The sequence below is a fragment of the Neovison vison genome, chromosome 8 (genome assembly GCF_020171115.1).
Source record: "Neovison vison isolate M4711 chromosome 8, ASM_NN_V1, whole genome shotgun sequence".
Taxonomy (NCBI): Eukaryota; Metazoa; Chordata; class Mammalia; order Carnivora; family Mustelidae; genus Neogale; species Neogale vison.
In genome coordinates this window covers 30,117,502-30,239,397 of record NC_058098.1, presented here as the reverse complement: position 1 = coordinate 30,239,397, position 121,896 = coordinate 30,117,502, and the positions used below count along the sequence as shown (strand labels likewise).

The following is a 121,896-nucleotide window of genomic DNA, read 5'->3' as shown; positions in this document are numbered from 1 at the left end:
GATGCATTTGTAACTGGGATTGACTCCTTAATTTCTCTTTCTTCTGTCTTGTTGTTGGTGTATAGAAGTGCAACTGATTTCTGTGCATTGATTTTATATCCCAACACTTTACTGAATTCCTGTATGAGTTCTAGCAGTTTTGGAGTGGAATCTTTTGCATTTTCCACATAAAGCATATCATCTGCAAAGAATGAGAGTTTGACTTCTTGCTAATTCAGATGCCTTTTATTTCTTTCTGTTGTCTGATTGCTAGAGCTAGGACTTCTAGTACTATGTTGAATAGCAGTGGTGATAGTGGAGAGCCCTGCCATGTTCCTGACCTTAGGGGAAAAGCTCTCAGTTTTTCCCCATTGAGAATTATATTCACCGTAGGTTTTTCATAGATGGCTTTGATGATATTGAGGTACGTACCCACTATCCCTACACTTCAAAGAATTTTAATCAAGAAAGGATGCTGTACTTTGTCTAATGCTTTTTCAGCATCTATTGAGATTATATGGTTTTTGTTCTTTCTTTTATTTATGTATTGTATCACTGATTGATTTGCAGGTGTTGAACCAACCTTGCAGCCCAGGAATAAATCCCACTTGGTGTAGTGAATAATCCTTTTAATGTACTGTTGGATCCTATTGGCTAGTATTTTGGTGAGAATTTTTGCATCTGTGTTCAAACAAGGATATTGGTCTGTAATTCTCCTTTTTGATGGGGTCTTTGTCTGGTTTTAGGATCAAGGTAATGCTGGCCTCATAAAAGAAGTTTGGAAGTTTTCCTTCCATTTCTATTTTTGGGAACAGTTTCAGAATAGGTTAATTAATTCTTCTTTAAATGTTTGGTGGAATTCCCCTGGGAAGCTGTCTGGCCCTGGGCTCTTGTTTGTTGGGAGATTTTTGATGACTGCTTCAATCTCCTTACTGGTTATGGGTCTGTTCAGGTTTTCTGTTTCTTCCTGGTTCAGTTTTGGTAGTTTATATGTCTCTAGGAATGCATCCATTTCTTCCAGATTGTCAAATTTGCTGGCATATAGTTGCTCATAATGTGTTCTTATAGTTGTTTGTATTTCTTTGGTGTTGGTTGTGATCTCTCCTCTTTCATTCATGATTTTATTAATTTGGGTCCTTTCTCTTTTCTTTTTGATAGGTCTGGCCAGGGGTTTATCAATCTTATTAGTTATTTCAAAGAACCAGCTCCTAGTTGCGTTGATTTGTTCTACTGTTCTTTTGGTTTCTATTTTAATGATTTCTGCTCTGATCTTTATGATTTCTCTTCTCCTGTTGGGTTTAGGCTTTCTTTGTTGTTCTTTCTCCAGCTCCTTTAGGTGTAGGGTTAGGTTGTGTACTTGAGACCTTTCTTATTTCTTGAGAAAGGCTTATATGGCTATATACTTTCCTCTCAGGATGGAGGCTCATCTTTCTGAGAGAGCTCATTCCTTCTAGCTCTGGTTCTGTGACTCTGTGGTGCCAGAAGTCATTTCAGAAAGCTTGTTTGCTTTCTTGCTCTCTCTCTGTCTCTTTTCTGTGCCTTACTTTGAGATGAGGTGATGATGGTGGAGAGCTATTAGGGGAGATTGGATAGGTTCAAATGGGGGAAGAGCCACTATACTTCCTTTTTCTTAGAATGGTTTGTGAGCAAAGATATCACCCCACTTCACTTCCTCTTACAAGCTTAGACTTAAGAACAAAAAGAAAAGGTAGTGACACAATTGGGTGAAAGAACTCAATAGGGGCAGGAATTGTGTGTGTGTGTTGGGGGAGGGGTGCTTCTAATAGTTGCAGTAGTGGTAGAGGGAGGAAGAGCTGAGCTAGGTAGCTTGCCTTGCTGCACAGCCATAACTTGTAAGTTTCCTGAGGGTCATCTAGAAGCAACAGGGAGATGGAAGTCAGTAGGTAAATGCCGTAGCCTCCTTAACATTTGGGAGGACAGTGTTGAGACTCTTCCACCAGGTTTCTCGGAGTTTCCCATGACAGTAACTGGCTCAACACACCTTTGTATTGGCTTTTCTCTCTCCTCTATCTTGTTTTTCCATTTCTTCACTCCTGTTTCCTGCGATTACCTCCTAAGTAAATTACCTGCATTTCAGCCCTTGAACTTTCTCCCAGCCCTTGAACTTTCTCCCAGCCCTTGAACTTTCTGGGAGAATCCACACGAAGACAGGTATACTCCAGTGCAATTGTCTGAGTGGGCTGTACCACCCCTGGGAAATTGTGCCCCCACTCCCTCCATCTGCAGCTGGTCTCAGCTAATTCTCACATGGGATCCTGAGCAAATTTATATTTTCAGGGCTCTGAGTTCTGTTGGGGTCATTTGGCTTATGGGTGCCAGAAAGGCAGCATGGATTGTTGGTGGCTGAGAACCAGAATCCCTGACTTCTGTTTCTGAGGGTGGACACAGTCTTACCCAAAGCTACCATGCACATAGAAGCCTACACTTCCTCCCACACTTGCACTGTTTTACAGTTGTGTACACACATCCTGCATCAAGGAGCTATTGAGGCCTCTTTGAGCAGGGTCACACCCTATCTAGAGGTCCACGTGTGCTATCAGGACACTTCTTGTAGGAGGAGGCCCAGCAGGAGATTAGGATTATCAAATGAAAGAGTTCAGGGAACACAGGAACACACCTCTGGCTCTCACAGAAATGGTGAGACTCCTCTGCTAACCAGTCCAAAGAATCAAAGCACTGACTGGTCAACACTCGAAAGGGTCATCCAGAGATCTAGATAACCAAGCAGCCAAATCATTGGCCAATATGAGGATGTTTTTCTGGGATAAAGACCACCACTTAACAGATGGATAGTTCTCACTAGGAGGAGAGGATGGACAGAGGGGTTTGGCCGAGGACAACCTTTGAGTTCTAGCTTTTCTTTGAAAGACTGATTTTGCCTTTATTTGTTCACACAGTCATTCAATCAACTTGTATTGAACACCAGACCTAAGATGACAAAAAGCAACCCTTGCTCCCACTACAGTTACCATCCAGAAAGTTGCTGTCCCAAAATTGGTCACTAATATTTGATTTAAAATTACATGTCATTTATTTTCCAGAAGGTAGAGGAGTCTTGAAAGACTTCTGAACATGGAGGTAAGGATGGTTTTCTGAGTAATGGGTTGGAGTGAGGAAAATGCTTTAAAAGAAGTATAATGTAGGAAGAGGATAGAGAGGGCTAAGGTGAGAGGAAATAGAAAGAGGGATATCCTCTGAAGACTTAAGCAGTGAAGCCTTTCCCACACAAGCAACAAGAGCCCATATTAGCTGAGAAAGCCACAACTTGGGGCACTTGGGTGGCTCCATTGGTTGAGTAAATGCATTCAACTCAGGTCATGATCCTGGAGTTCCAGGATCGAGTCTGGCATTGAGCTCCCTGCTTAGCAGGGGTCTGCTTCTCCCTCTGACCTCTCCCCTCTCATACTCTCTCTCCCTCTCAAATAAATATATAAAATTAGAAAGAAAGAAAGAAAGAAAGGAAGCCACTACTTCAAGTCCTGGATGCCTGCTGTTTGGGGTACTCACCTAAGCTGCCTAGATCTCTCTGAATACATCCACGTTCTACCCCCACATGCATTTTGACTAGGTGGGAGAAGTTGGGTACAGTGAGAGGGAAGAAGAACCTTCTGTATCACTAGAAAGATAGGCTCGTGGATCTGCTTATGAAATCCAGCTGGAGATACCAGGAGACCAAAAAATCTGACTTCTCTCCCAAGAGGAACAAGGAACAGTCTACTACTCTCTCTCTCCTGAGTTTCACAAGGACAAAGGACATGGAAACTAAAGCCACTCTACCCTCTACCCTACAACCAGCTTGGACTAGAGAATTTCTAGCCAAGCTTTTTAAACAAACAAATAAAACAGGTTTCCTAACACACGGAGGGTAAAGGAAGCCACAAGAAGGGAGGAGAAAGAGAAGTGAGTTCAGCTTTTCTCACCCCTGTGGAACCTCCTTGGACTAGGGAATATCACCTCTCCCATCAACCATTTCTTCCTAATTGTTTTGCCAATCACCTGCTAGGTCTTGAGGAGACATTGCTCCCATTGTTGAAGGGCTCACATTCTGATAGTGCAGGAAAATACTAGCAAATGGATATGAATCCCAAGTACATCTGGAGCTGAGAGGGACTTGGGTACAGGACCCAGGAGGATTCCTAAAGAAAGACTGTCAACAAGGTGGGGAAAAATAGGACAGCTTCATAAAACGGAGACTCTTGAGTGTTTCTAGATAGGTTTTGCTTTTCTAGTAAAGAGAACAATAAGAACATAGGCACTGAGGGTGAAACATTGTGGTGCTATGCTGGAAATGACTGGAAAAAAAGGGTCAAGTGGGCCCTTTAGAAAAAGACTGTGACATGGGCAGATCTGCATATCCTGAGAATCGATTCACATGGGAATCAACAGGCCAGGAGAGAGATGAGGAGTCCTAGGTACCAGCAAATCAGAGTTGGGAAGGTCCTTCTGGTAACAACTCCCATTGAGAGCTAGCAGTGAGAGAAGAAAAGGGTCCCTGAGGTTCTTGGCCTGAAGGGCAAGGGGGTAGGTGTTGATAGGCAGCATTAGAGGAAGAATGGGTCTCCCCCATCCTTTTGTCACACTCTATAGAGCACATGCTTCCAACCATCGCTTACGGTGGGGGACTAGAACTACCAGGTGACTTCTTGAGATGTTCACTGATGTTTTTGTCTTTCCTTCCTCTTCCCTTGGAAGCTTATTTTTTGCAAAGCAGAAAGCATTTGTCTATAGGCACTTTTCATGATGACTTTTGCTTCCCAAAGTTAAACCACTGAGTTGCTTGTGGTTTATGTGAGGGAAGCCTGGAAGATAGGAAAAGGAAGGAGAACCTCAGAAGGGAACCTGGGGACTGAGCTGTACTCACACACTCAGTCAAGGGACCACAGAGGGGAAGGCTATGAGGCCTCAAGCAGGCTCCCAGCATCCCCAAAGATTTCTGTGGCCCAGGAGTGGCAGAGCCAAGGGGCTAAGAACAGGAGGGTGTCTCCAAAAGAATACACTGCCTATCAAAGAAGAGAGGCATCCACAAGCCTTGATTTTACAGAAAGGTCTGGGCCTTCTTCAAAACCATGATCAATTTCTTGCCTACTCTGTGCAAAGACATGTAGGGCCTGAGGGGACCAGGTCAATACAAATAAACAATGTAATGCACTCTTTCCTGCACATGCCTCTCTCCACTACCTTGGCCGATTCTAGGTAGGTCTCATCTACCACTCTGGTCCCAGCATTCAGTGGAGACGACCTGCTGGAGAGACAAATGGAGGAAAGGGGCGATGCGTATTGTCTTCCCATCAAACTAATGGGCATTCCTGTGCCCTCCGAGATTGGGAGGCTGGGTGCTAGGAAAGAGGTAGTGTCCCAAGCTTTCACCTAAAAAAATGTTTACAGAACACGCAAAAATACTAAACAGATGAGGGAATCGGTCTACCCGCAGCAGCAGCCCGCGGAATTGTACCACCACCCTAGGGGGCAGGGCGGAACGCGGCCAGCGCACCAAGTCCCGCGCCTGCGCACTGCAGACTCTGAAGCCAAGACGCCCTCAGCGAGGTGGGCGGGAGCTGCCCGGGCATCCGGGTCCCTCACCCCGCCCCCGCTGCATGAATGAGAGGTGCGGCGACCGCCCCTCCCCCGCCGGGCCCGCCCCTTGTCGGGGGCCGCCGCGCGCAGTTGGCCGTCGCCACCTCAGCCGCGCTGTGTCCGGACAGACGCTCGCCGCCCTCAGCCTTCCTCCTGCCTCCCGGCGCTGACGGTCCCACACACCCGCCGCCGCAGTCGGCGCGCCCGAGTAAGTGAGGGACCGAGGGCAGGGCGCCGGAGGCTGGGGGCCGTCGCCCCGGGGCTGGGGTTTATGGGACCTGGCGGCTCCGGGCTCGGGATGCTGAAGAAACCGCGGGCCCGCGCCAGCCTCCCCTGTCCACACTCCCGGGCGTTTCGGCGGGGACGGGGAGAGGTGGGAGGGCCAGGCCGGGAGGGACGCGGGGAGGGCGGGGGGGCCACCGGGGCCGGAGGCTGAGTCCCGCACAAAGGGCGGCGCGAGGCTGTCACCGGGAGGTCATAGAGGGAAGGTTCGCGGCGCCCCGCACTCCCCGCTAGCGGGTGCCCGGCGTCGGTCCCCGGGCTGGGGAGGCGGCTTGGATGAGCGCGGGGGCGAGGACGAGGATGGCGAGGACGGCTGCCTCCGCGCTGGCGATGGGAACGCGCCTTGGGGGGCGCGGCGTGGCGGTGTTTTCCTGGTCCCCACCTGCCCCTCCCCTTTCTTTGTGGCGTTTGTCTCGTGCCCGTTTGTCACTGTGGGCATGACTGTGGGCTGGGGTGAGACCTATCGCCTCAGCGTACTCATTAATTAAAGTCAGGTGGTGGCCCTTATCTTTGGGTGGGGGGCGGGTGTGCTTCCACAGGCCGGAGACTTAAGGACCCTTCTTTGTTTCCGGAGACAAAATTTTGTGTGTGCCTGAGTGTGTGTGTGTGTGTGTGTGTCTCCCCGTCCTCGGTGTCCCCTACGAAATGGGTGTCCCCTGCGAAATGAGAATCCGAGATTAAAAAGGGTATGAAGAAAAAGAGATTATTACTTCATCAGACCTTCAGGCAATTCTGTCTCTGGTATTCTTTCAAACAATATTGTATGTTTCTTACTGTAAAACCAGTGCGTTTTGTTCATTGAAAATGAATGTTTTTACAATATTCGTTGAAAAATAATATTCTCATATATCTATATGCCTGGAACACTTTGCTTTTTGGGTTTAGGTAATGGATATATATATATATATATATATATACACATACATAAATACATACGTACATATACATACTCCAGAACATATAGGACACTGCCTTCTGGGTTTAGTTCATTGGTAATTTATTTACTCATATACATATCTACAGAAATACTCCAATATATCCAGGACACTGTCTCTCAGCTCCTCAGTAGAAGCAGATTTTGTTTCTCCCTGTCTCCTTGTGTTAAGAAGGTGGTCCAGCAGGTTCTCTCCTCCTTGCTTTTTTCTTTTGAGTGCTTTGGCAAAGGGTTTTATTGCATATTACCCTGGCATGCGTCCTTGCTTTGATCTGAATTTTCCTGTGCTCTGTTGTCTGGTTGTGTGGCCCAGCTCAATGGCTCCTCTTACAGGACTACTGGAAAACAGAACACCTTTTATCCTTGTCCTCATCCCCAGATAGAGAAGGAAGTTCTGCAGGTTCCCACAGACTTTGGTTCCATGGGTTGGATTGCCTGACTTTGTTTTGGTAAAGTTACGAAGAGTTACAGTTGATGCAGACCATTAAAAGGAGGCATTTGTAGTAGTACCAGTTATTCTTTGGTCTTTCATTTAGACCTTTTTCTTTTTATACCAGATTTTATAAGTTTTAAAATATTGTTGGTTGCATTTTCAGTTTCTTTTTTACCCTTATAATTTTGCAGTGTGATAGGAAATTAGCTAAACTTGTATGTAAGAAATTTCTAAAATAGAATTTTTTTTTAAGATTTTATTTATTTATTTGAGAGAGAGCATGAGAGGGAAGAAGGTCGGGGAAGAAGCAGACTCCCCTTGGAGATGGGAGCTGGATGTGGGACTGGATCCCGCAACTCTGGGATCATGCCCTGAGCTGAAGGCAGTTGCTTAACTAACTGAGCCACCCAGGTGCCCCCAAAATAGATTTTTATTATGATCTTTTGGTTGAAATAGTGGTGGTAAAAAAATTAAGAGGCTCTTATTGGGTGATCTGAATAATTGAATTGGTTAAGTTTTAAGATTCTCTTTAAGATTATTCTTTAATCATGTGTATTTTAATGCCTGGTAGTTTTTAGTGCAAAATGAAATCCAAACTAAGCAGTCTTCCACAGCATCTGTTTATGAATATTCCCGCTATTAAAAACATTTGCTTTTGATTTGAAGGGGAAATTTGCCATTGGTTGGATAGGAATGTATTATTCTTGGTAAAAGTCTTAACTTATGTTAGCATGGTCAAATTCTTCTCTTGTAGATGTTAAAATTAGTAAAGGTTGATTTTCAATTTGGAGAACTTTTGGTTTTATGATGAAGAATTTAAATAAAATTTTAATGTCAGTGAACTTAACTCAAAATAAGTTAACTTAAAAACAAGGGCTTCATAAACTAGTGTGAGTAATACTGAAGCAACCCCAATAATTTATAACTGCCTGCGTGAGATTTTTTTTTTTTTTGGGGGGGGGAATTCCCTTAAACCATAAGGGGAAGTCTTAGATAAACAGAGTAGTATAACCGGAATTATCACTGAAACAGGCTTGCATAGTACCACAGTATTGTGGAACTTCATTTTGCAAGAGTGACTTAACTATTGTTTGTATCAAGAAAGGAACTTAAAAACATCCTGACCTTTTTATTCAGCATTCTGTTAATAAAATTCTTCACCAACCCATACTTCAGCATTTCTGTAGTATGATGTTTGAAGAAAAATTCTGAAGTAATTTCTCTATCATGAAAATAGATTAAATTATGCTAAGTGCTGTTTTAGTAGTAAATATATTCTTTATATTAGCAATACTAATACTGTTACGTCAGTGATGGTGATAGCATGTATGGTAACTCTTTGTTACCCCAAACTGCAATATTTTATTTCCCCAACAATATCTGATAACAAAAAGTAGAGCTCTTTTTCCTTGGAGCATTTTCTATCAATAATGGTTTTCTGTTCAAATAACAGCTTATTCTAAAAATCAATTAATAGGGCACCTGGGTGGCTCAGTCGGTGGAGCATCTGCCTTTGGCCCAGGTCATGATCCCAGGGCTTTGGAAGTCGAGTCCCTTATTGAGTTCCCTGCTCAGGGGGGAGTCTCTGCTCTCCCTCTGCTCCTCTCCCCTGCTTGTGCTGGCTTGCTCGCTCTGTCAGTGTGCATGCATGCAAAAATAAATAAAGTCTTTTTAAAAATAAAATGAAGTCAGTAATAAAGTAAAGTTATAATATATTAACTTATATGAAATTGCCATTTTTTAGATTGGGGAGTAGTGAAAAATCAGCAGTTTTAGAATGTTGAATTGCTTTCAACTCTCAACAGTTCCTTCTAGTATTTTCCTTTATATTTACTTCGTTTTTGATGTTTAAACTTATTTATTGATTTTCCGTCTTTGGACATCATCTGTGGGCTTCTATTTTGTATATGTGCTGCCGAAGCGAGCACTGTGGACTTCTATTTTGGAAGTTGAGGACTTCGTTGTCCTTCATAAGTTCCCAGTCAAGTTCCCAGTCAAGTCAGTTCTACAGTTCCCAGTCAAGTCAGTACTCAGTATTTATATGACTGTGACTATGTACCTGTTATTCACAGATGAGCCATGTAGTGTACTAGTATTACATTTTCTATATTGTACTTTTGTTTCTCTAAATTAAATAATTTCCTCTCTTGTTTTTCACTTGATTTGTTTTCTCAGTCACTGACTCATCCTCAAATTCTGACAGAACTGATAATCTTTCAATATTTTCAGGTAATATGTTTCATTTATTTTTCATATCTGTCATCCAGGACTTCCCTTCGTCATCATCTTGGGAATTCTTTTTGCCTTCCTCCTGTGTTGGATTCTTTATTTCCTGAATCCTATGGCTTCCTTATTCTGTTGTACCTTCCAGAGACAAGGAACATACAAACTGAAATTCTTCCTAAATTCAGAAGTTGCATATCTGGAAATGTCTTCATTTAACCCTCACTTGAATAGTGGTTTAGCTGAATATTGAATTCTAGACTGAAAATTAGTGTCCCTCTTTTGAAGTCATTGTTCCATTAGCTTCTGGTGTTGCTGTTAAGAAGTCCAATCCAAGTCTAATCCCCATTCTTATTTTTCTCCCACTCTGGAAGATTTTAGGATCTTCTGTTTTAGGATCTCAGTTACCACATAGAAAGTTTCTTTAAGCAATGAAATGCAGTCACCTCAGATGTACAAGAAGAATATCAGGTTCATTTAAAAAAATCTCCCTTAGGAAGTAGCAGAAACATTCATGACCAAATAGAAATAATCTTTAGGCTTCATGATTAAATATGTCATGACTAAATATGACAAATACATTATTTACAAGAATTTCTGTTGTGAGGTGGAGACAAATGGAACTGTAGACCACAGCTTGATTGGACATCATTAGTGACTGTGACATGGATACATATGCTCTTGGATACATTTTTTTTTTTAATTTTTTAGCCAGGATTTATTTTTTTCTATTTATAGCTGTTTTATCTATCATCTGGTTTTTCCGTGAGTGCACATAAGTGGTTGACTATTAGAGGACTTCAGATTCATGACCAGAAATCTGAAGTGGACTCTCAGCACTGCCCAGGAAAGCAATCAGATTCCTAATATCTTTGCCTATAAGTATTTAATAATTTCTTTCCACTCTTTAAACTCATGAGCAGCCCACCCTTCCCCATGCAATAAGTAGGCTTCATATTTCGTTGAGGTTTAGAAGTTAGAGAGATACCACTCAACTTCCACTCACCAAATCTAGAAATCCACCTTCCTTAGGGCCCATGTTTTATGTTCTCCTCCTATGAGAGGCCAGCTTCCCCACCTTCTATATTCCCCCTCATACCTAATCAAGGACTTACTCCTGAATTTATGACTCATTTACATCATCACCAACTCTCCAAGCACTATCCATGAGCTCTGATGTTGCCCATCTTTAAAAATAATTTTAAAATTATAACAAAATTAAAAACAGCTTCCCCCTGGGGGTGCCTGAGTGGCTCAATGGTTTAAGCCTCTGTCATCTGCTCAGGTCATGGTCTCAGGGTCCTGGGATCAAGCCCTGCATCGGGCTCTCTGCCCCGCGGGGAGCCTGCTCCCTTCCCCCTTCTCTCTGCCAAAAAAAAAATAGTAAATAATCTTTAAAAAAAGTAAAAAAAAAAAAAAACAAACTTCCCCCGACCTCCCATCCATCCTTTTCATTTACCTTCATAGTTAAATGTTTCAAAAGAGAAATATAGGGGCACCTGTGTGGCACAGTGTATTAAGCCTCTGCCTTCGGCTCAGGTCATGATCTCAGGGTCCTGGGATTGAGCCCCACATCGGGTGCTCTGCTCAGCGGGGTGCCTGCTTCCCCCTTGTTCTCTCCCTGCCTCTCTGCCTACTTGTGATCTTTCTCTCTGTGTTAAATAAATAAAATCTTAAGAAAAAAAAGAACTATACATTTCCTTCCTACTGCCTTTAAAATGTATCACTCTAAAATTCTGTTAACTGATTTTTTTTTAATTTAGCTCTTGCTTTTTAAAAATTTCTGATAAGAAAATCAGTGTTTGTTAATTTTCTTTTAATTACCACTTTTTAAAAAAGATTTCTTTATTTTAGAGAACATGAGCAAGCATGAATGGGGGAGGGGCAGTGGGAAAGAATATCAGGCCGACTCCCTGCTGAGCATGGAACCTGAGGTGCTTAATCCTAGGACCCTGAACTCATGACTTGAGCCAGAATCAAGAGGTGGGCATTTAACTGACTGAGCCAACCAGGTGCCCTTAATTACCACCTTTGCCATACTTAGTGTTGAAAAAATTACAAAGACTGTATTAATGATTGAATTTTTTCCTACATTTCCTTCTTTTATAAGTATAACTTAATGCTGGCAGTTGTGCACCCAGATTCTTGGAGTAAGACAACTTGGAGTTGAATTCCAGCTCTTGCAGTTTAGCCATGTGACGTTGGACAGGTTTCCTGATGACTCTGTTTCTCCATCTGCAAGATGGAAATAATAGTACCCACCTCATATGTTTCTTGTGTATATCAAATAATACATAAAATGCTTAAAGTCAGTACTTGGTATGGGGGTAAACACACTGAAAACTATAATTACAGTTATTATTTGTATAGCCTTCTCCAGTTTCTAATATTTGATCTAATATTTTTGCTCAGAGTATTTCTATGTCATAAGGTTTACTGGCTATAAAAGCAACTCAGTTGTTGTTGTTTTGTTTTGTTTTATTGGTTTTTTTTTTTTTTAAAGATTTTATTTATTTATTTATTTGACAGAGAGAAATCACAAGTAGATGGAGAGGCAGGCAGAGAGAAAGAAGGAAGCAGGCTCCCCGCTGAGCAGAGAGCCCGATGCGGGACTCGATCCCAGGACCCTGAGATCATGACCTGAGCCGAACGAAGGCAGCGGCTTAACCCACTGAGCCACCCAGGCGCCCCTGTTTTATTGTTTTAATTGCTTGTCTTTCTATTCCCATATTCATAATAGATTAGTGATAGATTAGTAAAATGATCTACAATGGACAGATGAGCTCCCCCCTCCTTTTTTTAAGAGAGGGGAGAGGGAGGCGGAGGGAGAGGAAGTAAGAGAATCCCAAGCGCGCTCCCTGCCCAACACAGGGCTCTGTCTCACAACCCTGAGATGACCTGAGCCAGAATCAAGAGTCCAACGCTTAACCAACTGAGTTACCCAGAGTTCTGACAGATGAGCGCTCTATAGCACTTCCCAATAATTTGGTCACTTGATAAGTCCTTTTGACCACTTAATAAAATATTTTTATGTCAAGCCAAGTCCTGTTCTTTATTTGGCTTGCCTGGAGGAGAGGTCCTTTCTTCATGTTACTCCAGATTAAGTTTACTCATTTCTAGAAATGGAACCTTTAAAACACCCAATATCATCACTAACAGATTTTTTTTTTTTAATTTTAATTAGCTATAAGGAAAAAAAAGCAGCTGGAAGACACTGCTGTTTTCACTTACTAGTTGTCTGGGAAGATAAGTATATGTAGCAATAAAAAGTCTACTTTTAGGGCCACATGAAGGATACAGACAGGCTCTGTAGAAGTTCAGAGTAGTGAGGGTCATGTTCAACAAGCCCTACAACTTTTCTATGCGTTAAATTGTCTGTGTAGCCTGTTTCCTTCTTATTTGGCCTGATGTTTATTTTGGAAGTTTGCTTAATAATCATGGGAATAGTTTAGATTTTAAGATAGATAATATACAAAGTAAAATTGAGAGCAACTTTTAACTTTAGAAATTATTTCTTGAAGTAATTGACTTAACAGTTATTCTGCCTTTTTCTTTTCTTATCTAGGTAGGCAGTGGGGATCCCTCCAATTATCTGAGCATTTCAGACATCAGAGTGTAGTGCTGGGTAAAATGAGGGTTCAAAAAGAATGCCAGATGGTTTGAAAGGAATTGTGAGCACTCCAACTAGTGCAGCCCATCGAAAGCCAGCTGGCTGAGTTTCCTCTGCTTTGGAGGTAGGAACCAGACACGTTGTTCCATGCCAGCTGGCCCAGGAATAGCTGGCCAGTGGCCTTACTTTGGGTTGGCCATTCCTGGGAAAACCAGCCCTGAGAACAGTCTGACACCAGAGAGTTGCTCTGTGCCTCCATGGTACTCCAGAGAGTCAGAGCAAGCCTGAGTGGCAAGGAAAGAAAGCCACTTTTTAGATACCATTACAGGTGACCCTCACCTTAAGTTGTAAATTTGCTCTGAAAAAGTGAAATGCAGCTTGAATTTTTATGCATTCAGTTCTGCTAGGTATACTAGAGTTGCTTACTATCAAAGTAACTGTAGTGAATGTTTTTATATTGTAAATAATTTCCAGTTTACCTGCTTACCAAGTTCCTTTTTTTGTTGACTTTTCTTAAAGTGAGATTTGCCTGTTCTTTTCATTGTCATCTTCTAATGTTTTGGACATTCAGGTTAGTAAATTTTCATGTCATATAGCTTGCTTCTGTATAAATCATAGACTTCTATGGAAGTTTAATTATGTATGTTGCCTTAAATCTGTGTCTCATTTTGTTGTTTATGTTTTCCCAACTAAGCTAGTGTTCATATCAGATTTAGTTCTTCTATTAGCAAACTTAATGTCAGAATAATTTAACTGAGAAGGAAAGAAGTGCAGATATGGCACTACAAGTGTAAACATTCAATTCATTTGATGACAGTGCTTATTTAAGAATTCTAAAAATAATTTTGCCACAGTCTGTCAGTATGTTTTATGTTACCTTCAAAAAATTTTTTTGAGTTTAGAGAGTGAAAGGTGCTGCGTTATCTATGTTTGTTAGGTTCATCTAGATAAATAAAAAAATTATGATCTTCTTATATTCTTTATTGTTCTCTCCCAACTCTGGGCATGAAAAATTATACTCAGTTATATAAACTTCAGATAGAACCTAGGTGTTCTATCCAAATAGGCTCCTCATCTTGAACTGAAAGAAAAAGTTTGGCAGATAGTGAAACATCAAAGTATGAGCTAATGTAGTTTATAGGAGATGGGTAGGAAGGGAAATCAAAGATGAGGGCTTTCATTTTTTTCCTTTAGTGCGAAAAAAATTGCAAAGCTTCTTCAGAAATATGCTAGAAATCTCAGGGTTGGCTATACTTAAAGTTTTTACTTAAACTTATTTTTCCTGAAAACGGGCCAGAATGAATTTTTGTGGGAGTGAGAATGGTTTTTTTAAATCATAGAACAGCATATCAAAAGCCAGGGACAATATTATACCTGGAAAATCATCATTCATCTTAGCTGACCTTTACTAACTACCTTTTATGACAGTAGTTTTACGTGCATTGCTTATTTGCTTCTTACAGCAACCCTCAAATAATTGTTTATGAATGATAAAAGGTCAAAGAAGTAACCTGTTCCAGTTTACAAGGTCAGGAGCCAGATTTAAAACCCAGGCTTTCATCCTCCACCTCACCACATGTTACAGTTGGTGATATCAGCTTTCACAGGAATATAACTCTTTCCTATTCAAATGCTATCCTGTACTGGCACTTTCAGAAGACTATTGATAAAGGATATTCAGAGACTGTTGCAGAAAATAGCAGGAGAATAAGGAGGGATTTGGTGAGCCTCTCTACATCTTTTTAATCTCTTCTGATGCTCTTGAAATAATTAACCATTGCAGAACTGCAATAAACAAAAAAATGAAGTAAGTAAAAATGACTAGGAGGGTCTCTATAGTTTCCTAGTGTTGTCATAACAAATTACAACAAAATTTATGGCTACAACAGAAATTTATCCTCAATTCTGGAAGCCAGTATGAAATCAAAGTGTCAGCAAGGCTGCTGCATCCTCTCCAAAGACTCTAGGAGACAATGTTTCCTTGCTTCTTCCAGCTTTTGGTGGTTCCACACATTCTTTGGTTTAGTTACATAATTCTAATCTCTGTTTCTGTTTTCATATGGCCTTCTCTTCTTTCTCTCTTAAAGACACTGTCATTGGAGTTTGGGTCCACCTGGAAAATCAAAATGATCTCATCTCCAGATTCTTGATTACATCTGCAAAGACCCTTTTTCCAAATATGATCATATTCACAGGTTCCTCAGGTAAAAATGTGGACATATCTTTTGGGGGGCCACCATTCAGCCCACTACAGGGAGTAAGAACTTCTTTGGTAATACTTTTCATTTCCACTGTTAATATCACGCAGAATACCAGATTAGAGAAGCATTTGGTGTAGACCATGATACAAAATGGGGAAAGGTGGACGCCTGGGTGGCTCAGTGGGTTAAACGTCTGCCTTCAGCTCAAGTCATGATCTCAGGGTCCTGGCATCGAGCCCCACATCGGGCTCTCTGCTCGGCAGGGAGCCTGCATCTCCCTCTCTCTCTGCCTGCCTCTCTGTCTACTTGTGATCTCTCTCTCTGTCAAATAACTAAATAAAATCTTTTTTAAAAATGGGGGAGATGGGGTGTCTGGGTGGCTCAGTGGGTTAAATATGGGGGGGGGCGCTTGGGTGGCTCAGTGGGTTAAAGCCTCTGCCTTTGGCTCAGGTCATGATCCCAGGGTACTGGGATCGAGTCCCGAATCGGGCTCTCTGCTCAGCAGGGAGCCTGCTTCCCCTCCTCTCTCTCTGCCTGCCTCTCTGCCTACTTGTGATCTCTCTCTCTGTGAAATAAATAAATAAAATCTTTTTTTAAAAATGGGGAAAGGTATTGGAAGTATAGGATAGAAGACAAATTCAGAGGAAAGTTTAGGGAATCAAAGAAGATTTCATGGGGGTTATATTGCTTATGACAGATCATGAAGAACAGATAGATGGTTGGGATAGCCTGGAATGTGCAGATAGTGGAAATACTCAGAACAAAGATAGCGAGTCATATTCAGGGAACCATAACTAATGCATTTGAGTAAAGTGTGGTGCTTAGAGAAATAGTGGCCAACAGGGTTGAAAAGTCCGAGCTAAATTATGGGAGGCAGTTAGTATTGAGTTGATGAATTTGTACTTTGTTAAGAGTTGCTTATCCATGAGAACACTGTATTACAAAGGTTTCTAACAGGGGCCTTCTGAGCTATGATAAAACCTTTGAAAAAAATCTACATTTTTCTTTCTATAAAAAGATTTTCAGAGGGATTCATAACTCTAAAAAGAGGTTAAGAACCTCTGTTAGAAATGAAATGTTTTATGCTTTGAAGATGTTTCTGGAAGATTATTGATTTTCCATTTGGTTTACTTTGAACGACTTGGAAGATAAGAAAATGGAGTTCCAAAAAGCTTTAGCACTCTTATGTGGAATATCTTATGAATGTTGTATACTAAAAGTTAAAATACTGGGTCAGGAGGGATGTAAACTAGGTCCAGGGTTCTTAGGAAAGTGATCAAATGATTACACAAAAAGAAAAATTCATAATATTCAGTTCAAAATGCAGCTGTGACTTCTGTTTTCTGTATCTCAATTGTCTGTATTTCAATTCACTATCATTTAGAATTCCAGAATTATATAAAAGCATGACACAGTTCTGAGGAGAGGAAACCGACAGCTGCGTTCTTAAGGGTTTTTTTGGTTTGGTTTTGTTTTTAATGTATTCTTTGAAACTGCTTGTTCTCTGCTGTGGGTTTTCTGTGGAATAATCTATTTCAGGAATAAAACAGTATATTACATAGCTGCTTGAATATCTTTGTCCATTCAGTTTGCTATAACAAAATACCCTAGCCTGAGTGTCTTAGAAACAACAGAAATTTCTCACAGTCTTGAATACTGGAAATTCAAGATCAAGGCACCAGCAGATTCAGTGTCTAGTAAGAATACACTTCCTCATGCATAAATTGTACTTTTTCATTGTCTTTTTGCTGTGGCATCAAGTGGTGGATAAGATCTAGGGAGCTATCTCGGCTTCTTTTGTAATGGCACTAATTCCATTTATGAGGGCTTCATCCTCATAACGTAATCACCTCCAGATACCATCACACTGGGGATGAGGTTTCAATATATGAATTAGGGGTTAGGAGATACAAACATTCAGTGTATAGCACTGACCATATTATATAAGGAGAAAATCAGTGCTTTACCGTATAACTCAATTTCTAAATAATCAATCAACTGCCATTGATTTTTGTTTTTATTAATCCATTTATTTTCTCTCTGAGATTAGTATTACTTAATAGGTTTACCTGTACTGTTGTTCAGGCTTCTCTGCAAATGAGGTTCTTCTTTTTCATTTTTTTTTTATTATACAAAATTGTAAATACACTCAGAAGTAGACAAATAGTACAACATACTTCCATATGCTCATCACTCAGATGTTCAGCTGTTACCAAGGTTTTGCCACATCTGTTTCATTTATCCTTTTTTTCTTTCACTTTCATTTGCTGAAGTATTAAGCAAATCTCCAGCATTTCAGTATATGTATCCTGACATATTTCTAAATGCCTCTCTAAAAAAAAGTAAAGATGTTTTTATTATAGAACCGAAATGCCTTTTTCACATAAAATTAACATTTACTCCTTGGTGTCATCTAATAGATGGACCCAGTTCACATTTGCCTGATTGTCTCAAGAATACCTTTTTTAGCGATGCCTTGTTCATATCAGGATTCAGAGTCCCTGGAGACCATATTTGATTATTTTGTCTCTCATGTCTAATTTGATCTAGTGATGTTCCTATTCCCACCCTCTCTCCCTACCTTTTTTGGTGTATCATGGACTAGTTGTAGGAGCTGGGTCATTTGTCCTACAGAATTTCTCACATTTGGAATTTGTTTTATCATGGTGTCAATTTGTTGGTCTGTTCCCTGTATTTTCTACAAATGGAAGTGACCTCTAGAGGCTTGACTAAAATCAGACCTCAGTGTTTTGGCAAGAATGTTTGGGAGGTCACTAATATTACATCACATCCAGAGGCCTGCTGTATCTGGCAACACCACTTGTAGTAATGCTACAATGCAAGACCCCACTGATGGTCATGTCAGTATTAGATATTTCATCCATTGTGGTTGAATGGTGATTTTCTTATTCTTTTATCTCTTCCACATTTATTAACAGGAATTCTGTAAAGAAGACTACCTCATCAAGCAGGGTTATTTGGGGTTACCCTGATATATGCTTTGTATGAGAGACTGTCAGTTACTTTTATAATATCGTTTTCTTGATAAAAGATAATGAGTTTGAATCAGAATAAAAAGAATTGCATTTATCTTCTGTTTTAATGAATTTACAATGAAATTCTGAGTACTATAGAAAATGTGAATAAGTACTCTTACCAATTGAGAATGTGGACTCTAGTTGCTCTGAAAGTTAAAGGTGTATATGTGGAAGCCTGTTATAGACTAGACTTAAGCAGTGGAAAGAGTGTTAGATTAGGATTAAAAAATCAGGGTATTTCCAGAGTCTATTTGGCCCAGCCTCTGAATGTCAGATCATACATTCTTAGGCTGAGCATTTTGTGTATGTGTCCCTAAAATATTGTCAGTGTTTTCATGAAATTGGGTATAGACTAAAGAAATCAAAGTTGTATATTATAGAATTAATGCGTAAGTAGCTTTAGAGACAGGGAGAATTCTTCATTGAATAGCTTTCTTTTTATTTAAATTGTGCTTTACAGGAGTCATTTGATCACCGTTTCTCAGAATAACCTCTTGTTTAACTTCATGTCTTCATGTAAGAAGCAGCAAAACTACTGAATAAAGTCATGCTGAAAAGAGCCTTACTTATTTGTCCTGCTCTATTTTTCCTTAAGCCAAACTGTTTTCATTCAGCTTCTGAATTTGTTTATTGTGGGGAAAGTAACCTTGATATCAAATAAAGATTAAAGAGATGCCTGAGTGGCTCAGTTGGTTAAGCATCTAACTTTGGCTCAGGTGATGATCTTAGGATCCTGGGATCCAGCCCAACGTTGAGCCCCACGTGGAGCCCTGCCTTGGGTTCCAGTGTCAGTGGGGAATCTGCTTCTCCCTCTTCCTCTGCCCCCCCCGCCCCCACATTCATGCAATCTCGGTCTCTCTCAAATAAATAAAATCTTTTTTTAAAAAAATGAATAGTCTGGTGTTCTTAGCTCAGTGACCATCTCTAGAGAGCCTCTAAGGTTATTTGAGAAGGCCATTAAAAGTATGTGGTAGGGGACGCCTGGGTGGCGCAGTTGGTTGGACGACTGCCTCCGGCTCAGGGCGTGATCCTGGAGTCTCGGGATCGAGTCCCACATCAGGCTCCCAGCTCCATGGGGAGTCTGCTTCGCTCTCTGACCTTCTCCTCGCTCATTCTCTCTCTCACTGTCTCTCTCTCTCAAATAAAAAAAAAAAAAAAAAATCTTTAAAAAAAAAAAAAGTATGTGGTAGTATGATTTCTCCTAGGCAAACTGCTATGATTATGCTGTTTATTTTTAAGTAATAATACTGTGGTTTTTTTCTGAAAGATAAAGAATGCTATTACAAAAGGATACCTCAAAAGACCATAGATAAGATCAGTATACTTATTTTTAGTCAGTTGAGCTAAGCACCAAAGCTAATTTACTCCTCATCAGGTTTTTTAAATTGTTTTAGTACTGAAATTACATTTTCCCCAGGTTTCAGCACCAAAAACCCCAAAAAACAAAAACAAGAAAAACCCAGTACATTTTCCTGCCTGTAGAACAGATGCCTGTGGAATACCTACTCTCTCTAAGTCATTGCACTTGCTCTGTAGTACAGTTGATTTCACTGTTTGGATGAAGATAGTTTTTTTTTTTTTTTTTTTTTTTTTTTTAAAGAACCCTCTAGGAAATTGTGTTTCAACAGTTACCTCCTCACCCTCATTTAATGCAACCAGAAGCCTTGGGGCCTAGACCCAACCATGCAGCCTTTGTCCTGTTCCCTTGTTTATTAAGTGCTACGTGGGCTGGAAAGTGGTGGACCACTGGGATTAGTGGGGTTAAAACTATGTTCTTTGGAGGCCACAAAACTTATACATTCTCCTTTCTATCCTCTGCTAGACACAAAGGTGGCTTTTGTCTTTTTAAGACTATTTCAATTATTTCATCCAGCATGCTGCTTGGATTTACCATCTTACCTTTATTCAGATCAATAAATGCTTACTGAGTACCTTTAAAGTACCAAATATTGTTCAGTCTGAATTTATAGAAATCTTACATCTTGTGGTAAGAGAAGCTCTTGTTGAATAATTCCAGTATAGTTAGTGAAGTTAAGGTATAGTTCAGTTCTGAATTTATTAGATCTGAGGTTGTAATTCTAATATTCTTTTTCAGATTTTTAATATGATTTGACTGAAAAGTTCCCATAAAGCAAATGAAAACTGCCTCCTCATAAGGAATTTCCCTACTTTATGCAAGTTAAGATAACTAACCACAAGTGCAGTGAACTCAGTGGAACCTGCATTTAGTTTTTATTCAGACTAACTTTCCAACTCTTAAAAACCTAAGCATATATTTTTTGCATACTTAGAAGTTTGGTCTCATAAAGGTAAAAAAGGCATGTGGTATTTAAGTTCTGGCCCTGCTATTTGTTAACTGTGTGGCTTTGGTGAATCATACCTCTCTTAGCCCCGAAATTCTTCAGAGTTATTGAATTTATAATTGAGTTACTTCAGAGATATTGAGAATATAGTCTGTCTTCTTTAATAAATTTCTCTCCTAATAATTATTGTTGTTAGGCAAGGAATGGGACATGGAAAGAATGAACACAAGAACAGTCTTTGCTATATCTCAGTTCTCTCGTTTTCATATGGATGGAACCAGGTATGCTGCATTTTAGCCTGCTACTGGGCTATGGCTGGTTAGAGGTTCCATTCCAGTGGTGATCGGATGATATTAAAAAAAAATTGTTATTTAACTGCCCTCCATACTTTCTTAACTTTTTAGGAGATTCTGGGTACGTCATTTCTGTTGGTTGTCTAAAGTCTTCTTTCCGCCCCTCCTTTTTTTAAATAGCTTCTTTTGAGACATCATTTGTACCCCATATATTGAAAGTGTGTAATGCAGTGGCTTTGAGTATATTCAGAGTTAGGCATCCATTACCACAATCATTTTTAGAGTATTTTCATTATCCCAAAAAGAAACCCTGGATCCTAGCCATTACTCCTCAATCCCGCCACTGTCTCCTGCCCCCATTCTCCACCCTAACCAATCACTAATCTACTCTTTCTGTCTCTCTAGATTGGCCTATTCTGGGCTTTCATGTAAAAAGAATCAGACAATATGTGGTCCTTTGTGATTGGGTTCATTTTACCTGGCATGACATTTTCAAGGTCTGTGTTCTCTTTTATAATATAAAGCGATATTAAGTTTCCTAGAGGCACATTGACCTATCCTGTGGGAAGAAGAGATGAAATGATTTTTTTAAGTACACAAATGATGAGAAAAGCCCTGTAAATAGTTACTGTAGCTGCAAACCAAAGAATGGCATTTTAACATTGAATGTGGAAAAGATTCATGTCTCAGCATTTTTTTTAGCTCCATTTGTATATATGGGTAATGTCATAATTATTGGTCCATCACTCAGTATGGATAATAAGATGTAACTCTGTGGGACTAATATAACTAGAACTGTTACTGTCCTTTTTATTTGCTATTTCCTTTTGTAACTAATTTTCCTGCTGAATATTCTGCATAACTCAAATATTATGATATAATCTGTGGTTACATGCTACATGTTACATGCTAATATTTGTGGTTATATACTGCATTTTTAATTTTTATGTGAGGTTGATGAGCTAAAGCTTATATTTATTTGGGGATAGCCAATGATTATATATGTTGTATAAATGTTGGAAACAGGATGCACAGAAATAAAATTTTCAGAGCATATTCCACCCCCCCAATCTGTGGATGTAGTTTAAAAAGCTACAAAAGTTGGGGGGGGGGTGGACAGCCTTTTGACTTTAAAAAACCCAATTTCTCTGTGTCTCAGGTTCTTCCTCTATAGAAAATGTGGAGCAATTGAACTATGATAATTAATGCTGATGGTCTTTAACTCTGTGGTTCTGTGAAGGTAATTGGTAAATATATTATTGATGGTCCTAGACTACTTACTACATTACATGAAGGAAGTTAGCATTATAATGTCAGATTTATTGTGTTCTAATTAGTTGTCTAATGTGTTGTCATGACAGAAGGCTAATGACACATCTTAGCAAAAATCATATTTTTCTGTAGTAGAATTAGAAGCCGTGGTCTGTTTTTCCAAATGGTCTGTTAATACAAAATAATTTAAACTAATACTTACCTAGGACGCCTGTATATTAGATAAATGGATTCAGCTAAGAGTTGCAGAAAACCCAAAATAACAGCTGACTTAAAACAACATTAAATTTTATTTCTCCCTCATGTCCAAGTTGGCAAAAGTCTGATATGGAACTTCATGGCATTGGGGATCTCTTAACAATTGTCCTTTTTTCTTTCTTGGCACTCTACAATCCCTCTTGGTTATAAACCATATTCTTATTGAGCAAGATGGTGGCATCCATATTACAAGAAACAGGATGGAGAAAGGGATGAAGCAGAAAGTAGAAGGTACCCTCTGTTCCCTGTTAAGCATAATTTCCAGATATTTCCACATGAATCCATGAGATATGTGGCCATGTTTAGCTGCAAGGAAGGCTGGGAAATACAGCCATGTGCCCCAATAAAAATTCTACCTACAGTGGAAGAAAGGGAAAAAAGATATTAGGAGGTGGGGAATCTACTACAATCTGTTTAATGATAAACAAAAGGGAAAACTAAAGAGTTTTTGTCATTGTATCTTTTTCACCAGAGAAGGAGCATTTTATATTTCTCTAGATGATGGTGGTTCTCAAAATGGAAATGTCTTTTTACAGGTGAAGAGCTGAGAATGTAATGGGAACATCTCAAGAATATGTGATTTTCTTTTCTGTAATTGGGTTAGTGCGCAGGATCTTCCAAGAGAGAATTGTTATACATTTCCTGGTTTGAATTCGTGAGTTGATATTATGATTAATGAGCTAGCCTCTTGTGGGTTTAGTTAGTAGAATTTTTCCCCCTGAGCCCAGTGGCCTCCAAGAAAACTGATCAAACATAGAATAGACCCAACCCTAAGATGTACAGTGACTTTACTGGGAACATATACCCTGTAAGGTTTCATCTGACCTTAGTCACCCATCTCTTACTCCTGATCTTGAAGGAGGAAAAAATTACACACTTGTAAATAGTCTTTACTATATCCATCTACAAAATCAAAATCAAAATAATAGTGTTTCACATGATGAAGATTAGTAGTGGTCTTAAAAAGTGTTTTTATATAGGAAAGAGCTTCCAGGGCTAATGATATTGTAAGTCTTGACTCTTAAAAACCCGTTTAGAGAGAATTATTCACTGTTCTGGAATGATTGTGACCTTTTCAGAATTAAAAAAAAAAAAAATCAGCAGAAACAGACTCACCCCCGGAATACTGAAATAACATGTTTCATCTGTGCCATTATCTCAGCTGTTCCATCGTCTGCCTGAAATCATCTTAAGGGTGAAGTCTCCCATATCTTTCTTAAAAGAACAAAGTGATCCCAGTAGACAAAGAGACTTTGAGGCCATGCATAATATTGAGAAACTTAAGGTAATTATCACTAGTGTCACTAGTGTCACTAGTGTCAAAGTACCAAGCAGCCTGAATACTTTGCTGGTTTCATAACTATTTGAGGTTTGCTAAGTTAGTGGTGAGTATCTTAGATGCTGTTTTAGGGCTATAGAATTCTCCTACAAAATTAAGACCTAAAAACCGATAGGCTTTTGATTTATACAGATTAGCCATCTAGAAACTATTGTTGAAGAAGTGTAGCTAAACTAATTCCTGTTTCCCAGAATTTTCTACTCCAAGTCACTTCAGAATGCAGTTCACTCATGGCCCAGGCTCGAAGATTTGGATTAGAACAGAGTGGCCCAGGAAAATGTGGCCTAGGTTCAAATTATCCCTGACTCAAGAAAATTCAGACACCAATTCAATGCTAACCTCGCAGCAAAGAACCAGAAAAGACCTTGATAATGTTGATGAACACTTGCTGTATACAGATACATCCTCCAGAAACGGATGTAACTTACCACATGAGGAAATTGAGACTTGCCTGAAGTCCTAGTGAAGGGAGCAGCTAAGATTGAGTCTGCACTTAATGCTTCTGCTGTGGCATCTTCCAAAGAGCTCAAGTATTGTGGTGGAGCCCTCTGATTTACCCTCATTTCCTGGCTGATGAATTTCTAAACCACAGATATATTGTTTTCTCTCATTTTTAAGGCTGTACAATAGCAGAATCTTCAATAAATAGAATCTTTTTCATTTGTTAGCTGGTTCTTGTTTTACCACTCTAGAAGTAACTTGTGGCTTATTTATCTTCCTTGTTTATGTTTTAATACATACAATTTATGCCTCATCATCTTTCTTCTTCAGGGATTCTTAGCTCATTTAAGAATTCTGAAAAACCATTACCTTTTCTGATAATTGAAAATTCACCAATAAAGTTCTGGAATTAATGTGCTCAACCCAGAACTTTCAAGAATATGAGGTAACCTATAAAGGTTTATACAGGACCTTCTTGCCATTTCTCCCAAAGTACCTTAGATAGGGTCTTGAGACTGTGCACTTTCCTTGTGGTTCAGGGTTTGAATTAGAGTCACCCACACCTCAGCTACTTTTAGGCTACAATTTACAAAAGGGGGTCCATATGTAAAGGAAATGTCGTGCCTTCTTTTTTTTTTTAAGATTTTATTTATTTATTTGGCACAGAGAAAGAGATCACAAGTAGGTGGGGAAGCAGGCTCCCCACTGAGCAGAGAACCCAATGCAGGGCTCCATCCCAGGACCCCGAGATCATGACCTGAGCCGAAGGCAGAGGCTTAATCCACTGAGCCACCCAGATGCCCCAATGTAGTGCCTTCTAATAATCTTTTGTATATTTGAATGTAATTATTAAGTTACCTATAGACTGAACAAACTCAAGTCCTTTAATTTTTTTTTTTAAATGTGAAGATCTAATTGGCTCTCTCTTTTTTTTTTTTTAAAGATTTTATTTATTTATTTGACAGAGAGAAATCACAAGTAGATGGAGAGGCAGGCAGAGAGAGAGAGGGAAGCAGGCTCCCTGCTGAGCAGAGAGCCCAATGCGGGACTCGATCCCAGGACCCTGAGATCATGACCTGAGCCGAAGGCAGCGGCCTAACCCACTGAGCCACCCAGGCGCCCCTCAAGTCGTTTAATTTAAAAACAAATTTATCTTTCGTGACTGCTCCCTTGAACAGAGTTGTATTGATTTCTGTCTGGTATTCTGTGTTTTTCCAGGGAGTTATAACTGATTGTTGATATGTTTTCTGTGGGCATGTCTTAAGTACAACTGATTTCTCCATATTGTCACAGCCAACATTCCCCTTTATTTAAGGAATGGCTCTTTTTCTGTCTAAAGAGCCAGAGTGGCTCTAAAGATGATGTTTTCTTGGCTATTGCATACACCCAGCAAGTCCCAAAACAGGTTTTCAGTATTCAGTGCTGTTTCCAGAAATGCCATGATACTTTCGGAATAAAATAAACTTTAATTTTAATTTAAAAGACACAGTTCTTTGTCACAGATTGAAGAAGACTAAAGAGACATAACTAAATGGGATCTTGGATTGGATCCTGGAAAAGAAAAAGAACATGAGTAGAAAAACTAGTGAAATTTGAATGAAGTCTGCACTTTAGTTAATAGTATTCTACCAGTGTTGATTTCCTGTCCTTATACAACATGGTTGTGTAAGATTTTAATATTAGGGGAAGCTAAATGAAGGGTTTATGGTAACTTGTGCAACTTTTCTGTAAATCTAGAATAGTTTCAAAATTAAAAGTTTAAATATATTTAATAATTCCAAATTGTTTGGTATTATGGTGTTCACCTTTCTTGAGTCTCTCTCTAAGGCAAGGACAACAACCAAGGATCTATCAGCATGCTTACAGTCCACAGGAACTAGTCATAGAAATCATTTCATTTGTGTATCCATTCAGATAGTAACAGTGGAAGACAGCATGATCTCATGGGAAGAGTAAAAGATTTGGATTCAGATATGGGTTTCAGCCCCTCTTCTACCACTCATTGGTTTCAGTTGGGCAGCTAACTGGACCTTTCTCAGTTCCATCATCTGAATACAGAGTATGATACCCACCCCACAGTTATTTTAAGTATTAAATGAAATTTATATATGTGAATGCTAGTCATAAACTCTAAAACACTATAAAAAATGTTCATTTTGGTTTGTATTCTAAAGGATTGTTTGAAGAAAAAAGATTATCCCGTTTCAGCAAGGTGAAATCAAGGTGATTTTTTCCTGGATTAATTATATTGCAGCACTGAGTACAATCAAAATCCATAGGTGATATATTTATAATTCTGCTTACAGTATTTTGAATCTTTTAACATTAACAATCAGTTTGAACCTGAACCAGTATGATCAGGAAACACAAAGCAGTAAGCAAAATGTTTTTATATATATATATATATATATATATATATATATGGCTATTCAACAGAGATTTTAACATGCACATTATTTTTACTTATTTAAGCCAATGTCTAGCCCTTTTACTTTAGAAGTCATAACACTAAGAAGAGAATTTCGGATACAAAAACTCTAAATTTGCTTTCCTGAAATTTAAAGTGAAAGCCATCAGTGGAATCATTGGAGCTGTTTTCAAGACCCTACCAATTATATGGGACTTATTATGGTGTAGTTTGTGCAGTTTGTTTCCAAAAGTTATTCTATAACAAATTGGCAGGCGGGGAGGAGCTCAGTCAAAATATTATAGTAGTGCTGCCAACTGTCTGGTGAAATTTTATTTTTTAAAAATTTTACATTTGAGGGATGTAAAGTAGATTCAAAGTCCGTATTTCAGATGGGTTATATGCTCTGATTCCTTGCCTGGTGAAGGGGGGCTGTGTGGCTTCAATCATATGTTAATTGTGTCTGTCAGCTGATTTAGCTGCTTCACTAAAGCAGCCTCACAAAGATCAATCAGGTTCTTTTTCAAAAAATCCCAATCTAAAGATTAAACAAATACAAGTTCTTCTAGTGAAGTCAGAGCTGCTCATCAGTAGTCCTCAAGTGCTTACCTTTGAATAAGAGGAATATTAAAAAGATTAATTGTTACCTAGTAGGTAAAATGAAGTAGTATAATTCTCAAGGAATGCATTTTCCAATTCAATAAGAAGTAGTTTATTAGGAATAGATGGAGACTTCCTTGATATATATTTGTGTATATGTGTCTGTGTCTCATGGTATTCACATCCTATTTACTGATAAAACAATCTCATAAGATCATAAGTAAAACGAATCTTTACACACAGCACAAGGAACTTTTTCTATCCATTTGCAATTAAATTTCTGTTCTCTTTAATAAGTAATATGTGCACATACTGTAAAATACAAAAGGTATTTTAAACAAGTATTTCAATGAAAAGTCAGTCTTCTTCTGGCCCTGTCAGAGACAGTCATTGGTACCGTTTTGTTGTTGTTGTTGTTGTTTTTGTTTTTTTAAGGAATATCCTTCCAGAGACTTGTTTGGCATATACAAAGCTAGTTTCTTTCTTAATATTTTTACATTTATGGTAATGTACCACATACATATTTTGTACCTTGTTTTTATTTTGTTTACTTAGTAATATTATCATGAAATTGTGACAGATCACCATAATCTACAACATTTTAATTTTTATCACCTGCTGCTTATCATGATAAGTACACTCTTTAATCCCCATCATTTATTTCACCCATGCCCCCACCCACCTCCCCTCTGGTAGTCATCAGCTTGTTCTCTATAGTTCAGAGTCTGTTTCTTGGTTTGTCTCTTTTCCCCCCTTTGTTCTTTTGTTTCTTTAATTCCACATATGAATGAAATCATATGGTATTTGTTTTTCTCTGACTGACTTATTTTGCTTAGCATTATTCTTAGCTCCATACATGTTGTAAATGGCAAGATTTCATTCTTTTTATGACTAATATTCCATTGTATATTTATACATCTTTATCCATTCATCAGTCATTGGACACTTGGGCTGTTTCCATATTTTGGCTATTGTAAATAATGCTGCAATAAACATAGGGGTGTATGTCTCCCTTTGAATTAGTGTTTTTATATTCTTTGGGTGAATATCAAGTAGTGTGATTGCTGGTTTGTAGGGTAGTTCTATTTTTAACTTCTTGAGGAATCTCCAAATGGCTTTCTAGAGTGGCTGCCCCTGCTTGCATTCCCATCAGCAGTGCTATAGGGCTCCTTTTTCTCCACATCCTCCCCAACACCTTTTGTTTCCTGTGTTCTTGCTGTTAGCCATTCTGACAGGTGTGAGGTATATCTCATTGTAGTTTTGAATTGCATTTACCTAACGATAAGTGATGGTGAGCATCTTTTCATGTTGGCCATCTGTATGTCTTCTTTAGAGACATACCTGTTTGTGTCTTCTGCCCATTTTTTAATTGGGTTATTTGTTTTTTGAGTGTTAAGTTTTATAAGTTCTTTATATATTTTGGATACTAACCCTTTATTGGATATGTCATTTGCCAATACCTTCTCCCATTCTATTGGTTGCCTTTTAGTTTTGTTTGATTGTTTCCTTCACTGTGCAGAAGCTTTTTATTTTGATGTAGTCCCAGTAGTTTACTTTTGCTTTTGTTTTCCTTGCCTCAGGAGACATACCTAGAAAATGTTGCTATGGCTGATATCAAAGAAGTTACTGTGTTCACTTCTAGGGTTTTTACAGTTTCCGGTCTCACATTTAGGTCTTTAATCCATTTTAATTTGATTTTTGTGCATGGTATAAGAAATTGGTCCAGTTTTATTTTTCTACATGTTGCTGTCCAGTTTTCCCAACACCATTTGTTGAAGAGACTTTTCCCCATTGGATATTCTTTCCTGCTTTGCCGAAGATAAATTTTTTAATTCCATTATTGGTTTTAATAGGTTTTTATAGAATCTTTTGGATTTTCTACAAACACAATAACATTGCATGCGAATAATGACAACTTAATTTCTTAATTTTTTAAATTTTCTTTTTTCTCTCTCTCTTTTTAAAGATTTTATTTATTTTGACAGAGATCGCAAGTAGGCAGAGAGGCAGGCGGAGAAAGACGGGGAAGCAGGATTCCCGCTGAGCAGAGAGCACAATGCGGGGCTTGACCCCAGGACCCTGAGACCACGACCCGAGCCAAAGGCAGAGGCCCCAACCCACTGAGCCACCTAGGCGCCCCATTTTTCAAACTTTTTTTTTTCATTAACATCCCTCTCTCTCTCTCTTTTTTAAAAATATTTATTTATTTGACAGAGATCACAAGTGGGCAGAGAGGCAAGCAGAGGGGGCAGGGGGAAGCAGGCTCCCTGCTGAGCAGAGAGCCCAATGCGGGTCTCGATCCCAGGACACTGAGATCATGACCTGAGCTGAAGGCAGAGGCTTAACCCACTGAGCTACCCAGGCACCCCTATTTTTAAATTTTCTTAATTTAATTCAATTAACATATAATGAATTATTGGTTTCAGAGGTAAAGGTCAGTGATTCATTAGTCTTATATAATACTTAGTGCATATTAAATCGTGTGCCCTCCTTAGTGTCTATCACCCAGTTACCCCATTCCCCAATTCCCTCCCCTCCAGAAATCCTCAGTTTGTTTCTATGATTAAGAATCTCTTAAGGTTTATCATCTTCTCTGGTTTCATCTTGTTTTATTTTTTTCTCTCTTCCCCTATGATTCTCTGTTTTGTTTCTTAAATTCCAAATATCAGTGAGATCATATGATGATTGTCTTTGTCTGATTGGCTTATTTCACTTAGCATAATACCCTCTAGTTCCATCCATGTCATTGCAAATGGCAAGATTTCAGTTTTTTTTGATGGCTGAGTAATATTTCATTGTGTGTGTACATACCACATTTTCTTTATCTATTCATCTGTCAATGCATATCTGGGCTCTTTCCATAGTTTGGCCATTGTGGACATTGCTACTATAAATATTGGGGGATGAAGGTTTTATGTCACTACCTTTGTATTTTTGAGGTAAATATCCAGTAGTGCAGTTGCTGGGTCATAAGGTGACTCTGTTTTCAACTTTATGAGGAAGCTCCATACTCTTTTCTAAAGTGGCTACACCAGCTTGCATTCCTACCAATATTGTAAGAGGGTTCCCCTTTCTCTGCATCCTCACCAACATCTGTTGTTTCCTGACTTGTTAATTTTAGCCATTCTGACTTGTGTGAAGTGGTATCTCATTGTGCTTTTGATTTGTATTTCCCTGATGCTAAGTGATGTTGAGCATTTTTTCATAGGTCTGTTGGCCATTTTTATGTCTTCCTTGGAGAAATGTCTGCTCATGTCTTCTGCCCACTTATTGATTGGATTCTTTGTTCTTTGGGTGTCGAGTTTGATGTGTTCTTTTATAGATTTTAGATACTAGCCCTTTCTTTGATATGTCATTTGCAAATATCTTCTCCCATTCTGTTGGTTGTCTTTTGGTTTTGTTGATTGTTTCCTTTCCTTTTTTGCCTTGGTTTCCTTGCCTTTGGAGACATGTCTAGCAAGAAACTGCTGCAGCTGAGGTCGAAGAGGTTGCTACCTGTGTTCTCTAGGACTTTGGTGGGTTCCTATCTCATATTCAGGTCTTTCATACATTTTGAGTCTATTTTGTGTATTTTTGTGTATGGTGTAAAGAAATAGCCCAGTTTCAATTTTCTGTATGTAGCTGTCCAATTTTCCCAACACGATTTGTTGAAGAGACTGTCTTTTTTCCATTGGATATTCTTCTGTGCTTTGTTAAAGATTAGTTGACCATAAAGTTGACGGTCCCTTTCTAGGTTCTCTGTTCTGTTCCATTAATCTGTGTGTCTGTTTTGTGCCAGTACCATACTATCTTGATGATTATAGCTTTGTAGTAGAACTTGAAGTCTGGAATTGTGATGCCACCAGTTTTTGTTTTCCTTTTCAACTTTCCTTTGGCTATTTAGGATCTCTTCTGGTTCCAACAAATTTTACAATTGTTTGTTCCAACTGTGTGAAAAAAGTTGATGGTATTTTGATAGGGATTGTATTAAATGTTTAGATTGCTCTAGGTAGCATAGACATTTTAACAGTATTTGTTCTTCCAATCCATGAGCATGGGACATTTTTCCATTTCTTTGTGTCTTCCTCAATTTCTTTCATGAGTGTTCTATAGTTTTCTGAGTACAGATCCTTTGCCTCTTTGATTAGATTTATTCCTAGGGATCTTATGGTTTGGGGGGCAATTGTAAATGGGATTGACTCCTTAATTTCTCTTTCTTCTGTCTCATTAGTAGTGAGTAGAAATGCAGCTGATTTCTGTACATTGATTTTTATATCCCCCCACTTTGCTGAATTCCTGTGTGAGGTCTAGCAATTTTGGGGTGGAGTCCTTTCTGTTTTCCACACAGAGTATCATGTTATTTGCAGAGAGTGAGAGAGTTTGACTTCTTTGCCAATTCAGATGCCTTTTATTTCTTTTTGTTGTCTGATTGCTGAGTCTGGAACTTCTGGTACTATGTTGAACAGCAGTGGTGATAGTGGACATCCCTGCAGTGTTCCTGACCTTAGGGGAAATACTTTCAATTTTTCCCCATTGAGAGTGATATTCACTGTGGGCTTTTCTTATATGGCCTTCATTATATTAAGGTATATTCCCTTTATCCCTATACTGTGAAGGGTTTTAATCAAGAAAGGATGTTGTACTTTGTCAAATGCTTTTTCTGTATCTGTGGAGACAATCATGTGGTTCTTGTCCTTTCTTTTATTTATGTAGTGTATCACATTGATTTGCAGATGTTTGAACTACCCTTGCAGCCCAGGAATAAATCCTACTTGGTCATGGTGAATAATCCTTTTAATGTACTGTTGGATCCTATTGGCCAGTATTTTGGTGAGATTTTTGCATCCATGTTCATCAGGGATATTGGCCTATAATTCTCTGTTTTGGTGGGGTCTTTGCTTGATTTTTAGGATCAAGGTAATGCTGGCCTCATAGAGTTTGGAAGTTTTCCTGCCATTTCTATCTTTTAACAGCTTCAGAAGAATAGATATAATTTTCCATAAATGTTTGGTATGATTTCCCTAGGAAGCCATCCAGCCCTGGGTTCTTGTTTGTTGGGAGATTTTTGATTACTGCTTCAATTTCCTCGCCTATCGGTCTGTTCAGGTTTTCTCTTTTTTCCTGGTTCAGTTTTGCTAGTGTATACATCTCTAGGAATGCATCAATTTATTCTAGATTGCCTAATTTGCTGGTATATAGTTGCTACTAATATGTTCTTACAGTTCGTTGTATTTCTTCAGTGTTGGTCATGATCTCTCCTCTTTCATTCACGACTTTTTTATTTGGTTCATTTTCTCTTTTTGATAAGTCTGGCCAGGGATTTATCAATCCTATTAATTCTTTTGAAGAATCAGCTCTAGTTTCATTGATCTGTTTTAGTGTTCTTTTGGTTTCTATTTCATTTATTTCTGCTCTAATTTTTAGTATTTCTCTTTTGCTGGGTGTAGGCTTTATTTGCTGTTCTTTCTCCAGCTCCTTTAGGTGTAAGGTTAGGTTGTTAGGTTTCTTGTTACTTGAGAAGGGGTACTATTGCTTTATATTTCCCTCTTAGGACCACCTTTGCTGCATCCCAAAGGTTTTGAACAATTGTGTTTTCATTTTCATTTGTTTCCATGAATTTTTTAAATTCTTTAATTTCATTCTTTAGCAGGATGCTCTTTAGCCTCCGTGTATTTGAGTTCTTTACTCATGTGATTGAGTTCCAGTTTCAAAGCATTGTGGTCCAAAAATATGCAGAGAAAGATCTCAGTCTTTTGATATCAGTTGAGACCTGATTTGTGATCCAGTGTATGATCTATTCTGGAGAAAGTTCCATGTGCACTTGAGAAAAATGTGTATTCTGTTGCTTTAGGAGGGAATGTTCTGAATATATCTATGAAGTCCAGCTGGTCTGGTGTGTCATTCAAAGCCCTTGTTTCCTTGTTGATCTTCTGCTTAGATGATCTGTCCATTGCAGTGAGTGGGGCGTTAAAGTCCCCTTGTATTATTGTACTATTATCAATGTGTTTCTTTAATTTTGTTATTAATTGGCTTATATAATTGGCTGCTCCCATGTTAAGGGCATGAATATTTACAATTGTTAGATCTTCTTGTTGGATAGATGCTCTAATTATGGTAGAGTGTCCTTCTTCATCTCTTATGACAGTCTTGGTAAAAATCTAATTTGTCTGATATAAGGATCACCACCCCAACTTTGTTTTGATGTCCATTAGCATGATAAATGGTTTTCCATCCCCTCGCTTTAAATCTGGAAGTGTCTTTAGGTCTAAAATGAGTGTGTTGCAGACAGCATGTCATTGGGTCTTGCTTTTTTATCCAATCTTATACCCTGTGTCTTTTGATCAGGGCATTTAGCCCACTTACATGTGGGGTAACTTTTGAAAGATATGAATTTAGTGTATTACCTCTAAAGTCACTGTTTCTGTATATTGTCTCTGTCCTTTTCTGGTCTATGTTACTTTTGGACTCTCTCTTTGCTTAAATGATCCCTTTTAATATTTCTTGTAGGGCTGGTTTGGTGATAAATTCTTTTAGTTTCTGTTTGTCCTGGGAGCTTTTTATCACTCCTATTTTGAATGACAGCCTTGCTGGATAAAGTATTCTTGGCTGCATATTTTTCCCATTTAGCATGTTGACTATATCATGCTAGTCCTTTCTGGCCTGCCAGGTCTCTGTGGATAGGCCTGCCAGTCTAATGCTTCTAGTCTTGTAGGTTATGGACCTCTTCTCCTAAGCTACTTTTAGGATTTTCTCTTTGTCTCTGAGATTTGCAAGTTTCACAATTGTATTTTGTGGTGTTGTCCTAATTCTATTGATTTTGAGGGGTGTTCCCTGTGCCTTCTGGACATTGATGCCTGCTTCCTTTCCCGATTAGAGTTCTCTGCTATAATTTGCTCCAATATACCTTCTGTCCTTCTCTCTCTTTCTTCTTCTGGGATCCCAATTATTCTAATATTGTTTCACTTTATGGTGTCACTTAATCTCTTGAATTCTCGTCCATGATCCATCTGTGTTTTTGAGTACATGTAAGCACATTTGAAAGTTAAATTACTAGGGTGCCTGGGTGGCTCAGTCATTAAGTGTCTGACTTCAGCTCAGGTCATGATCTTGGGGCCCTGGGATGGACCCCTGTGTTGGGCTCCTCACTAAGTGGAGAGATTGCTTGTCCTTCTTCCTTTGCCCCTTCCCAGCTTGTGTGTGTGGGCGTGTGTGCTCTTGCTGTTTCTCTCTCAAATAAATAAAATCTTTATAAAAAAAGAAAGTTAAATTACTAAATATAGAATTATTGGGTCAGTGGGTAAATCCTTGTATAATTTTGCCAAGTCGTTTTCATGGAGGCTGACATTTTCAGTAATTGATAGTTTCACTAATGTGTGAAAGTTCTTGCTAATGGGTAATATCAGCTACTGGGTAATATCAACTTTATAATATATTAGATTCCTATATAAATTTGGACTGCTCTTCAGCTTTCTTGTATCTACTAGGTTGGGCTAGATTATACCATAGTAACAAACAACCTCAAAATCTTAGTGGCTTATAACAAGAAATTTTTCTTTTGGTACACGGCCATCAAGGATTGTGGAGGCTCTGTGCGATGACTTTCATTCAAAAACTTAGGCTAACAGGGTTGCTATCATCTTGAACATTGCTAGTTATCCTGGGTGAAGGAAAGAGAGCCCTGGAGAGTCTTACACCATCAATACAGTCATACATGTGCCCAGAAGATGGAAAACTGAAGGTATTTGGCAAACAGCAGCTTTGACTAACTACCATATCTCTATTCTGTTCTGTTAATCTGTCACTTTATGTAATAGAAAGACAAGTTTTTCCTTTTTAGAATATGTCTGGCTGTTCTCTCATTATCATTTTGTGTATTAAACTAGAGTTAGCTTCTCTAACCACCTTTTGCCCTCCTGAAAAAGCTAAATTCTGTCAGTATTTTTTGTGTGCATTAAATTTATAGATTTAAAGAAAATTGACATCTTTATTGTATTGAGTTTCCATAACCAAGAAGCAGATATATATTTTCAGTTATTTGTATCTTCTTTTGTATCTTTCATATTTTCTTAATATAGATTATGTATATTTATTAGTAAGTATTCTTTTTATCTTACTATCACCTGCAAATAATCATTTTAATTCCTTCTTTATAATTAGGCTGGTTTTCTTGAAGGAGTAGAAAAGATATAACCATTTCTGAAATAACATATCCATTACAAAATCAAAAATTTTTTCAAAGAAATTCATATGGAAGATTTTTCTTTTCAAGATCCATCTTTGTATTAACTCTAGTAAATAAGTAGATTACCATTACAAATACCCCAACAGTAACATATTTACTCTAGCAACTGGAAGTACTTGCCAGATTTTTAAGAATTATATTTGTTTTGTGCTCTGCAGGTGTCTTTTATGCCCACCTGTACAGTCCTGGAGGTGATGAGCCATTAATGTAGAGTAAGATCTGACTCTATAAAGAAAGAGGCTCACTAGCCCTTTCATCATACCTGAGAGATGTTGAAAATTAAACATCCCCAGGTACTTAGAGTGTGGTTTTGAGTGACATAGGCATTGCTCTCCTATTGCATTTTCAATTCTTTTGTTGTGAGAAAAAAACACGTTGTTTTCTTGGGGAAGAAAAAGAATCTGCTTATTTCTAAAAGTAAGCAGGTATTGTATTACACCTAGGGCTTGTTTTATGTTGAGAATGAGAACTTCTCATTGCATCTTATTTCTTTTCACTGCCTTTGTAATTAGGACGTGAAGTTCAACCTGAGAATATTTTCCTTCCTTACAACTTGTTTCTCATTTCATACTCCTATCTCAGCATTACTCTGCTCTTTTTCTTTTTTATTTCATTTCTTTTCAGTGTTCCAGAATTCATTGTTTATGCACCACATCCAGTGCTTCATGCAACACGTGCCCTCTATAATACCCACCACCAGGCTCACCCACCCCTCTACATTACTCCCCTCCAGAACCCTCAGTCTGTTTCTGAGTCCACAGTCTCTCATGGTTTGTCTCCCCCTCCATTTTCCCCCAACCCACTTCTCTCCATCTCCCAATGTCTTCCGTGTTATTCCTTATACTCCACAAGTAAGTGAAATCATATAATAATTGACTCTCTCTGCTTGACTTATTTCACTCAGCATAATCTCTTCCAGTCCCGTCCATGTTAATACAAAAGATGGGTATTCATCTTTTCTCATGGAGGCATAATACTCCATTGTATATATGGACCATATCTTCTTTCTCCATTTGTGTGCATTGAAGGGCATGTTGGTTCTTTCCACAGTTTGGCGGCTGTGGCCATTGCTGCTATGGACATTGGGGTACAGATGGCCCTTTTGCAGTGCAATTGCAGGGTCATAGGATAGGTCTGTTTTTAATTACTTAAGGTTATCTCCACACTGTTTTCCAAAGTAGCTGCACCAACTTGCATTCCCACCAACAGAGTAAGAGGGTTCCCCTTTCTCCACATCCTCTCCAACACATGTTGTTTACTGTCTTATTAATTTTGGCCATTCTAACTGGTGTGAGGTGGTATCTCATTGTGGTTTTAATTTGAATCTCCCTGATGACTAGTGACGATAAACATTTTTTTATGTGTCTGTTAGCCTTCTTTTTTTTTTTTTTTTAAAGATTTTATTTATTCATTTGACAGAGAGAGATGCAGCGAGAGAAGGGAACACAGGCAGGGGGAGTGGGAGAGGGAGAAGCAGACTTCCTGCTGAGCAAGGAACCCCATGTGGGGCTCGATCCTAGGACCCTGGGATCATGACCTGAGCTGAAGGCAGACGCTTAAAAACTGAGCCACCCAGGCGCCCCTCTGTTAGCCATTTGTATGTCTTCTTTGGAGAATTGTCTGTTCATGTCTTCCACCCATTTTTTGACATGATTATCTGTTTTGTGTGTGTTGAGTTTGAGGAGTTCTTTATAGATCTTGGATATCACCCCTTTGTAGTGTCATTTACAAATATCTTCTTCCATCCCATGGGTTGCCTCTTTGTTTTGTTGATTGTTTCCTTTGCTGTGCAGAAGCTTTTGATCTTGATGAAGTCCCAAAAGTTCATTTTCACTTTTGTTTCCTTTGCCTTTGGAGACATATCTTGAAAGAAGTTGCTGTGGCCAATATCAAAGAGGTTACTGCCTATGTTCTCCTCTAGGATTTTGATAGATTTCTGCCTCACATTGAGGTCTTTTATCCATTTCGAGTTTATCTTTGTGTATGGTGTAAGAGAATGGTCGAGTTTCATTCTTTCTACACATAGCTGTCCAATTTTCCCAGCACCATTTATAGAAGAGACTGTCTTTTTTCCACTGTATATTTTTTTCTGCATTGTTGAAGATTCTTTGCCCATAGAGTTAAGGGTCCATATCTGGGCTCTCTGCTCTGTTCCACTGGTTTATGTTTCTGTTTTTGTGCCACTGTCATGCTGTCTTGGTGATCACAGCTTTGTAGTAAATCTTGAAATCAGGCAATGTGATGCCCCCTGTTTTGTTTTTCTTTTTCAACATTTCCTAAGTACAAACGATCCTAAAATTTGTACGGAACCAAAAGAGACCCTGAATTACTCTGCTCTTTTTCTAACAGTCCATACTCTTAAGAGTTCCATTCTTAGTTAATCACAAGACTGTGAATTAAATAGAAGTGGTTATTAGGTGCTGATAAGCAGATTTTTTATGAAATTATAATGCATGTATGGTTGTGCTCAGGATAGAGGTCAGAGAGGAATACAAGAGATCAAATTTGAATACCTCACCATCATCAAATGAAGTCTCATAAAAATCTGATGGAATGGTATGCCTGGATGGCTCAGTTGGTTAAGTGCCTGCCTTTGGCTCAGTTCATGATCTTGGAGTCCTGGAACTGAGCCCAGTGGTGGGCTCCCTACTCAATGGGGAGTCTGCTTTTCCCTCTCCCTCTGCCCTTGCCTCCACTTGCACACACATGCACTCTCTCTCAAATAAATAAAAACCATTTTTTAAAAATCTGATGGAATGATTTAAACTGAAAATAGAGACTTTATCATTACACAAAAATGGAGGGAAAAGTCTTCATAGAGCTGATGCAGAATAAGTACGGGGAATATGGCAGAGTAAAAAGAGACCCACCCAAAAAACAAACATCTGAAATATAAAGTGTTTAGAAGACAGAGTTGAGCTGTAGTAGACAAAGATAGCACCACAGCCTTGATTTTAGAACTTGGGCAATACCAGGGTACCTGGGTGGCTCAGTCATTAAGTATCTGCCTTTGGCTCAGGTCATGATTCTGGGGTCCTGGAATTGAACCCCATATCAGGCTTCCTGCTCAGTAGGAAGCCTGCTTCTCCCTTTCTGCGTCCCCTGCTTGTGTTCCCTCTCTAGCTGTCTCTCTCTCTGTCAAATAAATGAATAAAATCTTGAAAAACAAAACAAACAAACAAAAAAACCAACTTGGGCAATACCAACAAAAAAAAAGTATGTACAAACCCAGAGGAAACAATGGTAATAGAAAAATGAAAACAACAACAACAACAATAACACTAAAATGCAGAAGGAATGGAATTGTCAATAATAGGGCTGAAAAGGATAAAGACTATTAAAAAGAACTAGTAAGAATTAAATAAAAACCCACCCGGAAGCACAGTGATAAAAGTATGAAACAGTTTACATCCCTTGAGGGGAAAATGTCATCATAATAGTGGAGTAGTCAATAAAATTGAGGCTAAATGTAAAGATCCAGATTAAAATACAGATGAAATAGACAAATAGGTTTCAATAAATCCTATATACCTAGTTTTTTGCTCCTGCAACTCTCCTCTAAATAATGGCAGAAGATGGAGGGTATTGCAAATAGGAAGAAACTGCAGTAAAGGAAAAATTGAAGTTACTGTATAGAAAAAGAGATCTTTGTCTACAGATTGAGAGTTCGATGTGTACTTATTTTCCAGATTTGACACTACAGACGGTACATTCACATACTTACTAACCAGTTTTTTAACACTGGAAAGAACTGTCCTCTGGAAAATAAAAGTTGAGAATGACCTTGGACTTTGTAACTCAAATAACACAATATGCATTTCGAGAAATATTTATAGGATACCAGCCAATTATCTTGCTTAGTTGTCTGCCTTTTAAAGGGGTTTTGAACCATGATATCTTAGACTCTCCAATAGCCAAGTACCAGAAAATATTATAAAAGACTGGGAATGCAGAGGAAACTTATAAAAGTGGTGGAGACTAGAGCACTTTGAAGGATGTGAAATGGTGGTACCATCCAGGAGTGGCAGCTTAGGTACTTGGCACAAAGCATCTCAGTGCAGGATCTCCACATGAGGTACTGCATTCTGGGATCTGGGCCTCTGTACATGTGGAAATGCAACCTTACCTATACTCGGGGATAACCAGAGCCTAGGAAAATCTTGCTGACCAAAGTGCAGACTGCCAATTTACAGATTTATCATGAGAAATAGAATTTTCAGGTGAACTTGAATGTTAGGCCTGAGTAAAATTTTTGTACTCTTTCCTTTAAGTAAGTCACAGGAGAAAACAGAAGTAAAACCACTGTATAACTTTGGTGAATTAGAATAGATTTAGAAGAAAAGAGTGTAAGTGGTTTTAAGAAGTGCTTTTCTGCTAAACTTGAGGTATTCTTCCCTGATATAGGGATGCTTTCTGGGAGACCTAAATGTTGGACATTCACTGATAAGCTCTGAATATGGCAAGAAATGTATGCTTTTAATTGTATATATATAATCCGTGCTTCCATGGAGATGGACTTCCACTGACACTTTCTCCCTTTAAATCCTTTAATACCATTGGCTTTACCAGCTTTAATCTATAGAGATAGATAGGTAGATATTGGTCAAATACATCACTGATTTTTTTACTTTAAATTCAAAAGATGCAGAAGGTTTCTATATGTAAAGAAAAACTGGCTTCCTTAGATTCCTCATCCCCTCACCAAAAACAGCTCATATTATCAACTTCTTAGACCTCTTTCCAAAGATAGGCATATTCAAGCAAATTCCTATATTCTTTAGTAGTGAAATATACCAAATCCATCTCGTAATGAATGTGTTGTGGTTTTGTTGGCCTCTGACATGTTAGAGCTATGGATTGAGCTGCAGAGGTTCCACATCTGCCCCTGACTATTAATAAAGACGTAGAACCTGCTATTTAATTCTCTCAGGCTCAGGTTATTGGAGTAGGGCCAGGTCCTTGGCTAGCCTAGTAAAGCCACAGTGTGGCTCATCAGCTGAATTCAATCACAGGTCTGAGAGAATGATCTTTTCTGCAGTTGTTTCCTATCCTCTAGCTAAATAAGACAGGGATGTATCTTGGTTTTCTTGTATTTATAATCTGTTCCTGAGACCATCTTTGGTTATGTTAGAAAACAAAATACTGCATCTTCTAAAACACAGACTAGGCACTGTTCCATTTGGGCAGGGTTTTGAGAGCCAACTTGTGAGTTTGCTATTTTGTTATCAAGAAGATGAGCTACATATCAGAGACATCGAAAAATGATCATCATCATTAGCCCTCAGGGAGATTCAAATTAAAACCACATTGAGATATCACCTTACACCAGTTAGAATGGCCAAAGTTAGCAAAACAGGAAACAACATGTGTTGGAGAGGATGTGGAGAAAGGGGAACCCTCTTAAACTGTTGGTGGGAATGCAAGTTGGTGCAGCCTCTTTAGAGAACAGTGTGGAGATTCCTCAAGAAATTAAAAATAGAACTTCCCTATGACCCTGCAATTGCACTCCTGGGTATTTACCCCAAAGATACAGATGAAAAGAAGGGCCATCTGTACCCCAGTGTTTATAGCAGCAATGGCCACGGTCGCCAAACTATGGAAAGAACCAAGATGCCCTTCAACGGACGAATGGATAAGGAAGATGTGGTCCATATACACTATGGAGTATTATGCCTCCATCAGAAAGGATGAATACCCAACTTTTGTAGCAACATGGATGGGACTGGAAGAGATTATGCTGAGTGAAATAAGTCAAGCAGAGAGAGTCAATTATATGGTTTCACTTATTTGTGGAGCATAACAAATATCATGGAGGACAAGGGGTGTTAGAGAGGAGAAGGGAGTTGGGGTAAATTGGAAGGGGAGGTGAATCATGAGACTATGGACTCTGAAAAACAATCTGAGGGGTTTGAAGTGGCGAGGGTGTGGGAGGTTGTGGTACCAGGTGGTGGGTATTATAGAGGGCACCGATTGCATGGAGCACTGGGTGCAGTGAAAAAATAATGAATACTGTTTTTCTGAAAATAAATAAATTGAAAAAATAATAATAATAATAAATGAGCGGTAACGCCCACAGAGAACGCAGGGAAAAAAAAAGAAGAAGATGAGCTAGAGATCAGCTAGTCCAAAACAAAGTTATATTTGGTGATACTATTTCTTTTTCTTTCTTTTTTTTTTTTTAATTTCTTTTCAGCGTAACAGAATTCATTGTTTTTGCACCATACCCAGTGCTCCATGCAATGTGTGCCCTCCATAATACACACCACCTGGCTCCCCCAACCTCTCAACCCCTGTCCCTTCAAAATCCTCAGGTTGTTTTTCAGAGTCCATAGTCTCTCATGGTTCATCTCCCCCTCCAATACAATTATTTTAGGTGATATATGAGCAAAAAGCCCATTTGAAAGTCACTGTGTTCATTTGCTTTAGTGTATATTTTGCAACTAGTTGTTCTTGGAGTGCTCACTGCTCAGAGCTGTGAGTGCTTCATTAAGATTTATTTTTATGCAGGCAGTTAGTCACACCTACCCTAAAAAATGTTTCCATGTTAGGCTCTAAAATAAATATACAAAAAGCAGTAGCTTTTCTCTCTGCCAGGAATAACTAGTTTAGAAAATATAATGGAAGAAAAGATCCCATTCATAATAACAGCAAAAATACATATAATAACTGGGAATAAACTAAAGGAAAGTATAAAGCTTATATGAATAAAGCTATACAAATCTACTGAGAGGCATAAAATAAAACTAGAATAGATGAAAAGATCCCTAAAATGAGCTATAAATATAATTACAGTCAACTTCCTAACAGGATATATTTTTATTTATTTAAATTCAATTTAATAAACATACAGCATATGAATTTAATAATTCATCAGTTGTATTATATGCAACTGTGATTGCATATAATCAGTACTGCAAAGTGCTGACTTGCCCTCCTTAATGCCCATCACCCAGTTACACCATTCCCCTACCCATCTTCCCTCCAGCAACCCTCATTTTGTTTTGTATAGTTAAGAGTCACTTATGGTTCGTCTCCCAGCAATTAGACTGCTTATCTGAAAAAAGGTGTCATAAAAAAATAGCCTTGAAAATACTAAAAAAGTAATAATGGAAATATTATATGAATTGTTGGTATTCTAAAGCTATAAAACATAACATTGAGGGGCGCCTGGGTGGTTCAGTGCATTAAGCCTCTGCCTTCGGCCCGGGTCATGATCTCAGGGTCCTGGGATCAAGCCCCACATCAGGTTCTCTGCTCTGCTTCCCCCTCTCTCTCACTGCCTGCCTCTCTGCCTGCTTGTGATCTCTGTCTGTCAAATAAATAAATAAAATCTTAAAAAACAAAACAAAACATGGAGAGCTGATGCAGGCCATCATCACAGACAGGAAAAAGGGAAGGGACTACAAAATACAGGAACAGATTCAGACATAATGTAAAAAGTGACTTTGTGAAAAAGAATTTTAAGACCAAGGAGAAAGAACTTTATAAATGCCATTGGAACAAATGACTAACCATTGGGAAAATCAATTTTAGGGTTTTTTTTCCCCATGCAATAGTTTCAAGATGGAATAAACATTTAAAGTTAAGTTGCAGAACCACGTAGATATTATAAAGAATATAGGTGAGAATGTCTAATCTGACATGGGGAAATCAAAGATAGAAACCATAAGGGAGGGGCACAAACTTGCAACAGGGCCATAAAGAAAATTGAATCATTCAAGTACACTTGTGTAGAAAACACAAAATCGTATAACCCTTGATTTCTTTTATTTATTTATTTTTTTGATAGAGGTAGAAATGTTTATCTTCTTTAGGAAGAATAATAGGATAAGTACAGTAAGTGACTACTGACATTTGTTTCAGAGTTAGGGAGTGTGAGGGTGTGGTGGAAATTGTGACAAATGAGAGCATACTGACCTAGGCCCAAGGATGCATTCACCCTAGTATGTAAGACTGTCTCCTCCTCTCATCCCCACTTGTGCAACAACATGATAGCTTGGACATCCCAAGGACACTGAGTAGTTGGTGCCATACAAGATGAAGCCCAGAATCATCAGGTCTTCTGATCTTTTTCCATATAAAGCTAGGCTGCAAATTATATATTAAATCTCCCAAATTTAAACTGTTATCTTGGAGTGCCTGGGTGGCTCAGTCCATTGAGTCCGTTATGCATCAGCTCTGGTCATGATTCTGGGGTCCTGAGATTGAGTTCTGCATCAGGCACAACGGGCTCCCTGATCAGGGAGGAGTCCGCTTGTCCCTCTCCCTCTGCTTGTGCTGTATCTCACTGTTGGTTAACTCTGTCTCTGAAATAAATAAATAAAATATTTTAATAAATAAGTAAATAAACTGTTATCTTAATTTTTAAAACTTTGTATAGGCCAAACAAACCATATTCACAAGGCGAGATTCATCATATAAGCCTCAAGTTTGTGAACTCCACTGTATAGTTTTGGTTTTGGCTTCAAAACTTACCTCTTTAAATGAGTTGGGATGCTCTCTCTCTCTCTGTCTCTCTAAATCAGTTTATCTAGCAGAGGAATTATCTATACAAGTTTAGGTGGAGTTCCCCCTCCATTCTCATCTTGGCCCAGGCCTCTTTTGTGAAGACAGAGTTCTATATTTTCAGGATTTCTTCTTGAACCAGTTTTGGTTATTTATATCCCTATAAAATGGTACATTTAATCTAGGTTTAAATGAATTCTCTTGTGGATTTTATCTCTTTCACATTCTTAATATTTTATTGGTTATTTGGTTGATTTCAATTCCCCTATGGATTTTTTTTTTAATTCATCTGTTTTTGTTTGACCTTTATTATTCCTTCATCTGGTTTATTTTGATTTGTTCTTTTTTAGCTTCTAAAGTAAATTCTTATTTTTTGATTGATAATACAAGATTGAAGATTATTAATTTTTGTCTTAGTACAAAGGCTTTTTCCTCTGTGTGATTAATTTCTAAATGGTCTGTAACTTGTTTTGATTACCTCTTGGACCCAAATCATTTCAAATATTATTTTTTGAATTTCCAAGTAGTTAGTTTTCTTTTGTTGAGTTAATTTTATTGCATTGTGAGCACAGTATGTGGTCTCTTTCTATCCTTTTCAATGTTCCTTATGGCATGATAAATAATCACCTATCTAAACATAGGTGTTCTGGAGTATTTGAGAAGAATGTGTTTTCTCTGTAAGAGAAAGTTCTAAATGTCTATTTATTATTTGTTATTGTTTATATTCTGTCTTTTTAGGCCCTCGTGTTTTTAACCAAATCCTTGGTGTGCTTCTAATAACCTTTGCTTCTGTATTTTGATGCTATGTTAAGTAAAGGTTTGTGTCTGTTTGTTTTTTTTTTTAAAGATTTACTTGTTTATTAATTTGAAAGAGAGAGAGAGTGTACACGTGTGGGGAGGAACAGAGGGAGAGAAGACTCTTCAAGGAGACTCCCTGCTGAGGGCAGAGCCCAACTCGGGGCTTGATCTCACCACCCATGAGATCATAACCTGACCCAGAACCAATAGTTGGACATTCAACCAGATGAGCCACCCGGTGCCCCATGTCTTTTGTATCTTACTTGGTTATATATACCTCTAATTTTTTAATTACTGTAAAACATCACTATTCCATGTAACCTTTTTCTGTCTTCATTTCTACTTGTTTGAAATTGGCACTACAGTATTTACCCACAATATTTGTACTCATTTTCTTATTGTCATTTAGAAAATTCTTAGTATTGCTATAAATGTTTTCTTTTAAACAGCATATAGCTGATGATTGCATTTATGTAGCCTTAGAGTCTTTTAATAAGGGTATTTAGACCATTTATTATCCTCATAATTAACCTTAGATCTTATTCTTATCATTTGATTTTAATTTCTTTCATTTGCTTTCTTATGACTATTCCCTTCCCTTTTTATTTGTTTTAGATTTTACTAAAGTAATCCAGCTTTCTTTGCTTCGTTTTCCTCCCTCCTAGTCATGAATGTTATACATCCCATTCGTGGTTCACTACATTTTAACAAACTTATTTGTTGTATTGTTTGATTTTTGTTTTCTTTTTTAGATGCTTTTATCAAGTTGAGGAAGTTCACTTCTGTTCCTATATCTCTGGTAGTTTTTATATTGAGTGGATGTTGAATTTTGTCAAATGCTTTCTTTTGCATCAATTACTATGGTCATGTGATTTTTTAATTCTTTTGCTATTTAATAGAGTCACCATTTAATATGGTGCTTACTTTGACTTTAAAAAAAAAAAATATTAAGGCAACTGGGACACCTGGGTGGCTCAGTCAGTTAAGTGTCTGCCTTCAACTCAGGTCGTGATCCTAGGGTCCTAGAATCAAGCCCCATGTCAGGCCCCCTGCCCAGTGAGGAGACTGCTTCTCCATCTCCTTTTGCAGCTTCCCTTACTTGTGCTCTATCTTGCTCTCTTTCTCTCAAATAAATAAGTAAAATTTTTAAAACATATATAAAGCCAGCTTTACATCCATAGAATAACCTCCACTTAATTCTAGTGTAAAATTCTTTTTTTATATTGCTGAATTCTACTTGCTAAATTTTGTTGAGAAGTTTTGTTTTATATTCATGAGACACTATCCTTATCTGCTTTGGCATCCAGGGTAATACTGGCTTTAAAAAGTGAATTTGAGAGTGTTTCCTCCTACTTTCTGCACGAGATTGTCAATAATTGGTGTTAATTATTCTTTAAAAATTTGGTAGAATCCTCTGGTAAAATCATATGGGCCTAGAGCTTTCTTTTTTGTATATTTTTAAATGACACATTTGATTTCTTTCATAGTTACAAAGCTGTTCAAATTATTTTATATTAGAGTTGTGGTAGTTTGTGTTTTTTGAGGGATTGGTCTTTTTCGTCTAGGTTTTTAAATTTGCATGTGTATGTCCTAATCCTTTTGATGGCTGCAGGATCTGTAGTGATACCTCCTGTTTAATTTTTTATATTGATAATTTGTGTCATCTCTTTTTTTCTAATTATTTTTGCTACAGGTTTGTCAGTTTGATTTATTTTTTTAAAGATTTTATTTATTTATCTGAGAGAAAGAATATGAGAGAGGGAGAGCATGACGGGGGAGGGTCAGAGGAAGAAGTAGACCCCCCTGCTGAGCAGGGAGTCCAGTACAGGACTCAGTCCCGGATCATGTCCTGAGCTGAAGGCAGTCATCTAACCAACTGAGCCACCAAGGTGCCCCAAGCTTGGTCAGTTTTAAAAGAACAAGCTTAGCTCCCCCCCCCATTTGTTTTCTCTATCATTTTCCTATTTTTCATTTCATTGATTTCTGATCTTTATTATTTCCTCTTTTCCACTTAACTTGGGTTTATTTTGCTCATTTTCTAAAGTCTTGATGTGGAGCTTTGATTATTGACTTGAGATCCTCCTTTTCTAATGTGTGCATTTTTAGTGCTATGAATTTCCCTCTAGGTATTGCTTTACCTGTGTCCCACAAATGTTGATGTGTTGTATTTCCATTTTCAATCAACTTACTATATTTTAAAAAATATAACCCTAGAGACCTCTTTTTGACCCATGGATTATTTAGAAGTGTGTTGTACCCATATGTTCATAGCAGCTTTTTTTGGTAATGGCCCAAATTGGAAACAACCCTGATGTCCTTCAGCAGATGAATGGTTAAACTGTGGTACATACATAACCATTGAGTAAAAAGGAACAAACTACTGATACATGAAGCAACCTGGATGAATCTCCAGGGATTTATGCTGAGTGCAAAAAACCTCAAAAGGTTCCATACTTTGATTCCATTTATGTATCATTTTTAAAATGACAACATTTTAAACATGGAGAACATATTGGCCATTGCCAGAGGTTAGGTACTAAAAGTGAAGGGCAAGAGTACGTTGTCATAAAAGGATCCTTGTGGTGTTGGAACTGTTCAGTATCTTCTCTGTGGTGGTAAATACACATACCTGCATGCATACAGAAACAAGCATAAGGAAAACTGGGGAAATTTGAATAGGATTGATTATATCAGTATCCCTCCCCTGTTTGTGATTTATAGTTTAAAAAATCACAACTATATATTAGTTATGTTTATAAGATTTTATTTACTTACTTGAAAGGGAGTGTGAGCAAGGAGGATGGTGGGTAGGGGGAGAGAGAAAAGCATACTGCCTAATAAGCAGGGAACTCGACATGAGACTTGATCCCAGGACCCTGAGATCGTGACCTGAACCAAAGGCAGACACTTAACCAACTCAGCCACTCAGGTACCCCAATATGGTTATGATTTTATATGGTGAAATGTTAGCACTGTGGGAAACTTGGTAAAATATACAAAGGATCTATTATTTCTTAAACTGCCTATGACTCTACAATCATGTCAGTAAAAGAGCAACTAGGGGAAAATGTTTTAAAATTCAAAAAAGGGGGGGCGCCTGGGTGGTTCAGTGGGTTAAAGCCTCTGCCTTCGGCTCAGGTCATGATCCCAGGGTTCTGGGTTCGAGCCCCACATCAGGCTCTCTGTTCAGCAGGGAGCCTGCTTCCTCCCTTCTCTCTCTCTGCCTCCCTCTCTGCCTACTTGTGATCTCTGTCTGTCAAATAAATAAATAAAATCTTAAAAAATAAAATAAAATTCAAAAAAGGGAGTGAGAGAACAAATCTGCAAGTCTACAAAAGTAAATCATGGAAGGTAGGAACTGCAGAGAGTTGATTTGGGGGAGATAAGAATTGCAGGTGCTGTGGAGGGGAGGAGCCCTGCTTATGGAGACTACTGCAAGGTATTAGAAGCAGTGGAGTACAAAATCTGAAGTTTTTAGAAGTCCACCACCACCGGGGTCATGTCTGGCTTAAATTTAAGGTGCTCCACTGGGGAAGGAGGTGGAGATGTGGGACTGGACAGCATGGACAGAGGATCCCATGGGTTGCAAGAGGGAGTGGAGCCAATGTGCTGCACTGTTCCCAGGCATACGAGCAGGTTGCTGGCTGAGGGCAATGAGCCTGGGTGCTGGCTTTTTAGCTCTGCTTTGCCATAAACCCCAAACCAATGCACCTGGTGTGCGGGTGCTTTACCAGGACTGGCCAGCAAATGGCAAAACAAAAAACAAAAAACAAAAACCAACAAACAAACAGCAAGACCCTCCTCCAGAAGATCAGCGTCCACATCTACAGGAGTCCCTAAAATTTTGAAATTGGGAACCTAGCTGCACACCTGAGATAAAACACAGAAGCACGGTGCCGTCTGGCAGGCAGACCACTACAACATAGGTTGAAGGCAAGGATCTGACAGAAACTGGGGACACAAGAAGACTGATTGTTTGCTCTTCTTTGAAGGCTTCCTCAAGAGTGGCAGGCAGAAACTCTCAGCTCTGGAATGAGAGAGTGGGGTGACAACACCATTTTGCAGCCTGAACCCATCCATCAGCAAGGACTAACCTCACTGAGCTAAACAGCAGCACCAAGTGGAGACCAGCACCACTTACACCAAGCCCCACTCCCCTGTACCCAATAGGTGTGTCTCCAATAGGGCAAGTCCACCTGAGAATTAGCACAAATGAAAATAATGGGGGATTACCCAAAGTAATCTATAGAGTCAGTGTAATCTCTATGAAAATTTCAATTTATTTTTTGCAGAAATGGAAAAACCAGTCCTCAAATTCTTGTGGAATTATAAAGGGCCCCAAAAAGCCAAAATGGTTTTGAAAAAGAACAGAGTTGGAAGACCTACACTTCAAACCTACACAGTTCAAAACTTACTACAAAGCTGTAGTAATCAAAACAATGTGGTATTGGCACAGACCATTGGAATAAATTTGAGAGTCCACAAATAACCCCAACCATCTATGGCCAATTAGTTTTTGACAAGAGTGTGAAGATCATTCAATAAGTAAATAATAGTCTTACAAGTGATGCTAGGACAACTGGGTATTCACATGCAAAAGAAAAAGTTAGACCCCTTTCACATATCTTACACAGAAAATTAACTCAAAATGGACCAATGACCTAAAATTAAGAACTGAAACTAGAAAATCTTAGAAGGAAACATAGAGGTAAATCTACATGACCTTGGATTTAGCAATAGATTCCAAGGTATGACACCAAAAGCATGAACCACAAAAGAAAAAAAAAACCTTACAAGATAAATTTGACTTCATCAAAATTTAATTTTTTTTGTACTTTGAAGGACATTATCAAGAAAGTAAAAGGAAACTACACAGTGGGAGAAAATAATTGTAAATCATGTGTCTAATGAGGGTTTAGTATCTAGAATACAGAAAGAACCCTTAAAACTTAGCAAAGAAAGATAGCCCCATTGAAAAAATGGGAAAGGGACTTAAACAGACATTCTCCAAAGAAGATAGATAAATGAAATAACCACACAAAATGACATTCAACATCATTAGTCATTAGGGACATGCAAGTTAAAACCTCAGTGAAATACCACTTTATAAACAAAAATTGCAGAAAATAAAAAATGTGATATATACATACAGTGGAATAGTATTTAGCCATAAAAAGAAATGAAGTACTGATACATGCTACAACATGGATAAAACCTCAAAAGCATGCTGAGAAAGAAATCAGATACATTATAAAAGTAATATATCATGTGAATCTATGTATATGAAATATCCAGAACAGGTAATCCATAGAAAGAAAAAATAGTTTGGTAGCTGCCAGGGCTAGGATGTGTAAGGAATGTTTCATGGATACAGGGTGTCTTTAAATTTAGAATGATGAAGTATTTTAGACTTAGATAGAGGTGATAGTTGCACACCATTGTGAAGGCACTAAATACCAATGGAATTACTCACTTTAAAATGGTTAATTTTATGTTAGGTAAATTTCACCTCAAAAATGTTTAAGCATATGCACAGTATGTACTCTTAAGTTGTAACAAACTAAAATTTTGAAAGTTATATTCAAAAGAATCACTTTTGTAATAACCATTTGCTACTTGACTGATCTAGTAAAAAGAAAGATACAAATTTTAAAATCCAAGAATAAAAGAGGACACACAATACCAATCTTACAAAAATTAAAAGAATTATAAAGGGATACTATGAGCAACTTTATGTCAATAAATTTTTAAATGTAGATGAAATGGACATATTCTTAGACCCAGATTACTGAACTGACTCAAGAAAAAAAATCCTGAATAGGCCTGTAACAGGTAAACAAATTGAAAAACTTACCAAGTCTTCCCACAAAGGCCATATGGCCTTACTGAATTTTACTAAACATTTAAAGAAGGAATAATGCCAATTTTTCACAAATTCTTTCAGAAAACAGAGGAAGAGGGTCACTTCACAACTCATTCTATGAGACCAATATGTTTTCTAATGATAATACCCTGGTATCCTGGGTATTAGCCTGATACCAAAGCCAAACAAAACATCACAAGAAAAGAAAACACAAAGCAGTATTTTTTATGACTATAGCTGTAAAAATCCCCCACAAAATATTACCAAACTTATTCCAGCAATATATAATAATGATTGTGACTGAGATTTACACCAGAAATGCAAGGTTAACTCAATATCAGAAAACAATTAACATAATAGACTGTTATGATTAAATACTCTCAAGAAATTAGGAATAGCAGAAACTTATACAGAAAAATTGTACTTAAACTCCTGTAGCTAACATCATAATTGTGAAAGACTAAATGTTTTTTTCCTCTAAGACTGGAAACAAGGAAAGGATATCTGCATTCACTACTACTTTTCAACATTGTACTGGAGATTCTAGTCCATTCAGTCAGGAAAAAAAAATGAAATACCTTCAGATTAGAAAAAAGATGTAAAGCTGCCTTTATTCACAGACAAAGTGATGCTAGATATAGGGAATATTAAGGAATCTCAAAGTGAGGGGAACCCTAAAAAGTGAGATCAGTAGGGTCACAGGATATAAGATCATTATACAGAAAATTAGTATATTTCTATATATAAAGATTGGACAATCTGCAACAAATTTAAAAATTCCAATCACAATGGCATTAAAAAGAATAAATTACTTGGGAGTAAATTTAACAAAAGGAGTGCAAAATCGACAACCTGAATAAACCGATATCTAATAACGAGATTGAAGCAGTGATCAAAAATCTCCCAAAAAACAAGAGCCCAGGACCTGACGGATTCCCTGGGGAATTCTACCAAACCTTCCAAGAAGAAATAACACCTATTCTCCTGAAGCTGTTTCAAAAAATTGAAGCAGAAGGAAAACTTCCAGACTCTTTCTATGAAGCCAGCATTACCCTGATCCCCAAACCAGGCAAGGACCATACCAAAAGGGAGAATTTCAGACCAATATCACTGATGAATATGGATGCTAAGATTCTCAACAAGATCCTAGCCAACAGGATCCAACAACACATTAAAAAGATTATCCACCATGATCAGGTGGGATTCATCCCTGGGCTACAAGGATGGTTCAACATTCGTAAATCAATCAATGTGATACAACAAATTAATATGAGAAGAGAGAAGAACCACATGGTCCTCTCAATTGATGCAGAAAAAGCATTTGACAAAATCCAACATCCATTCCTGATTAAAACGCTTCAAAGTATAGGGATAGAGGGAACATTCCTGAACCTCATCAAATCTATCTATGAAAGACCCACAGCAAATATCATCCTCAATGGGAAAAAGCTTGCAGCCTTCCCGTTGAGATCAGGAACAAGACAAGGATGCCCACTTTCACCACTCTTGTTCAACATAGTATTAGAAGTCCTAGCAACAGCAATCAGACAACAGAGAGAAATAAAAGGTATCCAAATTGGTAATGAAGAAGTCAAACTCTCTCTCTTCGCAGATGACATGATTCTTTATATGGAAAACCCAAAAGACTCCACCCCCAAACTACTAGAACTCATACAGCAATTCAGCAGCGTGGCAGGATACAAAGTCAATGTGCAGAAATCAGTGGCTTTCTTATACACTAACAATGAAAATACAGAAAGGGAAATTAGAGAATCGATTCCATTTACTATAGCACCAAGAACCATAAGATACCTGGGAATAAACCTAACTAAAGAGGTAAAGGATCTATACTTGAGGAACTATAGAACACTCATGAAAGAAATTGAAGAAGACACAAAAAGATGGAAGACCATTCCATGCTCTTGGATCGGAAGAATAAACATTGTTAAAATGTCTATACTGCCTAGAGCAATCTATACTTTTAATGCCATTCCGATCAAAATTCCACTGGCATTCTTCAAAGAGCTGGAGCAAATAATCCTAAAATTTGTTTGGAATCAGAAGAGACCCCGAATCGCTAAGGAAATGTTGAAAAACAAAAATAAAGCTGGCGGCATCACCTTACCTGATTTCAAGCTTTATTACAAAGCTGTGATCACCAAGACAGCATGGTACTGGCATAAAAACAGACACATAGACCAGTGGAACAGAGCAGAGAGCCCTGATATGGACCCTCAACTCTATGGTCAATTAATCTTCGACAAAACAGGAAAAAATATACAGTGGAAAAAAGACAGTCTCTTCAATAAATGGTGCTGGGAAAACTGGACAGCTATATGTAGAAGAATGAAACTCGACCATTCTCTTACACCGTACACAAAGATCAACTCAAAATGGATAAAAGACCTCAACGTGAGACAGGAATCTATCAGAATCTTAGAGGAGAACATAGGCAGTAATCTCTTTGATATCAGCCACAGCAACTTCTTTCAAGATACGTCTCCAAAAGCAAAGGAAACAAAAGCAAAAATAAACTTCTGGGACTTCATCAAAATCAAAAGCTTCTGCACAGCAAAGGAAACAGTCAAAAAAACAAAGAGGCAACCCACGGAATGGGAGAAGAAATTTGCAAATGACAGTACAGACAAAAGATTGATATCCAGGATCTATAATGAACTCCTCAAACTCAACCCACACGAAACAGACAAACACATCAAAAAATGGGCAGAAGATATGAACAGACACTTCTCCAATCAAGAAATACAAATGGCTATCAGACACATGAAAAAATGCTCATCATCATTAGCCCTCAGGGAGATTCAAATTAAAACCACATTGTGATATCACCTTACACCAGTTAGAATGGCCAAAATTAACAAAACAGGAAACAACATGTGTTGGAGAGGATGTGGAGAAAGGGGAACCCTCTTACACTGTTGGTGGGAATGCAAGTTGGTGCAGCCTCTTTGGAGAACAGTGTGGAGATTCCTCAAGAAATTAAAAATAGAGCTTCCCTACGACCCTGCAATTGCACTCCTGGGTATTTACCCCAAAGATACAGATGTCGTGAAAAGAAGGGCCATCTGTACCCCAGTGTTTATAGCAGCAATGGCCACAGTCGCCAAACTATGGAAAGAACCAAGATGCCCTTCAGCGGATGAATGGATAAGGAAGATGTGGTCCATATACACTATGGAGTATTATGCCTCCATCAGAAAGGACGAATATCCAACTTTTGTAGCAACATGGACGGGACTGGAAGAGATTATGCTGAGTGAAATCAGTCAAGCAGAGTCAATTATCATATGGTTTCACTCATTTGTGGAGCATAACCAATAGCATGGAGGACAAGGGGCGTTAGAGAGGAGTAGGGAATTGGGGTAAATTGGAAGGGGAGGTGAACCATGAGAGACTATGGACTCTGAAAAACAGTCTGAGGGGTTTGAAGTGGCGGGGGGTGGGAGGTTGGGGTACCAGGTGGTGGGTATTATAGAGGGCACAGCTTGCATGGAGCACTGGGTGTGGTGAAAAAATAATGAATACTGTTTTTCTGAAAATAAATAAATTGGGGGAAAAAAAGGAGTGCAAGATTTGTACACTGAAAACCACAAAAAATCAAAGACAATCTAAATAAATGGAGAGAAAGTCCCATCTTCATGTATTTGAGGACATTATCATCATGGCAATTCTTCCCAAATTTATAAATTTAAAGCAATCTCCTTCAAAATCCCAGCTGGCTTTTTTGCAGAAATCCACAAGCTGATTGTAAATTTGAAATAACAGAGAATCAAATAGTCAAAACAATATTGAAAAAGAACAAAGTCAGAGGTGCCTGGGTGGCTCAGTCAGTTAAGCATCTTCCTTCAGTACAGATCATGATCCCAGGGTCCTGCGATCCATCCCCACAGTGAGCTCCCTGCTCAGTGGGGAGAGTGCTTCTTCCCCTCCGTCTGCCTGCTGCTCCCCCTACTAGGCTCTCTTTATCTCTCTCTGTCAAATAAAAAAAATCTTTAATTAAAAAAAAAAAGAAAAGAACAAAGTTGGAGGACTTCACTTTTTGATTCTAAAACTTACCCCAAAGTTACATCAATCAAGACTGTGTGATGATACTGGAATAAAGGTAGACATACAGATCAATGAAATAATTCAGAGTCCAGAAGTAAATCCTTATATTTATGGTCAACTGATTTTCTATTAAGGTCCCAAGGCAATTCAATGGGACAAGGGTTGTCTTTTCAACAAATAGTGCTAGGACAATTAGATATCCAACTAGGACATGTAAAATGATTAATTTAGACCTTTGCCTTGTGCCATATATAAAATGAATTCAAAATAGATCATAGAGCTAAAAGATTATATAGCTAGAACTGTATACTTGTAAAAGAAAACATAGGGGTAAATCTTTATGACCCTGAGTCAAGCAAAGATTTCTTAGATAAAACACCAAAAGTGTAAGCAATAAAAGTCAAAATTGATAAAATAAACATCAAAATTAAAACCGTTTATGCTTCAGAAGACACCATTTAAGGGAAAAGACAGGCCCATCACTTGGAGACAAGTTTGACAGGCCATGTATCTGATAAAGCACTTGTATCCAAATATATAAAAAACTCATACAACTGAATAATAATAAAAACAGTATAAAATTGGGCAGAGGATTTAAATAGGTAGTTCATAAAAGATGATATACAGTGGCCAAATGCACATGAAAAGATGCTCAGCATCACTAATCATTAAGGAAATGCAAATTAAAACCATTAGGAGATACCACTTCACATCCCCTAGGATGGCTAAAAGCACAAAGATAAGTTTGGAGAGGATATGAAGAAATTTGAACCCTCATACATTACTACTAGGATTGTATAGCCTGGCAATTCCTTCAATGATTAAACATAAAGCTATCATATTACCCAACATTCCACCCCAGGAATATACCCAAGAGAAGTGAAAACATATGTCCACACAAAATTTTCACATTGATGTCCATAACAGCATTATTCATAATAGCTAGAAATTAGAAACATTCCAAATGTCCATCAACTGGTAAGAGAATAAAGAAAATGTAGTTTATCCTTAAAATGAAACACTACTTGTCAATAAGAGTCTCATGCTCTACCGACTGAGCTAGCCAGGCGCCTGCTATTTGTCAGTAAAAATCAGGAACAAAGTACTAATATAGGCTATACCTGGAAGACATTAATAAAAGAAGCCAGCACAAATCATATGATTATACGGACATAAAATATTCAGAAAAGGGAAATGTTTAGAGACAAAGTATATTAGTAGTTACCTCGGGGTGGGAAAAGGGAATGACAGCTAATGGGTACATTTTCTTTGGGGATGATAAAAATAATCTGAAATCAGGTTATTGTGTTCATTGCACAACTCTGTTTACTAAAAATTATTGTAAACTTAAAATAAGGTGCATTTAAGTTGTATAGTACATAAATTCTATCTCAAAGCTAATAAGGAGAAAAAGATTGGGAACTGAGTATTTTGAAAATTGAAACTTTTAGATTATTGCAAGAAGGCTTCTCAGATGCTGAAATGGCATTTGGTATGATATGAAAGACATTGAAATGTGTTTTCAAGAGTTTTCATTTGAACATGTACATATATCATTATTGTTATTTATTTATACCATTATTTAATCCTTTATTTAATAAATATATCCTGGGCACATCCTAGATGCTAGGGATACCAAAATGATCAAAACACCAGATTCTGGTATCTGGGAGTTTCCAGTATAGTTGTGATGAAAAACATTAATAAAATCATGGTTAACTGTTTAATTACAACCTTCGGTAATAAAGGCTTTGATTTGATAAATCATATTGTCTTCCTTTTCAATAGAGCTAATTAAGGTAACTTTTTGAAACAAGTTGGACGTTAGAACGTCCCCAAATTTGTTAATGTGCCCCAGTTCCAACTATGTTTCCCAAATTTGCTTTTGGAAGCCCAAAATGTATCCCTCATTATTTAAAATGTTAGTTAAGTTCCTGGACCCAATAAAAAGCAGGCCCAAGAGCCTGCTTCTTATTCCACAGATAGATTTTTTTTTTAAGATTTCATTTATTTATTTGACAGAGATCACAAGTAGGCAGAGAGGCAAGCAGAGAGATAGAGGAGGAAGCAGGCTCCCTGCTGAGCAGAGAGCCTGGATGCGAGTTCCAATCCCAGGACCCTGGGATCACGACCCAAGCCGAAGGCAGAGGCTTTAACCCCCTAAGCCACCCAGGTACCCTCCATAGCTAGACTTTTTTAAAGGGCCATGCAGAAGATAGAAATGGAAATGGAAGAAAATAATTTTCTCTCGTTTTCTGGGAAAATTCCAAACTTGGGCAGAATTCTGAAGTGAATGACATTGTCATGTCAGATCTTTGAACACGTTTTTCTTACCTCCTTTCTTTACCACAGACCTGGCACTCAGTTCTTTGTTGAATTAGGCTAGAGTTTGGTGGTTTGGTCTTTTTTTTTTTTTTTTTTAATTTAAATTCCAGTTAGTCAACATATAGTGTAGTACTGGTTTCAGAAGAATTTAGTGATTCATCACATACTCATAGCACCCAGTGCTCATCCCAGCAAGTGTCCTCTTTAATGCCCATAATGCATTTAGTCCATCCCCCACCAACCTCCCTTCTAGCAACCCTCAGTCTGTTCTCTGTATTTGAGTCTCTTGGGGTGCCTGGGTGGTTCAGCTGGTTGAGAATTCGACTCTTGATCTCAGGTCATGGTTTCAGGGTCATGGGATTGAGCTCCATGTCAGGCTCCATGCTGGGTGGGGAGTTTACTAAAGAGTCTCTCTTTCCCTCTCCCTCTACCCCTGCTGCCCCCTTTCTTTGATATAAATAAATAAATATATTTTTTAAAGATTTTATTTGTTTATTTGACAGACAGAGATCACAAGTAGACAGAGAGGCAAGGAGAGAGAGAGAGAGAGGGAAGCAAGCTCCCCGCTGAGCAGAGAGCCCGATGCGGGACTCGATCCCAGGATTCTGAGATCATGACCTGAGCCGAAGGCAGCAGCTTAACCCACTGAGCCACCCAGGCGCCCAAATAAATATTTTTTTAAAAAGCCTCCCTCTTTTTAATCTTGTTTCCTTCCCTTCCTCATGCCCATCTGTTTTGTTTCTTAAATTCCACATATGAGTGAAATCATATATTGTCTTTCTCTGACTTATTTCACTTAGTATAATACTCTCAGTTCCATTCACATCATTGCAAATGACAAGATTTCATTCTTTCTGATTTCCAAGTAATATTCCACTTTGTATGTATACCACTCTTCTTTATCCATTCATCAGTCGATGGACATCTGGGCTCTAATCTGGTTATTGTTGATAATGCTGTGTAAACATTGGGGTGCATCTACCCCTTCAATCTGTATTTTTGTATCCTTTGGATAAATGCCTTGTAGTGCAATTGCTAGGTCATAGGATAGTTCTATTTTTAACTTTCTGAGGAAGCTCCATACGGTTTTCCAGAGTGACTTCCCCAGCAGTTGCCTTCCCACTAACAGTGCAAGAGGGCTCCCCTTTCTCTGCATCCTTGCCAATATCAGTTGTTTCCTATGTTGTTTATTTTAGCTGTTCTGACAGGTGTGAGGTGGTATCTCATCATGGTATTGATTTGTATTTCCCTGATGATGCGTTCAGCATCTTTTCATGTGTCCGTTAGCCATCTGAATGTCTTCTTTGGAAAAGTGTCTATCCAAAAAGAAAAAAGAGAATTGTCTAGTCATGTTTTCTGCCCATTTCTTAACTGGATTATTTGTGTCTTGGGTGTTGAGTTTGATGAGTTCTTTACAGGTTTTGGATACTAATCCTTTATCAGATATGTTATTTACAAATCTCTTCTGCCATTCTGTAGCCTGCCTTTAGTTCTATTGATTGTTTCCTTCACTATGCAGAAGCTTATCTTGATGAAGTCCCAATAGTTCATGTTTGCTTTCATTTCCCTTGCCTTGGGAGATGTGTCTAGTAGGAAGTTGCTGGGGCCAAGGTCAAGGAAGTTGCTCCCTGTTTTCTTCTCTAGGATTTTGATGGTTTCCTGTATTCAAAATCCATTTTGAATTTATTTTTGTGTCTAGTGTAAGAAAGTGGTCCAGTTTCATTATTCTGCATGTCACTGTCCAGTTTTCCCAACACCATTTGTTGAAGAGACTTTTTTCCGTCATTTTTTTCTGCTTTGTCAAAGATTAGTTGACCATATAATTCTGGGTCCCATTTCTGGGTTCTCTGTTCTGTTCCATTGATCTATGTGTCAGTTTTTGTGCTAGAACCAAACCATTTTGATGAATACAGCTTTGTAATCAGCTTGAAATCAGGAATCATGATGCCTTTCTCTTTGATTTTCTTTTTCAGGATTGCCTTGGCTATTCAGTCTTTTATGGTTCCATACAAATTTTAGGATTGTTTGTTCTAGCTCTGTGAAAAATGCTGGTGGTATTTTGATAGGGATTGCATTGAATGTCTAGATTGCTTTGGGTAGTATAGACATTTTAATATTTGTTCTTCCAATCTATGAGCATGGCATGTTTTTCCATTTCTTTTTGTCCTCTTTCATTTCTTTCATAAATGTTCTATAGTTTTCAGAGTACAGATCTTTTATCACTTTGACTGGGTTTATTCCTAGGTATCTTATGGTTTTTGGTGCAATTGTAAATGTGGTTAATTCCTTGATTTCTTTTTTGCTACTTCATGATTGATGTAAGAAATGCAACAGATATCTGTATGTTGATTTTATATCCTGTGCCTTTGCTGAATTCATGTATTAGTTCTAGCAAATTTTTGGTGGAATCTTTCTGGCTGGCTTGCTTTCTTTCTTCCTTTCTGGTTTTATTTATTTGAGAGAGAGAGTATGAGCTGGGGGAGAGGCAGATGGAGAGGAAGAAGCAGATAGAAAGGGAGAGGCAGACTCCCCGCTGAGGAAGGAACCCAACAAGGGACTCGATTCCAGGACCCTGGGATCATGACCTGAGCCAAAGGCAGACGCTTAACCAACTGAGACACCCAGGCACCCCTTTTGGGTTTTCTACGTAGAGTATCATGTTGTCTGCAAATAGTGAAAGTTTAACTTCTTCCCTGCCAATTTGGATGCTTTTTCTTTCTTTTTGTTGTCTGATTGCTAAGGCTAAGACTTTTTTGGTACTGTGTTAAGTAATAATGGTGAGAGTGGACATCCTTGTCTTGTTCCTGAGCATAGAGAAAAGCTCTCCGTTTTTCCCAGTTGAGGATAGTATGAGCTGTGGGTCTTTCACATATGGCCTTTAAGATGTTAAACTATGTTCCATCTATCCCTCCTTTCTTGAGGGTTTTTATCACACATGGGTGCTGTATTTGTCAAATGCTTTTTCTGCATCTATTGAGACAATCATATGGTTCTTATCCTTTCTTTTATTAATGTTGTATATCACATTGATTGATTTGGGACTATTGAACCAGCTCTGCAGCCCAGTGTTAAATCCCACTGGATCATAATGAATAATTCTTTTAATGTATTGTTGGATTTGATTTGCTAGAATCTTGTTGAGAATTTTTGCATCCATGTTCCTCAGGATATTGGCCTATAAATCTCCTTTTTGGTGGGGTCTTTGTCTGGTTTTGGAATCAAGGTAATGCTGGCCTCATAGAATGAGTATGGAACTTTTCCTTCCCTTTCTATTTTTTTGGGACAATTTGAGAAGAATAGGTATTAACTGTTAATTAAATAGCTGGTAGAATTCTCCTGGAAAACCACCAGACCCTGGACTTTTGTTTGTTGGGAGATTTTTGATTACTGACTCAATTTCTTTGCTGATTACAGGTCTGTTCAAATTTTCTATTTCTTTCTGTTTCAGTTTTGGTAGTTTGTATGTTTCTAGGAATTTATCCATTTCGTCCAGATTGCCCAATTTGTTGGCATATAATTGCTAATAATATTGTTATGATTATTTGTATTTCTGTGGTGTTGGTTGTGATCTCTCCTCTTTCATTCATGATTTTATTTACTTGGGACCTTTTTTTTCTGTAAGTCTGGCTGGGGGGTTATCAGTTTTATTAATTCTTTCAAAGAACCAGCTCCTAGTATCACTGATCTGTTCTACTGGGTTTGTTTGTTCCTAAGTTGTTTATTTCTGCTCTAATCTCTATTATTTCCCTTCTTCTGCTGGCTGTAGGCTTTATTTGCTGTTCCTTACCTAGCTCCAATCTGTGTAAGGTTACGTTGTGTATTTGAGAATTTTCTTGCTTCATGATGAAGGCCTGTATTGGTATCTTTTCTTCTTATAATTGCCTCTTCTGCATCCCAAAGATCTTGAACTGTCGTGTTTTCATTTTCATTTGCTTCCATTTATTTTTTTATTTTTTTCTTTAATTCCTGGTTAGCCCATTCATTCTTTAGTAGGATGTTCTTTAACCTCTTTGTGTTTATGGTCTTTCTAAATTTTTTCTTGTGGATGACTTCAAGTTTCATTAGTGTTGTGGTCTGAAAATATGCTTGGTATATTCTCAGTCTTTCTGTTCTTGTTGCAGGCTGATTTATGACCCAGTATGTGATCTGTTCTGGAGAATGTTCCGTGTTCACTCAAAGAGACTGTGCATTCTGCTGCTTTAGGATGAAATGTTCTGAATATATCTGTTAAATCTATCTGATCTAGTGTGTCATTCAAAGCCATTATTTCTTAGTGATTTTCTGCTTAGATGATCTGTCCATTGCTGTAAGTGGAATGTTAAAAGACCCCTACTATTACTGTATTATTATCAATGAGTTTATGTTTGTTTTTAATTGATGTAAATATTTATGCCCCCAATATGGGAGCAGCTAAATATATATAATTGTTAGATATTCTTGTTGGATAGACCCCTTGATTACAGTACCCTTCTTCATTTCTTGTTACAGTTATTGTTTTACAGTCTAGTTTGCCTGATATAAGTATGGTATTCTGGCTTTCTTTTGTCATTCATTAGCATGATAGATGGTTCTTCACCCCCTCACTTCCAATGTGCAGATGTCTTTGGGTCTAAATTGAGTCCCCTGTGAGCAGCATATTGATGGGTCTTGTTTTTTTATCCATTCTGTTACACTGTGTCTTTTGATTGGAGCACTGACATTTACATTCAGAGCGATAATTGAAAGATAAGATTTTAGGGCCATAGTGTTACATGTAAAGTTGGTGTTTCTGGTGATGTTCTCTGTTCCTTTGTAGTCTTTGTTGCTTTTGGTCTTTTTTCCCCCAAAGATTTCCCCATTAATACTTCTTGCAGGACTGGTTTAGTGGTCACAAACTCCTTTAGTTTTTGCTTGTCCTGGAAACTCTTTCTCTCTCCTCCTATTCTGAATGACAGCCTTGCCAAGTATTCTTGACTGCATATTTTTCCCATTTAGCATTTAGCACATTGAATATATCATGTCACCCCTTTCTGTCCTGTCAAGTTTCTGTGGACATGTCTGCTGCCAACCTTATGTGTCTACCCTTGTAGGTTAAGGATATTTGTCTCTAGCTGCTATCAGAATTCTCTTTAACTTTGTATTTTGCAAGTTTCACTATGATATGTCTTGGAGTTGACCTGTTTTTGTTGATTTCAAGAGTTCTCTGTGCCTCTTGGACTTGAATGCCTGTGTCCTTCCCTAGATTAGGGAGGTTCTCAGCTAATATTTGTTCAAATAAACCTTACCCCTTTCCTGCTCTCTTTTCTGGGACTCCTGTAATACAGGTATTATTATGCTTTGCAGAATTGTTGAGTTCACAGAGTCTACATTTGTGATCTCATAATTTTCTTTCCCTCTTTTCAGCTTTGTTATTTTCTATGATTTTATCTTCTATATCACCTATTCAATCCTTCCTTCTTTCATCCTTGTTGTGATTACATTCAGTCGGTTTTGCATCTCAGTTATAGCATTTTTCATTTTGCCCTGAATACTTTTTCGGTCTTTTATCTCAGCAGTCTCCTTGCTTGCTGGGGACAGGGTGGTGGGGTAGGGGTATTTGGACCTTTAACTAGATGTACTTTGATTTGTTTATTAATATAAGCCTGAAAAAGGAAAAAAGGCCTAATCCAAGCATAGGAAAAGGAGCAAAAAAGCAAACAAACAATAAAGTATAAGCTTGATTCCAAAGAATAATAAAGAAGGAAAAAAGAAAAGAAATAAGGAAAAAAAAACAAAAAAGCCTGATCCCAAAAAAGGAAATAATCCAACAAATGAACAAAAACCTATAAGACTGTTGCCAAAGAAAAAGAAGGGGGGGGAAAAACCAAAATAAAAATATTTTTTAAAATTTAAAAGGCTTGGTTCTATTTCCACCAGAACTGAGGCTGATGCTTTTGAGCACTCTATGATGGGTAGAACTGCTACATGCAAGGAGCATGTGTTGGTCTGAGAGAGAGGTCCTCTGTGCTGGCTCACAATCAGACCCGTCCTTATAAAGATGCCCCTGTGGGCTGTAGGGAGCAGAGTTTGCTGTAAGCAACTCCAGCCTCCACTGGAGGCTCTGTTTCTCTCTAAAGTCTAACTGTGCTGGGCTGTGGGGAGTGGTGGAAGATGACATCATCACCCCCGCCCTCTCCTCCCAGAGAGTGAAGGGGAATTCCCACTCCCCACTATTCAGGAGGCCCTCACAGAAAAGCAAACAATCTCCTCTCCTGTGTCCCAGGCTTTTGTCAGATCCCTGCCCTTCCTCTTTGTATCTGGCCACCGGCCTACCCAGCACCACAGTTCTGTTTTATCTCTGGCCAGTGGCTGGGATTCAAAACTCCAAATCTGGAGCACCTGGGTGGCTCAGTCATTTAAGTGTCTGACTCTTAATCTTGATTCAGATCTTGATTTCGGGGTCATGAGTTCAAGCCCCACCTTGGGCTGCAGGCTACATTAAAAAAAAAGAAGAAGAAGAGGAAGATGAAAAAGAGGAAGAGGAGGAAGAAGAAAAGACAAGAAAGGGAGGGAGGAGGAAGGAAGGAAAAGAAGGAAAGGAAAGGAAGGAAGGAAAGAAAAGAAAGGAAGGAAGAACGAAAGAAGAAAAAGGAAAACCTCCAAATCCTAAAGGGCCCAGCAAAGCATGGATTCGGATCTCCCCCCCCCCCTCCCCGGAGGGCTTTGCTGTGTACCAGGCACTGTTGTGTCCCAGAAAAGCACTCACAAGGCTGCACTTGGTGGCTGGAGTCTGTTGTGACACACAGCGGAAAAACTGCAAGCAGGTTATCTGCCTTCTGCCTGTGCCTGTTTTATGCTGTTGAACAGTCACTCAGTGGCTCCCAGCAGTCCTTTTGTCCTTGGAGAGGCAAATCCCCTCTTCCAAATGTACTCGAGGAAGGGGAGTAATCTCTCCCAGTATGACCCAAGGGATCCCCTCATCACAGCGTATTGTACGAACCCTATGCACTGCTCTCTTTCCTGCTCTCTTTCTCCCTGACTTTTCTCTGCAAAAAGGACTACCTCCATTTCACGGCACTGCAGCTTTTCTGTCCCCCAGTTCACAGCTCTGAATCTCACATCTGCGGTACTCTCTCTCTCCAATTGTGCAGATTGTTTTCTTAATCCTCAGATTGATTTCCTAGTTGTTCAAAATGATTTGATTTTGATCCACCTATGTTTGAGTGACCAGGCAAGCTCATGGTCACCCTGTTGTAACTCCATCACCTTAACACCTCCCTTTGGTGTGTTTGACATAATGTGACCAACAACCTCTACTAGTAAATGCTACTAACCGGGGAAGGAGATGAAGCTTGCCTGGTCAGGCCTCTTGCTTGCTATGTGGGCTTCTCCATCCTGGAGTAAATAGATCAATTTAAAAGATATAGAGGATTACAATGAAAAAGGAAATGGTAGTATACTGGCTGGAAACATATGCAAGCAGCATCACAAAGGTAATGTATCAAGAACAGAAGTCATGTATTTAGAGATCCAAAGAGTACTCGAGAGAAACTGTACCAAGCATTAACAAAGTAAAGCATAAAGTTCGAAGAAAGAGGAAAGTATACTCAAAAGATCAAAAATTCCAAAGATACAAAAACGGAGAATGAGTTGATGAGAATTCTCAGAATGTATTTGAGAAGAAAATATACTTTTTAAATAGGGAATGAAATAAAAGCAGCAAAATAAATGAAAAAAAAAATTCTGTTTAAGCAGTCCCAGGTGTTGATCATGTTATGTGTTCATTAGTTGTATTCTTTCCCACCAACAGATGTATAGGTCCATAGATGCAAAGGTGTTTTTTTTTTTTTAATGATTCTATGGAAATAAAAGGTGAAAATAATCAAAGAACAACAGCAGTGAAATAAAGAATTCTACGCATGTCCACTTCCTTTGTATTCCCTCCTGGCTTAATGAAGTAGCCCACCTGGGCTGGATTCTGAGTAGGACTTCTTTTCTCCTAGCCCCTGGAGACTTTCCCGTATCAGCAGATGCGTCACCATAAAAGGGGCTTCACTGTTTGATTCCTGAGCACCTCAGAGTTCTTATTTTCTCATAGAATTTGATTAGGACAAAACATGATGAATGGATCACATTTTATGTTTCTTCTGCTGAAGACTTGAAAAATAATAGGTGGAAGGAATGTGTTCCACTGAAGACTTAAAAAATGGAAAGGAACACCTGTATAAAGGATGTGATAAAAATTTCTTCCATGAAATCAATTACAACTTAAAGGGATAACCAGGAGTTCTGTATAGAAAGAAATACCAAGGGGTTAATCATAAAATTGATATATTCAAAGACAAAGTTCAGCTTTAAGAGACTATAATTGTATGGGGCGCCTGGGTGGCTCAGTGGGTTAAAGCCTCTGCCTTCACCTCGGGTCATGATCCCGGGGTCCTGGGATCGAGACCTGCATCAGGCTCTCTGCTCAGTGGGATGCCTGCTTCCCTTCCTCTCTCTCTGCCTACCTCTCTGCTTACCTGTGATCTCTGTCAAATAAATAAATAAAATCTTTAAAAAAAATTTTTTTAAAAGAGACTATAATTGTAGATAATATAAGTAGAGCAAACTAGGAATATAATGTGAAGTATTTTTTGTAACTGTTTGTTACTAGTCTTTCAGGGGCACTTGGATGGCTCAGTCCGTTGAGCGTCTGACTCTTGGTTTCAGCTCAAGTCATGATCCCAGGGTTGTGAGATTAGGCCCCATGTCAGGCTCCACGCTTGACATGGAGTCTGTTCAAGCTTCTCTCACTTCCTTTTCCCCTTCTCCAACTTGTGTTCATTCTCTCCAAAATAAATCTTTTTTTAAAAAAAAGAGCCTTTCAAGGACCTACTGAGTGACTAGAAGCTGAATATAAAGGAGTACATACTGTGTGATTCCATTTAACTAGGAAATTCTAGAATAAGGAAATTAATCTGTAATGATAGCAGTCAGATCGGTAGTTGGGAGTGGTGGTTAACTGCACAAGGGTACAAGGGAACTTTCTGGATAAATGGAAATGTTCTGTGTCTTGATTAGGGTTGTGGTAACACTGGGTTACCACAATGTTGGGTGTATTCATTTGTCCAAACTCTTTGACCTGTACACACAATATGGGTGCATTTTTTAAAGTGAATTATGTCTCATTAAAAAAAAGATTTTAAAAGTCTAAAATAATTTTTAAGTTTTTCTTGGACTTCTGTGCTATAAGACAAAAGTTTGTGGAGGTTTTTTTTCATAAATTGTAAAATACAGCAGTCAAATTATTGGTGTCTCTTTTTCTGAGCATTTTTTAAAATTTAAATTCAATTAGCCTACATATAGTACATCATTAGTTTCATATGTAGTGTTCAGTAATTCATCAATTGCATATAATACCCAGTGCTCATCATATCACATGCCCTCCTTAATGCCCATCACCCAATTACCCCATCCCTCTACCTACCACCCCTCCAACAACCCTAGTTTGTTTCCTATAGTTAAGAGTGTCTTGTGGTTCTTTTCCCTCTCTGATGACTTCCCTCCCTTCCCCTATGATCCTCTGTGGTGTCTCTCATATAACACATATGAGTGAAACCATATGATAGTTGTCTTTCTCTGATTGGCTTATTTTGCTCAGCAAAATACCCTCCAGTTCTATCCACATTGGTGTAGATGGTAAGTATTCATCCTTTCTGATGGCTGAGTTATATTCCATTGTATATATGTATACACCATATCTTCTTTATCCATTCATCTGCTGATGGACATCTCAGCTCTTTCCACAGTTTGGCTATTGTGGACATTTCTGCTATGAACATTGGGGTACTAGTGCTCCTTCAGAATCTTTGAGGTAAATACCTAGTAGTACAATTGCTGGGTCATAGGGTAGCTCTATTTTTAACTTCATGAGGAACCGCCATCCCATTTTTTCTGAGCATTTTTAAAGCAAAAATAGAATGCTAACTTCTGGGAAGGTGATGTGGTATTATCTGGGGAACAGGAACTGGCCTGGGAAGAATGTGGCTACCAAACACACTTCAAGAAACACTGTTGTTATAACCTTTCTGGCTGTGTGGTGCATTGTGTTAAGCTCAGGTCATCTATGCAGCCAAATCTTGTACTCTGTCCCTTTTGTATATTGGTGAGAAATCCCACTGCGCATAAAATACTCAGATCTTCCCGCCTCTTTCTTTTCTTTTTTTAATTTTTTTATTTATTTGACAGACCGAGATCACAAGTAGGCAGAGAGTTAGGCAGAAAGAGAGAGAGAGGGAGGAGGAAGCAGGCTCCCTGCTGAGCAAAGAGCAGGATGTGGGGCTCGATCCCAGGACCCTGGGATCATGACCTGAGCCGAAGGCAGAGGCTTAAGCACTGAGCCATCCAGGCGCCCCTTCTTTTCTTTTTTAATTTTTAATTTTTTTTAAAAGATTTTATTTGTTCGGCAGAGAGGGGGTACATGCACTGGTAGGGGGAGCAGGACAGGGAGAAGCAGGCTCCCTGCTGAAAAGGAAACCCAATGCAGGGTTCAATCCCAGGACCCTGGGGTCATGACCTGAGCCGGAGGCCAATGCTTAACCAAATGAGCTGCCCAGGTGCCCCTCTTTTTTTAAATAACCTGATTAAATGATTTGAAATTGAGACCAAGACTAGAGATATCAGGAGCTATGAATTTCATAAGGAGGGAAAGGCTTTTATGCAAATGAAATCAGAAATGTCAAGATCCAGCAGTTCTGTTTCTCCTCGTCACTCCCACAAGGAGCAGCTCCTAAATAATTTTTACATTTGTAATACCTAACAAAGTATGCTTATTACTAGGATGATAATAGTGGATTTTTTAAAAAGATTTATTCATTTATTTTAGAGAGCACACAGGTGAGGCAGAGGGACAGGGGGAGAGGGAGAGAATCTTAAGCAGACTCCCTGCTGCTTGCAGAGCCTTACATGGGACTTGATCTCCCCAACCCTAAGATCATGACCTGAGCCAAAATCAAGAGTCCACTGCTTCACCAACTGAGTTACAGTTGTGTTTCTCTTTTTTAAAAAATGACCTTATTGTTAAAGATTAACGCTCATGCTGAAAAGATATTATGATGAAAATACTATAAAACTGAAGTGTCACTAGACTAGGATTAACATCTTGAAACAATACACCATCTATTTAGACTATTGGGCCAAAATTTCAATTGTAGCTAAGCAATTAAATTATCAAAAGAATGGGAGAGGGGCGCCTGGGTGGCTCAGTGGGTTAAGCCTCTGCCTTCCGCTCAGGTCATGATCTCAGGGTCCTGGGATCGAGCCCCGCATCGGGCTCTCTGCTCGTCAGGGAGCCTGCTTCTCTCTGTCTCTCTCTCCCTCTCTCTCTGGCTGCCTCTCTGCCTACTGGTGATCTCTCTGTCAAATAAATAATAAATAAAATTTAAAAAAAAAAAAAGAATGGGAGAAAATTCCTAAAATATATTCTGCATCAGCTATCCGCTACCAACCCCACCCCTCTGGTAATAGGTTGTAAGGCGCTGCTAAGAAGGGAAAACTTAGACAAATCTCAGCAGCCAGGTCTCAGGAACACCGAGGTAGACATCTGTTCCCTCTTCTAATGACACTGCTACCTTTCATACTCTACATGTCAATGTACCTGTTCAGAATTCCTCAGGTTTGTTGGTGATGCCACCCAGTGCAAGGACTCCTGCAGAGCAACATTCTCACACCATTGACACACTCCCTGCTGGCCTATATTGATGGCTGCCTTTAGCCAGAGTAAGTTTCCAGTTCCTGCCTCTGGGGACCAGGCTGGCAGGCCACTTGACACAAAGCTTGGCAGCATGTGCAGAGGAGCTCCCTGAGAAAGGAGTTCTTGGTTTGGTGAAATCCTTCCCAGAGACTTGATCTTGGTCAAGGCTTCTTTTATGTTCTTTAATTTTTTTTTTAAGATTTTATTTATTTATTTGACAGAGATCACAAGTAGGCAGAGAGGCAGGGAGAGAGAGGGGGAGGCAGGCTCCCCACTGAGCAGAGAGCCCGATGCAAGGCTCGATCCCAGGACCCTGAGATCATGATCTGAGCCAAAGGCAGAGGCTTAACCCACTGAGCACCCACGTGCCCCTTATGTTCTTTTACTTAAAGTCACCTCTCCTTGTTATCCCTGCCAAAATGTGCTCTCACACACACATGCACTAAAACCTTAGTATTTTGTACTAACTCTTTCAGATACTTCAGTATCTGTGGTCTTATTTTATCCTTCCAGGAATCCCTTGAAGTTGATAGAATAGGCATTTTTCCACTTGAAAGATGAGAAAATGAAGATATAGATGGACCTATTACTGACATCTAGTTAGTAATATCCTAGGAACAACATCCAGAGTTGCTGACTGCAAACCTGTTCCTTTTTCTACAATACACACTTTCTGTTTCCCTGTTTCCTCTATTAAACCTTCCAGCATGGGTGTTTAATCTCTTATTTCCTAAGGTGAGAGTTATTTTACCAAGCCTTGTTTGTCTGGTGAGGGATATTTCTAAGGGACCAAGGACTGCCATCCAAGTCTTGACTATAACAAGGGTCATCAAGTGAGGCCTCTCAATGATGTGGAGATTAAGAGTTAAGTTTAGTGCAGCTATAATTTTCTTACAACACTCTAATGTATGTGCTAGATATATTCAGTAAAATACTCCTTAACTCTTTCCTTCCCTTCCAAGATGATCTGAGTGTAGGAAAGGGAAAATTATGTATCTGAGTAAAAAAGCAACTTGCAAAAAATTGCTAAAAGTTCAAGATTAAATATTACCCATTATTTTTGCATGGACGTTCTCAGAGAAGAGTTTCCTTGGGATGAAGTTGTCCTTTGCAGCTGTTGACTTCCTGGTATAAGTTATTAGAAGCTGGAAATTAGTAAGTAATAAGTTGTAGGGCACCTGGGTGGCTCAGTCGGTTGAGTGCCGACTCTTGATTTCAGCTCAGGTCATGGTCTCAGGGTCATGGGACCAAGCCTTGCCTTGAGCTCCATGCTCAGTGGGGAGTCTGCTCCCTCTCCTTCTGCCCCTCCCCACGCCTGTGTGCATATGCACTCTCTCAAAATAAATTTTTTAAAGTAATAACTCATTAGATATCACATATAGCCAGTTAGTATCTCAGTAGTATCTATAACTATATTCTTCTAGGAACCAAAAAAGACATAAAAAATCTTTAAACACTTTTTAAATTTACATTATATAAAAGATAGCAGTGTTTGGTAGGTCTTTGTTTTGTTTCAATTTTGGCAGTAGTCACTGTTATAATTCAGTTATCAGTACGTAATCTTGATAATCAGGCCTGGCAGTTGCTCTTTCTTTTGTAATGATTCACAATGAGGAGAAAAGTTCTAGTGAAAAGGTGTGATGAGCCACTTTATCACTAAAACTCATCATCCAATGGAGAGGTCAGCCTCCACTCATGGAATTTGAACTGTGTGGTGATCCGTTAAGTATTACCAAACAAATTGACAGAAATAGCCCCTTTTTAAAAGTGTGGACAATATTTGCTGTTTTCTGATTATAAAATCAATACAAAAGAAAGACCATAGAGCATATAGGCTATGGGTTCACTGGCTTTGGAGCTGGAGAAGGCTTGGCTGCCATACGTACTTGGTCACTCATGACTATGTGATCAAAACTCTCTAAGCTTTGGTGTCCTTATCTATAAAATGGGAAATACTACCTATCTATAGAGGTATTATGTGAAGATAAAATAAAGCCAGTAAAATGCTTAGAACAGGGCCTAACCTAATAAAGGAAGTTAAGAAGAAAATCAAAATGACTAGTAAACCACAAGCCACTGTTAACATGTTGACATGTTGGCTCTCAGGCTTTTTTCTGCTATACACACATATACACCAGTATGTACACATTTCTTTCAACTTTTTCCAAAATTGGGATTATTTTTGTCTTGTTTATTTTATTTTATTTATTTATTTGACAGATTACAAGTAGGCAGAGAGGCAGGCAGAGAGAGCGGGGGAGGGGGGGAATCAGGCTCCCTGCTGAGCAGAGAGCCCGGATGTGGGGCTCGATCCTAGGACCCTGAGATCATGACCTGAGCCGAAGGCAGAGGTGAATTGAGATATTTTATATATAATCTATAGCCTGCTTAAATTTTTCCCATGTCTCTTTTTTTTTTTTTTTCAAGCTGTGTTTATTTGGGGCACCTGGTGGCTCAGTGGGTTAAAGCCTCTGCATTTAGCTCAGGTCATGATCCTAGGACCCTGGGATCAAGTCCCACATCAGGCTCCTTGCTCAGCAGGGAGCCTGCTTCCCCCTGCTTGTTCTCTCTCTCTCTCTGACAAAATTAATAAATACAGTCTTTTTTTTTTTTAAAGGTTTATTTATTTGGGAGAGAGTGCATATGTGAGCAGGGAGGGGTGGGGGAGAGAATCTCCAGCAAATTCCCCCCTCATCCCCCCCCCCCCCGCCAGTGTGGAGCCCAATGCGGGGCTCAATCCCATGACACTGAGATTACGACCTGAGCCACAATCAAAAGCCAGGCATTTAGCCCATTGAGCCACCTGGGCTCCTCTCCCATATATCTTTATATTGCCCTTGACATTAAAATTTACTAAAACAGATTTTCATGACCTCATAATACTGTAACATGATTAAACATATTTAATCACTGCCTCCTTATGAGATTTGTTATTTCCAATATTTTATTATTAATGCTGCTACTTTTTTTTTAAGATTTTATTTATTTATTTGAGAGAGAGCACAGAGGAAGAGTAAGATGGAGAAGCAGACTTCCAGCTGAGCTGAGAGCCTGAGCAGTTTGAGCTTGAACTTGTTCATGTTTATTAATTCCTGGCATTACTTCAGCAAAATACTTTTTTTTTTTTTTGAGAATTTGTTTATTTATTTGTCAGAGAGCACAAGAAGGGGGAGTGGCAGGCAGAGGTAGAAGCAGGCTTCTTGCTCAGCAGTGCCAGACTCAATCCCATGACCAGAGCCAAAGGCAAACACTTAATGGACTGAACCAATCAGGTGTCCCAGTGAAAATACCTTTTAATGAATGAATATAACCTGTAAAAGATTTTTAGGTAGGATCTCAAGCTTATAGAATAGTGCCAGGTACAAAATAAGTACTCAGAAAATATTTTTGGCATGAAAATTAGATGAATGGCGAGAATATTAACTCTATCATATTTGTTTCAGATGGTGTCAAGTCTTAATATCATTGCCTTGTATACATACAAAGATAATGCTATCTTGATTCTTAGTCTTATACCCTAATTTTTTTCCATTCTTTTCTACCCTACAGTTTATCCATGAGCTCGGATTTCCCACATTACAACTTCAGGATGCCTAATATTGGATTCCAGAATCTGCCTCTCAACATATATATTGTGGTTTTTGGCACTGCTATATTTGTCTTCATCCTCAGTTTACTCTTCTGTTGCTACTTGATTAGGTAATCAATTTTCATTCTTTGTTACTTCAGACTACGTTAAACAATCAATTATAAATCAGTTCTTTGCCCTTATGTTAAAAAATTATGTAAGTGTGATAATGAGCAAATTTTCTTTTTTTTTTTTTAAGTTTGCTTATTTAAGCAATCTCTACACCCAGTGTGGGGCTCAAACTCACGAACCCAAGATCAAGAGCTGCACACTCCTCTAACTGAGCCAGCCAAGCACCCCAATAATTAGCAAAGTTTCTAAAATTAAGGTTGCTTAACATTTTAACCTTCTGCGTGTTAGTTACTTATCAGTAAACACCTTTATAAAGTCTTCAATCCTTCCTGCTGATGAAATGTTTTACTCTAGAGAAGAAAATTGTCATTTATTTTTCTAATGTATTAGTACTTGGTCTAGGTACACTTATGTCATTTTCTGTTCCCAAGATTTAATCTACATTCACAGATTTCAGGGTATTTTTTCAAGAAGGGTATTACATCATTGTCAGCTAAAGTTATTAGGGATCAGAAAACATTGTCCAAGACAAGATCTGAGCCTTTAAACAGGTTCTTGTGATCTCTTAAGATTTCAAGCTCCTTTGGTCAGGTGTTCAGGTGATTGATTATCTACATAAAACACTAAATATTCAGGGCACCTGGGTGGCTCAGTTGGTTGGGTCTGCCTTTGATTTGGGTCATGATCCCAGGGTCCTGGGATCCCATGGGTCCTGCGTTGGGCTCCCTGCTCTGCACGGAGTCTACCTCTCCCTCTTCTGCCCCTCCCCCTACTGCTCATGCCTCTCCCTCTTTCTCACAAATAAATGAAAACTTAAAAAAAAAGCCACTAAATACTCCACAAGCTCTACAGCACATATACAGATAAGTGACACCTCACTTGAAAAGGAGTAATGGACTTGGCCAGTAAAGATTCACAGTTCACTTACTTATAATTATTTAATGAAGCATCTTCTTCTTTTAAGTTTTTAGATAGGATCTAATTTTCAAAGCCAAAACTCAGACTATAAAAATTCGTAAACTATATTGTTCAAAGAGTGTTATAAGTAAGAGTAGAAAAACTGGGTTTTACTAAACAACTACACTTCTAACAATTTTTAGTATTTGCATAATATGTGATTATGGTCAAGATAAATACCATCAACAGATATCTTTCAGCAATAATTAATTGTTTCCACCAGTGGTCACTCACTGATGGTAAAATTCAAATACTTTTAGTGTGTATTTCCAATATTCTGACAAGTGAATTTATATTCTTCATAAAAAGTGAATCTTTTTTGAAGCTCTCACAAAATACAGTCACCTCTTATCTCATAGATATGCTGGTTGGTTATGATTTTTAGGTCTTTATCAGAGTAATGAACACTTTAGCTTGTGTAATTATAGCATTAGGAAAAGATTTTTTAAAAATCTATTTCCATAAATGCCTTCTTTCTAACATTTCTTTAATAATAGTTTGATAGGGGCCCCTGAGTGGCTCAGTCCCTTAGGCATCTGCCTTCCACTCAGGTCATGATCCCAGGGTAGTGGGATCAAGTCCCACATCAGGCTCCCTGCTCATCGGGAGTCTGCTTCTCCCTCTGCCCCTCATCCCATTCATGTGCTCTCATGCACGCTCTCTCGCTCTCTCTCAAATAAATAAAATCTTTAAAAATAATAATAGTTTGATAAATTTTATATAAATATTCAGCTTATTTTTTTTAATTAAGGAATTACCCATAGCAAAAATAGGTCTTTGTAACTTTAAAATAATTATCTCTGTGGAAGATGGCAGAAGACTGCTGATTTTTTGTTGTTGTTCCTTTTCTCAGACCTACTAAATTTTTTGGCAATTCCCCTATAGATAGTGGTTTTTAACTAAGAAATTTATTAACTTAATATTTGAAACCAAATTATATTTTAAAAGAAGATAAAAATAATAAAACATAACAAAATATCTTTAAAGGTTTATTATAGAAGGGGTTTTATATATGTAAAATATTCTAAAGTATTGTAAACTAGCTCATAGTATAATTTTTATTACTATGTCAAAGAATTAATTAAGCCTTTAACCTTCATGTTTTAAGAAAAACACTAATATACCAATTGTGATTCTGTGTAAATTTTTTGAGAAATCAGTTGTGAAACACCATTTTACCTCATTGTATTCCTTTTTTTTTTTTTTTAAGATTTTATTTTTTTGACAGACAGAGATCACAAGTAGGCAGAGAGGCAGGCAGAGAGGGAGGGGAAAGAAGGCGCCCCGCTGAGCAGAGAGCTGGATGCGGGGCTCAACCCCAGGACCCCGAGATCATGACCTGAGCCAAAGGCAGAGGCTTTAATCCACTGAGCCACCCAGGCGCCCCATACTTCATTGTATTCCTTCTAATAACCAGGCAAATAGGTAAAGAGAAAGGGAAAAAATGATAGCGTTGTTTTTACATTATTATTACACTTCTTTTTATCCTTTCTGTATGCTTATTATTCAGCTAACAAAGCAAGTGGGGATCTGCGACACTAAAAAAAAATTACCTTGTCTAATCAAAGAAGCCAGTCAAGTTTAAACATTTTTAAATTTCATTTCCAAATCAGTGGTACCATTTTGAAAATTAAATCATGATCTAAGGACCTTTCCTGATGATCCCAGTTTGTTACTTTTAACCTTTTGTATGTTAAATTTGGATTTAACAAGTCCTTTGCAGTTAATCCGGAAATTCATGGATTCGGCTCTTTTAAAATGATCCAAGCCCATTTTTTAACATAACTTAAAGTCTCTAGCACCTTTCCAGGAGGCTCTTCTGTTCTCACACAGAGAGATCCCTCTAGTCACACCAGACTCATCAGAACCTTAGGAGGAACACAAGAGTACAATAACAGTCTTATACAGTACTGTAGTATAGAATCTTCTGCCCATGATAGCGTTAGGAATAGATCACTACTGGAACACAAAAAGAGGACATCTTACCTTGCTAGCAATGATACTGCTTTATAATGAATAATATAATATTCTGTTATAATATAATATTCTGTTATTTATCTCTGCCCAGATAAATATTTGTCTGTTTTGCTTACTGTATCCCAAACACTCATAGCAGTGCCTGGCAGAATACTGGCATTTAACAAATGTTTGTTGGGTAAATGAAAGAATGGTGTCTCTAGTAGGAAGTCATTAGATATGCATAAAAGTAAAAAATCAAGAAGCAGCAATATAAGAAAGGTATTTAAAGACATGGAAAGAAACATCAAAATAGTAAGCTAAAAGGGAGAGGGCAGAGGGCTTATTTTTTTTTATTACTAACCTTGTAGAACTATATATGACTTTGGAAACTTGTGCATATATAATTTTGATAAAGTCAAAAACTGAAATTACAGGGGAGATTGTGAGTTATCTAATAGAAATTATAAGGTATTGAGCCAAGATAATGATAGTAGAGCCAGAGAGGTTGTTATGGATGTTTGTGATGGATGGTTGTAAGTAATATTTGTCAGGAGAAAATGAACAGAATTTGGTGACCAGACATTAATGATGGGCAGCTCAGAATTTTTCCTGGACTTCTGGTTGGCAGCCAGGTCAATAGCAGTCTAGAGACAGAAAATGGATAGGCAAGTTTGGGGTGGAAGTATAATAGATTCCGTTTTAGACATGGGAGGACTGAGTTTCCAGTGTAATAGTCAAACTGTTTAGTACACAATTGGATATATAGATCTAAAGCTTATAAGAAGTCTGGTCTCAAAATAGGAGGTCATGTAATAATAGGTAGAGGCTAAGGCCAGGAGTGTCCCCTAGAGAGAATGTGTATAGTGAAATAAAATAGGTACAGGACCAAATCCTAGGAAAATTTTGATATTTAAGAGGAGCCCATAGAAGACACTTGGAGGGGATAGCAGAAGATAGGCAGAAGATCATGAGACCAGTACCCCATAAGTAGGGTTTCAGTGGATTGAGTCAGTTGTGTCAGCTGCTTTCGTGGATGTCCAGTAAAAGAAGAACTGAAATGTTCTTATTACATTTGATAATTAGGTTTGCATCTATAATTTTAGTTAGGAAAGTTTTAGTAGCGTGGATACAGGGGTGATGAAAGGTGAGCTGTAATTGGGCAAAGCCTAACCAGCAGGTGAAAATGGATATAAGAAATATGACCTCCTCTCTGAAGAATCTTGGCTGAGAAAACATTAGGTTGGGGTGGGGGTGTGGTTTGCTGTAGAATCAAGGGACTATTTTGGTGTTTGTTTAAGAATTTGAGCATATTTGTAAATATATATATATATAATATAAATAATATTAAGGAGAATGAGCTAGATGTGGAGGATTTTAAGAAAGAAGGAACCATGGAGGTAAGAAGAGACTCCCATAAAAGTTCAAGTGGCATTTGTTCTAAGCAGAAGATACTTCTTAAGACAGAGATGAAAGTAACTGTGGAAAATGATACACATGTATAGAGCTTCCTCAACTTGTAATGGGATTTTGTCTCAACAAACCCATGGTAAATTGAGAATATCTTAAGTCAGAAATGCATTTAATACACCTAATCTGCTGCACATCATAGCTTAGCCTAGCCTACCTTTATGGGCTCAAAACACTTAGGTTAGATTACAGTTAGGCAAAATCATCTAACACAAAGCCTATTGTATAATAAAGTGTTGAATATCTAGTGTAATTTATTGACTACTGTACTGAAAGGGAAAAACTGAAAGGGTTGTATTGGTACAGAATCGTTGTAAGTGTACAGCTTGTTTACCCTCATGATTGTGTGGCTGACTTGGGAGCTGCAGCTACTACCATTGCCCAGCATCACAAAAGAGTATCAGACAGCATATTGCTAGCCTGGAAAAAGATCAAAATCCAAAGTAAGGTTTGGATTTTGATCTTTTTCCAGGCTAGCAATATGCTGTCTGATACTCTCTTGTAGGACTTTACAAGATACAGGATACTCTCTTGTAGGACTTTAGCACCATCTTAAAGTTGAAAAGCACAAAGTCAAGCCATGTTTAGTCCAGGACTTGTGAGTATGTGAAACCAGAGAGCTTTCATATCTGATAATCTCTTTCTTTCACTTTAAAGTAGTTGAAAATTATGTGGCAGGGAGTGGTAGGATAAAGCTTGAAGAGAGTGGCAAGAATTTGAATTACCACTGTATGGAAGCTTAGCATACTGAGAATGAATAGGTAGAATTAGAAAACAAGTGGAGAGTCTAAACTGAGAATGGAGACCACAGATTTATTGTGGCCATCAGCTATACAGTTTTATAATTTTCTCCAGCACTATGCAGATTTTTTTTTTTTTAAGATTTTATTGATTTATTTGAGAGAGAAACAGTGAGAGAGAGCATGAAAGAGGAAAAGGTCAGAGGGAGAAGCAGACTCCCGGTGGAGCTGGAAGCCTGATGCGGGGCTCTATCCTGGGACTCCGGGATCATGACCTGGGCCAAAGGCAGTTGCTTGACCAACTGAATCACCCAAGCGCCCTACTATTCAGCATTGTTAATTACACCCTCTTAGATACTTCTTTAGGAATCAGTATTTATTCAGCACTTACTGTCTTTCAGCCCCTGTGCTGTGCACTGCAGTTGAACTAGGTAATTTTATTATCTTTATTTTACAGAAGTTAAATAATTATCTTACTGTCACACAGATAAAAATTGGTTAGAGCTGAGACTCAAACCCATTTGTATCTGACCCCAGAACATGTTCTCTTAACCTTAAACAATAATCAGTTGTGTTTATTGGGCTTCATTTCAAAATAACAATTTTAGAATTTCATAATCACTCTTAAAAGACAGATTTGCATTTGAACCTGGAATTTTTTAATGAAGGCAGTACCTATTTTGCTTTTCTTCTAAATAGTGGATAACAAACTATATAAGAAAAAGGAAATAAAAGTATTATTCCCCATTCTCACCTCTCTTCACCAAGTAAGTCACAATCTGTATTACTAGTATGTTTCCTGGAAGGAATAGCAAAAAGGTAACTGTTAAATGTGTAGCAAATGGAAAATAAAACAGTTTAATGTAAAATATTAGGTAATTAATGGAACTTAGAGTGAAGGAATGATCAGAAAGGTGAAGTTAATTTAAGGAGGAGTTCCTAGAAGCGATGAATTATGAACCATGGATTAAAGAAAAAGGTGAGCACAAATTGGTTTATGCTGTGGTTGGATATAATGATGCTTTGGAAAAATATGTAGATCCAACTAAAAGAGTCAAACAAATATGCAGATCCAGCCTCATTTTAATGAACTCTAATGGAATTCATTTTATTCTTTACATGAAAATGTACTGAACACTTTTCTTGTAAAACAAGCAGACAAAAAGAAGCAGTAAGGATATAGGTGATTTGAACTATGTGAGTAATAAATTAGACCTAAGAAAGAGAAATTTATAGTTTTAAAAATATATTTTACAGACAGGCTGAAAACCAGTTATATGTTTTCCTTTAATAGAGCTTAAAAAAAAAAGCCAATTAAATCCAAAAGAAAGTAGAAGAAGAAAATTAAAAACCCAGGCACAGAAATCAATGAAATGGAAAACAAATGTATAATAAAATCACTGAAGCCAAAAGCTGATTCTTTGGAAAGATTAACAAAATTAATGAATCTCCAGAAAGAACTGATTAGGAAAAAGAGGAAAAAAAACATAAATTACTAATATCAGAAATGTGGGGCCCCTGGCTAGCTCAGTCAGTAGAGTGTGTGACTCTGGATCTCAGAGTACTGAGTTCAGTCCCCTTATTGAGTGCAGAGATTACTTAAAAATAATCATTTAAAAAAATCATTTTTTTTGATTTTTAAAAAAATGAAAAAGAGAACAGTACTATAAATCCTACAAATATTATAAGATCAAAATGTATATTATGAACAACTTTATGCCAATAAATTTGAAATTTTAGTTGAATTGGATATTTTCCTAGAAAAAAATGTAGTGCATCAAAACTGACACAAGAAATGGCATTTAAGAAAACCCACAATTAACATCACACCCAGTGGTGAAAGACTGAAAGCTTTCCCCCTAAGATCAGGAACAAAACAAAGGTACCTGTTTTCACCAAGGCTGTTTAGCATTATATTAGCAGTTCTGGCCCGAGTAGTTAGGCAAGAAAGGGAAATAGAAGGCATCCAATTGGAAAGAAGCAAAACTATCTTATTGCAGATGACATGATTCTGTATAGTATTGGCAATCCCATAGAATACATACACACACACACACACAAAACTCTAGACCTAACATATTAAGCAAAGTTTCAGGGTACAAAATCAATACACAAAAATTGGTTATGTTTCTATACATCAGCAAGGAATGATCTGAAAAGAAAATAAACAATCCATTTACAATAGCATCCAAAAGAATAAACTTCCTAGGAATAAAATTAACCCAGGAGGTAGAAGACTTGTACATTGAAAACTACAGAACACTGCTGAAAGAAATTAAAAAACTTAAATAAATGGAAAGGCATTCTGTTTGTTTATGGATTAGAAGACTTAAGTTAGCAGTACTTCTCAAAGCAACCTACAGATTCATTGCACTCCCTATCAAAATTCCAGTAGCCTTTTATATGGAAAAACTGACCCTCAGCTGATCTGGAACTGCAGGGGGCCCTGAATAGCCAAAACAGTGTTGAAAAGGAAATGATTTCTTAGATTTGACATCAAAAGCACAAGCAACAAAAGAAAGAATAGATAAGACTCACAAATATTAAAAACATTTGTGCATCAGAGAACATTATCAAGAAAGTAAAAATAAAGGAGGAGCCTGTGTGGTTCAGTCAGTTAAGCGTCTCTTAATTTCAGCTCAGGTCATGATCTCCGGGTCATGAGATTGAGCCCCATTTCAGACTCTGTGCATGGAGTCTGCTGGAGATTCTCTTCTCCCTTTGCCCTCACTTGCATATATTCTTTCTCTCTCTCTCTCTAATAAATAAATCTTTTTTTTAAAAAAAAAAAGGTAAAAAGATTATCTACAGAATGGAAGAGAAATATTTCCCGTTCATATATCATTTTTTTAAGATTTTATTTATTTATTTGACAGAGATCACAAACAGGGAGAGCAGGAAAGGGAGAAGCAGGCATCCCACTGAGCAGGGATCCTGATGTAGGGCTCCATCCCAGGACCCCAGGATCATGACTTGAGCTGAAGGCAGACACTTAACCAACTAAGCCACCCAGGCATCCCTTCAATTCATATATCTGATAAGGATTTAATAACCAGAGTATATTTTTTAAAATTTCTAACAACTCAGTGATGAAAGACAACTGAATTTTAAAATAGACAAATAAATAAATAGCCATTTTCCCAAAAAGGATATATGAATGGCCAAGAAATACATGAAAAGATGTTCAAATAGAACATCTGGATCTCATCTTTATGATCATTGATCATAAAGGAAGTGAAAATTAAAACCACTATGAGATCCACTTCACAAGTACTAGAATGTTATAATCAAAAATATAGAAAATTACAAGTGCCCTACCTAGAAACGCGTAAAAAGAAAGAAGATGTAACAAACAGAGGAATATATTGTGTTCATAGTTTGGAAACTTAGACTTGCAAGATGTCAGTTATTCCCACAGTTGATCTATAAATTCTATGTACAACCTCAGTTAAAATCCCAGCAGAGAAAAAAAGAAAAAGAAGAAAAAAAAGAGAAAAAAAGAAAAAAAAAATCCCAGCAGATTTTTTTGGAAACTGACTACCTCTTAAAATTTGTATGGAAGTGCAGAGGATCAAGAATAGCCAAGACAGTAGTTAAAAGCAGAGCTTGAGGACTTAACACTATCAGACCCGAAACTTGTTTCAAAGCCCCAGTATTTAAAACAAAGTGCTATTCATCTAGCACTCAGAATTTGGTTTCTAAATATTATTCTTTAATAAAAGGAACCAAGACTCTTTCGAAGAAGTGTTAACCACTTCTACAACTGGGGCATGGGAAATACAAGATGAGCTTGGAACACCTTTTCATACGAGTAAGCAAGGACATGCATGGAAAAGGGTAAGGGCAAGCTGAAAGGACACGAGTCAGCCTGGTGGAGCTCCTAAAGGCCAAAGCCAGATCAGTTTGAGCAACAAAATAAATAATGATCTTACTGAATTATAACCCCTAGACTAAAACAAATATCCACAAGTTACTACAGATATAAATAAATAAGGAAGATGGGACATCTCTTCCATACAGAAGAATTCCAATTAATATACTAGGATTAGAAAACTATAAAACTATCACCATGTAGCCACTACAGTAACTTTTGCAAGCAAGATGGGTGCTAAAATCAGTGGGCAAAAGTTTGAGGGGAAAAAATAGGGTATTTGCATAGTTTCAACATCTCTCCTGCAAGATATTGATTGATCAGTCACAAAGAGTGATTTTCACTTTCACAAAAAGTGAAAAAAGTCACTTTTTTCTTTTTAAGATTTTATTTATTTATTTGACAGAGATCACAAGTAGGCAGAGAGGTGGCAGGGAGGGGTGGGTTGGGTGGGAGGGGCAGGAAGCAGGCTCCCTGCTGAGCAGAGAGCCTGGATGTGGGGCTTGATCCCAGGACCCTGAGATCATGGCCTGAGCCAAAAGCAGAGGCTTAACCCACTGAGCCACCCAGGCTCCCCAAGGGAAATAGTAACTTTTACAGTGGAGAGACCCAGTAGACACTGCCATAACTAAATGATCATGGCTAATGTGTCAAAATATTGAAAGTCAAGGGAAAACTAAAGAATTTTCAGGGATTGGAGGAGACTAAGGAGACCTAAATAGATGCAAAGTAGGATCTTAGATTGGATAAAAGAACAGGAAAAGGACGTTAATGAAAAAAAAAAGTTTGAAAAACGGGGCGCCTGGGTGGCTCAGTGGGTTAAAGCCTCTTGCCTTCGGCTCAGGCCATGATCCCAGGGTCCTGAGATCTAGCCCCACATCGGGCTCTCTGCTCAGCAGGGAGCCTGCTTCCTCCTCTCTCTGCCTGCTTCTCTGCCTACTTGTGATCTCCGTCTGTCAAATAAATAAATAAAATCTTTTTTAAAAAAAGTTTGGAGGATGGGCGCCTGGGTGGCTCAGTGGGTTAAGCCGCTGCCTTCGGCTCAGGTCATGATCTCAGGGTCCTGGGATCGAGTCCCGCATCGGGCTCTCTGCTCAGCAGGGAGCCTGCTTCCTCCTCTCTCTCTGCCTGACTCTCTGCCTACTTGTGATCTGTCTCTGTCAAATAAATAAATAAAATCTTTAAAAAAAAAAAAAGTTTGGGGGCGCCTGGATGGCTCAGTGGTTTAAGCCTCTGCCTTCAGCTCAGGTCATGGTCTCGGGGTCCTGGGATCGAGCCCCGCATCGGGCTCTCTGCTCAGCGGAGAGCCTGCTTCCCCCATCTCTCTGCCTGCCTCTCTGCCTACTTGTGATCTCTCTCTGTCTATCAAATAAATAAATAAAAATCTTTAAAAAAAAAAAGTTTGAAATTGAAATGAAGTTTAATTTTATGATAATAATATAATAGTAATAATAAATAAGTAATAAATAATAGTAATATCAGTGTTAATTTCCTGGATTTGATTATTGTACAATGATTGTGTAAGTTGTGAACATTGGAAAATCTGGGAGGAAAGTATATGTGAACTCTATTTTTTGAAGCTTTTCTATAAGTCTGAAATTATTTCAGAATAGAAGCTAAAAGGAAAAAAAAAAAGCTAATGTGGGGATACTTGGGTGGCTCAGTGACAACATGTCTGCCTTTGGCTCATGTGGTGATCCCAGAGTCCTGGGATTGAGTCCCACATCCAGCTCCTTTCTCAGCGAGGAGTCTGCTTCTCCCTCTCTGCCTGCCACTCCCCCTCCTGTGCTCGCTCCCTCTGACAAATAAATAAAATCTTCAAAAACAAAACAAAACAAAAACTAATGTAATGACACCAGGTGCATCATTTCCCAGGACTGCTATAACAATGTACCACAAACCCAAGTGGCTTAAAAATAACAGAACTCTAGTCTCACAGTTCTGGAGGTCAGAAGTTTGAAATCAAGTTGTCATCAGGTCCATGCTCCCTCTGAAGGCTCTAGGGGAGAATCCTTCCTGGCCTCTTACCTAGTTTCTGGTAGTTACCAGAAATCTTTGATGTTCTTTGGCTTATACCTGCCTGATTTCAGTCTGTTTCTCTCTTTACCTGGCCTTCTTACCTGTGTCTCTGTATGTCCTTTCCTCTTCTTCTACACCAGTCGTATTGGATTTAATGTGACCTCATTTTAACTAAATAATCGACAAAGACTCTATTTGCAAATAGAATTGTGTTCTGAGGTTCTAGCAGACATGAATTTTTGACACTTTCAACCCAGTATACAGGAATAGGCAAACAGACTAATGGAATAGATAGAACTCTAGAAACAGACCTACATATTGGATCTGACTTACGACAGATATGCCACTGCTATGCAGTAGGAAAAATAGGGTCTTTTAAATAATAACCCCACATATAATAAATAAATGAATCAATATATGAATGAATCGGGCGCCTGGGTGGCTCAGTGGGTTAAGCTGCTGCCTTCGGCTCAGGTCATGATCTCAGGGTCCTGGGATCAAGTCCTGCATCAGACTCTCTGCTCAGCAGGGAGCCTGCTTCCCTTCCTCTCTCTCTGCCTACTTGTGATCTCTCTCTGACAAATAAATAAATAAAATCTTTTAAAAATATATATATGAATGAATCAAATGAATCAACTGAAAATCTGCATGTGGATAAAAAGAATCTTGACCCCTACATCACATCATATATAAAGACTAATTTCAGATGGATCATAAGTAATTTTGGATGGATACCTAAATGTGACAGGTAAAATAACAAATTGTTTACACATACACACAAGAGAATATCTTCCTGATCTGGGGGTAGGCAAGGATTCTTTATCTGGATGCAAAAAGGACTGACATTATTGGGACGAGTTTATACTTGGACTTAAATTAAAAGCTTCTGTTCATTGAAAGATACCATCAAAAGAATGAAAACACAGGCCATAGAGTAGGAGATAATTGCAGTACATAGACCCAGAAGAGGACTTGCATCTGAAATATATAAATAACTCCTACAAATCAATAAGGAAAAGGTAGCTCATTTTTTAAAGACTCAAACAGGCATTTTATAAAGGAAGTTATCCAATAAGCTTAACAATAAGCTTTTTAAAAGGTTCTGAACATCAATTGGGAAATGCAAATTAAAGCTGAAATGAGAATTTCAGCTGAATACCTACCAGATTGGCTAAAATTTTTTTAACTGATCCTACTAAGTAGTGGCAAAGATGTGAAAGAGTAAGCGCTCTAGTGCATTTTATCTAGGAATAGCAATTGGTACAAGCATTTTGACTAGCAGATCTACTCCTCAGTGTAAACTTAACAGAATTGAGTCTATATGTCCACTAAGAGATGTAGAATTTATGTAGTAGCTTTATTTACAATAGCCCCAAACTGGAAGTAACCTCAGTATTCATCAGCAGTGGTGGGGAATGCAAGCTGGTGCAGCCACTCTGGAAAACAGCTTGGAGGTTCCTCAGAAAGTTGAAAATAGAACTACCCTATGACCCAGCAATTGCACTACTGGGTATTTACCATAAAGATACAAATGTAGTGCTCCGAAGGGGCACGTGCACCCGAATGTTTATAGCAGCAATGTCCACAACAGCCAAACTATGGAAAGAACCTAGATGTCCATCAACAGATGAATGGATATAGATGTGGTATATCTATACAATGGAATACTATGCAGCCATCAAAAGAAATGAAATCTTGCCATTTGCAACAACATGGATGGAACTATTATGCTGAGCGAAATAAGTCAGTCAGAGAAAGACAATTATCATATGATCTCCCTGATATGAGGAATTTGAGAGGCAATGTGGGAACTTTGGGGGATAGGGAAGGAAAAAATGAAACAAGATGGGATTGGGATGGGGAGGAGTCAAGATAGCAGAGGAGTAGCAGGCTGAGATGACATCAGGTAGCAGGAGATCAACTAGATAGTTTATCAAACCATTCCGAACACATACAAATCCAACAGGAGATCGAAGAGAAGAAGAGCAGCAATTCTAGAAAACAGAAAATCACCCACTTTCTGAAAGGTAGGACCTGCAGAGAAGTGACTCCAAAGCAATGGGAAGATAGACTGCAGGGGGAGGGGCAGGCTCCCAGCAAGTGGTGGAGCAACAGAGCACAAAATCAGAACTTTTAATAGTCTGCTCTACTGAGGGACATCACTCCAGAGGCTAAGCCAGGGTGAAGCCCACGCGGGGACAGCATGGTCTCAGGTCCTGCAGGGTCACAGAAGGATTGGGGGTGTCTGAGTGTCACAGAGCTCACAGGTATTAGAGCGGGGAAGCCAGCTACAGAGACGGAGCTGAGGAGTGAGCTCTCAACTAGGGGTTACCTTAAGCTGTGATCCGTGGCACAGTCAGGCCACTGCTCTTTGAGCAGGCACCCCATAAGATCCAGATCTGCCAGATCTCCAGGGATCTGCTGGGTTTGGAGACTCCAGGCAGGGCTGTGTGCCAAAGACAGAGACGCTTGGTCACAGGCTGGGTGAGATCGGAGCACAGCCAGAGGCCAGGGAGACGGGTGTGATTGAGCACTTTTCTCCAAGGGCACACTGAGGAGTGGGGTCCCTAGCTCTCAGCTCCTCCGAGCCTGAGATTAGGAAACCACCATTTTAGTCCTGACTTCTAGAACTCTATGGAAGGCGTTCAGGGAAAACAAGCTCCCGAAAGTGAACCCAAGCGGATTACTTAGCCCAGGCCCTGGTAAGGGCTGTGCAAGTCTGCCTCGGGCAAAAACACTTGAGAATTACTACAACAAGACTCTCCCCCAGAAGATCAGCAAGAAATCCAGCCAAGACCAAGTTCACTTACTAAGGAGAACAGTGGAATGCCAGAGGAGGAGAAAGCAAAGCATGGAATTCATGGCTTTCTCCCCATGATTCTTTAGTCTTGCAAAGTTAATAAGTTTTTTTTATTTTATTTTTTTCTTATGCTAAAATTTTTTTCAACTTTTGCTCTTTCCTCTCTTAATTTTTTTAAAGATTTTCTTTATTTATTTGACAGAGATAAAGAGACAGTGAGAAAGGGACTATAAGCAGGGGGAGTGGGAGAGGGAGAAGCAGGCCTCCCGCTGAGCAGGGAGCCCAATGCGGGGCTCCATCCCAGAACCCTGGGACCATGTCCCGAGCTGAAGGCAGACGCCCGACAACTGAGCCACCCAGACACCCCTCTCTTAAATGTTTTTTAACTAGTTTATCTTAACGATACCTTTCATTTAGAAAAAAAATCTTTTTGAACCTTCATTATTATTGTCATATTTTATCCTTCATTGTATCTAACTTTATTTTTTGTATACACATAGGGTTTTTTCTTCGAAAAAAGTTTGAGATACAACTTCTCCTAATAGATCAAAATATACCCTAAATCTAGCACAGGGCTTTGTTCTAGTCTCCAGCCTGAGCAAATTCTCTCCACTTTCTTTTTCTTTATTCTCCTAACCAACTTACCAACTCCTTTTTTAGAAAAAAATTTTTTTAATTTTTCATCTTTATAGTCATATTTCATCCCTTCATCATGTTTACCCTTATGTTGTGTGTGTGTGTGTGTGTATGTTTTTCATTCTTAAAATTTGGGGATGTAGTTTCTTCTAGGAGACCAAAATACTCCCAAAATTAAGTGGGTGACTCTGTTCTATTTACCAGTCTAAATATTTATTTTCTTTTTATAGATTTTTTTTAACATTTTTTTTCTGAACTTCTTTTTACCCCCTTTCTTCCCCCCCATTATTTGGGGACTCTTCTGATTTGATTAAAGCACATTTTTCTGGGGTCTTTGCCACCCTTTTAGTATTTTATTCTCTCTTTCATATATTTTTATCTGGATAAAATGACAAAGTGGGAAAAACTCACCACAAAAAAAAGAACAAGAGGCAGTACTGAAGGCTAGGGACCTAATCAAAATGGACTTTGGTAATATGTCAGATCTAGAGTTCAGAATGACGATTCTCAAGATCCTAGCTGGGCTCGAAAAAGGCATGGAAGAGATTAGAGAAATGCTGTCTGGAGAAATAAAAGCCCTTTCTGGAGAAATAAAAGAACTAAAATCTAACCAAGTTGAAATTAAAAAAACTGTTAATGAGATACAATCAAAAAATGGAGACTCTTACTGCTAGGATAAATGAGGCAGAAGAGAGAATTAGTGATACAGAAGACCAAATGACAGAGAATAAAGAAGCTGAGCAAAAGAGAGACAAATAACTACTGGACCACGAGGGGAGAATTCGAGAGATAAGTGATACCATAAGACGAAACAACATTAGAATAATTGGGATTCCAGAAGAAGAAAGAGGGGAGCAGAAGGTATTAGAAAGAATTATTGTAGAGAATTTCCCTAATATGGCAAAGGGAACAAGCATCAAAATCCAGGAGGCACAGAAAACCCCCCTCAAAATCAGTAAGAACAGGTCCACACCTCGTCATCTAATAGTAAAATTTATAAGTCTTAGTGACAAAGAGAAAATGCTGAAAATAGATTAATAAACCCCTGGACAAGAAGTCTGTAATATACAATGGTAAAAATATTAGATTGGCAGCAGACTTATCCACAGAGACCTGACAGGCCAGAAAGAACTAGCATGATATATTCAGAGCACTAAATGAGGAAAAACATGCAGCCAAGAATACTATACCCAGCTAGGCTACCATTGAAAATAGGAGGAGAGGTAAAAAGCTTCTAGGACAAACAAAAACTAATAGAATTTGTAAACACCAAACCAGCTCTACAGGAAATATTGAAAGGGTTCCTCTAAGCAAAGAGAGAGCCTAAAAGTAGTAGACCAGAAAGGAACAGAGACAATATACAGTAATAGTCACCTTACAGGCAATACAATGGCACCAAATTCATATCTCTCAATAGTTACCCTGAATGTAAATGGGCTAAATGCCCCGTTCAAAAGTCACTGGGTATCAGAATGGATTAAAAAAAAAAAAAACATCAATATGCTGTCTACAAGAAACTCATTTTAGACCCGAAGACACCTCCAGGTTTAACATGAGGGGATAGAAAACAATTTATCATGCTAACGGACATCAAAAGAAAGCTGGGTGGCAATCCTTATATCAGATCAATTATTGATTTTAAGCCAAAGACTATATATAATAAGAGATGAGGAAGGACACTATATCATATTCAAAGGGTCTGTCCAACAAGAAGATCTAACAATTTTAAGTATCTATGCCCCTAAAGTGGGAGCAGCCAACTATATAAACCAATCAACAAAATCAAAGAAACACATCGACAATAATAGTAGCGGGCTTTAACACTCCCCTCACTGAAATGGACAGATCATCCAAGCAAAAGATGAACAAGAAAATAAAGGCCTTACATTACACACTGGACCAGATAGACATAACAGATATATTCAGAACATTCCATCCCAAAGCAACAGAATACACATTCTTCTCTAGTGCACATGGAACATTCTCCAGAATAGATCACATCCTGGGTCATAAATCAGGTCTCAACCAGTATCAAAAGATTGGGTCATTCCCTGCATATTTTCAGACCACAATGCTGTGAAGCTAGAACTCAATCACAAGAGGAAATTTGGAAAGAACCCAAATACATGGAGACTAAAGAACATCCTTCTAAAGAATGAATGGGTCAACCAGGAAATTAAAGAAGAATTGAAAAAAATAATGGAAACAAATGATAATGAAAACACAATGGTTCAAAATCTGTGGGACACAGCAAAGGCAGCCCTGAGAGGAAAATATATAGTGATACAAGCCTTTCTCAAGAAACAAGAAAGGTCTCAAGTATACAACCTAACCTTACACCTAAAGGAGCTGGAGAAAGAACAACAAAGAAAGCCTAAACCCAACAGGAGAAGAGAAATCATAAAGATCAGAGCAGAAATCAATGAAATAGAAACCAAAAAAACAATAGAACAAATCAACAAAACTAGGAGCTGGTTCTTTGAAAGAATTAATAAGATTAATAAACCCCTGGCCAAACTTACCAAAAAGAAAAGAGAAAGGACCCAAATTAATAAAATCATGAATGAAAGAGGAGAGATCACAATCAACACCAAAGAAATACAATTATAAGAACATATTATGAGCAACTATATATACACCAGCAAATTTGACAATCTGGAAGAAATGGTTGCATTCCTAGAGACATATAAACTACCACAACTGAACCAGGAAAAAATAGAAAACCTGAACAGACCTATAACCAGTAAGGAGATTGAAGCAGTCATCAAAAATCTCCAAACAAACAAGAGCCCAGGGCCAGACAGCTTCCCAGGGGAATTCTACCAAACATTTAAAGAAGAATTAATTCCTGTTCTCCTGAAACTGTTCCCAAAAATAGAAATGGAAGGAAAACTTCCAAACTCATTTTATGAAGCCAGCATTACCTTGATCCCAAAACCAGACAAATATCCCATCAAAAAAATAGAATTACAAACTAATATCCTTGTTTGAACACAGATGCAAAAATTCTCACCAAAATACTAGCCAGTAGGATCCAACAGTACATTAAAAGGATTATTCACTACAACCAAGTGGGATTAATTCCAGGGCTGCAAGGTTGGTTCAACATTCACAAATCAATCAATGTGACACAACACATTAATAAAAGAAAGAATAAGAACCATATGATACTCTCAATAGATGCTGAAAAAGCATTTGACAAAGTACAGCATCCTTTCCTGATCAAAACTCTTTGCAGTGTAGGGATAGAGGTACCTATCTCAATATCATCAAAGTCATCTATGAAAAACCCACCGCGAATATCATTCTTAATGGAGAAAAATAGAGCTTTTCCGCTAAAGTCAGGAACATGGCAGGGATGTCCATTATCACCACTGCTATTCAACATAGTACTAGAAGTCCCAGCCTTAGCAATCAGACAACAAAAAGAAATCAAAGGTATCCAAATCGGCAAAGAAGTGATACATTAAATATTATTAGAACAAGTGGACTGTTACCAATATAAGTAAAATTGAGCCTTCTTCATTAAAGTGTTTATTGTGCTAAGATGTGTTTTAATGAGATTTCACTTGAATTTAACATTTGGATAACAACATTTTATGGTTCTTTGGCTACTTTCTCATAACATGGTAACAGATATGTCATTTGCGTGTTTTTCAGGACAAAGATTTGGGATTTTAAACCATAAATTATTTGAATTAATATCAAAAATCTGTTTAAGATCTTTATCAAATTGTTCTATTAAAACCCTTAACATCGCATTGCTCATTTCTGTCTTTTAGGCTAAGACATCAAGCACACAAAGAATTTTATGCCTACAAACAGGTAAGAAATTTACTTCAGATTGGCCTTGGGTTTTTTTTTGTTTTTTTTTTGTTGTTGTTGTTGTTTTCTGTACCAAAAAATAAGAATTTCAATTTCCACTCCTGGTTTAGCTGGGACTGGATTTACTTTTGTTCATTTTAGCATTTCACTTCCAGACTGCAGTACAAAAATAGATCAACTTCACTTTAAGTAATTTCTTTCATATTATTTGAAGTTCAGATAATACAATAATATAACGGGAACTTTAGCCAACACTGCTAAAGGGAAATGCTATGGTTTTATAATCCTTGAAGTCACTGTTAATCTAGTGGAGTTAAGAGATTCCATTAAATGAATTTTTTACCTCTTCATTAGCAGACGTATCAGTTCCTCAGAGGTGAACAGTTGCATTATAGTGATCTCATCTCCTCTTTCTCATGTCACACAACCAGAAGTCTAAGTATTTGGGTCACTGCTGTTAATCCCTACCCTTTGTACTTTCATTCCTTTATTGATTTGTTCTTTGAGGGAATAAACTTAGCTTTTCTTGATGGCCAAGTAAAATTTGTTTTTTCTTCCATGTGTCATCTATTAATATTCTACCATTGACACCAAACAGTAGGCCTAGGTGCTCCTTAATTTTGTTTTGGTCCAAAGTGTGAAATTATTTTTATTGTCCTTAGTTTTTTTTGCTTTCTGGTTTTAGGATATTTTTGTTTTGTTTTGTTTTTTGTTTGTTTTTGTGGAGTGGTAGGGTAAGCTTTAGTTTGCTTGGGTCTTTAACCTTGCTAACACTGATGCTGCAGGACCATGTCACCATTTTAGGATTATGTATCTTTTTGTCCATCTTTTGTTTATGACTCTAGAAAATCTGAGCTCCTTTTTGAATTCCTTAGAATGTCCACACTGATGTTCATAGGTAACCCAGTGCTCTTCCCCATAGGTCTCATGTGAGATTCAGAGTTGAATGTTCTACTTTTCTAAATTAATGAATCCTTTTCTCTCAATATTATTACAAAATTTTTCAGTATTATCATAAATTTGACAACCTATAGGATATTTGTATGTAAGCTAATTAGAAAGTAAAATTGGCCTTAATGATCATTTAACAAGTAAAATTGACTGATAGAATTAATAGAGTAACAGGAGAGACAGTAAAGTGGTCTTTAAAATATACTGAATTAGAAATTTAGTATATCCCCACATAGCTGATGGTAGCTTTAGGTTGTGATTTCTGAAAATGCGATTTTCCCTGAAAACAATTTTTGGTTCAAGAATGTAAGATACTCAAAACTGGGAGATTTTCCCCCAAATTTCACTTGCCTATTTTTTCACTTTAAGATAGCATATAATCCTAATAATCTGTTTATTCTCCAAAATTTTATATTTTATTTTTTTATTTTTTAAGGATATTATTTTTTTAAGTAGTCACTACACCCAATGTGGGGCTTGAATTCACAACCCCAAGATCAAGAGTCACATGCTCTACCAACAACCAGTCAGGAACCCCTGGAAATTTTCTTTTTAAATAGTGATCTGCTGCCCTCTTGCCATTTGTCATTTTTTTTTAACTGGTATCCAATCACCATAAAATCAGGTTAGGGATAGCACCTGGGTGAATTTTAAGTTCATTTACATGACTTTGGGATGAGCTAAAATTTTCTGAGAATAATGATGTATAAAAATAAGCAAAACTTGGAAATTAAGCTTGACTTTATTTTTTAATCTTTTATAAAGTAATAATCAGTCAGTTCCATCAGTTAATACTGTGTTTTAGTGAATCATGAGAGTCAACTTCATTTATTTTCCTCCTAAGTTAGCACTTGGTCCAGATGAACATGTATTTATGTCTTTTCCTGAAATTTAATCTATACTCAAGGGGATTTTAAAATTGCTTTTCAGGATAACATTGCATTGCTGCTCAAGTTAAAAATTTTGCTAAAAGTCCCGAATGGACTAAGACAGGGACGTATCAGAATTTGTTTCTGCCTCTGCTTAGAAAGTCATCTTTTTCTTCTGGGGGCAGGCTGGAGTGATGGTGGTTCTAGCACCTGTTTGAGAAAAGCAAAAGGCCTGTTTGATACTGTCACTCTACCACCACCACATGAAGTCACTGACAACTGTCAACAGGTTTCCTACAGCAGCCTTGTATTAACTTGAGGGTTCACTGTAACGTTTTGATTATAATAGATAAACCACCTAAGAATTCTGTTAAAAAAAAATTTTTTTTTGCTCAAAAAATTATGGCTAAAATGTTCTGTCTCAGTAAAAGAGGTTTTCTCCAATATTGTACAGAAGGAGAAATGAGCTATATATACAAAAGAAAAATATGTTTGAGTAAAATGAGAAATTTTTTAAATTATAGATTTAAATGGGCATAACATATTTTTTTGTCTTACAGGTTATATTAAAAGAGAAAGTAAAAGAACTGAATTTACATGAGGTAAGTTGCCTATAAGTATTTTAATCTTTTCTCAAGCTGTTATCTAATAGAAATAATATACTGTGGTATGCTTAACCATCTTTATTTTCAGAAGTTAACAAAAGTTAAGTTTATCTTGATCTGCTTAATAGAATATTTGAGGGTGAGGTCACATAAAAATCAATTATGAGATGACTTTAAGAGAGAAGATTAATTAATTGTGAGAAGATTTTTAATAGAGATGGTGGTGTTGTAAGATTTCATAGCAGTAGGAATGCTCTGTGCTATCCCTGATATGAGGAGGTAAGTATAAATTAGTTTTTCTACTCAAGATGAATTTGCACTAATTTCATTCTTGAAAATGTTCCTAGTAATCCCGTCAAATAAATAGCACAAAAGAGGCAGTGATTACTTCATGGGGGTGGGAGTTTGGGGAGGTGAGGCAAGAGGATACAATAGAGAAGAATGTAAGGGGAGATATGATTCCTTGGGATTATCTAGTGATGTAGCTGCATGGTTGGTTCCCAGGTGTTCATTATGCTACCACGCTTTGTAACGTGAATACAAAAGTGTGTGTGTATCCTGCTGTACACCTTCAGGCACATCGCCTATAATAATTCTTTTTCATTTTACTCCTTAGGTCATCTCTGACTACAGTATTTCAGAATTTTTAATTTTAGGGCCCTTTTCTCTTCCTTTCCAAGTTTTTGAATTGGTTTGTAAAAACAAGGACTTGGAAAGCTGAACATTATATCGGTCTTATGTAATCTAATTGTGGGACAACTTCATTGCTAGTCTCTTCAAAGAGAGTTGATTTGGAAAATTATTTGAATAATAATAAAATAATGATTTAGGGGTACCTGGGTGGCTCAGTCAGTTAAGTGTCTGCCTTTGGCTTAGGTCATGATCTCAGGGTCCTGAAATCAAGCCTTCTTCTCCCTCTCCCTCTGCCTACTACTCCCCCTTCTTGTGTGCTCTCTCCCTTTATCAAATAAGTAAATAAGATCTTAGAAAAAAAAAAAAAGAATGGTTTATATTATTGTCAAACACTTTGAAAATGTCTTCTGCTCCTTTGCTCTTTTTGCATATTTTTTTATCAAAGAGTTGCTGTATTACAGCATTTTAGACCTAACCTTGGATTAAACCCAAAGCATCAATTACTGTTTGATTTTTAATTAATCAATTTGTTTATTTAATTATTTATTTATTTTTACTGTTTGATTTTTAAATTTTCCAGAATTAACATGAATAGAGGATGATCTCTTTTCTATTTGAGGTCTCTTTGAGGACCATAAATGTAAAGGTTATATTCTGACACATTTTACCAATATTAAACAACCAGGTTCCTCAGGAGTAGAAATCTTCCTCATTGGTGTGACCCACTAGATTAGAATGAGTCTTTATCTTGAATGAGAACATTGCATCGCATCACTATGCATTGGAATTAGTATCCCATTTGCACCCGCCCATTCCAGTTTCGCCGAGACTGACCAGCTACTCATCCCTTCTCCCCATTATTTGGGGAGAAGTATGCAGAGGGTGCTGTGTGTTGAACCTGGTAGCTAGGATAACCTAACCTTGCTCTACAGCTTGTTTCTAGAAGCAATCAGGCATTTTTTGCAATTCATTTGGTCCTTTCAAGTTACATTTCTTGGTGATGAAACTATTTTGTCAGACTTTTGTGTTGTGTATGTGTGCATTCCTGTATCCTAATTATACAGTGGTAAGAGTTGTTCCTGTGTTAGCATGTGGAATTTCAATATGGATACTGTTACTAGTGAATAATTACAGTAGTGAAATATCAAAGACAAGCTAAATATCCGTCAGTGGTGAGTAAATAAGTAAAACATGATATACTGGAAGATTATCCAAAAGAGAGGGAGGGAAGGAAGGAAACCTGTTAGAGTACAATGAGGGTACTATAAAGGAGGCAAAATTAAGGACTGAACTCTACCCGTAAATGTGTCAACTGGGACAGATCTCTAGTGGGATCCAAAACAAAGCAAGTCACAAAGTGTTATCAATGTTTATTTGACATATAAACTGAACTAAATACCATATTGTTCATGGATATATATGCATACTACAAGGTGTTTTATTGGATTTGAGGATGACACATAGTTACATGGAGGAAGAGAAGAGAAAAAAGATTAGGGGAAGTTAGTCAAAAAAGATGTTAGTTTTATATGTAATGGTTCTTAAGGAAGGAAAATAGGTTAATTTGTTACTTTTAAAATAATTTTAGAGTTGGGGCACCTGGGTGGCTCAGTTGGTTAGGTGTCCAGCTCTTGGTTTTGGCTCAGGTCATGCATGGTATTAGGGTTGTGCGATCGAGCCCCAAGTCAGGCTCTGCATTGGGTGTGGAGCATCTTTGGGATTCTCTCTCTCCCTCTTCTCTCCCTCTCTGAAATAATAATAATTTTAGAGTAACTGGATACATAAAACATGTCAATGCTGTACTAAACTAGAGAAATGCAAATAAGCATAAAATACTAATTTCTGCTCTTAAGCAGTTAACAGTCTGCTAGAGGGGACTATAAATGAGAAAGTCACACTGAAGTATGCAGTAGGTGCTGTGTGTTATCTGGAATATATGCTGAGAGGTTCTTGGAGGTACTGGTGTTGTAGACAGCTTCTCCTTGGCTTTTGCTCCCCTAAGGGAGACTTCCTGGGACCTTGTAGACTGGGATGCCCAGGTACCACCCCCCCCCCAGCTTCTTAGACAGTTGGCTCTATAGCTGTGACTATATCATTTTTGCTTAATTTTTCCTACCAGTATAGGAGTCAAACAACACTTACACTAAGTGAAGCTAAGGAGATACATGTACATAATCAAAACACGAGAATATATTGTCCTTCTGTGAAAAAAATGTCCTCTCAGTACCCATAGTCTTTCCTATTTTTGTTTATTTCTCCATCTTTTCATAGAGACACAGATATACAGAAGGGGATCTGAGAGAAACAACAAACTGTCATGCAAGTGGGTTAATATATGGCATCTAATAAAGTCTTGGTATCAAAAACAGAAGCGTGATGTGACACACTGGGACATGTAGGTCCTGTTAAAGGAGTTGCCAGCACTCAGCTCTAGCTGATTGTTGCCATGTGGAAATAAAGGCTAGTTGTTGCTAGATCTGGGGTTCTTCAGGAGAAGCCTGAGAGGCTTGGCATTAGTTTATGATCTGCCCCTGTTTGCACTTAGTCTTTGATTTGTTCACCACAGTGTCCCCAGCTCTAGTTTGGTGAGTGGTAGCTTTCTCCATTAAATTTCCTTTGTCAAAAATCAAACGGTCATATTTTGTGACTATTTCTGGATTCTCCATTCTGTTCCTTTGATTTATACACTCATCCCTTCAACACCACAGTTTTAATGTAGCTTTACTAATAAAGCTTACTATAGCTTCATAAATCTTAAAATCAGGCAGTATGATCCTCCAACTTTATTCTTTTCCAAAACTGTTTTAGCTAGTCTAATTCCTCACTTTTCCACATAAATTGAGGCATCAGCTAGTCTATATCTACAAAAAAGAAGAAATCCTGCTGGGATTTTTGATTAGTACTGTATTAAGTCTATAAATCGGGGGAAAATTGGCATCTTTACCATGAGTCTTCTAATCTATAAACATATTATGTCTTTCCACCTATTTATTTATTTATTTATTAAGATTTTTTTTTAATTTCTTTATTTGACAGAGAGAGATCACAAGTAGGCAGAGAGGCAGGCAGAGAGAGAGGAAGAAGCAGGCTCCCTGCTGAGCAGAGAGCCCGATGCGGGACTCGATTCCAGGACCCTGAGATCATGACCCGAGCCGAAGGCAGTGGCTCAACCCACTGAGCCACCCAGGCGCCCTATTTATTTATTTATATAAGGCTCTCTTGTTAGCCGAATACACATTTGGGATTTTTAGGATTGTGTCTTCTTGGTGAATTGATACTTATATTGAAATTGTAATACCCTCTTCATCTCTGGTAGTTTTCTTTGCTTTGAAATCTATTCCTAGTATTAATATAGCACCTCTAGCTGGGGTGTCTGGGCAGCTCAGTCAGTTAAGTATCCGACTCTTAGTTTTAGCTCAGGTCATGATCTCATGGGTGGTGAGATCAAGCCCTGCATCAGGCTCCCCACTCAGTGGGGAGTCTGCTTGAAGATCCTCTCCCCCATTTGTGCTCACGAGCTTGCTCTTTCTCTCTCTAAAATAAATAAAAAGAATTAACTCCTTTTTTAAAAAAATATGTAGCACCTATAGCTTTCTTTTGATTGTTTGCATAGCATGTCTTTTTCCATCTTTTTATTTTCAGTCTACCTATATAATTATATTTGAAGTGAGTTTTCTTATAGATAGCATAAGTTTGGGTTATGGTCTTTTTTTTTTTTCTTTAACCCACTCTGCCAATCTTTGTTTTAATTGGTATGTTTAGACCATTTACATTAGAGGCAATTATTGATGTTTGGAATTAGGTCTAATATTGTATTCTTTGTCTTCTGCTTTTCCCTCTCTTTGTCATTCCTTTTCCTTATTCCTGCCTTCTTAGGGGTATTTGAACATTTTTAGCAGTCCATTTTAGTAATTCACTTTTCTTTTTTTAAACATTTTTTTCATTTATTCATTCAAGAGAGCACAAGAGAGAGCATGAGCGGGGGTAGGGGCAAAGGGAGAGAGAGAAGCAGTCTCCTCACCAAGTAGGAAGCCCAGTGAGTCTGTGGCTCAGTCCCAGGACCACAGAACCACGACCTGAGCCAAAGGCAATCGCTCAACCAACTGAGTGACCCAGACACCCCTAGTAATCCATTTTTAGTATCTGTTATGATTTTGACTTTATCTTTTTGTGTAATATTTTAGTGGAGTATAAAATAAATAATTAGAATCAACGTTTTAGCACTTCAGTTGGAATGTAGAAACCTTCCATCATATAGATCCCTTTATCTTTTTCCCTTTATGCAATAGCTATCATATTACATCTATATGCATTGAAAATCCCATCAGACAGTGTTGTATTTTTTTACTTAAAACTGTCAAATGTATTTTAAAGAATTCAGGAGAGGAAGAATAGTGATAAATATTTATCATTTCTGTTGTTCTTCATTCCTAATACTCCAATTTCCTTCTTAATTCCATTTTCCTTCTATCTGATGATCTTCCTTTAGCATTTCTTTTAGAGCAGATCTGCTGGCTGTGAATTCTACTAGGTGTCCTTCATCTGAGAATGTCTGTATTTCACCTTCATTCCTAAAGGTTATTTTTATTTGGTATAGAACTCTGGGTTGACACGTATTTTCTTTCAGCACTTTTTTTTTTTTTTTTAGATTTTATTTACTCATTAGAGAACAAGACAGCACAAGCAGGGAGTGGAAAGAGAGGGGAAGCAGACTCCCCACTGATCAGGGAGTGCAGTGCAGGGCTTGATCCCAGGACCCCAGGATCATGAGCTGAGCCATAGGCAGGCACTTAACTGAGCCAGCCAGGCACCCTCTTTCAGCACTTTTAAAATGTGCCGCTTCCTTCTGGCCTTCATGATTTCCAGTGAGAAATTCATAGTTATTCAAATCCTTAATCCTCTATCAGTAATATGTCCTTTTTCTCCAGCTGCTTTCAAGATTTTTTTTCTTTGTCTAGTTTTCAGCAATCAATTATGATATATGTGAACATGGATTTCTTTGGATTTATTCTGTTTGTGGTTTAGTCAGCTTTCATAAATATGTAGGTTTGTCTTTTACCAAGGTTGGTAAATTTTCAGCCATCATCCAGATTTTGTTTCTGCATTGTACTTTCTCTGTCCTGCCACCACATCATAGGCAGCCTCCTCCACCTGTTGTGGCCGTATGAACCAGAATACACAAAGCCTTGTAGAACCCTGAGTTCACATCCACAGTACAGTGGTAGAGCCATCCACGTAGCTTCCGGATTTGAATTAGTCCATCCTCTGTTCCATCACATATTGCCTGTATCTACAGAAGGGTAGGAGACCCTGTTCCCCTCTGCATCTCAGCAGCAGCTGGGATCCTAGCTGCACAAGGACTAGGAAGAGCTATCTTTAGGTCAGTTTTCCCAAGTCAGGTAGGGAGTGGGTGAAGAGTGGTGTAACAGACATGCTGTGGCTCTGCTCTGCCCTGCTTTCCACAAGAAGAGACTACAAAAAGATTGGACCCATTGGAGTTGCCCCCTATAGAAAGAACATCTTTTCCTTCTTCTCCTCCCTCCCCGTGGGTCCATCCCCTTCCCTCTGCTCCAGTGAGGAAGTGGCTCTGGCAGTGCAGATTTTGTCACATCCGTTTGTTATGTAGGAGGAGATTGAAACCTTTTCAGTCTTTCTAGAACTACTGATAAGTCTTCTTATAAATCACTTTTAAATTAGTGTACAAACTTTGCTTTTAAATTAGTATACAAATATTTGGAGCCCAATTGAGGTTTGTCCCAGGTTTGTTTGGATTGTAAAAACAGTTAGGGGAAAAAAAAAAAAACCTACAAAAGTTGAAAGCATGTATGGGAAAAAAAAGCATGACAGGATACAGGACCCTAAAGATTGAGTGGGTAGAATATAGTCCACCAGTTTGACCAAGGAACAGTGATCCTATGGGATAGAAGGTCATAAGTCAATGAGGCATGTATAGTAATGGACCAAGGACGTGAACAAATGAGGGCCATGGAAGGGACTGCCCACTATATTTCAGTTTGGAACAGGAAAGTTGGATCTTTCCTGAATAGCACAACCATCTTTAGGTTCTTTTGTAGCTTTCAAAGATTCCAACTTTAAATGATACTTCTGAACTAGAAATGCTACCTTTGCAGAAGATGTAATATCCTCATAACCATTCAAGGAATGTATAATGATAATGAGCGCCCACCATAGAATCTATTTAAAAGAAAACCATTTTGGCTAAATCACCTGAGCTGTATAATTTTTGGGGTGTGACATTGTCTTCCCCACATGACTCTCTATTCCCCAGTTTGCATTTGAGGTCAATTTATAGATGGTATTAGCCATCTGGAAATTATCAAAGCCTATCTTCTTGGGCATTTTAGAGATTGTGCACTGGGTGAATACTAGTCCAATATACATCTGTAGTTTCCATAAAGCCATCATTCCCTCAAACATGTCTTATTTATGGGTATAATCTCAGTGTAATGTGAATAGAATCAGTATACAAGATGGCATGATTACTAAGATGTTTGTTACTTCATATAATTGTCTTAAGAGCAAGGGAACTTGCATTTTTAAAAATTTAAAATTCCTTATTTTGCATTTGTAGAAATTCTGATTTAAGAAAGTTGGGTAGAGGGGCACCTGGGTGGCTCAGTCAGTTAAGTGTCTGCCTTCACAGTGATCCAGGGTCCTGGGATCCAGCCCCTCATCAGGCTCCTGCTGAGTAGGGAGTCTGTTTTCCCCCTTTGTGTGTGTACACTCTCTCTCTTTCTCTCTGTCTTTCTCTCTCAAATAAAATTTAAAAGTTCAGTAGAATGGACATGGGCATGCTATCCAGCTTCTGAGCATGGAGAAAGAATGTGACCCTAGCCTTTCCCATGATGACAACCTCCCCACAAGAACATGCCCCTCATAAACAATCTCCTCCATCCCTCTCCATAAGAGATGAGGAAACACAAGAAGCACCTAGTGCAGAGCCCCACTTCCTACTCCACAAATGTGAAATGCCCAGGTTGCTATAAAAGCACCACCAACTTTAGTCAGGTCAGGCACAAATGGTAGTTTTGTGTGTTAACTGCTCCACTGTCCTCTGACAACCTAAAGGAGGAAAAGCAAGGCATATAGAAAAATGTTCCTTCAGACAGAAGCAGCACTAAAAGCACCCTGAATCAAGAGGAGTGGGAAACCATCCTAATAAACACATTTTGGATACAAAACAAAACAAGAGTAAATGTGATCCTGTCTGTTTGAGTCTGAAGCCATTACATCTTAATGGTCTTACTGTCCCCAGAGACTTGCAGTTTCTGCTGTTCCCCAAGCTGCAAAAAACTTACTTCGGCATTACCTCACCCAGTTTCCTTCTGCTTTCTGCAGATACAATCAGTTAAGAATTTTTCTGACTTTTAACATGTAAAACAGGCAAACTCAAGTATCTATAGACTGACCAGTCAGTAAGGATATATATTCCTATCCCAGCTTCTGGCAGGGCTGACATTATCATAGGATGCATTCTTTGACTTCAGAAAATGAAAAATATCCCATATGTATATGAGGTGAAAAAATCCTCAACAAAATACTAGCAAGCCAAATCTACCAGCATATAAAAAGGATTATGTATTGTAACCAAGTGGAATTTATCCCAGGAATACAAGGTTGGTTCGACAAAGGAAAATCAGTCAATATTAACAGATAAAGGGAGGGAAAACTCCACATGATCACTTCAATAGATGCAGAAAAAGCATTTGATAAAATTTAACATTCTTTCATGATAAAAAACACTCAACAAACTAGGAATAGAAGGGAACTTCCTCAACTTGATAAAGGGCATCTATGAAAAACACAGATCTAACATCCTAATGGTGAAAGGCTGACAGCTTTTCCCCTAAGGTCAGAATAAGACAAGGATGCCTCCTCCTTACCACTTTTATTCAATATTGTACTGCAGGGTCTAGCCAGAGCAGTTAGGCAAGAAAAGGTAATAAAAGGTATCCAGATTAGAAAGGAAGAAGTAAAACTGTATTTGCAGATGACATGGATTTATAAAAACTGAAAATTCTAAAGAATCCACCAAAAATCATGAGTGCTAATAAATGAGTTCAACAGATGTCCAGGATACAAGATCAATATACAAAAACCAGCTGTGTTTCTGTGCATTGGCAATGAATAATTCAAAAGTAAAATTAAGAAAACTATTCCATTTATAACAGCATCAAAAAGATTAAGGTAACTGGGAATAAATTTAATAAAGAAGCTCAGACTTCTACACTAAAAACTACAAAATATCCTTGAAGGATATCTGGGACGCCTGGGTGGCTCAGTCAGTTAAATGTCTGCCTTTGGCTTGGGTCATGATCCCAGAGTCCTGGGACAGAGTCCCACATCAGGCTTCTTACACAGCAGGAAGCCTGCTTCTCCCTCTGCCCGCTGCTCCTCCTGCTTGCGCACGTGTGTGCATGCTCTATCTCTCTCTCTGACAAATAAATAAATCAAATTCTCAAAAAAAAAAAAAAATCCTTGAAGGATATTAAGGAAAATCTATGTAAGTGGAAAGACCTACTGTGTTCATGGTTTTGAAGACCTACTATTGATAGGATGGCAATATTCCTCATAATATTTACAGAATCAACAGTATCCCTATTAAAATCATAGCTGTCTTTTTTTTTGGGCGGGAAGAAATTGACAAGCAGACCTGAAAATTCATGTGGAAATGCAAGGAACCCAGAATATCCAAAAAACAATCTTGAAAAAGAACAGAGTTGGAGGATTCACACCTCCCAATTTTGGAACTTAAAGCTTCAATATTTAAGACAGTGTGATACTAGCAGTTGGAAAAACATGCAGATCAACAGAACAGAATTAAGAGTTCAAAAACAAACTTACACATTTATGGTCAATTGATTTTTTTTTTTTTTTTTTTTTTTTTTACAGAGATCACAAGTAGGCAGAGAGAGAGAGGGAGAAGCAGACTGCCTGCTGAGCAGAGAGCCTGATTCCGGGCTCGATCCCAGGACCCTGGGATCATGACCTGAGCTGAAGGCAGAGGCTTTAACCCACTGAGCCACCCAGGTGCCCCTGTCAGTTGATTTCAATAAGTGTGTCAAGGCAATCCAATAGGAAAAGAATAGTTGATTCAATAAATAGTACTCTGATAACTAGATGACCAAATTATGCAAAAGAATGAAGTTGGAACCCTGCTTCACACCATATACAAAAATTATCTAAAAAATGGACCAAAGACCTAAATGTAACAGCTGAAATTATAAAACTCTTAGAAATAAGCATAGATACACATTTTGTGACTTTGGGTTCGATAACCCAAACAGTTTCTTAAATATGACACCTAAAGCACAAGCATCCAAAGGGGAAAAAAAAAAAAACATAAATTGAACTTCATCAAAATTTAAAAACCCTCATACTTCAAATAACGTTATTAAGAAAGTAAAAAGACAACCCACAGGGAGAAAAGATTTGCAGATCTTCTATCTGTTAAGAGTCTAGTATCCACAATATATAAAGAACTGTTATAACTCAATAATAAAAAGCCTACAAAATAAAAAGAACTATAAATATTTTATATCAGTCCTTTCATCCTAGCAAGTCTTCTGCAGAACAGAATCTTTTTAGTTTGATGAAGTCCTATTTATCGATTTTTTTTCCTTTGGTTGTTTATGCTTTAGGGGTGATATAATGCTTTTTATGCCTATGCATGTCCAATTACTCCAGTACCATTTGTTGAAAAAGTTGTCCTGTCATTGAAATGTTTTTGCTTCTTTGTCAAAATCAGTTGGCTATCTGATAAGGGATTTTTATCTAGAATATTTATAAATAAATTGTACATGTCAATAATAAAAAGAAAAATAACACTACTAAAAAAAATGGGGCAAAGACATTTCTCCAAAGAAGATATGTAACAGACCAATAAGCACAATATCATTAGTCAAAAAATGCACATCAAAACCACAATGAGATACCACTTCATACCACCTAGGATGGCTATAATCAAAAAGACAATAATAATAACCTGATGATAAGGAGAAATTGGACCCTTCAGACACAGCTGGTGGGAATATGAAATTATGTAGCCACTCTGGAAAACAGTTTAGTAATTTCTCAGAAAGTTAAATACAGGGATGCCTGGGTGGTTCAGTTGGTTAAGCAACTGCCTTCAGCTTTGGTAGTGATCCCAGGGTCCTGGGATTGAGCCCCATGTCAGGCTCCCTGTTTAGTAGGGAGCCTGCTTCTCCCTCTCCACCCTGTTCATGCTCTCTTTTGCTCTCTCTCTCTCTCTCTCAAATAAATAAAGTCTTTAAAAAAAAAAAAAAAAAGAGTTACCATAACAATTACTCCTAGATAAATACCCAGAGAATTGAAAAGTCAATTATGGAACACCTGGGTGGCCCATTTGATTAAGCGGCTGCCTTCAGTTTGGGTCATGATCCCAAGGTCCTGGGATCCAGTCCTACATCAGGCTCCTCGCTTCGCAGGGAGCCTGCTTCTCTCTCTGCCTCTGCCTACTTGTGTTCTCTCTCTGACAAAAAATAAATAAATAAAACCTTTAAAAATAAAAAATTTTAAAAACTCAATTACTTGTCTGGTTTTTTGTTGTAGGGTTTTTTTTTTAAGATTTTTTTTTAAGATATTTATTTATTTATTTAACAGAGAGAGAGAGAGATCACAAGTAGGCAGAAAGGCCAGCAGATAGAGAGCGGGAAGCAGACTCCCCATTGAGCAGAGAGCTCAATGCGGGGCTCGATCCCAGGACGCTGAGATCATGACCTGAGCTGAAGGCAGAGGTTTAACCCCCTGAGCCACCCAGGCACCCCTTTTTAAAAATTAATTTTTTTTGTCAGAGAGAGTGTGTATGTGTCTGCAAGTACAAGCAGAAGGAGCAGCAGGCAGAGGGAGAAACAGACTCCCCATAGGAGGGAGCCCAATGTGAGACCCCATCCCAGGGCGCTGGGATCATGATCTGAGCTAAAGGTGAACACTTGACAGACCTGGCCACCGAGGCGTCCTTCAGTTATTTGTTCAGAGCAGCATTATTCTCAATAGCCAAAAGGTAGAAATAATCCAAGCTGCTGTGAACATATGAATGGGTAAACAAATATGGTATATCCATAATACTATTTAGCCATAAAAGTGAATAAACGTGGATGAACTTTGAAGGCATCATGCTAAGTAAAAGAAGGCAGACAAAAAATACCACATATTGTAAGATACCATTTCATGATTCCATTTCATTCTGGAAATGACCAGAATAGACAAATCCATCCAGACAGAAAGCTGATTAGTGGTTGCCAGGGACTGGGAAGAAGGGGGAATAGGGAGTGACTGCTTATGGGTGTGTGCTTTGGGGGCAGGGAATGAAATGTCCTGGAATTGGGTAGTGATGATGGTTGCACAATTCTGTGAATATATTAAAAACTGCTGAATTGTATACTTTAAAGTGGTGAATATTAATGTGAATTACATCTCCATTTTTAAAAAGGTTTGGGAAGTTACACTGGAGAAGCAATCTTGTTGAAATACTGGGAAGTAAAGCTGATTTGCAAAATATGATCTGTAAAGTTATAAAATTATTTTGGCACTTCATGGAACTTTTGAGAAGTCAGATCTGAGGCTTTTCTCTTTGTGACTACCCTTGGCTTCTAGTCACCTATGGCACTTAACATGTCAGAATTTATCTTTTTTTTTTTTTTCTGGGTGACTTACGGTTTCAGAATTTGTTTAAGAATATAATAGCACATTATAACCATTAGTCATAACTCTGTTTTGAAAATGCTACAGATCTAATCTTGGATCCTAGAAAAATAAGCAAATTAAAATGAGTGGCTTACCAACTTCTTGCCCTTTGGTAGGATCAGCATTGAATCTCCAGAAGCAGAGCCAGCAGTCCTAACCCTCTTTACCTCCTGTGCTGGGAGGGAAGCTTTGTGTTTAAAGCCAGAAGGGCCTGTTTATATAGTCTGTGAGGTGGGAATGTCATCCCCCTTTACAGATGGGAAGCTAAAGCCCAAAAAGATGGCCCCCAGGGCTGGAAGTGCTAGTTTCTAACTTTGCCTCATAGCTTATTCTCAGCCTTCCTCCAGAAGTCAAAAATGGGCTTAAAAACAGTGTGACCATCATGAAATTTAAATGTAAATAAAAACCACTAGTATTGATAGACTGCCTGCCTTACTTCCTCCTCAGCCCTGCCCCTTGTCTGAACTGATGACAGTGGGGCAAGTAATGTCCCCAGTTGACAGATGAAGAAACAGAGCTTGAGAGGCATCATGATGGCTGAGGTCCCACATCTAGAGGGTGTTTGAGCCGAGGCTAACTGTCCCGGCTTCTCCCATGCTGTCTTCACAGTAATGCTGAACCTCAGACAGTTATTCATTTTCCTCCTCCTCTTGTGAAGATCCTATCTGCTGTGTACACAAACCCCCCGCCCGAGAGCTCCCCCAAAGAAGGGTGTTGGAAACCAACATTAAGAGCACTGACCACAGGGCACGAAGAGCCATGTGTATAACTTAAGATGACTGGGTTACATATTACAGGTGAATGAAGATACAGGCAACAGGGAGGTCATGTCAATGGGATGGACAAGAAATAGTGATGGTTGAACCAGGATTCCTGGAGATGGACAGGGAAGCAAGCAGGGAGGAGTTCAACCTTTGGGCAGGAGACAAGTAGTACAGCAAGACATCTGTGCAGTGGACCTGGATCCCCAGCCAGGCATGGTTACCCAACAAGGTGGTTACTCTGAGCCTCTTTTCTCATCTGTAAAGTGGGTATATACAATGATACTTGATGTCCCTGGGTGCTAGAATGTGCGCAAGTAGTAGTGGTTAGAACCCAGCATCTGGTTGTGAAGGAGGAGGTCTCTTTTCATGCAGTAGAGCCTGGCCACCTGTCAGAGGGTGATCCTCTCTACAGCTCCATCTGTATATTTTCATAAGTTTAACTTTAGTGACTCTTGAATAACTCTCTGTAAGACACTGATAGGACTGTGCCAAAGTGAAGGGCCCCAGGAACTATAAAAAGCATGTTACCGCAGGCTTTGCCATGGTTTATAATTTGTACATTATGAAAAACCAAAGAAACTTCCCAGGGCATGAGCCATCCCCCTTAGGGGCTGTGCTGCTGAGCAGGCATTCCCTGGGAGTCAGCCCCTCATCCACCACAGGAAAATTGTATTATATTCAGTCTGTCTACTAAGAATAAACCTAAGTGAGACTCTGCCGATGCACTGAAGTAAAGGAAGCTGCCTTTGCTGTGTCTTCCTGTCTGCCCTCTATCTTGAAGACAGGTGACAGGAAAAGCAGAAGACTCTTCTTCAGAAGACCTGGCACATTCCAGCCTGTTTATTTCACTTAAGGAGTCATGGGACCTTGTAAGTCCCTTCAAATGGCTGCCTCAGGGGTCTGTACTTTGGGGCTGCGAGGGTACTTAGCAGACATGTTGCCTCACCTGTGAATTTGTCTTTCAGCTCTGTGCAGTGTGTCTAGAAGACTTCAAGCCTCGAGATGAGTTGGGCATTTGTCCATGTAAGCATGCCTTCCACAGAAAGTGAGTATTGGTGTGGAATTACTTAAAGGGACCTGTGTTTGAGGTGTATTGAGCAAGTTGTGGGCTTGGGACAGTGCCAAACAAACTTGACGGCTTTATGACTGGTCTGCAATGCAGAAAGAATGTACCCCACAGGGTGAGAGTGTGTGTGTGTGTGTGTGTGTGTGTACACGTGACATTAGGAGAGATTATGGTGATGGAACATGACTACCAGGCAGGACTTTAAGCAGAGGGCCAGATAAGCCACTCCTTAGAACCAGGGCTGTAAGCAGCTACTTAACTGGAACTTTCCAAGAGAACTTCTATTCCTGAAAACTTACTTTAATCAAAACCATGGTTATTTTAAATCAAAACAATAAAGTATGAATGTAAATGGTAGAGGAGGCCATCTCCCATGAAGACATTAATATTCCCCCTCCTCTGACAATTTTATGTTATTTCTATTAAAAACTTTTATTTCTCCTACTTCCCACCACCATCCTCAGTGTACTTCATTAACAAGTCGGGATAATTTGAGAATATAGCATGCTGTGGTTTCTTAGTATCACTTTTTGGAAGACTAGAGGCTCTGGTGTGCCTGCTGGTGGACCTATTTGGGACCCAAGTGTTCACACCGACCCCTGGCTATAAGGGACAGAGGTGTTCAACCCATGGTGGAGGTGGGCAGGAGGCACCACAAGCATGGGACTGACCTCACCCTCCTGTGTTGTCTCACCTTGCAGGTGCCTTATTAAGTGGCTGGAGGTTCGGAAGGTGTGTCCACTGTGCAACATGCCAGTTCTGCAGCTGGCCCAGCTGCACAGTAAGCAGGACCGTGGACCCCCACAGGGGCCCCTGCCCGGGGCAGAGAACATTGTATAGCTCCCCCAAGGATCAAACTGCTGCAGGATCCAATGTCCATGTGGAGCCAGGAGGAACACAGGTGGTCTCTGTGTTGGCTGCTCTACCTGGGGCACCAGCTACCACTTCCTTTGCCTCGTGAAGAACTCGGGCCAGCTAAGCTGGAAACCCAGACTTCTGGGTCTTGTGACAACCAAAGCACGCTGACACTACCCCATGCCAAGAGAAGAGGAGTGGATGAAGGATGAGCCCTCCAGTTATTTTCAAGAAATGTCATGAGGGTCTCTTGCTGACGCCATTACTCTGTCTCCCAGATACTTATCTCCATGTCAAGGTGAATCTTTATCAAGCAGAAGGGAAGATAAGCAGAACTGTTAGAGAAGGGAACTGAGGGCAGGTCTTTAAAGCCACCCCCGCCCCCTACCCTGTGGACAGATGAGCTTCTATGCAGACCGTGCATGCCTTTGCAGCAGCAGACCCTCTCGGCAGCCCCTGAGCCAAGTAAAACCAGCGGTTACCTCAGCTGAAGCACGACTGGTTGCCAGTGATTGGTGAGGCAGTGCCAACAAGGCTTTTCACATTATGTTCCTTTGATAAGGTCATCTTGGAACCCAAGGGCTTTGGTTATCACAGAGCAGCAGTGCCCCTCACCACCCCCTTCTCCTCAAGTTCACGACACTTGCTTATCAAGTCACCTGGAAACATTAGATGCGCTTGGAAAGGCCTGGTCAGAAGCCATTTCCTCTTATTTCCCCGACTCTCCAGGGAGGCCTGGCCAAACTGCCCATCAGGAGCCCCAGCTGGGTGTGGACCTCTGAGCCAGTGCCATCCCTGTGTGACCCAGAGGGCCTCAGGGTGCTGCCCACACCACCACAGGCACAGTGTGGCTGCAGCACAGCTGCTGGTCTCAGCCCACTGCCTTGGTCAAGAGCTGCTGTGAGCCCCTCAGACGGCTCCCAAGGGGAGCTCCCTCCTGAGAATGGCCGGTCCTCCCGGCCCTGCTGTGATGAGGATGCTGACCCCCTTGCCTCTCCCCTCTCCTTCCCTCTGTTCTCTTCTTTCTAGATACCGTTTCTACTTGAGAAAATGCCGGTCATTGATGTTTTAACAATTTGAAGCATCCCAAATAAGATCCTTATGTTAATTCCGAAGCTGGGGATCCACTTTAAATTGTAAATAGTGTCAGGAAGCTCCTACAGGACACTGTTCCCCTGCTGGTGTGTGCCTCACTATTCAGACTTGCGATACGTAACTGAAAGTGTCTTTACAGGAGAGAAATGCATGCTGCTCTTTAGCCCTTTCTGTCCAACTTTTCTAGAAATGACTCCCCATCTGTTCAGATTTATGAATACTGTACAAATCAGCTATCTGAAATGGCTTTGGGTCAGATAGAAAGTTCTTCTTTCTACGTCCTTCTGTCATGGGGTAGACTCCTCGTCAACAGCTTTGCTCCATCCCACAGGTGTGAGGAGGACAGTTTCTCGTTGGAAATGTGGTCTGCATGGCATAGAGAGTGGATGGAGGAAGCTTTGCTACTCTCTTCGTAGCAGGTCTCTAAGGATTTTTTTCTGGAATCCAGCCTCTGCGGTCTTAGAATGGAAGAGGGAACCTGTCCTTGGCTCAGGTAGCTGGGGCCAGAGGAGGAGGAAAATTCCCACTAGCCTAGGAAAGTTCTGGGCAGAATCCAGCTTGGAAAATTACAAATCCAGTTGGTCAGAATTGGCTGTTTGCTCCGTGTGACCTATTCATGGCACGCCAACTGGCTGCTGGTTAAACGGGGCAAGGAAGTGTGGGATCTTTTTATATGAAAGCCTTAGCCTGTTGGGCGTCCTTGAAAAGAACTTTTCATGCGTTCCTACTTCCATCGTTTCTGCGTTCTGTTTCCGTAGCATAAAGGAGCTGAATGCTGCAAAGCACTCAGTTTACAGTGCAAGGTTTCCAGTGACCATTTCAGAAATAAGCCTGCTTCTGGACTAGCCTCATTAGTGGCCAACACCCACCATTTCCCATGGAATGGCCTTGGGATGAATCTCACCTTGTCGTTAATGGGGTTAGAACAGGAAAGAATTTTTCTCCTCAGAGGAGGAATTCTCGTGTTCTAAACTGCAAATGATCTCCGCTCACAGCTTCACCACGATTATAACCCATCAGTTGCAGCCTTTTTCTTCGGTGTAAGGAGACCACCCCAAAGCCCCTATATGTGTAGGGAAGTAGATGAGTTCATTTCCTGTTACCACAGGAAGCGCAAGTTGACATGGTGCGGAGTTCCGGCCAGTGGAGGAAAGTTCAGGAACACTGTGCACTCTCCCCGGGCACAAACCCCCATGAGGTACCACCGGCGTGACCTCAACACCCATGAACGCTTTGTAAATGCAGGTCTTCCCCCAGGGTGGGGCTGGACATGGAGCGCCACTCACGGTCATCTCCTTTCTTGGCTCCATCGTCTCCCTGGAGCATATGGCCAGCGCCATGCACAGTAGTTCCTGCAACTGTTAGCAACACAGCCTGAATGCACTTGCTCCCCACATCTGGGTCCTCCAGGACTCTCTGCTGCACTGCTGGAACTGCCAGTGGCCAGCACTTCACTTCTACATCTATCTTTAATTCTGATTAAAATACAGCCTTCTGTGGTAATGTCCATCTGGACACTAACAAGTTAAGGATCCCCTAATATTCTTGGCACAAGCTTATACCTTAGAGGCCAGCCTTGCCACATCTGTCTTGTTGGTGAGTTGATGGTGGCCTTTAGTTAATCTCTAGACACATGGGGCCTTTGGTCTGTCTGCTCTTGGACCACTGGCTGGTGACATGGTAGTTTCTTACTTTCTCTTAATGAGTCTTAAGCAGCTCAAAGATCGGATGTTACTTGTATGCTGTGGGTTTAAAGAACGTAACTCAGCCCCAGATGAACTCCATGGGTGGCTGCATCATTCTCTAGTTATTGCTAGGGGTATAGTTGAATTTGGCTGGCTTTAGAAACGGAACAAAACCAGCCTGACTTGATTCCTGAATGAGTAGGTATAAGATACTGTCCTCAGCCGCTTTTATTGGCCACAGTGTGTTTGGTTGGGCCTGCCCCTAGCAGGTAAGGTACTTGTAGTCTGCACCCACCAAGGCAGGGAGCAGGACAAGACAGAAATGGCCAGATGGGAGCAGACAGCCCATGGGAAGTTTGGGGTGAGGAGTACAGGGAACATCCCATCATTGCCAGATAGCTTGTTCTTGACATGTCTTGACAAATGAAGAACCTTTCCTCCAATGCCAAGTCTCTTGGGCCCATCAGGGGAATGATTTGCCCCTTTCCACAGACCCACTTCAAAGCCTGTCACCTCCATGGCCTGCTCCTGCTCTGCTAAGCTATTCTGAACAACTATAGTAATTTTCTGAAAAGCTGAGAATTACAAAATGAACACAGGGAGGCATCCCTAGAGCTCTGGACAGAAAAAGTGCGCAGTGACTTGAAATCCTCCCTGGCCATTCACCAGCCAAGCATCTTTATGCAAGTTAGTCCCTCAAAGCTGGTTTCCTTATTCATCACCTAAGAATTGTAGTAATGTCTTTGCTGGTTCTTGTGTGGACCAGCCACGTCCAAAGCCTGGTAGGAAGTTGGGCTGGAGTTGTGGAAGCTTCTGAGTAGGGGACATCATAATGCACATCACGCGGGGCTCTTCTGTAGTTCGGGTAGCAATAAAACCTCAGCAGGTGCCTCTTGAGGGACAGGGGGCTGCCCCTGGGGTCTAGTTTTGCCTGGGCCCCTTCCTTTGCCTCTCCAGATCTTCCCTAGTCACCTCCATGTAACTCTGCCCGTAGTGCTCCCTAAGTGCTATTCCTTAAGTTTTTGAGTAGGTAATCCCTTCACATAGTTCACAAATCATAAAGTCTTCCTTGCATCCCTGACCTGACAAGCCCAACTTTAACACCCCTTGAACTCCCCCTTTTGGTTTGTTCCATGTAGATCCTTCCAGTGACAGTTTATGCATATACAGGTAAATACACACGTGTATGTATACACGAGTGCTTGTGTGTGTATATATAATTTTTTTCTTTCTTTTTTTTTTTTTTAACTTATGTGATACCAGACAAGTATATCCAAGGAGCATTCCTATTCATGGGGGAAGAGCCACCCAGAAGGCAGAGTATCTGTAAAAGGTGAGCCCATAATTGGGGGATGTCTTCGCAATCACATTCCTTTTTGAATAAGGCATTTTTTATTGATTGCAGCATACTGGAATTCTTGTTTTCCATACAAAGCAGAAACAGCAATCCCTCCATGGCCCTTACCAAACATGCTCAGATAGTACGTGAGCACAACCAATTTCTAGACTGTCTTCCTGGTCTGTGACGGGACACTCAAAAGCAGGTTCCACTCTCTTGCTGACAGCAGCAGTGCAGACCTCTGATCCTGGTCCAGCAGTCTTTGCAGGGCCTGGACAAGCTGCCCCCACCCCACCAAACCCTATCTGATGGGGTGATGTCTGGCTACAACAGCCATGATTTCTTAGGTGAGCTCCTGTTTTTGAGGCAGGGGATGTGAGAAGCAGCAGCAACTAAAGCCTCAGGCAGCCTTCCTTTTTTTGGGTGGGTGGGTGAGAGGTCTCAGATGATGCTAAGCAGGTAGGTGGGCAGTCTCCTCCAAATTAACCATAGATAACACACCATTCAGGGTCCATATTGAAGGTCATGTGCTCTGCTCCCTTTCCCACCCCAACCTTTATGCACACATTAAAAAGAAAATGCTTCCCACGGAATTTTCTCCATTCAACAATAGAAATTACTCCATCAGTCATCTTTTCCTTTAAAGAAAAAAAAAATGTCTTAAGTCCATCTTTGCCCCTGTAGAAGATAGAGCTGCTGCTTCCAGGCAGCTCTGCAGGGAGGGGCATGGACTCCTGCCTCTTGGTCCTCACCAACCTCCCTGGCATCCTGCCTTCCCTTGGATTAAAAGTGCAACTTGGGCCCCTAACCTGAACTTGAAAGGAACTGTATGTGAAATGCCACCTGTTAGCGAGTATCTCGTCCTGGCTAGAATGTCTTCCGCACAAGCTATTATGAATTTTAAGTAAAAGAGATGAACATGTCTTAATTCGCAATGTCTAAGTTCTGGTAAAATCTGCAGCTGTAAACTGGAAATGGTTCTTTCATAGATAAGATGAACAAAAGATCCCACATGCCATGGAATGTGCTTCCATTTGAGAATAGCAGGATTACGGGGCTTACTCAGTTTGTTCACCTTCAGAGCCCAACTTGTTGTAAGATGCAGAGTTTCATTCCACTTTTAGACCAAGCATTGCACCCTTGGCTTACCAATCCAGAGCTCACTCCTGTGGCTCTGGGGTCAGGGAGAACACCCACCCTGCTTCAGGGACATGAACCTCGAATGTGGTCCCCACCAGCCAAGGGACCTGTCTGTAGTGTGAGGAAGCTCCTCTCTGCTCCCTGTGCCAGTACCAGCCTGGTGGTCCTAAGTCTAGGGCCAGGTGCACACTATCCTTCCATGTGCCCCTTCCCTCGCAGGCCCTGCTAGATAGAGAAGGTGGGGCCAGGATTAGAGAAGTCCCTCCTGGCGAGGGCCTGGTCTTCCAGGAGTGCTCCTGATACTGTTGTCTCTGCATTTCTTGATGCCATTGCCACAAAGGGGATAGTTTAGGTCCTGTAGTTTATTTAGCCCACTGGATTTTATTCACTAGATCTTGTATAACTCCCTCAAAAAAAAAAAAAAAAAAAGTTTATGAAATGCTGATTCTCAGGTTTCATAGACGTGTTTGTACACTAAGAATTCTGCAGCAGAATATTTTTAAACATTCGCAGTTTTTTGTAAGCTATATTTTTGTATATTTAAGTGCTATTTTAAAATTTTAATGCATTTTTGGCTAATTACTCCTGTTTTAAAAACAAAACTTGCATGTAATTGACTTAAAACAAATGTAAATAAAAAACATGTTTTGAAAATACTTTGTGTTGCACTTGTACCCTGTAACTCAGAGGGACCTGAGGTCACCTATACCCCACTTCAGCCTGTATAGCAGGAGTTGGAAAGTCAAGGTGAGTGGCTCTGGTCAAAAAGAGCTGGTCACCAGCAACATGGACTGTGATCAGGGCGAGCTTTCAGCCTGCACCCCATACCTCCCGGGTACAGGGCCGGGGGTTAGGGTCAAGGGTAAAGACTGGAGCACCAGGTCACATTGAGGGAGAAAGAGGCCAAGGCCCCACCTGCCCTTGGCCTGGCACTTGGCACTGCAGATGCGGCTGGACATACCAGTGGTCTCACCAATGCAGATAACAGTACTCAGGGGGGTTGAGGTGGTGGAACTAGCCCACACCCACTTCTCTAGCTACATCACAGGCTTGGAAATACCAACTATTCTGTTAGAAGAAAAAAACCTCTCCTGGTCCAAAGTCACCCTGTGGCAACTGCCATTTCTCCTCACTGCCCCTCACTAGGACCCCTGAAGGTCAGCTTTGGCCCCACAGCTTGGGGAAAAAGGCCATCCATGAGCTTGCCACAAATCTGGACCACTTCTTAAACCTCCCCTGAATACAGGTGCCTAGAGAGCTCCTCTTCCCCAGCGGCCTGGGCAGCCGGCACCAACGCCTTACTGAACCACTTTCTTCGCAGCCTTTTCCTTCTCTGCCCATCTTGTAACTGCTATTCTCATTCTACCTTCATAGTCACTAAATTCCCACCTAGATACACATCATTCTCAGGTCTGAAATCTCCAATTAAAATATACAGCTGCCTTTTTGGTATCAAAAGCACAGTCCAAAACCAAGCATCCCCAAGAAGCCAGGGTACCCTCACAGAGACTCCCTCCCCCCTTGCCAGTCACCGCATCCCAGCAATCAGCCCTGTGAGCCTTCACCTCCAATCTTGGTTTAGGCGACCCCTGCCTGCACCCCCCAACATGGTCTCTAGTTGCGGGGGGAGACCCTCAGGCTACCTCATGATGGGCAGACTGGGAGGGACACTGCTGACAGATGCAGTGGTACCTGGAGATGGGAGCGGATTTACGTTAATCTCACAAACCAGAGGTAGTGAAGTGGCAGTAAACTGGGATCAGGCTCAGGGAAGAGAATGTACAGCGATGGCCTTAGGAACACCCAGTGGTGAGGGGGGAAGGCGGTCACTGCCTTGAGACTACAGGTCAGAGGCAAGGGCTAGGAGGGGCCGCCACCTTAGAAATCAGCGTCCAGGGCTGTGGACTGCTGAGGGAGGTCCAGACCTGCACCTGTGTCCTATAAGGAGCAGCAGCTGGCACAGGCAGGCGTGGCCTGGGAGGCAGAAGGAAAAGCCAGAGGGGCCTACTGTGTTAGAACTGAAGATGAGGACCTGAAACGTCCATCAGACTTAGAAACCACTCACTGGTGACGGATCAGGCACCCTCCCAGCTAGTGACAGCGTGGGCTGAGCACAAAGCACAGGGAAGTCACGAAGACCGCTTCTCAAGAGCAGGGAAGTGTGGCTCCACGGAAGCGGAAGGTCAGCGCTCTGCAGAAGAGGAGGCTCTGCCAGCTCGAGCCTGGGACCTCAGGCAGGTTTGTTCCTGCTCAGCTGCAGGGTTCACAAAGGCTGCGAAGAGGCCAGCCACATAAAGCACTGGTCACAGCCTCGTGAGCACAGTACACGTAGGGGGAAAGCAGGGCACCCCCAGCACAGGGGCCAGAGTCTCTGTGGGAAGCAGGCTCCCTCCTTCCCTCCACTACCGTCTCTGGAGGGAAGCAAACGAAGAGGGCCTGGGGCACATGGGGCTCCAGAAGCATGACTGTGTATCAGCAAATGGGTAGTGACGCTGTCTCTGGAGGCCGTGGGGAATGTGGGGCCATCAAGCCCATGTCTGAGGCCTAAGGAAGATTAGAGGTGGCCTGGGCTGAGGCCCCCACATGAGGGGCAGCAACAGCGGAGAAGATGATTGCCACCCAAGTGCCACGAGCGTCCCTCCAGCCCACCAGGCTGGCAGCACTTACAATCCACAGGCGCCCAACTGCATGAAGGGGCGTCCCCTGGGAAATGGCCGCTCCGCTCCGCAGGCAGCTGCCCTTGGCAGACACGTGCCTCTGCTGCCCTCATGCGGCCAACATGAGAGGTGCCAAGGGATCCAGCTCTCCTCCCTTGGCAACCCATGGACCCTTCCCTCCAGGTGCCTCCTGCCCAGGTGCCAGGAAGGCTGCAGAGCCCTGGGGTTTCCTTCTGGTTCGAAAGCTGATTTACACAGACCCTTCATTGCTTTCAACAGCGATGAAGCAGGCACAAAAATACACAGAATGAAATGTTACTCCATCTCCAAAGGGAAGCGTTTTTTAAATGATTCTGCACAGCAGAAAGAAAACGTTCTTAAATCAATCTACCAAGACTCCATCTTAAAACCTCACTCTAATCACGCTACCTTTTAAGCCTGAACGTGCAGCCCTCATGCAGTCCCAGCAGCCAGCCTGCCTGGCAATTTCTGGCAGGTAAAGACCCCGAGTGGGAGGGGAAGGCGTAAGTACCACACCCTGCTTCCTATGAGTTAATCAATGGACTTCAATTCCTCACTTTCTACAGTCCGAAACCACCAGATTCTCCGATTCCCTGAAAAGATGTCAATTCGAGAGGCCCACTTTGTCTGGTTTTTAGTCTTCCGTGTCGTGGTGTTTTTCCTACTAGCTTAACTCGCTTCAGACAAAATTATCTCCCACCCACCCCTGCCCCCCAGGAAATTCTGCCCAGGGTAGACTAAGCCCCATCTTTCCAAACAGACCTTCTCAGGATCTGCAGTGTAGAGTAACCTTAACTGCCCTTCCAGAAATTGCTTAATTGCCAGCCAGAGTTACAAATACAGAATTACTCTGCCCAATCAAATTTGCAGATCCTGGAAATAAAACATGTTGAAATTATGTTCACACAAAAAGCTAAATGCACACCAGAGTTAATGCACAGATGATGATCTCCGAGGCCATACTGACAACACTGTGATTAGATTACAACATACAGTGCCTGCCTTACATCTACTAAGTGCAACAAGACACAAAACCACAGCTGAACACGGAACAGCTCTCCCCTGAAGTGGCTCCAGTGACATTGAATTTCAAAAATACATGGCAGGTGTAACAAAGCTATACTGAAGAGCAACTTCAACACAGCAGACCCTCACTGCCATGGACATGGTCCACATTTTTATGTATGTATCTTTCCTTACTGGTTACTAGTTTAGACTGGATTTTTAAGGATTTATCTTGATGACTTAGAAAAATACATTTGTCCTTTCTTGCTTTGATTCGGGTAGTACACAATCATAAAATTGAGTAAGTCTCTTAAAAAACAAAAGTTCACAGATCCCATTGTGGAATGTTCCAGGAACCCCTCCCCAGGTAATGATCAGGGGATCTTCAACAGCTCAAGAAGTGCTCCAACGGCTCCAAAATAACCCTGAAAAAAAAAAAAAAGTACACCAAAAATGAGAGCAATTTTCCTCAAACTTATTTAAATCACCATAAACATGATCACTAGTATTAAAGCCAACAGTGTCCTTTATTCCTGACACCCATTCCTTGAGCACCCATTTTGCTGAGCCCAAGGCCAGCCTGGGTGCAGAGAAGCTCTGAGGAGATCCCAGGCTGGGGAGGAGGGTTGGATGTCCGAGACCGCCCCACAGGTCACTATGGGAGGTGAAGGCAGCAGGAAGCTTGGGGCCCACGGCTGCCCAGGGCCCTCTGTAAGAGCCCATAGCGGGGCTGCCTCCTGCAGAAGGATGGGAGAAGCAGCAGAGGCCCAGAGCCTCTCCAGACAACTAAGGAATGAAGGGAAGATGGGACACGAAGTGCAGTGGAGCAGGAAGGGCTGGGTGGGGATGGTCACAGAGGGTCAGGGCCTAACTGGGCTGGGGATAGAAGGGAGAATGAGGAAAGGGTGGGATGGATTCAAGACCTGCCTGAAGAAGGGGATGAGGGCAGCAGGTCTTTCCCTTGGGAATTTCCCTTGCTTGCATCTGGTGATAGCGCCCCTGAGAACAGGGACACAGGAGCAAGAGAGGTGGCAAGCAAGGAAGGGCTTCCAGGTGGCCTGTGCGAGGCTGAGGCTGGCGTGCCCCCGGCAGCCAAGCAGCCACACCCAGGAAGCAACTGGATGTCTGGATCTTGAACAAGGCAGTGGGCAGAGGAATAGACAAGAGTGCCCTACTGCCACGGGGAGAGAGGGGCGCAGATGGAAAAGCGCTGTCTGGAGAACAGAAGAGCCCACAGGGAGGGCAGAGGCATGGGAAAGACAAGCAGCAGCGGAAGGACAATGCCAGACCACCTCCAGAAGTAGTCAAAGTCAAATACAACCAAGAACCAAGACATTAAAGCCTAAAAACAGAAAGGAAAGAAAAAAGGATTGAATGTAACAGAGAATGAGACAAAACCCACCCCGGCAGAAAGAGCACGCGAGCAGCGAGCAGCAGAGGGCAGTCCTCCAGCGGGCTAGAGTCCATCAAGGTCGCCAAAGGATAACCAGTCAAGCACTTTCAGAGAGAAATGACCAAAAAAGGACAGTGGGAAGATCCTGAAAGACCCACCCCTGGACTAAAAAGAATGTGCTAAGAGTCTCTATCATAAGTCACGAAGGTCCAGTGTGGTTCCCAGGGAAAACTATTCCAAGAGAAGTCGCCTCACACGGGAGGAGCTGCAGCCTCTCCTCTCAGTTTCCTGGCCTTGAGCACAGGCAGCCGCAGGATGTGTACGATGCGAGGTCGCCAGCAACGGCGGGGACCGCCCCGCTGCAGAGGAGGAGGGGTCACTGAGGGACCCCGCCACTGCCAGAGGACGGACCCCTGGGCGCTCCCTTGAGACCTGGCGGTACACTTTGCTCTCCGTGGCATTCGGAACAGCAAAAGAGCAGACGAAGTGAACCACTGGAATGAGCTCCCCTGAAGACCCAGAACCCCGCACCCAGCAGAAGGCATCCGCTGACACAAGCTACCAGACGCTGCAATGAGAATGGGACATAAGGCGGACAGAGAGGCTGACCGGAGCCACACACAGCTTTCACAGGAGTTTAACTGCAGAGTGAGGGCGGGAGAAGATTTCAAGCCAGGGGCGCAGCAGTGGGCGCTCGAGGCAGAGGCCCGGGCGCCGCGGGAAGGACACGGCAAGATGTCCAACCAAGACCCTACATAGAAGTGCTTTATTCCTTACTGTCCTGGTGTGAAGACTAACCTAAGAATCCCCACGTTCCACTTAGGCAAAGGTTTTCAAGAGGGAGAAATGGAGCAGGATGAAAATTATACTACGATGTGACAAGAAAGAGGGTTTCTTTTTATTCTAACATAAAGCAAAATGAAACAGGTCAAAGACCACAAAAAGGAAGATACATATAAAAGGTATAAAAAACGCAATTAGGGGCACCTGGGTGGCTCAGTGGGTTAAGCCTCTGCCATTGGTTCAGGTCATGTTCTCGGGGTCCTGGGATCGAGCCCCACATCGGGCTCTCTGCTCAGTGGGGAGCCTGCTTCTCCCTCTCTCTCTGCCTGCCTCTCTGCCTACTTGTGATCTCTGTCAAATAAATAAATAAAATCTTTAAAAAAATAAAAAAACTTAATGATAGGGGTGCCTGGGTAGCTCAGTTGGTTAAAGCAACTGCCTTCAGCTCAGATCATGATCCCAGGGTCCTGGGATCGAGTCCCGCATTAGACTCCCTGCTCAGTGGGGAGGATGCTTATCCCTCTTCCTCTGCTGCTCTGCCTGCTGTGCTCTCTTGCTCTCTGTCAAATAAATAAATAAAATCTTTTAAAAAAATCTAGCAGAAAAGTCTCTTCAAAAAAAAATAAAATAATAATTTGGTAACAATTTATTAATAACATCAAAAGTAAAAAAAGCATTCAGGGTACAAACTTAAAACGAGCAGCACAGACGCCGGAGCGACAGCAAGTCCAGCCCAGCTCCCACACTGGGGAGTAAAGCGCTTGGCTCACCCTGGGCTGTGGGACCGGCGGCGCCCGCTGAGCGCAGCCCTATCAGAGGAACATACTGCTGCCTCAGACGTACACGGTCTTACACATCAGATTTATTCAGTAAAAAACTTTTTAATAAAATAAAGTTAAAATATTTGATGTCTAAACTTTCTGAAAAGGGGAACTTGTACACTCTGAATTTTAACTATGAACTTAAGCCACTTAAAAAGGGAAAAAAAGCAACTTTAAGGGAAAAAGCCACCTCTGTAGCAGTTCAAATTTTACTCTGTCAATTCCTATAAATACTGTTAAACATGCACTAACAATTCTGAAAAATGTTCCTGATAACACTTTAAAATCCAACAACACTGGAAACTGTTCAACTACCCCACAACCAAGGGGACAGAAGAGAGGTCCCCCTCCACAGCTACGGTTCTGTTTTCCCCAAGCTGGAAAAACAGTAAGGCACTTTCCCATAGAGGACATCAGGTGGAGCAATTCAAGGATTCTCTTCCATTTTGTCATTTCTAGCTTGTGGAGGTGTTAAGTTCCATAACGGTGTGGTTCTAATCTTGGAATAGACTTTCGTTTGTTTTTAGAACATACATCTTAAATAAGTGGCACATGAACTGTATCAATACATAAAAACGGACATCAAAATGAAAAAAGCAGAACCCAGAGTAAGTGCATTTACAAAATAAGTGTAATGGGAGAAATATAAAGGATGGTTCAGAAAAGAACATAACCTTAAAAATAGAGGAGTTCATCAAGATTTCCTAAAAGTTGCTGAAGCTCACAGTTAACCAAAAACTTCCCTTGCAGTACATCAGATAAGAAACAGCTCTTGAACATTACAAAGTTAAACCCTGTATCATACTTTCACAAAAAAATAACCGAAGTCCATTTCAACGTTTATTTCGTTCCAACACGGTGGGGATTACATGCCTTTATGTCTGTAACATTATCGCAAGAAAGAAGTCGGCTTACCTCGTGTTCCGAAAAAAGTGCTTTCAACTGCCCCTTGGACCAATAATCCAAAGCATATGCCAAAAGTCGCATGGCGATCGTATTAATTCTCAAGAAATTTCCAACAAATACCACCTGGTTAATGTTCTGAGCACATCAAAAAAAGGCAATTAGTTTTCATCTTAACTTCTGTTCTCTCGTAAAAACTACCCCAAACAGAGCACCATGTACATGGTTTTTAGCAGCAATTTGACTGCTGAACAAAAAATAAAAAAGTATTTACATTTAATCCAGATGGTCCAAGGCTACTTAAATTTGAACCCAGACAAACTCTGGACCGACCCGCTTCAAACCATGCCAGAAAAAGAGAAAACAAATTAGAAAAACCATTTGTATTAAATATGACAAACAATAACTGCTATTAAAGTTTTAAACAGGAAAGTAAAAAAAATTAAGACCCCAAAGAAGGAAAGTGACACAAATAAGCAAATTATACAAGAAATATAATAGGAAAAAATTCAACCCCACCAGCAGTCGAAGAAAAGAGCATTTTAAACCTATTAAAAGTTAGGAGAACTGAAATCCCACTCCCAACCATCAGCCTAGTTAGGGTAGCATTGACGCACTCATTCAGTGCTAAAGACACCTGAATTCATAAGCCTTTGTGAAAAGCACCATGGCAAGATCTACCAAAACTCCTGAGCAGGTCATATCTTTAGAGAAACCTCACTCCAGAGTAAGGCCCTGATCAGAATAAAATGCAACCAGTGAAAAGCTTCGCACTTAAAAATGCATTCCTGTGGAGCCAACAGGGCAAGCAACCGATGCCCAGCTCCACATGATTGATGATGCAAAACCAAATCAAATACACAGCGGGGAAATTATGAGTACTTAAGTAAAAAATGTAACATGGTATGTACACCCACACCAACAGATCTTAAA

At 39.5% G+C, this 121,896-nt stretch overlaps 2 protein-coding genes and 1 pseudogene across 2 annotated transcripts in view; 2 read left to right on the top strand and 1 right to left on the bottom strand.

Moving 5' to 3' along the window:
- Positions 1–5,680: 5,680 nt before the first annotated feature.
- RNF24 (ring finger protein 24) lies at positions 5,681–109,236 on the top strand. The gene is made up of 6 exons (XM_044263392.1): positions 5,681–5,782; positions 72,227–72,376; positions 90,609–90,651; positions 93,032–93,073; positions 107,166–107,245; positions 107,968–109,236. Exons 2-6 carry the CDS (start codon positions 72,234–72,236, stop codon positions 108,104–108,106), a joined length of 447 nt encoding a protein of 148 aa, XP_044119327.1. The 5' UTR covers positions 5,681–5,782; positions 72,227–72,233; the 3' UTR covers positions 108,107–109,236.
- LOC122916234 lies at positions 100,448–101,255 on the top strand (annotated as a pseudogene).
- Positions 109,237–116,347: 7,111 nt separating the features above from the next.
- The window catches only part of PANK2 (pantothenate kinase 2), an 11,237-nt gene continuing 5,688 nt past the window's right edge, over positions 116,348–121,896 (bottom strand). Inside the window, exons 4-5 of the mRNA XM_044263390.1 lie at positions 120,976–121,101; positions 116,348–117,488 (exon numbers count right to left, since the gene is read on the bottom strand). Coding sequence (XP_044119325.1) covers positions 117,438–117,488; positions 120,976–121,101 — 177 coding nt within the window. The 3' untranslated portion in view covers positions 116,348–117,437. The remainder of the gene's footprint in view (positions 117,489–120,975; positions 121,102–121,896) is intronic.

Coding starts and splice junctions, on each gene's coding strand:
- RNF24 (XM_044263392.1), top strand. CDS start 72,234: ATGAGCTCGGATTTCCCACATTACAACTTCAGGATGCCTAATATTGGA. Junction 72,377..90,608: donor TTCTGTTGCTACTTGATTAG/GTAATCAATTTT, acceptor TCTGTCTTTTAG/GCTAAGACATCAAGCACACA. Junction 107,246..107,967: donor AAGCATGCCTTCCACAGAAA/GTGAGTATTGGT, acceptor CTCACCTTGCAG/GTGCCTTATTAAGTGGCTGG.